The sequence below is a fragment of the Notolepis coatsorum genome, assembly GCF_963971535.1.
Source record: "Notolepis coatsorum genome assembly, chromosome: 2".
NCBI classification, from domain to species: Eukaryota; Metazoa; Chordata; class Actinopteri; order Aulopiformes; family Paralepididae; genus Notolepis; species Notolepis coatsorum.
Window position 1 is genome coordinate 61,606,924 of NC_140166.1, and position 131,264 is coordinate 61,738,187.

At 45.8% G+C, this 131,264-nt stretch overlaps 1 protein-coding gene across 1 annotated transcript; it reads right to left on the reverse strand.

Annotated features, from left to right (window-relative positions):
* Positions 1–41,355: 41,355 nt before the first annotated feature.
* Positions 41,356–81,205, reverse strand: dhodh (dihydroorotate dehydrogenase). Its single transcript, XM_084336809.1, has 9 exons — positions 81,087–81,205; positions 78,177–78,389; positions 74,816–75,015; positions 64,894–64,976; positions 60,723–60,910; positions 49,628–49,741; positions 45,579–45,732; positions 44,427–44,586; positions 41,356–43,037 (listed from the first exon to the last, which is right to left on the reverse strand). The coding sequence occupies exons 1-9, from the start codon at positions 81,102–81,104 to the stop codon at positions 42,857–42,859; spliced, it is 1,311 nt and encodes a 436-aa protein (XP_084192935.1). The 5' UTR covers positions 81,105–81,205; the 3' UTR covers positions 41,356–42,856.
* Positions 81,206–131,264: the final 50,059 nt, after the last annotated feature.

Genomic DNA, 131,264 nt, shown 5'->3' on the forward strand with positions numbered 1-131,264 from the left:
ATGACCGGGTAGCCTAGCCATTGTCCAACTAACACCTCTCTCGAAGGCTACACGGTCGCTTGTATCCTTTCGGCAAGCAACAAGCCCTTCCGCGTTGCTCTGATTGGCCGAGCGTGCGCATGCGCATGAGCCGCGACAAGCCCCTCAGCCAGGCAGGAATACTGAGCTCCGCTTAACGCAATTTATACAAATGGAAGTATTGATTTTGCGGTAACGAATCATTAAAAAAATATACCGTTAACTGGAATATGTTGTTTCTTTACACATATGTTGGATTATGTAATTGGTTTGTCATGACAAACCAATAAAAAATCGCGAATTAACCGGTGGCTAAAACAACACACAGTAACTACATGCATCATTGTTTACAATGAACGGTGGGGCTAATCAAAAGGAATGGACACGGACAAGTTAAACTAACCTAAAGTTAGTTGTTCACCAACAATCTACAGACACAAACAAACACAGAACCGGACTGTTATATTAAATTAATTGATTGCTGTTTAACGCGTCCGTGTCCAGTCCTTTCGATTAGCCCCACCGTTCATTGTAAACAATGATGCATGTAGTTACGGTGTGTTGTTGTAGCCACCGGTTAATTCGCGATTTTTTATTGGTTTTTCATGACAAACCAATTACATAATCCAACATATGTGTAAAGAAACAACATATTCCATTTTTTTAATGATTCGTTACGGCGAAATCAATACTTCCATTTGTATAAATTGCGTTAAGCAGAGCTTAGTATTCCTGCCTGCTTGAGGGGCTTGTCGCGGCTCATGGGCATGCGCGCGCTCGGCCAATCAGAGCAACGCGGAAGGGCTTGTTGCTTGCCGAAAGGATACAAGCTACCCGGTCATGTCCGCTTCCATTCATTGTGCTAAGCTAGGCTAACGTGCAGCCAGATAGCTTTCTACTGAACGCACACAGAGGAAACTGGTATCTGTCTTCTTGTCTCTCTCTGGAGAAGACGGTAAGCAAATTTCCCAACATGTTGGAGTTTTCCTTTAACACTTATTTAAATAAACATACTTACTTAATTTCTTATTTTTGTCAGACCATTTTGCAGAGTTCTCTCTCCTGATACCGGAAAAACAACGTTTTTCTTTTTACTTTTCAGTTTACTGCAGAGCGGAGGGACTGGGAGACCCATGTTACAGTACTGAGCAGACACTCTATATCACTAATGGCTGTCAGAACACTTAGATCACTTACTTTAACAAAAGAACACCACTTACCCACTTTCACATCACATTTAGTCTCCTTGTTGAGCCACAGTAGCACTCTATGAAGTTTGTTGCAAATTATGGTGCATAATGTTGTGTGATCTGTTTGGGTCTTGATTTATGTGTGAGACAGAACCACCACACACACGCGCACACACACACACGCACACACGCACACACACACACACACACACACACTTTATGTTTTTTTTTCTGTACACATTATGGGAAAATGACAATAAAGTTGACTTTGACACATACACACGCACACACACGCACGCACGGCACACACACATGGAATGTCAAGCCCAGATTAAGAATTCAGAGGCCTCTGGACCAGACTCTTGTGGAGGCCCCCACACACACACGTGCACAGTGGCGTTTTTATATGTAAAACATTGGTGGGGCAGCCACCAACCAAGGCTACATACCAGGCAAACTACAGTAATCAAAATTACAGTATCTATCGAGAGAGAGAAAGTATAGTTGAGGCCTTTTAAGTATTGTACATTTATTATATTCCCTGTCTGCCAAAGTTATTGACAGGGTACCACACAATATATTATACTTTATTGTTCAGCTAAAAACAAGCCTACAAACATCACAAAACAAACTGGTCAGACTACTGCTTGACCTGACTCCTAGAACCTACCTCACCCCTGCCCATTTTGACAACCTAGGATGGCTTAGAATAGACGACAAGAGTACAGCAACTTGCAATGGGCCTGGTCTACAAGATACACTACACCACTAAGATACCCATGTACATGTCGAAATACTTCCCAAAGGTCAGTGAATACCACGACCATACCACGACCACAACACCAGAGGGAGTTCCACAAATCATGCTCAGATTCGGCTCAAAAAAGGGACTAAACACATTTCGCAATTATGCCACAACAATGTGGAACGCCCTACCCTCAGCCGTAAAATAATGTGACCCTCCTTCAAAACCGCTCTCAAAGAGCACCTACGGTGGCTGCAATTAAAAACTGGCCCCTGTAAATGTCCAAACCCCCGCCCCCACCCAACCCCCTCCAATGTACAGTTTCTTCCCCTTCTAATGTATATATTTCTGTTTCTCATGATCTATGTCTCTTATACAGTACTGTATACTTGTATGTCTTGTATGTCATAAATGTATTGAGGAATTGAAAATGGGGGACCCTGATGTAAACAAGACAAAAGTATTTTTCTGGTCTGCATCCCCTTATCAATTGTTTGTATTGAGCCGTACTGTAGTGTACCCATTCTGCAATCTGTTAATACAATTTTCAATCAATCAATATTTTTTAGGAGCAGCAGTACTGTTAGGCTACTGCTGGCCATTCATCAAGCGAGACATTGCCGATTGTTTATTTATTTTATAAGACAAGACTATGACTACCAACTGCCTAGCCAGCCGTGTATCAATCTTGGATGTAATGATAACGTTACCACACACTGACTGTGTCGATGGCTTTACATTTACATTTTACATTTAGTCATTTAGCTGACACTTTTATCCAAAGCGACTTACAAGTTCTGTACGACAAGTCATCAGGAAGGGTACAACTCTATAAGCTGAGTAACAATGTTCATCAAAGTGTTACGTGTTACAGTGTAGGTTAGGAAAGTGCATGACAGTAAGGTTAGTTAGGGTAAGATTTTTTTTTGTTTTTTTTCATTATTTCAGATAATGGTTGAAGAAGTGCGTCTTTAGTCTACAGCGAAAGATTGGACGGGATTCGGCTGTCCTAACTGGGGTGGGTAGTTCATTCCACCATTGTGGGGCAAGGACTGAGAATAGGCGGCTTCTCTTTGATGACCCTCCCGGAGCTCGGATAGGAGGAGTAGGTCTGAGGTGGCCAGAAGATGCAGAGCGTAGCTGGGGTCTTGAGGGTGTGTAGTTAGCACAGAGTTTACTCCCACTCCTCTTCCACAGACTCCACATGGGTATCTTCCTGACTGAATTCTCTCTCCTTCACTCCCTGTTATCGTCACCTTTGTCTTGTCGATATTTATCTTCATTCCATCCCTCCACTCAACAAACATTCTCTTCACTTCCTCCTCCCTCTGAATCTGCCATCAGCACTAGATCATCAGCATAAAGCGGCTCCCACGGTCCTTCTCCTCGTGAATCTCGTGTTGCTTCCTCCATTATAGTGATGAAGAGCAGTGGGCTAAGAGCAGAACCCTGGTGCACACCTACTCCAATGCTATAATAAGCACGACATTTGGCCTCACTCACTTCTTCAACCATTATCTGAAATGATTAAAAAAAAAAAAAAAAAACCTAACCCTGACTAACCTTACTGTCATGCACTTGTCCTAATAAACTAACCTACACTGTAACATGCAACACTTTGATGAACATTGTTACTCAGCTGATAGAGTTGTACCCTTCTTGCTGTCTTGTCGTACAGAACTTGTAAGTCGCTTTGGATAAAAGCTAAATGACTAAATGTAAATGTAAATGTAGAAATGTAAAACATTTCTGACACATGTCACTGTTGAAAGCCCTTTTCTACAGTATATTCTGTACTTTTTAAAATATATGCCACATTTAAATGTAAAACATGTAAAACATCTTTCACCTTCGGTATTTTGTAATTCAGTTTGATACATTTGTGGGAAGTTGTTGTTTTTGTATTTGTCACAAGAAGCATTTTGATCTGCCCTTCTATCTCTTTCCTGCAGTGTGTGTGTGTGTGTGTGTGTGTGTGTGTGTGTGTGTGTGCGTGTGTGTGTGTGTGGCAGGTCTAATTGACCTGTCGTACCAAAGTGCTGCAGGAACACATCCTACCTGCAAGATGACACGCTGTACTAGGCCAAGTATCTGTCTGTGCTTTAGACCAGTGTTTCTCAAATAAAAAAGTAATTTTTATTTTTTTAATACTATTTAATTTTTTTGCACTACCTACTGTATCTTTGTGAAAGTGGCTTCTCAGCTCTGGTCCAGCTGAAGACAAAGCAGAGGAACAGATTGGACATTGAGCATGACCTCAGAGTTGCTTTGTCTACCATCACCCCAGACTTTGAGACTCTTGTCAGGAGCAAACAACATCCCCAGTTATCCCATTAGTTCCCTGGGATGTTAAGCTAAGAAGTCTGCTAAGAAGCATATATTATTTATTATTATTATTATTATTATTATTGCCCTAGTTGCACTTTTGTTGCAACCCCAGTTATCCCATTAGTTCCCCCATACGTACTGTGTGTGTGTGTATGTGCGTGTGCGTGTGCGTGTGTTGCTTTTTGTACCCTTAGAGTAGATATAGTTTTACAGAAATGCTATTGTATCTGTTTTAATTTTTTTTAAACATCATCTGTGTCAATAGTGTATGTGTACGATGGGTGCTGCACAGTCACACATGTAATTGAATGACTCCCAATGAGCTAATTGCACTGTTAGTGTTCATGTCCTTAAAGTACTTTGTATTTATGTGGACATAAAATAAAGCATTGTGTGTGTGTGTGTGTGTGTGTGTGTGTGTGTGTGTGTGTGTGTGTGTGTGTGTGTGTGTGTGTGTGTGTGTGTGTGTGTGTGTGTGTGTGTGTGTGTGTGTGTGTGTGTGTGTGTGTGTGTGTGTGTGTGTGTGTGTGTGTGTGTGTGTGTGTGTGTGTGTGTGTGTGTGTGTGTGTGTGTGTGTGTGTGTGTGTGTGTGTGTGTGTGTGTGTGTGTGTGTGTGTGTGTGTGTGTGTGTGTGTGTGTGTGTGTGTGTGTGTGTGTGTGTGTGTGTGTGTGTGTGTGTGTGTGTGTGTGTGTGTGTGTGTGTGTGTGTGTGTGTGTGTGTGTGTGTGTGTGTGTGTGTGTGTGTGTGTGTGTGTGTGTGTGTGTGTGTGTGTGTGTGTGTGTGTGTGTGTGTGTGTGTGTGTGTGTGTGTGTGTGTGTGTGTGTGTGTGTGTGTGTGTGTGTGTGTGTGTGTGTGTGTGTGTGTGTGTGTGTGTGTGTGTGTGTGTGTGTGTGTGTGTGTGTGTGTGTGTGTGTGTGTGTGTGTGTGTGTGTGTGTGTGTGTGTGTGTGTGTGTGTGTGTGTGTGTGTGTGTGTGTGTGTGTGTGTGTGTGTGTGTGTGTGTGTGTGTGTGTGTGTGTGTGTGTGTGTGTGTGTGTGTGTGTGTGTGTGTGTGTGTGTGTGTGTGTGTGTGTGTGTGTGTGTGTGTGTGTGTGTGTGTGTGTGTGTGTGTGTGTGTGTGTGTGTGTGTGTGTGTGTGTGTGTGTGTGTGTCAATGCACACCTACTCCTATCGGCAAAGCAGTAATGGACATTGGCAGCAGTATGTGTCCTGTATGGTTCAGCCTGCCTCTCTCACACCTGTGGCTGCCATGCAGTAGCCAGAGGCGGCTGCCTCTCACAACAGCCACCAGGCTTTAGAACGCATCCACGCAGCATTGGAGACATGCAGCAGTCGAACATATATATGCTACCTCGGACCCTAAAGCTCGCTTTACACAGTGGAACTCCACCACGTATTGTGTGCCAAGGCTCTAATATCCTCCACACAAACACTCTAGCAACATACCGGTAGAACAGTCATGATGCGGGGAACATTTCCTATTCTTGAAGGAATACGATCTAAAAAAAAAAACGCTTAGATCTATGCATTATGCATATATTTTTACCATGAAATGTGTTTTATCTGTGGGAGAATCTTAACGCGCCGAGAGCCACGGCTCCAGATCTCCTCAGCCGTCACGCTGCAGCTCCTATATCTGCATGCGGTGCAGTGATGTATGAAGGGATCTCCAGCTGGTACCAAGCGCTGTTATGTAACATGATCATGTTGTTAGTATGATGTGAGCCCGGGTTAGAGCCCTCAACAACTCATCTGTTGTGGCGTGGTGGTTGTCTCTGTTCTGGTCTGATAAGCACAGGGGGTGTAAAGTACTTGAGTAATTGTAATTCGTTACAATACTTAAGTACTGTTTTGGCGAGGAGTAACGTGTAGGAGGCTCACACTACCCCCGCCATTTTCCTGTCTCTGCTGTGCAGGCGCCCCCAACCGACCTGTAGGAGTCGCTGTTTACAACGTCCAGATTACCACCCATCGACTTCCCTCCCGCTGACTCTGCCAATTGAGTCAGTATGGCGGCCGGCCCAAGCCGGAGGCAACGCCGACAGCCGGATTCGATACCGGTGTCTTGTGCGTTGGTGACGAGCGCAATGTCCACTGCGCCACCCAGCCGCCTAGGTTTGTATACTTGTACTTTTACTCAATTACATTTCAGAGAAAAAAAAACATACTTTTTAATCCTTACATTTAAAATGCAGACCTACAAAGTGCAAAGTACAAATCTCGCAGGTCCAACTATTTTAATTAGTATATTTGTTTCTCTGGCCGAACGAACTAACGTTAACGTTATTAATCCTGCGGCTGCACTTTATTTAAAAACAGCCAATCAAATCCCCATCAATGGAAAATGAACCCGCCCATACCCATGCTGATTGGTCCTTGTGCAAGACTAGAAAGCGGGGATCTTTGATTAAACACCTGCTATCAGAAGAATAGACAGTCAGAAAAGCGGTTTTTACTTTTTAGTACCTAAGTACATTTAAAAGTAGAAACTGTTTTACTTTTACTCAAGTGTGTTTTTAGCCAGATACTCTGAATTTTACTTGAGTACGATTTTGAGACGGTACCCATACTTTCACTTAAGTATAATTTCTAGGTACTTTTACACCCCTGGATAAGTGTCACCAGACCCCAATGAAAAGCACCCCAGTCTACAGCTAGGAAGTGCAAGCGCACAGGTGTACTTTCCAAAGAGCTCAGCTGAACTACTACAACAGATTCCCCAGGACCACAGACAGACAAGGAGAGAATGTTTAGCAAAAACAAGCAATACTTTATTACATAATGGTATTTAAGAAAAACAGGCAATACTTTAATACATAAGATACAAATTCATAAACCTACCTAAACACTATTAGACTAGATTAAAATACCCACGCCCCTAGGCCTAGGGTAATTAAAAGGAGGAAGCGCTCAATGCCCTGTAAACCCACCCCCAGACTGTTGCTCCCACCCACGCTACCTATCCCCACCCCTGAGGCACTACACACGTGAAGAAAAAGGGTTTGCCCTGCACACGGGTCTATGACTATCAAACATTAGTCTAGAATCACACCACACCACACGGTTCACTGCAAACAGCCTAAAATAGGTATCAATATTACACCATCCCTCGGGGAGCCACGGCAAACGATTATAGGGAATATAGGTAGGTAAATACACACTAAGTGTCACACAGTAACTAAGGGGGCTGGGATAAAATAGCACGGGCTGCTCACCGCTAGGGGTAGGGCCTAGGCCTAGAATACTCCTCTCATACCCTAACCTAGGTTTGGGCAGTGGAAGCGCTGAGTTGACAAACACTAAAAACAAAGGTTTTAAGTATGACCGGGGCCCGAAGGTGAGGGCCGGAAGGACGCCATCTCCTTCCGCTCCCGTAGCCCCTCCCGCCTTCGGGCTAAAAACTGTTCTGTCCGTACTGGGGTGTTTTAGGCACTCCAAGCACCAGGCGTGCAATAATGTCCTCCCGCCTGCAATGGAGGGCACAGTCAGTAATAGCAAGGTCCCCCCGTTCACGGGTTCGTCACAATGCACAAATTAGATATCCTCCATATGATTCAGAAAAGAGAGAGAAAGGTAGTTCACAGAGGATGGAGTATCCACAATACTAGGTTCAAATCTTCTACAGTTTTACTGGCTTACTGCATGCCGTTCCGATAATCTTCAGCTTCACGCTACTAATAATATTCCTAATTCCAATGCCGTCACTGTTCGTCTATGTCTTCATTTACCACTCGGGAAACAGTTCGCTTGTCAGGCGCGTATTCTAATGTCTTGCATCCTTTACTCACGGCGGCCGGTGTGGCGATAATGTCTCTCCTGTCTGAGGCTCCACCCGTTTCCACTGCGGGGGGGAACACTGCAGTCGGCGATATGAACTGGTTCCACTGGAGGAAAAAAGCACAACACAAAAGAGTTGCGTGTCCTCGTACTCCTACAGCCCCGTGTCCTCTGTTACCGTCCTCTCGACTCCCGTTTTCGTTCCACGAAGCAGCAATATCACCAGTCGGCGTCCTCGGGTTTCTCTTTCCTCCTCTGCTCCGGGTCTCGTCCTTCTGTGTCTCGCGCCCAGCTGACAATAGTCGCCTCCCTTTTGAGCGAGTTTGCGGGGTTCCAGGGCACCGCCCCTATGCGCCAGCCAGCCAATCAGCTTCCTCCAACGGCACAGCCTGTAACGCAAGAGAGGGAACTCCCATGGGTAGATCCCACCGCTCCATGAATACACACAGACACACACATACCCCCACCCGCGACATAAGCACCGACCTTTCTAGGGACACAAGTTTAGACTGCTACAGTATGTTGGATATTAGATTTACATTTAGTCATTTAGCTGAACACTTTTAGCCAAAGCGACTTACAAGTTCTGTACGACAAGTCAGCAGGAAGGGTACAACTCTATCAGCTGAGTAACAATGTGCATCAGTGTTGAAACGTGGGCGCTGCAGTGTTGAGTGCATAGTAGTAGAGACATCTTAGTATAGTCGGCAAGGACGATTATTTAGTGGAAAAGTGCATGACATGTAAAGACGAAGGTTAGTGTTTTTTTAAGTTTCTTTATCTTCATTTCAGATATTGATTGAAGAAGTGTGTTTTTAGTCAACAGCAAATCAAATCAAATTTAATTGTAAAGCCCGCAATCACAAGTTAATGTCCCCATGGGGCCGGACAAGTCTTCTTTAAACAAGTCAAGAAGAAACATCACAATAAATCAAGAACAAAAAACCCACCACGAAGGGCGGTCGGGTGGCGTAGCGGAGATTGCGCTCGTCACCAATGCAAGAGGCTGCGGTCTCGACTCCCGGAGTCAGCATTGCCTGCGGCTTGGGCCGATCGTCATACTAACTCGTTTGGCTGAGTTAGCGGGAGGGAAGCCGTGGGTGGTAATCTGGCGTTGTGGACAGCGACACCTACAGGTCAGGTCTGGGCGCCTGCTCAGCGAAAGGCAGGAAGTGGTGAAGGCAGCGTGACCTCCCACGCGTTACGCTTCACCAATGAGAGTCCTCGCTGCCAGGTGAAAAGAGAGCCGCTGTCAGAGGAAGCATGCGGTTGACTTCAGGGTTCCCTTGTACTGACCAGTAGGGGGAACATGCGCACAACGACCAGGTAGGGGAGGGGGGGAATTGGCATAACGACTAAAATTGGGATGGGAGGAAAAGCATAGAAAATCACGCGGAGAAAAAGAGGACAAAAAATAAAAAAAATTAAAAACACCACAAAATCCAAAATGAATGTAAAATAAACAAATGCAACAGCGAAACATTGGTCGGGTTTCGGCTGTCTGTGGTGGGAAGCGTGGGCTGACTTGGAGATCAGGCGGGCCACTGCGTTCTGTATGAGTTGAAATGGCTTAGTTGGTGGCGGTGGTCGGTAGACCAGCAAGCAGTGCGTTGCAGTAGTCGAGGTGAGACATGACTGTTGATTTGCATGAGGAGTTGAGTGGCTTCTTCTTCTGGTTGTTGCGGCGATGCGAGCGGAGAAGTTCAGCCGGTCGTCAAGGACCACACCTTGGCGGTCGAAGACGAAGCCACGGCTGCATTCTCCACCGTGACGGAAAGGTCGGTAAGCCGGGAGGATTCGGCCCCCGGCAGGTGAAGCAACTCTGTTTTGCTCAGGTTGAGTTTGAGGTGGTTGGAGGTGGAGATGTCCAACAGGCAGGCCGAGATCTGCTCAGAGACGTGGATACCTGAGGGAGGAAAAGGGGCGCCAGTGGCTCAGGAGGTACAGCGGTCGTCTGTTAATCCGGAGGTTCCCGGTTTGATTCGGAACGCCCTACCCAAAGCTGTAAAGGAATGTGAATCACTACCCACTTTCAAAACCACTCTCAAAGAACACCTACGGGAGACTGCAATTCGAAACTGGCCCCTGTAAATGTCCTAACCCAACCCCCTCCAATGTACAGTAAATTACCAAGTATGGTTGTCAATATTCCAATGTACAGTTTTGCTTGTACAGTTGTACAGTGTTCCCCACCCACCCCTCCTACCCAACCCCGCCCCCCCCACACCCCACCCACCCAACCACCTCCAATGTACAGTCCCCCCCCCCCCCACCAACCCAACCCCACCCACCTACCCAACCTCCCCCAATGTACAGTTTTTACGTCAAATACTCTCTTGTCTGGACTCTTTTTGTATCACAAACAGTACTGTATTTGCAAATCTGGTATGTCATAAATGTATAGATGTAGCAGTACTGTCTATCTGTATGTCATGTATGTCATATATGTCCTGATGAATTGAAAATGGGGGACCCTGATGTAAACAAGAGGAAAGTCTTTCTCTGGTCTGCATCCCCTTAACAATTGTGTGTATTGAGCTGTACTGTATTGTACCCATTCTGCAATCTGTTAATAAAGTTTTCAATTCAATCAATCAATCAATCAATTCCCACTCCTCCTGGGCAGTTTGTCGAAGTGTCCTTGAGCAAGACCACTTAACCCCGAATTTCTCCCGATGAGCAGGTTGGCACCTTGCCAGAGATTACCCAGAGATTTGGTGTAGATGGAGAAGAGAAGGGGGGGGGGGGGGGGTCGACAGGGTCCCTCTCCATGATACTTGGTAGGAGCGGTCGCCGAGGTAGGATGACAGCCATGCCAGCACAGAGCAGAGCCACTCCCGTTCCTGCGAGGGACGCGAGGAGGATCTGATGATGGTTGACTGTGTGGACGGGTGCCGACGGGTCCAGCTGAATCAGGACAGAGGAGAGGCTAAACAAAGAGCCTCTGCGACCGCCATGAGGGTCGTCTCGGTGGAGTGACCTGCGAGCGAAGCCTCAGGGTCTAGGAGGTCGTTCTTTAAGAGATAATCAGTGAGCTGCTTGGATACAGCACGTTCAAGTGATTTAGAGAGGAAGGAGAGGAGAGAGACATTGATTGATTGATTGATTGATTGATTGAAAAGTGTATTAACAGATTGCAGAATGGGTACAGTACAGTACAGCTCAATACATACAATTGTTAAGGGGATGCAGACCAGAGAAAGACTTTCGTCTTGTTTACATCAGGGTCCCCCATTTTCAATTCATCATATGACACACACGACAGACAGTACTGCTACATCTATACATTTATGACATACCAGATTTGCAAATACAGTACTGTTTGTGATACAAAAAGTGTCCAGAAAAAGACAGGGGTTCATGGTTTTGATTAGATTGTACTTTATTGTCATTATATTTGCATACAATGAGATTTGGGACTCAAACTTAAGGTGCAGTAATAAAATCACACAAGTAATAAAAGAGAAACATAAAATACTATACAAAAACATAAAATACTATAGAAGAAACATTAAATACTATACAAAAACATAAATACTATAGAAGAAACATTAAATACTATACAATAAGACAATGTTACAATGCTGTACAATATACAAAACAACAATACACAAATAACAATCACAGTGTCAGACGGTATAGTGGGTGGATGTTGCACTTGAGGGGTAGGATGTCGCACAGTGTGGGAGGAGGGGGAAAGGTGAATTTGCACTTGGACATTGCAGCGTCTGTACATGTTTGCCCCATTATTACTATGTAACTCGTCGTACATCAGCATATAGACAGTGGTACTCTGTTGCCAGGGAACGGCTTGGACTGCAGCTGATGTCCTGGTGCACTATTTGCCGATACATGTCAGTTCAATCAAGCAATTATTTTCCAACACTGGCGGATCCGTTTTCAGGCTCCTCCCTCAGTATTCCATAATGGTGTCTCACCATCAGTTGCAGGCTATTTCCCCCTACCTGGACATTTGATATTACTTCACCAGAGCATATATTTAGCATTTTATTTAGTATTTATTTTCATTATATATATTAGATTCGATTTGAGATTATATATATATGGTAACTATATTTATTGTAGGGTAAAATATAACTGAGAGGCCATACATACATACATACCCTTATCTTGCACCTTGACCTTTTTACACTGCCTACTTGACCTCATGCGCATGCCCAGAGTTAATTATATTGTTATACTGTTTAACTTTACACTGCCTATTTTTTTTTATTCTATTTTCATTTATACTTCTCCACACTGTATGATAATTTTACCAGCTGTATCATGTCTTCTACTATACCTGTACCTCCCCTCCCCCCTCCCCCATGCTGCTATGATGCCTGAATTTCCCCAAGGGGATCAATAAAGGAATATCTTATGATCTGTTATTATTACACAGTGTATGTGTCTCTGGGTGACCTAGAACCCAGGGGGTAATGGCCATCTCTGGGACGTGAGTGTTCGGCATGATTCATATCTGTTTGTTTTGTCCTGAGGTTGTAGCTTGTGAGGAAAAGCCGCCTAACCCCTGTTTACCCCCCGAGTTGTCGTCCCCCGAGAAGAGGCCAGCTGATCACACATCAGTTTGTACAGCGTCTACACACAGCGTCTGATGTCCGTCAACAACTGACCAATCAAATGCAGAACAGATGTTTACGTTTGTTCTTGTTGTCAAGTTGAAACCGTTTACTCGAGTGTGTACAAACATTACCGACGTAAACGTGTATATTTTACATCTACAAAATACAGAGAATACATTTAAGATTTTATTCATTCTAGGGGGCGGCTGGGTGGCGCAGCGGACATTGCGCTCGTCACCAAGGCAAGAGACACCGGGTTCGACTCCGGCTTGGGCCGGCCGTCATACTGGCTCAATTGGCAGAGTTAGCGGGTGGGAAGTCGATGGGTGGTAATCTGGACGTTGTGGACAGCGACTCCTACAGGTCGGTTGGGGGACGCCTGCACAGCAGAGACAGGAAATGGCGGGGGTAGTGTGAGCCTGCCACACGTTACACCTCGCCAATGAGAGTCCGCGCTGGCAGGTGAAAAGATGCGACAGGCTGCCTCCTCGTGTACCGGAGGGGACACGTGATGCAAGGCTTCTATCCTCCCTACAACCGGCCAGTGGGGGGCATATGCGAGCAACGTTCAAGACAGGGGAGGGGAGAATTGGAAACAGCGAAATTGGGATGGGAGAAAAAGTGGATAAAAAAAAGATTTTATTCATTCTATTTCTTATTGTTGGTGGTGGAGGAATCCATGTAGATAGAAACATAAAAACTGCTGGTCAGTATGACTACTACCATATTGTATTTACACCTGTATCACTGTACAAATTAATACTACAACTCTGTACATACATCCGATTAGCACGACACTCAGTAGTACTAATTTGTATATTTTGTACCCAGTTTAATCATCTGTACATTGTATATCGCTGTTAATAATAATAATACATTTTATTTGGTGGCGCCTTTCAGGACACCCAAGGTCACCTTACAGATCATAAAAAAATAAATACACAAGGCAGTTAAAAGTCAAGGTTAACAATAAAACAAGCAACAGGGAGTATAAAAACAGTTAAGTTAAAATAACAAAACAAACAAACAGCAGGGGGGTATAGGGCAGTGGCAGAGGTTACAGTGAATAAGCTAGTTTGAACAGATGGGTTTTCAGTTGAGATTTGAATGTAGATAGTGAGTGAATCCTGATGAATTGAAAATGGGGGACCCTGATGTAAACAAGACGAAAGTCTTTCTCTGGTCTGCATCCCCTTAACAATTTGTGTGTATTGAGCTGTACTGTATTGTACCCATTCTGCAATCTGTTAATAAAGTTTTCAATCAATCAATCAGTCAGACTGTCGGATATGTGGGGGCAGGGAGTTCCAGAGTCTGGGAGCCGAGCAGCTGAAAGCACTGTACTGCACTGTACTGCTACATTTGCACTCTGGTTGGATGCCAAACTTATTTTTGTTGTACTGTACTTGACTTGCTGTATAATGACAATACATTTTAATCGAATCTAATGACTGATTGGGCCTTTAACTCTTTAATTGCCAATGACGAGTATACTCGTTATAGCCCGCCAATCGTTTGACGCCAACAACGAGTATACTCGTTATTATGATCGTTATTTCTTTTATTCGCTATTTCCATTCATAAACATGCAGGCAGCTGTGTGTTATCACTGGGGATGGGTCTGAGATCGCAAAAGTCCAATACCGCCGCCTAACGCCTTGTGGCCGCTATTGCACTCCATTTGAAACGATGTGGATTAGTGTCCGGGCCGATCTGCGGCCAGCGGGCGGGGTCTAACTACTCGGGCAGGGCAAGCGCTTATAACACATGCATCGACGAGAATCAAGCAGTGGCGGTACATGTTCATTGCTGGATTACGTTGGAAACACGATCACAATCAGTACTTGGAATGGCGATCAGATAATTGGAATATTCTTTTCGGGACAGATCCTGGTCAAGGTAAGGACTATATGGTATCAATATTGCGTTGATCCAAAAATTCCTTCATGCTGATCGGGGGCGTGTGTGTGTGTGGCGTGTTCCGTTGGTTGCGATCAAAGCCCCCCCCTTTCATGCATCCATGATGAAACATAATACCGATAATCTAAATTTGATTTGAGAACAGTAGCTAGTCCAGGGAAGAAACGATAACGCTTTTACTAGAATACACGTTGCTGGCCATTACGGAGCATTTTGGAAATGACACCAGACCGCCCTGAAACTACACTCATATTCACAACGGTATAAAACGGGAATGTATGAATGAGAAAATTATCTGTTTTTTGCATCTTGACCAGAAGAAACTCAATGACAATCGACTATATTATTAGATCCATAGCTATAATATATAATATAGCAAACACAGCCACGTATCCCCATGTTAAAAGGCGATGGCATTTCAACGGTAAGGTAAACAGCGACCCCTGGTGCTGAATGAGTTAAGTAGCATCAACCAATAAACCAAATTTACAAAAACCTCCGACTTCCTCATGTGTCGAGTCCACTCCTTTATTCTGAGCTTGTAACATGGTCTTGATGCCGCGGTGGATCTTCGCCAGAGTATAGCGGTGTGTCGCCTTTCTTCGAACACGTACGTCAGTCCAGCACGTAATAGGGAGGTGTAGTCTGACGTCACTCTGGACCGCCCGCGAGGTCCACCCGTATAGGGATTTATCATTGGGAAAATTGATTATCGGCTATTGTAACAATTCTGCCTCATGAACATTTTCCATTTTTGCACAAAATGAGTTCCCTTCTATCACTAACATTATTGTTTAAAGGAAAACTCCAACATTTTGGGAAATTAGCTTATTTAACATCTTCCCTGGAGTTAGACAAGAAGATACATACCTTTTTTGTCTCTGTGCGTGCATTTAGCTTTGGGAACAGTCGCTCCGTTAGCGTAGCTTAGCTTCATCACTGGAAGTGGGGGGGTGCAATAGCCTGACGTTCCCTTACAGTGTCCTACAGTCACCAAATACACTCCAAATACAACTCCAAAACGTTAATGTAAACATGTTGTGACCTGTGTTTATACCACGTGGAGAAATAAAAAATAACTGAATTCGACAATTACGTTTTCTAAGCAAATATACTCGGAACAATTTTTTGCCTAAGCACTCGTCTCTGCGCGCAGTCAGTGATTTCTACGTGAAGCGTGTTTTGTTTACATTCTCATTCATTCAAAGGATCCGAACCGATTGAAGTTTATGGATACCATGACTTAAAATCCTCTTACCTTGACGATTAAAAGCCTCCCCAATTTAGAAAACAGTAATCCAATGGCTGGTATTGATAATATAATACTAACTACTGCACGGAGCTAACCGGAGCTAACACAGAACTGGACGGTCACTAAAGCAAATATAATGACTTCCTTTCTGGGGGTTTTCAAAATAAAAGAGCAACGTCTATAGCAGCGGAAAACGTTTATTTTGTACATTATCTAACGTTAACACGAACCTAAACTAACTTTAGGTTAGTTGTAGTTAGTTTATTTTTGGTTGAAAAAAAATTCAGCGATTATATATTTATTTATCCACTTTTTCTCCCATTTTCTGTTTTTTCTCCCATCCCAATTTTCGTATCATCCAATTCAACCCTCCCCTGTCTTTGAACGCTGTTTCTTGCCTCCCACAAACCGGCTGCAATGTGGACTAAGTCATACATAGCACGAGTCCCCTCCGATACTCGAGGTAACAGCAGTCGCATCTTTCCACCTGCGCGGCTCGATCTTTCAGCGTCGGGGGTCTGGGCTTTGGAGACCTGTAGGAGTCGCTGTCCACAACGCCCGCTCCCCACTCATCAGTTTCCCTCCCCCTAATACGGCCAATGTGTATTAGTGCGGACGACCAGCTAAACTGAAAGCAATGTGGAGCGCTGGGCTCGAAGAGTATTCGTGGTGAGCGCCTTGCCCACTGCACCACGTAGCCGCCCAATTCAGCGATTTTTTTTAACAAATAATTTCGAATATTTTCATGTTGAGCTATAGATTGTGGATGAATAAGCACAGAAAGGTACACCGTGCAAATGTTCATGCTTTATTTGTTTTAAACGAGACGATTTAGAAATGGGCAATGGGGGAAAATACGTTACAATTTTGCGAGGTGGACCGGCCGGAAACAGCAATGAAGCGATAACCACTACACCTCCCCTATATACATTTACGTTTAAACACGGGATAAATAAAGAGGTAGAAAGCAGCAGCACAGAGCAGGAACTTTTCCGGTCCAGGTGGCTGACCTGTAGTGACAGGCACCAAGCTGTCCTTCCTCCTCCCCCTCCTCATCGTCACCTCAGACGGCACCCTGGGGGGCTCCGCTCCGGGTGGCATCTGCCTCCCACCCGTCCCATGCTTCCGTTGGGTTCTTCACGCGTGTGACGTCCTCCTCGTGACGGAGAGGCTGCCTTCGATCCAACCACCGAGACTGTGCCATCCCGTGAGAGAGGCTGATTTGATTTGATTTTATTTTATTACGGATCCCCATTAGCTGGTGCCATGGCAACCAGCTAGTCTTCCTGGGGTCCACACACAAAAAAACATACAAAAACAATTATTGCAAAACAGAATTATTAAAAGTCAGTACTCATCATACAATACACAATGAAACTAACAATTAAGATGGCTAAAATTACATGCAAGCAAAGAAACAGAAAACAAAAAAACAAAACAAAACAGAATACAAAATACAGTGTTAAATACAATTTAAGATTGTTTTTAAAATTGAATCTTTTTAAGAATTGCTTTTAGAATGCTCATCAATGTTACTAAAACGTCAATTTCACCATACCTTTAAAAAGAAAAGAAAAACACACAAAGTAATCAGAGACGTTTTGGATAACATGGCTGCAGCTACACTCATGCATGCCAGATGCTGATGGTATGTGTGCGTGTGCGTGTGCTTGTGTGTGTGCGGATGCATGTGTCCAAGAGAGAGTGAGATAGGCGTATGATAAGGAAATTTACCAACACATTTGTCTCTTTCTTTCTAACACACACATGCACAAACACACTATCTATTTGTCTCTCTTACTATCACACACACACACACACACACACATGCACAATCGCATACACATGGCCTGCACTCTATCTACACACACTACCCCCCTCTCGCTCGCTCTCTCTCTCTCTCTACTCATCAACTTGTACACACATGCTGCACACGCACAACCGTCTCATAAGTACCTTTCACAAGTATTATTATCCAGATATCTCTGTACATCATATCTATAATTCATATTTTTTTTTTTAAACTTTGGCCATTTCCCTGGCTCTTTTATACGTTTATCGCATTTATACTTGGTCAAGTTCGACCGACAGAAGCAGGCTGAAAGGGTTCAGATGGGGGGGAAGACACTCTGGGAAAGGCACGGCTGCAGTCCGGGATTCGAACTCGCTCAGCCCCAGATCCGTGACGAGCACGGTTGTCCACGGCGCTGAAATAGCACTCGCGGTACGTGGTGAGCTACTGGAGCTCCCCCTATAATTCATATTATGTACGCCAATGTCTACTCTCCTGTGCACTCTAGGCTATAGGGCCCATTGCTGTAACCTAGGTCTCCATGTTGCAACATTCAAGATTCAAGATATGTATTAGTCATAGGCACAGTTAAACAGAATGAAAGTCTTACTTTGCTATAGTCCCCACTTCACACAACATGTCATTTTGGCGCAACGACACCCTGGTGTTGTTGCAGCCGACTATTGCATATCAAGTTTCAAGTTTCAAGTTTCTTTAATAGTTGTCATACAGAAGTACAGAATACTTTTATACAAAATGCTTCTTACTGTTACGCTCCAGAGACTGTGCAAGACAAGATAAGTATGAAATAATATAACATAGTATAGCATGTAAATTAGAAGTAAAAAAAAAAAAAAAATTAGGTCACAGTGTTCAGTATAGACATATGTACAATGTTCGATGCAGAATAGACGTAACTGAGTTACCATATAATATACAATACTGTGCAGTGTACTAATATACAATACTATATAGTGCAAGGCAGAAATGGGATGAGGTGCAATTTAGGTACAATTTACAGTGGGTGTAAGGGGAGTTGTAGTGCAGTTGTAGTGCAAATCCTTTATCAATAAATATAAAGTGTGTTTGTGTGGTTTAAGTGAGTGTGTGCGTGTGGGTGTGTGTGCTGTGTGCATTTGATGGTTGTTGCATAGTGTTTATTGTTCGTTTAGCAGCCTGATGGCCTGGGGATAGAAGCTTCTTCTGAGTCTTTCTGTGCTCGCCTTAAGACTCCGGTATCGCTTGCCTGACTGCAGCAGTTCAAAGAGGCAGTTGTTCGGGTGGCTCGAGTCCTTAATAATTTTCTTAGCCTTCCCCCTGCACCGCTTGTTGTAAATGTTCTGGAGGGTGGGAAGCCCCCCTCCAATTGTGCGTTCGGCTGAACGTGTCACTCTTTGTAGTCTGCTACGGTCTTGTGCAGTGCTATTCCCAAACCAGGAGGTGATGTTGCCAGTAAGGATGCTCTCTATTGTACATGAGTAGAAGTTCCTAAGGATCTTCTGACTGACTTGGAACTTCCTTAGGCGCCTGAGGAAGTAGAGGCGTTGTCGTGCCTTCTTCACAACACTGTCAATGTGTGTGGCAGAGATCAGGCCCACCACTACTGTGTCATCAGCAAATTTGATGATTGTGTTGTTGTTCCGCTGTGCCACACAGTCATGTGTGTACAGGGAGTAGAGGAGGGGGCTCAGAACACAGCCCTGGGGGGCCCCTATGTTGAGCGTGATGGATGAGGAGGTGCAGTTGCCTGCTCTTACCACCTGGGGTCTGCCCGTCAGGAAGTCCAGGACCCACTGGCAGAGGTCATAGTTCAAGCCCAGGTCCCTGAGCTTGGCTATGAGTTTGGAGGGGACTATGGTATTGAATGCTGAGCTGTAGTCGATGAACAGCATTCTCACATAGTTCCCCTGCCTCTTGTCCAGGTGTGATGCTGCTGTGTGCAGCACATGGGCTATGGCGTCCTCCGTGGACCTGTTGGGGCGATATGCAAATTGCAGGGGGTCCAGGTTGATGGGGAGGGAGGAACAGATGTAGCCCTTCACTAGCTTCTCAAAGCACTTCATGGCTATGGAGGTGAGGGCTACAGGGCGGTAGTCGTTGAGGCAAGCGGGTGTAGATTTTTTGGGTACAGGGATGATGGTGGACTTCTTCAGACAGGTGGGGATGACAGCCTGTTCCAAGGACAGGTTGAAGATGTCAGTGAATACCGGGGCCAGTTGGTCGGCACAGACTTTTAGGACGCGGCCGGGGATGCCGTCCGGTCCTGCTGCCTTCCTGATATTCACTTTTTTAAAGATCCGTCTCACCTCATGCTCTGTTACCCTGAACACTGAGTCTCCATCAGCAGACCCCCCCCCCCCCCCCATTGCCGTGGTTTGTAGGCTGGTGTTGTTATTCACAGCCTCAAACCTTGCATAGAAGGAATTGAGATCATTTGCTAAGGAGATGTCACTGTTCAGTTTGAGGGGGGTGCCTTTGTAATCTGTCATTGTTCTGAGGCCCTGCCACATGCCTCTAGAGTCAGCCTGTTCAAACTGTTCAACTTTATCCCTGTAACGCCGTTTTGCCTCTATTACTGCTCTCCTGACGTTGTATCTTGCCGTCTTGTGTTCTTCCATGTTGACTGTCACCAGCCCCGTGTTGTATGCTGATGTGCGCACTTTCAGAGCCTCACGGACGGATTTATCTACCCAGGGCTTTTGATTTGGGTAGATTCTAATTGTGGTAGAGGGGATTGTTTCTTCTACCAGAGTACAGACAAAGTCAAGCACCGTTTCAGTGTATTCGTTAATATTGGCTGTTTTATCACGGAATACCCTCCAGTCTGTGCATTCAAGTGCAGCTTGGAGTGCCTCCCCTGACGTCACGGTCCAACGCTTAACCTCTCGCGAGACCACCGGCGTTCGCTTGAGACTTTGTTTATACTTTGGCAAAAGAAAAATGGCGGCGTGATCAGACTTACCAAATGGGCTAAGAGCCTGTGACTTGTACCCATTCTTAAATTGCGAGTATACATGGTCTAATATGTTCTCGCCTCTGGTGGGACAGGTCACATGCTGATAGAAATTCGGCAACACCTTTTTAAGACGCGCGCTGTTGAAATCGCCCAGAACCAGAATGGCAGCGTCAACGCTAGCTATCTGTTGTTTGTTTACCTCGTCGTGAAGTTTTGAAAGTGCGACCCCAGTGTTCGCGTGTGGTGGAATGTACACTCCGATGAGGATGATGGACGTTAACTCTCTTGGGAGGAAGAAGGGTCGACATTTTATCGTGATAAACTCCAGGTCTGGGGAGCAGTGGTTAGACAGTTCCTTTGCGTTGCCTAAATCGCACCACTCCTTGTTTATCATGAAGGCAATGCCGCCTCCTTTCTTCTTTAGTGACTCTTCTGCCGTCCGGTCCTTGCGGAGAACGAAGAAGTGGTCTGCCGGTTCTATTGCGTGATTCGGGACATCTGGACTCAGCCAAGTTTCTGTGAAACAGAGGACGTTACAATCCCGAATGTCCCTCTGGAATTGGATCCGTGCTCTGATGTCGTCCAGTTTATTTCCTATCGATTGCACATTGGCCAACAATATGCTGGGCAATGTGGTTCTGTGTCGTTTGGACCTCAGTCTGTTTCGGACCCCGGCTCTCTTTCCACGTCTTCGCGGAAATGGTGTCTCAGGCATTCTGTAGTCGACATGTGTCAACAAATGTACATGTCTGTTTGAATTTATGTTGTGCCGTTGTTACTGTAAAAATGTAATGATTGTGATATGATGTTGTTAATGAGACGATGAGCTGTATGTGTGTGTCACTGGAATTTCCCCAAGGGGATCAATAAAGTAATATCTTATCTTATTCTGTCAGTAAACTATATCCTTAATCAAAGACTCCGTTGTCCGCCTGTGAATAATATCAAATGATTCCACATCAGCATAATTGGCCACTGAGTCTGATTTTAAAGTCTTTATGATGTCTTATTCAACAGCTTGGACTTGAATGAATAATCAATATGTACATTTGTTAAATACAAAGATGGAACATAGTCACCTTTCTTTTAATGAAAAGTTGAACTGAAATCTACATAACGCTTGGATATGAGGTGCAGAGAACAGATATGGTATCACTAAAATCACTGCAGAATTCCTATTATGTCGAGAAACCTCAGACTGCATGGTAAGAAATACATACGGTATTCATGATCCTCTAGGATGAGGCCGGAGACGTCACATTTGTTATGCATTATGCATGTGGCGCGTGACGTGTGCAGCACATTTACATTTAGTCATTTAGCTGACGCTTTTATCGAAAGCGACTTACAAGTTATGTACGACAGGTCATCAGGAAGGGCACAACTGTATCAGCTGAGTAACAATGTTCATCAAAGTGTTGCGTGTTACAGTGTAGGTTAGTTTATTAGGACAAGTGCATGACAGTAAGGTTAGTTAGGGTTAGATCTTATTTATTTTTTTAGATCAGGCGGGCCGCTTGGAAGTGTATTTCAATATGGAGATACTGTACGTCCCCAACATTATGAAGCATGTTCACGTAAGTCTGTCAAAGCTATTGGCAAAGGGGGAGGGGGGGGGGGGAAAGAGTGAAGGCTCCAGATTATTCATGAATTCATAAAATATTGAGATGTCATAGACCTTGTCGTTTGTGGGGTGATGATGGACGGTGGAGTGAGGATGGTTATGACATACAATTAGCGCAGATATCAATAGTGAAATCTGTCTACTGCTCAGTTACTGAGAACATTAAAAAGAAATATCGGCACATTTTCAAACCATTAAAAGCCAAGCCGAAGTGGTTTTAAGTGGTTTCATGATTAAAACCCAAAATAACTGTGACTGGGTGCTCAATCAGGCTTCAGAACACACCGTAGCACTGAAACTGCTCTTACTAAAATAAATAGTGACCTCAGAATAAACTCGGATGCAAACAAAGTCTCAATTCTCGTCCTATTACATCTAAGTGCAGCGTTTGACACAATCGACCATGATATCCTAATAAATCGTCTAGAAAAGTTAGTATCTCTGGAGGCCAGGTTAGGTACCTCTGGAGGCTGCTAGGTTAGGTACCTCTGGAGGCTGCTAGGTTGGGTACCTCTGGAGGCTGCTAGGTTAGGTACCTCTGGAGGCTGCTAGGTTAGGTACCTCTGGAGGCTGCTAGGTTAGGTACCTCTGGAGGCTGCTAGGTTAGGTACCTCTGGAGGCTGCTAGGTTAGGTACCTCTGGAGGCTGCTAGGTTAGGTACCTCTGGAGGCTGCTAGGTTAGGTACCTCTGGAGGCTGCTAGGTTAGTTACCTCTGGAGGCCAGGTTGGTTATCTCTGGAGGCTGCTAGGTTAGTTACCTCTGGAGGCCAGGTTGGTTATCTCTGGAGGCTGCTAGGTTAGGTACCTCTGGAGGCTGCTAGGTTAGGTATCTCTGGAGGCTGCTAGGTTAGGTACCTCTGGAGGCCAGGTTAGGTACCTCTGGAGGCTGCTAGGTTAGGTACCTCTGGAGGCTGCTAGGTTAGGTACCTCTGGAGGCTGCTGGGTTAGGTACCTCTGGAGGCCAGGTTAGGTACCTCTGGAGGCTGCTAGGTTAGGTACCTCTGGAGGCCAGGTTAGGTACCTCTGGAGGCTGCTAGGTTAGGTACCTCTGGAGGCTGCTAGGTTAGGTACCTCTGGAGGCTGCTAGGTTAGGTACCTCTGGAGGCCAGGTTAGGTATCTCTGGAGGCTGCTAGGTTAGGTACCTCTGGAGGCTGCTGGGTTAGGTACCTCTGGAGGCCAGGTTAGGTATCTCTGGAGGCTGCTAGGTTAGGTACCTCTGGAGGCCAGGTTAGGTACCTCTGGAGGCTGCTAGGTTAGGTATCTCTGGAGGCTGCCAGGTTAGGTACCTCTGGAGGGCAGGTTAGGTACCTCTGGAGGCTGCTGGGTTAGGTACCTCTGGAGGCCAGGTTAGGTACCTCTGGAGGCTGCTAGGTTAGGTACCTCTGGAGGCTAGGTTAGGTACCTCTGGAGGCTGCCAGGTTAGGTACCTCTGGAGGCTGCCAGGTTAGGTACCTCTGGAGGCTGCTAGGTTAGGTATCTCTGGAGGCCAGGTTGGGTATCTCTGGAGGCTGCTAGGTTAGGTACCTCTGGAGGCTAGGTTAGGTACCTCTGGAGGCTAGGTTAGGTATCTCTGGAGGCTGCTAGGTTAGGTACCTCTGGAGGCTGCTAGGTTGGGTACCTCTGGAGGCTAGGTTAGGTACCTCTGGAGGCTGCTAGGTTAGGTACCTCTGGAGGCTGCTAGGTTAGGTACCTCTGGAGGCTGCTAGGTTAGGTACCTCTGGAGGCTGCTAGGTTAGGTACCTCTGGAGGCTAGGTTAGGTACCTCTGGAGGCTGCTAGGTTAGGTATCTCTGGAGGCCAGGTTAGGTATCTCTGGAGGCTGCTAGGTTAGGTATCTCTGGAGGCCAGGTTGGGTATCTCTGGAGGCTGCTAGGTTAGGTACCTCTGGAGGCTAGGTTAGGTACCTCTGGAGGCTAGGTTGGGTATCTCTGGAGGCTGCTAGGTTGGGTATCTCTGGAGGCTAGGTTAGGTATCTCTGGAGGCTAGGTTGGGTATCTCTGGAGGCTAGGTTAGGTACCTCTGGAGGCTAGGTTGGGTATCTCTGGAGGCTAGGTTAGGTACCTCTGGAGGCTAGGTTGGGTATCTCTGGAGGCTAGGTTAGGTACCTCTGGAGGCTAGGTTGGGTATCTCTGGAGGCTAGGTTGGGTATCTCTGGAGGCTAGGTTGGGTATCTCTGGAGGCTAGGTTGGGTCAGTTCAACTGCAGCTCATGGTGGTCTATAATATATCTTATATCACAACTTAATGCAGATACTACACCATAAATGGTCAGGAAGGAATTTGAGATTCATTCTATCTAATCTTCACCAGCTCATCGCTGCTGGTGGCTGGTGAGTTTTAAGACTGTGTTCTTGAAGTTGTCGGATGAACCAGAACACGTCTAACTCTCATCATCAAGGCTTTATTCCATTCGAGACCGACGACGACCCATAAACTAAATCTTTTAGACCCCGTATATCACACACAAAGCCCAGAGGCTCCGCTGGTTAGACAATGGTGCATGTTCCATCTATATGCACATCGGCAAACACAAATATTGCATTCTAGTAAATGTCATCTATGATGGCTCGAATACAAAAGAGGGCATGGATGTCAAACTGAATATCTGTGTTCCCCAGACTGCAGAGAGAGAGAGAGAGAGAGAGAGAGAGAGAGAGAGAGAGAGAGAGAGAGAGAGAGAGAGAGAGAGAGAGAGAGAGAGAGAGAGAGAGAGAGAGAGAGAGAGAGAGAGAGAGAGAAGTGTTTATCCCCTCATCTGTTGTTTGCAGGGTCTGGGAACAAAGCAGCTGTTGGTCATGTTTTGTTTACAAGCTTTGCATACAGATCTGAGAAGCGGAGTATGTTTCTCTCTCTCTCTCTCTCCCTCTCTCCCTCTCTCCCTCTCTCCCTCCGGTTGTTTCCTTGGCTACACTCTCATGGTGAAGATCAAGTCATTTATAGCAACACATGGTTATAGGCTACAGTTGTATTTGGTGATATAGGCTATAGCAAGCCTGCAACAGTACAGTATAATGTCTGTCCGTGCAAACAATTAACCTAAACACAATGCACACACAGTAGATTTCAGTTGGCCTCAAGCCAGCTTGTACAGACATGAGCTTGACACCATTTGACTTTGCCATAGTTTGCCAGAACTAGTATAAGGAACACCATGCTGAGAAAGGATTCCACCAATCGACAACATCATTGGTACATAAATGTGTAGGGTATCAAAGACACTCTGCAGCAGATGTTGGTTGTGGTTACTGACATGATTAAATTAAAACAGATCATCATTACTTTTGAATAAAAAAAACAGGCTCTTTGTAAATTGTTCAAGTGATGATAGATAATATTCATATTGAAAGAGTATATGAAAATACATTTCTGGGTGTGATATTTAGATCACAAACTCTGACGGTAACTGCATATAAGACATGTGCATATACAGTTTGCTAAAAGCATAGCAGGTCTGGGAAAAACAAGGGACAAATTGTATCATGAAGATTTACACACTCTGTATTGTTCATGTTTATGTACACTCAACAATGTTCACATTGTTGTTTCATGAATTATTGTGTGGAGGTGTGGATTAACACATACAACATTTGTCAGACAGGGAGGGGGGGTTATAAATTAAGAGGGGGAAAACATTGTGTTTGCAGGGAAAGGGTTAACATTCTGCATTGCCGCAGTTCAAGTGTTAACCATTTGTCGTGTGGCAGTGAAAGGGTTAACATTCTGTATTGTCGCAGTGAAAGGGTTAACCCTTTGGTAGTGTGGTAGTGAAAAGGTTAAGTAGTACAAAAAAAACAGTACATTTTGAGAAGTACAGGGACGCTTAATGAGAGAGGGGCCTTGGATATGCTCAAGATGGGACATTTTGTTTCTTTCTTTCTTTAACTGTTGGGACATGCTGGATGGGCATCTGCATGATGAATATGTATGTGTTTGTGTGTCTATATGTAGACACATGAATGCAGTGGAGGTTTCTCTATGACAACACGTGAAACACAAATTCACTCATAATTCATAATTATTATTAATTTACATATATCATTTTTTTATTTATATATATATAAACTTCTTATTTTTTTTATTATTATTATTTTATATTTTTTTATTATAAAAGTTTTCCCCTGTAAAAAAAATGCCAGTGAATTAATTTTTTCTTCAAAAATGGCCAAAATTGACAGCTCTGAGCAGGCCTGCACTGTAGTAATGACTGCAGTAATATTCGTGCAGATTCACTTCACAGGCTGACCCAATGTTAAATAAATAATAAATAACAGCCAATTGTAATAGGCTATTAACTTCGTCTAAGCACGGTCTGTGCAGTTAAACTCTTGCCATTGAATGGAGGATTGAATGATTGACAGCCCTTGACATCCAATACACGGAGGTTGAATATGATTGGCAGCCTTGCAAATCCAATCAGAGATTGCTGCATTGCAAAGTCAAAACGGGTCCAGCTGCAGGTCCGGAGGTTAGGTTTAGCTCGAACCAATCTCAAGTTTCTCAAGTTTCTTTATTAGTTGTCATACAGAAGTACAGAATACTTTTATACAAAATGTAACAGAAAGAAGCATTTTGTATAAAAGTATTCTGTACTTCTGTATGACAACTAATAAAGAAACTTGAGAAACTTGAGATTGGCCAGAGCTAAACCTAACCTCCGGACCTGCAGCTGGGTCCGTTTTGACTGTTTGAAAGAGCAAGCTAGTAGTTTAGTTGTTGTTTAGTAGTTAGTAAGCTGTACAGCTATAACAAGTCAAGTCAGGCTAAATTAAACTTTGCGCCAACATTAGGACCGAAGTATAAACCAGCAACTGAGCAACATGAAGAAGTGGACTTATGCATCTGGATCAGAAAAAACGTTGTGGATGAAAAAGTAAGTAGGCTACAGTGTTTGTAAAAGCTTGTATGCTAACAGTAGCTAGCCAGCTTAGCCTACATCACAATGATAATCACCAAGCTAACTTACTGTACACACTGTAGGGCTGGGCAATTAATCAAAACAGAATCATGATATCGATTCATAGACCTATGCAATCTCATTTCTAAGTTATGACTATTTTTCTTTTATTAATTCTTTTTTTAAATAATTTTATCTGGGTTGAACATGATTTGTGGAACTCCCTCTGGTGTTGTGGTCGTGGTATTCACTGACCTTTGGGAAGTATTTCGACATGCACATGGGTATCTTAGTGGTGTAGTGTATCTTGTAGACCAGGCCCATTGCAAGTTGCTGTACTCTGTCGTCTACTCTAAGCCATCCTAGGTTGTCAAAGTGGGCAGGGGTGAGGTGGGTTTTAGGAGTAAGGTCAAGCAGTAGTCTGACCAGTTTGTTTTGTGATGTTTGTAATCTTGTTTTTAGTGCCTTTGAGGTGCTTTGGTACCATGAGGTGCAAGCATAGTCGTAGTACCCTTGAATGAGTGCTCCTGTTAGAGTCTTCAAGGTATTCTTGTTTACCAGAGAGGAGATCCGGTACAGGAATCTAGTTCGTTGGTTGACTTAGTTTTATTACATTGGATCCCATTTTGTCACAGGAATGATTTGCCTCTATAGGATGGAACCCAGGTAGGGAATTTCATCTTTCCTTTTAAGATAAGATATTCCTTTATTGATCCCCTTGGGGAAATTCAGGCATCATAGCAGCATGGGGGAAGGGGGGGGGGGTACAGGTAGTGAAAACAACACAAGCAGTGTAAACAAATGTCAATATAATTTACTATCTAACTAACTGAAATATATTTTCACAGTGTCACATAAGGTGCAGTATGCATAAGGTAGTGTTATAATTTACTATCTAACTAACTGAAATATACATTATTCATTATTCACCACATAAGGTGCAGTATGCATAAGGTAGTGTTAGTGTCCTACTTGGGTTCCTATTAGTTCTAGGTCGATGTCTGGCAGCAGTCCCTGCCCACTGTTGTGGAGCCTGATGGCCACTGGTATGAAGGACTGTCCGAGGTGGTTAGTTGAGTGTCGGGGGGGTATGAGTCTGTGGCTTCCTTGTCACCTTCACCTAATATGTTTTGATCTGGTCAGGTGCGCTGTCACCTAAAATGTTTTGATCTGATCAGGTGCGCTGTCACCTAATATGTTTTGATCTGGTCAGGTGCGCTGTCACCTAATATGATTTAATCTGGTCAGGTGCGCTGTCACCTAATATGATTTCATCTGGTCAGGTGCGCTGTCACCTAATATGATTTAATCTGGTCAGGTGCGCTGTCACCTAATGTTAATATGTTTTCATCTGTGTCCACTGACCACTGACACACAGTGGGGGATGTTTTAAAAATATAATTTAATATATAATATAATATAATAATTTGTGCTTCACATAAAAATTTGGTCAGCAGCCTCCACTGCATGAATGTGTCTGTGTGAAAAGAGATCACACTATTCAATACAGACATTCCACAGGACTTCCGATATGTTTCCTTGGGAGGATGAACACTAGGGGGTGCTGCGGGATAGTCAGACTGGTGGTCAGAAGAACGGCGTCTGGTGTACTGCGAAAGACACGAAGAAGCAAGCGACACGCCCTCTCCCTGCGTGACCGTCGACGTGAGCAGACGTGCGCGAGAGAGCTCCCAAGAGCATCCAGCTAACGGCTAATAAAGTGGCCTAGTGACTAAGTACAACGTGTATAGCAGAGGTGGGACCAAGTCATTGTTTTGCAAGTCTCAAGTCAGTCGCAAGTATTGGTACTCAAGTCCTGAGTCAAGTCCCAAGTCAAGACAGGCAAGTCCCAAGTCGAGTCCCAAGTCAAGACTGACAAGTCCCAAGTCGAGTCCCAAGTCCTAACCTTTAAGTTTCGAGTCCTAAACAAGTCATAATACGCGCTTCACCAAAAAGTTTCATTATCAACTTGTTGGCAAAACATAATCTAATTTCTATAAATGTAATAATATTCAGAATCAGTCTTACAACTAGATACAATTGGGCAAGAGCTGCTTGAGAAAACCAGTTCAGGAGTATATTGAGAAAAATAAATAAGGATCACTGTTACAAAGGGTCAGATTAAACCGAATATATATATTTATTACTTGAGATATATTGTATAATATTTGTATATCGTCTGATATCCCTTGTATATTCTTTGTACATATACACGGAATATCCCTTTACCTAGGTACAGGCCAGACCATAATATTCGTTCTCCTATTGGACAGCGACCCCTAGGCGCCAACGGCCATACCCCCAATGGCAAGTTCAAAGCTACCACTAAGACATGTCTCAACATGTCCAGGTTTGCGCAGTAATACGAGACAGAACTGAGGTTGGCACTAGATTATTCACCTTACGTATAAATACGTCGCAGGTGGATACTGCAGTTAGTTAGACCAAAACGTTGAAGCCTTCACCACGATACAACGTGCTGTGAAGTGGGCCCTTTTTGCCCCTAAATAGAGCCTTGAGAACCGTGTGCGAATTGATAGCTAAAGTGTCAGAGTTTAACGCTGTATCGTCGAGTTCGACTTATTCTATTGTAAAGTAATAGTCTATTATTTATAGTGTATCGTGCGGCTACCGTTCTACAGTGACCAGCATTACCACCGGTTCGTCGTACCGAGTTAGTGCACTTATCCAGGCTGGGCGGCCTAAACTCGTGCCGCCATCCGAGGAGTCCTAGACGAGAACCGTTGGATATGTACACCGGAGAACCTATACCGACGAATGCAGAGCCTTTTCCGGCTGGATTATATTGCTTTGGTACTGTGGCTGCTGGAGCAGAGAACCGTCTACCCCACTGCTGTGAGGGATCTACCCTGTGAGGAGCACCGTCGAGCCCGCCTCTAGGACCCACAGAGGCTGGCTAGCTTTCATCCATGCTGTTTTGCATACCGGAGTATAGCTGTTGCTTTGTCTACGGACCAAGGGATTATTGCACTGTCTCCTGTATCTGGAGTCTCTTTATTCCTCGTTGATCCAGACTTTGCTCCCGACCATTCCTCTCCCCTGCTGGCTTACAACCGGAGGGAACCCCCTTAGTATCTCCAGCTGACTACGAGTGTGCCTTATGTAATTCTTATGCTACAGGTGGTGTCAATTATACCCATCTTAATATGCTCACTTACGCTCTTGACCTACTTAAGTGTTCTTCGCCATATAAGCGCAATTCATAATTCTCAATATTGTAACCTATTGTTGCTGCTCTGATAATAAATACTTCTAAATATAACTTTCTTTGTTAAGCCGTATTCTTGTGTGGGTGTTCACCAGATATACCGTGTACTGTATGGCCAGTAATTAAAGTACATAACTAAGTAGTGGTTTAATGATACCATACTCTCAATACAGTCAGGGAATTGTACCCCTCAGTTACAATCACCATATCCATTTTATTGAGAAAAAAAAATAAGGATCACCATATCCATTTTAAAGGTAGGATAACAATAACCAACATATTGTCTTCCCACTTGGACCAATCATTTATTTAACGTATTAGAATTAGGTAGGGCCTAATTTGTGTACGAGTTCTCTCTCTCTCTTGGATAAAATAACAAACTCAGCAAGGCCAACGGCTTCTCTGTTACAGTGGGTGACAATATTGTCACAAGGAAAGATGAAATTACCTACCTGGGTTCCATCCTGTGACAAAATGGCAACCAATGTAATAAAAAAAAAGTCAACCAACGAACAAGATTCTTGTACCGGATCTCCTCACTGGTAAACAAGAATACCTTAAAGACTAACAGGAGCACTCATTCAAGGGTACTACGACTATGCTTGTACCTCATGGTACCAAAGCACCTCAAAGGCACTAAAAACAAGATTACAAACATCACAAAACAGACTACTGCTAAACCTTACCCCTGCCCATTTTGACAACCTAGGATGGCTTAGAGTAGACAACAGAGTACAGCAACTTGCAATGGGCCTGGTCTACAAGATACACTACCACCATGTACATGTCGAAATACTTCCCAAAGGTCAGTGAATACCACGATCACAACACCAGAGGGAGTTCCACAAATCATGTTCAACCCAGATTCATCTCAAACAAGGGACTAAACACATTTCGCAATTATGCCACAACAATGTGGAACGCCCTACCCACAGCCGTAAAATAATGTAAATCCCTACCCTCCTTCAAAACCGCTCTCAAATAGCACCTACGGGTGGCTGCAATTAAAAACTGGCCCCTGTAGATGTCCAACTCCCCCCCCCACCCAACCCCCTCCAATGTAGTTTCTTCCCCTTCGAATGTTGTATATATTTCTGTTTCTTATGATCTATGTCTCTTATACAGTACTGTATACTTTTATGTCATAAGTGTCATGATGAATTGAAAATGGGGGACCCTGATGTAAACAAGATGAAAGTCTTTCTCTGGCCTGCATCCCCTTAACAATTGTGTGTATTGAGCCGTACTGTATTGTACCCATTCTGCAATCTGTTAATACAATTTTCAATCAATCAATTTTTTTAAGAAGCAGCATTAATGTTAGGCTTTCATCAAACGAGACATTGCTGATTGTTTATAAACCAAGTTACATACCGTTATTTATGCAGCTTCAAATGTAGTTGGAGTTGTTGCGTCTCCATCTGTGATTTTCTGCAATTCGTTTTTTGTTGACCACCACATTTTATAAGCAAACAAAGCAATATTTGGTATAATTTCCCACTGGATCCGTTGTTCTTAACATTCGTAACTTACTTCTTCTCTGGCGCAAATTGATTGGATGCTGTCGGATTGTTTCAAACAAAGTGGGCAGGAGATATGATCTTTGAGCCAAGACACAAATTACATTTAACTAAAACATTCTTTTCTTTGTGCTCGACAAAAGAGAAATTGTGACAATATCCATCTGTAAAAACGTGACTAGTGGGGGCTGCCATGACAGTCAAGACTATAGTAAACAAAACACGCCCACAGCACAGCGTGTCTCCGCAGGTGAGGTGACAGACCAGAGAGGAGGACTGCGCTGCAGCGCGCTACCAATCTACATAAAAATAACACAGTAACGAACCATTCAGTATTTAATATAACATAATTTTTTATCTTTGGGCATGGGGGAAGGTATCAAGTCTTCTCAAGTCAAAAGGCTCAAGTCCAAGTGAAGTCACAAGTCATTGGTGAGTCAAAGTCGAAGTCAGTCTTTTTTGATTTGGTCAAGTCAAGTCCAAAGTCATCAAATTCTCGAGTCCAAGTCATGTGACTCGAGTCCACACCTCTGGTGTATAGTGTATAGTATCGAGACGTCGCGCCGGCGAGGATAACGGTCAACCGACCAACGTGAGAGGACGACGGAGACCTTGCGAATTAGAAGTCTAGCTTGTGAGCTAAGTTAGCCGCACCGGCTATTAAGTAATACTGTCATCGTGAGTTAACCTGTTAGCTTAGCTCGTCGTGCCCACCAAGCTAACCGTGGAAGGAGGATGCTTCAACCAGGGCTTCTACTGGACACTTCGGGCACCAGCAGACCACCTACTGACTACCCGCATCATCCCGGCCGGGGTGAACCAGGTGACGGTCTACAGAGACCCCTTTTATCGACGGAGAAACACCGACTTGGTGATACATGCATGCTAAGGCCAGCCACAGCTAGACTGTATAACGTGAACTTGACATTGTTAGGCGCCGTGGCGGCGGACTTTGAGATGCGCGCGCATGTTCATTAAAGGGACAACCCGTGCTTTTCCCTGGTCTCTGGAATACAGCCTTTTATTTGCTCAGAGAGAGAGAGGAGAGAGAGAGAGAGCCACTACGTCCCAAAGCTACGACCCAGCGCTGCAACAGGGTTTTCTTTATTCTTTTCTTTCTTCCTTTATTTTGTAGTAACTTTAATGTGCCGGCTTAGTACAGGTGTGGGCCCACGCAGGTTGTGTGTACACGTTCCAGGTTACCCGCGGGGTTGAACCGTGGTTTGTACTAGCTGTTTGTGGTATATGTTCCAGGTTACCCGCGGGGTTGAACCGTGGTTTGTACTAGCTGTTTGTGGTATATGTTCCAGGTTACCTGCGGGGTTGAACCGTGGTTTGTACTAGCTGTTTGTGGTATATGTTCCAGGTTACCCGCGGGGTTGAACCGTGGTTTGTACTAGCTGTTTGTGGTATATGTTCCAGGTTACCCGCGGGGTTGAACCGTGGTTTGTACTAGCTGTTTGTGGTATATGTTCCAGGTTACCCGCGGGGTTGAACCGTGGTTTGTACTAGCTGTTTGTGGTATATGTTCCAGGTTACCCGCGGGGTTGAACCGTGGTTTGTACTAGCTGTTTGTGGTATATGTTCCAGGTTACCCACGGGGTTGAACCGTGGTTTGTACTAGCTGTTTGTGGTATATGTTCCAGGTTACCCGCGGGGTTGAACCGTGGTTTGTACTAGCTGTTTGTGGTATATGTTCCAGGTTACCCACAGGGTTGAACCGTGGTTTGTACTAGCTGTTTGTGGTATATGTTCCAGGTTACCCACGGGGTTGAACCGTGGTTTGTACTAGCTGTTTGTGGTATATGTTCCAGGTTACCCGCGGGGTTGAACCGGGGTTGGTATCGCTCTGCATTGTGCTACTGCAGCACCCAACGTGCCCCATTTAATTAACATTGACTATAATTGTGATAACATGTTTATGCGACTGCTCATTTCCCATTTTTCAGTAAACAGAACTGATAATTGGATTCGCTGTGTGTGTGTGTGGTTTCATGGTGTCGTACTGTCTATAACTTCTTTTAATACCCTGTATTCCACCAAGCAGGGTAGGTGGTAATTTCAGGTCTCTCCACAGAGAAAGGTATGGTACTGCTTTGGGGAGAATTACACCAACCACTACTTCCACCGGGTGTGAGGGGGTGTGGAGCGTACTAGGGGAGCGTGGGTGATTAGGGGTTACTGAGTATTGCCCTTAAGAGGCGGGAAGGACCAGTACACCAGTCCTAGGTCAGTAAATCCTAAGGCCCTATATGTCACCTTTGCTAACCTCACGCCTAGTACCTCAACACTGCAGTCGGGGACCCGGCCGGACTTAGCTCTGCCGGGTGCCTACTATCCAGTGCCAGTAGAATCGCACCCTCACCAAGTAGGGATAATCCACCCGTCTACATATAGAAATTATGATTAACTATGAGGTAGTTATTTAAACCACAAGCCCTTGTGAAAAAGTATCATGGTAGTATGATGATAATTTCAGCCATTGTATAATTTATAAAGTGATATAATATCACTTTTGCACTTAGATAATACCATACAATTTAAATCATGGTGGTGGTGGTAATATCTGGTAAATTCTGGTCACTAGTTACCATTATCAGAATGATGGAAATACCGTGATGGTAAGGGAGTTAAAGGAACACGCCGACATTTTGGGAAATTAGCTTACAGTCTTCCCCGGAGAGAGACAAGAAGATAGATACCAGTTTCCTCTCTGTGTGCGTTCAGTAGAAAGTTATCTGGCTGCACGTTAGCCTAGCTTAGCACAATGAATGGAAGCGGACATGGCCGGTTAGCCTTCGGGAGAGTTAGTTGGACAATGCCTATAGGCTACCCGGCACTGTCCGCTTCCATTCAAACACGGATGCTATAGGGAGCTACAGGCGTTAAACACTGATGTTATAACAGGTCAAACTCTGACCTGATTTGAGACCATTTGCATAAATAGGACAAAAACACAGGTGAAAATAGATTAAACTGCTAAATAGATTGAGTTGAAGATCATTCCGGGAAGCTGGTGCATCATAACAAAAGGCTGATTTACCAAATTCAGATTGAACTCATGGGACCTTAAGTGTAAATCAATTGATAGAAATTCAGATTGAGCTGAACCCGACGTCGGATAAATAATCCCGAAACCAAATCACATGCGCCACTACTATCCAAATCAATATTACACAATCTCTTCAAGAGCAAGTGGCGATCAACAGTGTCAAAAGCTTTTGACAGATCAATAAGTAGGGCAGCACAATGGTTCCTCTTGTCAAGTGCCGGTGGATTATTTACCAAAGATTCCAGGGCCGTCATTCATCAGCGTGACGTAGAAAATTTTCTATTTCCACACGTAAGCACAGAATTTAGAATGTGTGTACGCACAGAAATATTGGGATTTATCAACCGTGCGTACACAGGTCCTATGCTCCTCCGTGTTGATAAATACCTCTTTGTTCTACCGTCAATGCTTGTGCATAATTATCCATATATGGTCATGAAACACCCCCCTTGGGATGTGAAATAATGGACTGACCCGAGCGGAACTCTGAGAAACTCTACGGGAGATTGTTCACTGAGGCGCTGCCGAACCAAGAAGACACAACGCGTGTTATGGGATAAATAAAAGGCGGACTTGTACACGGTGATGTCAGATATCAACGGCTCCCTAAGACCATTGCTGCAATTCTGCCTGGACAGCTCAAAACACTAATAAAGACCGTGATGGAATATGACTGCCTTTTCCCGTTTTGTTTGATTAATACCCAGGGATTAAAGTTCTCCTCAATTTTATTCCAAATCGCGACGGATTTTCCGTCAATTTTCTACCTGCTGCATATGATTTCTAGAGGCATACAATCTATTTTGATGTCAGTATTGGGTAGCCTATATAAACAATAATACGAGAGCATATACAAGAACAATGAATCTCACTGCCATGTATGATGTAGCCTATACGCCATGTGTAGCCTGCCTATATGTGATCAATACAAACTTGAACTTGAATTCCATCATGTCTGTGTGCGGGTCACTGCGGGAACTCACAAGGCTGTTGTCACAATGTAAATAAGAACGTGCACTGAAAAGTTACAGTATGTAGTTGGTTGATTATTTGTATGACAGTCAGTAAACCCTTGCGAAAAGTATCCGTTTTATTTAATGAATTGAAAACATGCAGCATGCCTTTCCTCCCGGCATGCAGCAACAACATGTATCAGGCAAATGCGCATCGCAACATTGACTGAGTGGAATCCCTTTCTATTCACATAACTGCATTTGTGATGGAGCTTTGACAGCTACAGTAACAGTCTATTGCTCGATCCATCTCCAATATCACGATGGACCGTGCCGGTGGCAAAGACCCGAGGGTGGAGAGGACTTGAATGAATTCCATCATCATATTTATATGTTGTGTCTGTCCACTATGTTTGTTACTTTGTTATTACCCCCCCCTATCTACGTAAAGCGACCTTGGGTCTCTTGAAAGGCGCTATATAAAATGAAGCTATTATTATTATTATTATTATTATTATTATTATTATTATTATTATTATTATTATTATTATTATTATTGTTATTATTATTATCACATCTGTGCGGGAGCCCACAAATAGACTGTTAGTCTCAGTGAAGTTTCAACGGAGGTCATCTATTCTAACCAACAAATTGAAGTAGAAAGCATTTCGTGACCAATCTTATTTGGAAACATGACACACAAAATAATTCGCTTTTTATTTGGAACAATATTTAATCGCGTTTGGAGGTTGGTGTTCTGCGTCTGCCCCCCCCCCGTGCCAAACAAGCAGGCCAACCTCTTGTTCGCGTGTGAGCCCGTTATAATTACACTACTGTCGCTATTTTACAATGAACTATAATGAATTACGGGTCATACAGAAGTTGAACACGCCAGTGTTGAAACTAATGCACGGAAGCTTATTTCCGCGTTGAAACTAATGCATGAACTGAGCAGCGCATATGCCGTAGTAACGATATTCTACCACTGGGCGTCAGCTAAGCATGCTCAGAGCTGTGCGTACACATAAGCACGAAGTCAAGTTCAAGTTGAAATTGATGAATCCCACACTTTGCTTAGAAATGGTTGTACGCACAGGTTAAGCACATATCTGAGCGTAAGTCACGTTGATGAATGAGGGCCCTGGACTTTAGCTAGACAGAGATCATTTTAGAGATAGGACGGTAATAATTCAAATCATCAACACCACCTTTATGTAATGGAATCACATACAGTAGGTGGATTTCCGACGCTAGGAAATCTTCCCATTGAGATGGAAAGGTTAAATATATGCATCAATCACTCAGAGATAATTGGCTGCTGCCTGCTGAATTTATTCAGAAATTATTCGCTCCAGTGGAGGTCGGGATCTATGGCTTGCAGAGCACCTGCTACCTCCCTATATGTGAAAGGGGACAGAAAGAAAAGAGAGGGATGTGGCCCATGAAAGTCATACAATCAACATCCATATCAGCATCAGAATTAATTGGGATAATTATTTATGGAATAAGTGCCCAGCATCTGTGAAGTGCCTGTTAACTCATTCCCGGCCATTGGAATTCCCCGGCCTGTTGTTTAGCCACAGCCAGCTTTTCATTACACTTTCACTGTGCGTCACGTTGTTTGTAGAGCTAAATCTATATTTTATATTATAGCTATGGACACAATATCATGGTCATTTGACAGTAAGTAAAAACCTTCCGTTCAAGAACGATATTATACCAAATCCATTGGCGTTTTGTCCCTACACACGCTACAATAAAAAAATCAAATGGATATGATAGGTATTATGTTTCCTCATCGTTTCTGATTAATTGATTGCCAATAACGGCATTCGTTATTACCACAACATACATATGACATATGAAAACAATGCTTGATCAGCTGAAATTGACGTCAAATTGTTCTTACTTGTGGCCGGTGGGATTTGACCCACGACATAACCCGCCACAGCATAATGGTTCGGGGGTCCCGAAAACTATTCAATGTGATCGGGTGAAGCCCTAGGTTCAGGTTAGTAGAAAAGAGCGCCCGGAGGCGTGTTGCTTTCTAACAGCGGAGGAGTGCAAGAATGTGACAATTTGACCATGTGACCGCGGCAGCGCGAGAGAGCGGCAGTGCGGAAATAGGCTGTCTATTGCCATTCTCTAAGACAAACGCTAACCTTAACCAGCTCCTTAACAGCGCCTAAACTTAACCGTTCTAACCTTAACCAACTCCGAAACAATGCCTAACCTTAACCTTAACCATGCCTAACCTTAACCTTAACCATAGAAAGAATATTGCCATTCTCCAAGACAAACTCTAACCTTAACCAGCTCCTTAACAGCGCCTAAACTTAACCGTTCTAACCTTAACCAACTCCGAAACAATGCCTAACCTTAACCTTAACCATAACCATGCCTAACCTTAACCATGCCTAACCTTAACCGGCGAAAGAATACACGTTAAAAAAGAAAATTTGATGGGACCGCAGGACCGCTGCTCTGCCAGGTGAGCTGAGCTTCGAATGAAAATCATGGCGGATTAGGGCTACATAATGCCGCAAGCTCTGCCGCTCCGCTCTGCGGTTGCCGCGCCTGCCGCGGGGCGTGTCGCAGCCAATCAGGGAAAACGCGGAAGCAACGGCAGCACTGCTCCGCTGTTAATAAGCAATAGGCCGCCCGGAGCGTTTACAGCGTGGCACCCGATCTGGAACAGGGGTTACTGCATTCTCGATACAGCGCTACTAGCAGGATCTGGCCGGTACTGCATCTTCGGAGTCCCAGTGTGCATTTTACAGGCAACATCCAGCTCCCCGACATTGAATAGGTTATTAAAATCGAATAAAAGGGAAAACAATCTAATATACGTTTTTGGCCGTTAACCGCTGGCTCCCAATAACATATATATACGTGGTTGGCTGCGAAAATGTTAATGGCCAGGCAAATTTCATTCTGGTTAGAAATCTCACAATCATCAAATTTAATATTGATAGGTAGCGAATTAGAGGTCTTGTTTTTATTAAAATGAACTGCTTTCCAGAACTTATAGATTACTATAGATTCCATCTAAATAATAGTCGGACTCAGCTTTACTCACAGCTGTGGACATCTATTTCTAAGCTGTTTGAAGTGAAGCCACTGTTCCCAGATTGTTTAGCACGAAACCAGGCCTTTATTCCTGTCACTGAATAACGTCCATAGCTCATGCAAGAACCAAGGTGCGATTGATAAGGACCACGTTTATCAATGAGAGAGATTCCGTATCCATAGAGAAGTCCAGGACCACGATCAGAGGCCTCGACTGTGAATGTTATATTACTATAGAGTCCTCTAGGAAAGGTTGCTGTGTATAAGTGTGTGCCTTGCCAGTTTCACACAAGCTATGGGGCAGTGATGCCGATTCACAAGTCAAACACTCCAGTGGCCACAGTCTTATCAACTCTATTTGAACAGTCTTTCAAATGAGGTCTAGTGGGTTGTTATTAGCTGGGTTAAATGTAGATTACTACTAACTTCCTTAAGATGATCAGATGTGGGGCGGCTACGTGGTGCCGTGGACAAGGCGCTCACCACAAATACTGGAGACGCTGGGTTCGCCTGTTCGAGCCCAGCGCTCCACATTGCTTTCAGTTTAGCTGGTCGTCCGTACTAATACACATTGGCAGTATTAGGGGGAGGGAAACTGATAGGTGGGGATCGGGCGTTGTGCACAGCGACTCCTACAGGTCGGTTGGTGCGCCTGCGCAGTAGAATCAGGAAGCGATGGGGGCGGCGCCCCTCCAAAGCGCAGACCCCCGACGCTGAAAGATCGCGCCGCGCAGGTGAAAAAATGCGACGGACTTAGTCCACATTGCAGCCGGCTTGTGGGAGGCAAGAAACAGCGTTCGAGACAGGGGAGGGTTGAATTGGACGATACGAAATTGGGATGGGAGAAAAATAGAAAATGGGAGAAAAAGTGGATACAAAAAGAAAGATGATCAGATGTGTTATTCAGTCAATTAAAATCACCAACAACCAACGTTCCAGTCAGAATAACAAGATATTAGAAGCGTCTCTAGATTCTAAATCAGCGGATGGAGGTCTATCCAAGAATGATAGATCGTTTTCACAGTTTTTTTTGCCATGACTCGTGATCTCACAGATCACTCCTCCCATATCAAGGACAGAACAGGCAAGATTCCAGAGCTAGGTTCATGTGTATTGAGAGAAGGAGAGCCAGTTTTTTGATCCGTTAAGAGTGGGGGAAGTTGTCCACAAATGAGATCCCCAGTGAGCAACAGTAGCCGTGCAGCCATGAAGCCATGCGTGCAGACTGTGGATGCGGCTGAACACAGCGTCAGAATAACTGAATAACACATGTGATCATCTCAAGGAAGTTAGTAGTAATCTACATTTAACCCAGCTAATAACAACCCGAACCCACTAGACCTCATTTGAAAGACTGTTCAAATAGAGTTGATAAGACTGTGGCCACTGGAGTGTTTGACTTATGAATGAGTTAAGTTAAGTTCTTTTTTTTCCTTTCTCAGGGACAGTGCACATTATTAATCAACATCTTCAGTTTCCACATCAATGTAAATGTGCCAGAGTTAGCTAATGAGCTAGTTTTCATCTGTAGTCCCTGCCTACCATGATGCATGTCTTTATGGTGTAGTGAGTAGTGAGGGGTCCCAGTAGTGAGGGGGGGGAAGGGATGATGCTGAACACAGGGTCCCAGTAGTGAGGGGGGGGGGGGGGGCAGAGATGACGCTCTCTAACCCAGTGGTTCTCAACCTTTTTACACCAAGTACCACCTGAGAGCGTAGCTGGCTCTCCAAGTGCCGCCATATGGCCGACGTTAAAATACAGTCTATTCAGCTATGCACAGTTCACGCAGGAGGCAAATGTATTCCTAATATACCATTATTTATTGTTAACTTTAGTCAGACACAAGGTACAAAGGGGTAGCACTAGAACTAGCAAACTCTTCCACACAATTCTAAATTCACAATAATAAAATATGTATGACTGTTTGTTTAGACTGCATTTTACTCTCTGTCACAGTGATCTCCTGGTTGTTCCCCACCTAGGTTATCTAACTATCGCGCCACCACAACTAGAAACTCTGGCCTGGCCTGCTTCTAAGTTCAGTGGGCTGACTGCAAAAAAAATTATAATAATAATCATTTAAAAAAAAATTCAAGTACCACCAGCAGGTACTTGTACCACAGGTTGAGAACCACTGCTCTGACCTGTATCCAGAGGAGTGAGGAGTGCCGAGCGTCCACACTGGATCCATCCACGCTTGAAATCTTCCTCTTGCTTTTTATAGTAAGCCTTGCCCATGAGTTACAGTAACAGAAATCATCTACTTTAAATTCTCTATGAAATTGAGAGATTATTCGTATTTGCTTATTTGTTATGCTAGAACACCTTGATAGACAACTAGTTGAAGTTCTTTTTTTGATATTTCACCACAGATGGAAGATTTAAAATCTAATAAAACGTTTGACATTTCATAGAACACTGAATCATTCTTGATGAGGCTTGAGCTTTGGCATATTCCATCAATATTTTTATTACAATCTATTTGTGAGATACGCCTCAAAGACAGACAGCATTATCAGCTTAGGTGAGCTTTCCACATGCGCCACCGTTATTGCCAAGCATCATGACAAAGCCTTAGACCATCCACTACTCTATGTACGGTATACAAACCACAGTGCTGAACACGTTTGTGCTATTGGTCAAAATAAATTAATAATTTCATTCAAAATGTTTTTTTATTTTTTATAATACCCCAAGACTACTCTGAGTGCAGTTGCCATAGGGCTGTACCGAATGCTTCGAAGCTTCGATCATAATGTTGACATTCAAATTCTAAATCAACATTCGAATTTTTCATTTTTAATAAAAAATAAATATATATATATATATATTTTTTTTTTATATTTTTTTTTCTGTCTATTCAATCTTTTTAAACCAATGTTTTTTTTTCACAGTTGCAGTTAAAGATTAGGCTACACTAATATTATAATATTATACTATAAGACGTCACCATCACTTTCATACCAACCGTGCCTTTATTGGATTATTTATGTTGACGAAACTGATAAAGAAAGTTGATTTAATAAAAGAAAAATACTCATTTAATCAGATGAATCACTTTATTCAAATTGAGGATTTAGTAAAAAAAACGAGAGAAAAAAACGAGAAAAAAAAAACGTTTTCTTTAAATTTCTTTTTATGAAATCTTTTGTTTTAATAGACATTCGAAGCCTCGTTCGAATAAAAATTATTCGGTACAGCCCTATGGTAGACCCAGATGACATTTGGGCAGTAAATGTCTTCCAATTGCCTTTTTATATGGCAAAGCAATTACATACTCCATTATTCAATGCAGTCTTGAATCATGAATACTATTGCTGTTAAAAGGGCAACATAGTGTATTCTCCCCCCGTGTTGAATAACTTGTGATTCCAGAGAGGCACTGACACTCTGCAGTACAAACCACGGTTATGGTTTTAGATAGCAGACATTCTCTGGGGTTTTCACTTAGGTACTTACAAATGATTGAGGTACAGACAAACATATTCATATTCAACCCTAGTCCATGAGGATGTGAGACTAGTGTTTGAATAGTATAATCAATTTGATGTCATAATGTACTTAGGACACTCCTGTTGCATCGTCTATAAAACAAGAAATACAGAAACCTCAGATATTTAAAAACAACAACAACAACAACACAAACATACACTGAGCAGCCACCGACACGGCTTCACACATTGGCACAGATAATAAAAATAACATGGCCAGTGGTTGAATGAAATGACTGGATAAGCCACTCTCACCGTAGATTCAAGTAAAGGCAGGAAGCTGAACTACATCCCGTTACCAACCTATGAGTGTCCGCCTTCCTCTCCCTGGATTTACAAATCATCGACTAGACTAGGAGTTTTAGACAAGTATCTCCTGCCTCTGCCACTGATTTGTAAATCGGTGCAGACGGGGGGTGTAGGGATGGTAGGTGACACAGAAGTTTGGCACAATCAGTCCGTGGCTACGCAGCCTGGCCAGAGGAGCCGGCGGCTAGCGTTACCGGCACGGCCGAGCTCCCGCCGTCCGCGTTAACCGCCCGTCCGCCGTCCGGCTGCGGACTCTGCTGCGGAGACCGGCGCCCCCGTGCTTCTTCCCGGTGGTCCGCGCCGACCGCCTCCGCCACGCTGCTGAAACCTTCGTCCCTGCGACACATCCGTTACGTTCAAGCGTTAGTCGGCGGTACGTTAAAAATACATTCATGGTTGAGCTGCAGAGAACACGGTACTGAGGTTCAATGCTACAAAATCGCAATTCAATATTTGAATCGATTGACAGCCCTGTGTATTTAATCGCTAGGGGGACTACATTTAGCTCATTTAGCCGACGCTTTTATCCAAAGTGACTTACAAGTTTTGTACAACAAGACAGCAGGAAGGGCACAACTCTATCAGCTGAGTAACAATGTTCATCAAAGTGTTGAGTGCTACATTGTAGGTTAGTTTATTAGGACAAGTGCAGGTAGGTTAGTTAGGGTTAGAGTTATTTTTTAATTATTATTATATATATTTTCTCAGATAATTATTGAAGAAGTGTACACAGACACAGCATAGGCAGATAAGACCCGCCCCCTACACAGTCACATCATAGACAGATAAGCCCCTACACAGACACAGCATAGGCAGATAAGCCCCTACACAGACACAGCATAGGCAGATAAGCCCCTACACAGACACAGCATAGGCAGATAAGCCCCTACACAGACACAGCATAGGCAGATAAGCCCCTACACAGACACAGCATAGGCAGATAAGCCCCGCCCCCTACACAGACACATCATAGACAGATAAGCCCCACCCCCTACACAGACACATCATAGGCAGATAAGCCCCGCCCCCTACACAGACACATCATAGGCAGATAAGCCCCGCCCCCTACACAGACACATCATAGGCAGATAAGCCCCGCCCCCTACACAGACACATCATAGGCAGATAAGCCCCTACACAGACACATCATAGGCAGATAAGCCCCGCCCCCTACACAGACACATCATAGGCAGATAAGCCCCTACACAGACACATCATAGGCAGATAAGCCCCGCCCCCTACACAGACACATCATGTGTAGGGGCAGATAAGCCCCGCCCCCTACACAGACACATCATAGGCAGATAAGCCCCGCCCCCTACACAGACACAGCATAGACAGATAAGCCCCTACACAGACACAGCATAGGCAGATAAGCCCCGCCCCCTACACAGACACAGCATAGGCAGATAAGCCCCGCCCACTACACAGAATAGGCAGATAAGCCCCGCCCCCTAAAGAAACACATTTGCAATAGCTACAACCTTTTCGTGATAGACCACTCACTCATATTGCCACACCCCCTTTTAATCATTTGGCATGAACACACAAACACTATAGAGGGTGGAGAAATCTTTTTGGCCGATAAGAGCTATAGAGCTGCCGGTCGCAGCTGAAAATGACCAAGGCATGATGAGAGATATTTTTCCCCCATTTTCTTTTTTATGCAGATACAGTAGGAGGTTTTGTTCTTCGGCCGTCGACACATCTCGGTGATTCACTCACTTCAGAAGCTGTTCCAGTTCTCGCTTGATCTTCCCCACAACAGGTGGGCCCTGGTAGATGAAAGCGGTGTAAAGCTGGACCAAAGATGCACCCGCTCGGATCTTATCCATGGCATCCTGTCCGCTGGCGACACCGCCCACTCCGACGATCGGCACCTTACCTTCAGCCAAACAGAACGGGGAGAGAGACGAGGGAACAAAACATAAAGCTCCGTCCTCGTGCTCAACCCACACAGTCCATGGCGGTTACATAATGACGTGTGCAGCCGCCTGGCGGGGACATAATGACAGTCTGGTGACGAGTACATAATCAGGTACCTTTGGTACCCAACATTGTTACTTCTATACCGATACCAGTATTTCGATACCAGTTCTAAAAGGATACCGTGGTAAAAAACCTAAAAACACCAAGAAAAGTAATGGAATATATATATAATATCAGATGACAGAACATCATGCGTATGTGTTTACATGAAGTCATTATGAGCTCATGTGTTTACATGGTTAAATGGTAAATGGCTGCTTTTTTATATACCGGTAGCGCTTTTATCAAAATCGCTTTACAATTTGTTCCTCACATTTTACCCGTTCACTCACACATTCACACACCGACGGCGGAGGCGACCATGCAAGGTGCCAACCTGCTCATCGGGAGCAGTTAGGGGTTAAGTGTCTTGCTCAAGGACACATCGACACGCTGCCCGGGAGGAACGGGAATCGACCCGGGAACCTCCGGATTGCCAGACGACTGCTCTACCTCCTGAGCCACTGTCGCCCCCCAGCTAATGACATGAAGTCATTATGAGCTCATGCGTATGCGTTTACATGAAGTCATTACGAGTGAGGCTGAGACGATATGCCATTTGGAAGAATCGATATATCGGGTCAAAATTATCGATAAATAATATCGATATTTTTATTAGTATACGTTTTTTGTCATTGCTGCCATCTTTACTGTTACAGATTTCCCCATTCAAAACTACCACAGTGATCCTTCTCATTTTATAGTCGTGGTCTCTGGATGAGAGGAAAACATAAACCTGTGTCCTTGTGCTCAACCCACACAGTCCATGGCTTACATAATGACGTGTGTGCAGTCTGGCGAGAACATAATGACAGTCTGGTGAGAACATAATAGTACATAATCAGGTACCTTTGGTGAGGCTGTACATCTCCCTGACGGTGTGTGTCGACAGCTCTCGGAGGGGTCGGCCACTCAGCCCTCCCGTCTCAGAGCTCTGGGCGTCCTGCAGTGTCTCTGGCCTGGACACCGTGGTGTTGGACACCATGAGACCATCCACTCCCAGCTACAGGCAGAGAGACACATGTGCATATAGGGAGGTGTAGTGGTTACTTCCTGGTCTATAGGGAGGTGTAGTGGTTACTTCCTGGTCTATAGGGAGGTGTAGTGGTTACTTCCTGGTCTATAGGGAGGTGTAGTGGTTACTTCCTGGTCTATAGGGAGGTGTAGTGGTTACTTCCTGGTCTATAGGGAGGTGTAGTGGTTACTTCCTGGTCTATATGGAGGTGTAGTGGTTACTTCCTGGTCTATAGGGAGGTGTAGTGGTTACTTCCTGGTCTATATGGAGGTGTAGTGGTTACTTCCTGGTCTATAGGGAGGTGTAGTGGTTACGTCATTGCTGTTTCCGGCCGGTCCACCTCACAAAATCGCAACGTATTTCCCCCATTTCCCATTTCTAAATCGTCTCGTTTAAAACAAATAAAAGCATGAACATTTGCACGGTGTATCTTTCTGTGTGTATTCATCCACAATCTATAGCGCAACATGAAAATATTTGCAATTAATTGTAAAAGAAAATCGCCAAATTTTATTTCAACCAAAAATGCTTAAACAATAATGTTAGTGATAGAAGGGAACTCATTTTGTGCAAAAATGGAAAGCTTGCCAATGTTCATGAGGCAGAATTGTTACAATAGCCGATAATCTATTTTCCCAATGATAAATCCCTATACGGGTGGACCTCGCTGGCGGTCCAAAGTGACGTCAGACTACACCTCCCTATACACACGCATAGAGAATGAAACTTTATTGTATTGCTTGGACCAATAGATCCTGAAATCCTTCTAAATAATCGATCTATGTAAAGTTTGTGGCGTGATTACATACGATGTGTTTTATTGTTTTTACGGCATAGAACTGTTTATTTGTCCCCGCAAAAGTAGACCAATCAGAGCTGATGATTTCACAACCAATCAGAGCTGACAATTTCACAACCAATCAGAGATGACGATTTCACTGACCTCACATGCTGAAACTATTTTTTCATGTAACCCTTTATTTAACCAGGAAATCCCTTGGGATTAAAAATCCCTTTTTCGAGGGAGACGTGGCCAAGATAGCGCACCATTACAAAGTTACAAAAATGATAATAAATCAGAATCGCCGTCATTTAGAAATGAGATTGCATAGGTCTATGAATCGAGATTGCGGTCTTTTTACGATTAATCGTGCAGCCCTGACGCGCAGTGAAAATATGTAATGGAAACCTGGCACGTTAGCTACAAGGCCAAGACTAATAGCTGGCACTGAATGAGTTAAGGTCCCTGAGTTTGCTCTGAACAGGGTAAATCTGCCTTTTGCTAGGATGCCCCTCTAGCTCATGGAATGAACTCCAACAGTCCCCTCTGTTTAAAACCTTGATATCCAACCTTTGTCAATCAAGTTGTACATGTTTTAATTGATTGTTATCCTTACATGTCTAATTGTTATGATTGTATATGCTGTGTGATTTGATATGCCTTTTTTTTTGGCTTAACTCTATATACGTTTTGCTCATTTCTGTATGTACACTCGACGTGACTGTAAATGAGGGAAACCTCAGTTGCCGTTAAGAGTTTAAATAAAGGTTTGAAATAAAATTAAAGGGGAACTATCTTATAAATGGCCTTTTTGAGTGTTTAGCATTGTTTCCTAGCTATGTGAACTTATATTAATATGATCTATGTCTCTAATTCTCATATTGGCGCATTCTTCCAATTCTCCTCTCACAATATTCAGCCTCACTGAACTGAGTCATCAGAAAATGTGCTGATTTGTGATGTCAGAAAGACACCGCTGCATGATAATGGCGAGGTACATGATGAGCTGCACACAGTGGTTGGAGCCCAGGCTCAAAACGGCTCGAGATCTTGAGGTAGAAAAATGCTGTTTTTGAGGACTTGATTAGAAATACAAAACAATGAATAAAAAAAATATATATATTACAGAGGTGTTCCATAGACTCACAGGAATTGTGTAAAAGTGCCCAAATAGTGAAAGAAATAGTAAAATAGTGCCCCTTTAAATGAAATTAAATGAAATATTTAGGCATCATTGAATACCTCTTCAGGCATGCCAGCATCAGTAGGAGTAAAGAAGATAAAGTAAACACAAGTGTTCAAAAGCTTGTCACACTAAAGAGGACCGAATAAAAACGACATTTCTGTCATAGTTAATTTACCACCAACACCTCGCCCCTGGTCAAGAAGGCCCACAAGCGCCTCTTTTTCCTGAGGAAGTTGGCCAAACTCCACCTATTCCCTTCCATGCTAGCGAACTTTTATCGCTGTACGATTGAGAGCATCCTCACCACCTGCATCTCAGTCTGGTACGGCAACTGCACTGTTAACCCATTCAGTGCCAACCACGAGATTGGTCGGGTTAACTCGCCATGCGTTGAGTGCCAAGACCCGAGAAAACTCGGGTTTTAATCGTTATTTCTTTTATTAGCGATATCCATAAATTTTTCATCCATCCAGCCTGACGTTATCATTGGGAATGGCTCTGAGCTCGAAAAGGGCAAATACCACCGCCTATCGTCTCCCGGATGGTAATGCACATAATTGGATTGGATTGAGTGGCCATGTGCATCAGAGAAAAAGTCCGGTCCAGGGTTTCCCCATCTCTGGCAAGCAGTGTCTGTTACCATATTCACTGGGGAGGCTGGGAGCAGCTTTCGATTATGTGTTTCGGACTATAACATTGGATCAATAAACGCGATCAATATTTGGAATGGCGATCAGGAATTGGATTCATCTTTTTGCAGAACATCTGATGTGAGGTAAGGACTCTATTTTACCAGTATTGGGTTAATCGGATGTTTTTTTCATAGCGATCACAACGTGTCTGTGTGTGTGTGTGCGTGTATGACGTTAGCGCTGACCAGGTCATGGATAATCGATTTTTCAGCCCGCTTCTCTAGCGTGCATAAGTACACATATACTATCGATAATCTAGCGTTTATTTGAAAACGATGAATAAATCAGCCGAAAAATTACAACGTGTTTTGTGTATTCCACTTTATTATCGCGGAATTTCTCTGAAATTACTAGAACTCTCCGAATTCTCATATTCAAAACGGTATAAAACGGAAATGTACCAATGAAAAAACAATCCGTTTCGTACATGTTGACTGCAAGCAAGTCATTGATAAGCAAGGGGTGTTTTAGACCCATATAGCCATAATTTAAGATATAGTTTAAGCGTTCGCTAAATATCCCCGACCTCCCATTGACTAAAGCGATGGCACTCAAGGGGTTATCTGGGCAAAGGGCCGTGGCACCCAATGTGTTAAGGACCGGAAATCACTGCAGAGGGTAGTGAACATAGCCCAACGCATCACCAAGACCCCACCCCCCCCCCCCCATCTCATCAGTCTATGAGAAGCGGTGCTCACGGAGAGCACGGAACATCATCAAAGACGCTTCTCACCCCAACCATGGACTGTTCGCCCGCCCGCGGGGTACTCGCTCTGGGGCACGCTACCCGCCCGCGGGGTACTCGCTCTGGGGCACGCTACCCGCCCGCGGGGTACTCGCTCTGGGGCACGCTACCGCAGCCTCCCAGGCAGAACCAACAGGACCACCAATAGTTTCTTCCCCTCAGCTGTCAGACTTCTGAATCAAAACTCTGCTTAGCCCACTGCACCATCACTGTATACCTGTGTATATAGCCATAGCTTATGTAGACTTTATTAAAAAAATAAAAATAAAAAAGTATTCTCACCATTGCACATTGTGCTAACCATTGCACTTTACGGTACCGTTTTATTTATATGCATCTTATTGCAACCGACTACTGTTGATTGTCACATCCTGGTTGGACGTACACAATCTAGTTGCACTGTATTGTACTGTGTGTAATGACAATAAAGCGAATCTAATCTAATCTAAAAATTTAAAAAGCAACAAATGGATTTTGACCTCGGTGACGACGTCCGCTATGTCCCGCTTGTCCTGGGCGGTGAGGTCCGGAGCGATCTTCACCAGGACCGGAGGCCTGCTGCCCGCCTGCAGGGCGTCGCGCTCCTTCAGCACCTGGACGAGGGTATTGGATTGATTGATCGATTGATTTGGGAGTAATATTGGTTAAATCTGTTTTTATTTTATTTTTTTTAACTTAAATTTTTATTTTTATTTTTTCAACAACATACATAGACAACATTCATAGACAATACACAGTACATAAATTAAAACATAAAAATGAGTAAAGAAAAAGTGTGACATGGGTCCTTTGGTCCATTCTACATTTGCATTATTTATTTACATTTTTATTCATTTCCTTGTATCCTTTTCAAACCTCTGTGATGTTGTTACTTCCCCTCCTGTATTCTTCCCATTTTCCCCATTTCCATTCAAATTTTTCTTCTTGCAGCCTCAGCAGATATGTGATTCTCTCCATTTCCTGTATCCCCTCTACCAACTATATCCATTGATCCTTTGTCGGCACTTGTACCACAGTTTAGTTAAAGCTTTCTTGGCTGCCACTATCAATATCTTAATCAAATATTTGTCTTCCCCTTGGATTCCTTCCTGTGACAGATTCCCCAAATACAACACTTGGCCTCCCTGGGGTTAAATCGGTATTCTTAACATTCTAAGCTATGCTGTTTTGAAGTCACACACGTATACATCCTCCTCCTAACCCATCGCTGAACACTTTCAATCAAAAACCAATGGACTTTTCTCAAACCCCCCCCCCCCCCCCGCCCTCTTTTCTTGATCCTCCAATCACAACTGTTGATTTCCTCGGACAAACTGATTGGAGGATCAAGAAAGGAGGGCAGAGTTTGAGGTAGGCCAATTGATTCATACGGTCTAACCGTGTCCTACATGTCCATAGAAGCTATATGTCGTTAGATGCTACATGTCCATAGAAGCTACATATAGAAGCTATATGTCGTTAGATGCTACATGTCCATAGAAGCTACATATAGAAGCTATATGTCGTTAGATGCTACATGTCCATAGAAGCTACATATAGAAGCTATATGTCGTTAGATGCTACATGTCCATAGAAGCTACATATAGAAGCTATATGTCGTTAGATGCTACATGTCCATAGAAGCTACATATAGAAGCTATATGTCGTTAGATGCTACATGTCCATAGAAGCTACATATAGAAGCTATATGTCGTTAGATGCTACATGTCCATAGAAGCTACACATAGAAGCTATATGTCGTTAGATGCTACATGTCCATAGAAGCTACATATAGAAGCTATATGTCGTTAGATGCTACATGTCCATAGAAGCTACATATAGAAGCTATATGTCGTTAGATGCTACATGTCCATAGAAGCTACATATAGAAGCTATATGTCGTTAGATGCTACATGTCCATAGAAGCTACATATAGAAGCTATATGTCGTTAGATGCTACATGTCCATAGAAGCTACATATAGAAGCTATATGTCGTTAGATGCTACATGTCCATAGAAGCTACATATAGAAGCTATATGTCGTTAGATGCTACATGTCCATAGAAGCTACATATAGAAGCTATATGTCGTTAGATGCTACATGTCCATAGAAGCTACATACAATATAGAAGCTTTGATTGATTGAAAATTTGTATTAACAGATTGCAGAATGGGTACAATACAGCACGGCTCAATACACACAATTGTTAAGGGGATGCAGACCAGAGAAAGACTTTAGTCTTGTTTACATCAGGGTCCCCCATTTTCAATTAATCATAACATTATTATTGTTACAAAGGGTCAGATTAAACCGAATATATATATTTATTACTTGAGATATATTGTATAATATTTGTATATCGTCTGATATCCCTTGTATATTCTTTGTACATATACACGGAATATCCCTTTACCTAGGTACAGGCCAGACCATAATATTCGTTCTCCTATTGGACAGCGACCCCCTAGGCGCCACGGCCATACCCCCAATGTCTAGTTCAAAGTCACCGCTAAGACATGTCTCAACATGCCCAGGTTTGCGCAGTAATACGAGACAGAAATAAGGTTGGCACTAGATTATTCACCTTACGTATAAATACGGCGCAGGTGGATACAGATGCACTTAGTAACTAAAAGCTGAAGCCTTCACCACGATACAACGTGCTGTGAAGTGGGCCCGTTTTGCCCCTAAATAGAGCATTGAGACCGTGTGCGAATTGATAGCTAAAGTGTCAGAGTTTAACGCTGTATCGTCGAGTTCGACTTATTCTATTATCAAGTAATAGTCTATTATGTATAGTGTATCGTGCGGCTACCGTTCTACAGTGACCAGCATTACCACCGTTTCATCGTACCGAGCTAGTGCGCTTATCCAGGCTGGGCGGCCTAACCTTGTGCCGCCATCCGAGGAGCCCTAGACGAGAACCGTGTGGATATGTACACTGGATAACCTACACCGACGAATGCAGAGCCCTTTTCGGCTGGATTATATTGCTTTGGTCCTGTGGCTGCTGGAGCAGAGAACCGTCTACCCCCACTACCGTGTGGGATCTACCCTGTGAGGAGCCCCGTCGAGCCCGCCTCTAGGACTCAGAGGCTGGCTAGCTTTCATCCATGCTGCAGTGCATACCGGAGTATAGCTGTTGCTTTGTCTAAGGACCAAGGGATTATTGCACCGTCTCCTGTACCTGGAGTCTCTTTATTCCTAGTTGATACAGACTTTTGCTTCCGACAATTCCTCTCCCCTGCTGGCTTACAACCGGAGGGAACCCCCCTAGTATCTCCAGCTGACCTACGAGTGTACCTTATATAATTCTTATGCTACAGGTGGTATTAATTATCCCCATCGTAATATGCTCATGGACTTACGCTCTTGACCTATTCATGCACATTCTTCGCCATACAAGCGTGACTCTAATTCTCAATACTGTAATATAATATTGCTGCTCTTCTAATAAATATTCCAAACAGGACTTTCTTTGTTAAGCCGTGTTATTGTGTGGGTGTCTGTGTACTGTATGGCCAGTAATTAAAGTACATAACTCAGTAGTGGTTTAATGATACCATACTTTCAATACAGTCAGGGAATTGTACCCCTCAGTTACAATTGGTCCTTCGAGCCGGAGGAATATCAGTGTAATATCTAAATATAATATAGATATTAACCATGGCCAGCGGTGAACACTCCACAAACGGCTCTACTAAGCTAGAACGCCCGCCGCGCAGACGGCAGCCACCTCCTTACTTAGAGGACTACGCTGCCAGTCTACTACCTAGCTTTATACAGACGTTAAATGCGGAAAAAGCGGATAGTAAAAGCATGTCAAACCCTACCGACCAGGCGACCTTGCCAGTAGAGACCCTAGTGGGTTCTAACGTAACTGACCAAGCTCACGGGGGGGACCAGGAGGGACATGACATGACTATACCCCCCGACAACGTCAACGGGACGGTCCCCGGAGAGCTCCAGGATAAAGAAAGCGCTCCAGGGACGGAACCCGACCCACTACCAGAAGAGAAGCGCACCCAGGAGATAGACCTCCTCGGAGCGCGCCAGGAGAACGGATCTCCAACGAGCACTGTCAGAAGCCGATCACCTCCATCAGCGTCTTCCCCCAGCGAGGCGGACAAGATGCTGGCGCCGGCATTTATCGCCACCCTGGCAGCCTCCACTGAACGCGATCGACTCCAAGCACAGACGCTTAGCGAGCGCGAACATTCTTCCATGGAACAAGAGCGCCTCCGGGCGCAACAGCAGAGTGAGCGCGAACAATCTGCAGACCAAAGAGAGCGCCTTCACGCGCAACTCCAAGCGCAAGCCCTTAGTGAACGCGAACACTCTGCGACCCAGCGAGAGCGCTTCCAGGCGCAGCAAAGGAGTGAAGACGACCGCATACGCCTGGAGACCAGACGCCTCCAGACGGAAGAGAATATTGAAAGAGACCGCGCCGATGCCCAGCGCGCCGCCACCGATGCACAGCGCGACGCCGCCAATGCACAGCGCGACGCAGCCCAAGCCCAGCGCGAAGCAGAGCGCGACCTCGCTCACATCAAGCGCGAAGCCGAGCACGACCGACTACAAGCGCAGATAATGGAGCAATTGATTGCCAGGGCGACACCCCCTCCCTCCGCACGGAGCTCCAGGGCATCGCCAAGACAAGGGTCTAGGGCACCTTCCCCTACCCGAGCAAGCGACCCGGAGCCCGGCCAACAGAAAGAGCCTATCCACGTCTCCGAACCCCCTCCCCGACCGGTCCATGCGAGACCCAGCAACCGGGAAGAACCGGCCTACGCCGCCGAGAGACTGAATAGACGATTGCAAGATCTAGAAGACCTAGCAGAGGAAGAGGAAGAGGAAGAGGAGGAAAGTCAAGCCCACCAGCAGCATCGTACTCCACAGGACCAGGAGGTCCAGTACAGCCCAGACTTTACCCCCGAGGCCCTGCGTTACAGATCCCCGACTCAACTCAAGGGTGAGTTTGACGCACCGCCAGCCCCGAGGAACAGCACCTGGGTACCCGGGCTTTGGTACCCACCAAGTACCAGCCCACAACGACACGTACGGGGAGACTCGCCCAGGAGGCCTCTCCCCCAACGCTCACCGATGTGCCAGCCATCCATGGCATCGTACCTTGGCACACCGACGTTCCCGGATTTCACACACGAGGACAGAGCACAGTACACGGAACTACGGATGTGCTTAGAGACTATGATGTCCGATGTCCTCGATGAGACGTACAAATATGCTATCCTCCTCAAGCACCTGAAGGTGCCCAGAGCGCATAATATAGCGCTGGCATATTCCAACTCAAGTACCCCATACACCGCGGCTCTAGTAGCCCTCGACCAACGTTATGGACGCATATGGGACTACGTGATACAAGAGATAAGGAATATTGACCGTCTCCCCCCAGCCACAGACAATCGCTCATTGGATGACCTCTCTATCAAGGTACAATCCCTGGTAGGGATGCTGGGGGCACAAAAGGAAAAGGGTAGGCACGAACTGTACGCTAACTCTAATGTGGAAAGGATATTAGAGAAGCTCCCTCCCGCCCGACAAGAGCGCTTCAGGCGGCAAAGAGACCACCGTGATCCCAACGGTCCCGAGCCATCCCTCCTAGACCTGGCCGACTTCCTCGCGAGAGAAGTCAGCAGCCTACGACTGGATACGTTCGTGCGGAGTGGACCAAGCCCCAGAGAGGGGCCTCGGAGATCAAACGATAACCGCAGGTTGGTGACCGTCATGCACCAAGCCGAATCAGTACCAAGTAACAAGAACCACAGCACCCCCTCGACGAAAGAGAAGTGGAAAATTGTATGCCAGTACGGCGAGAAAGAACATTGGCTGTCACACTGTGACGTGTTCAAGAAGATGACCGCCGACGAGGTGAGTCAATGGATAAAGTCCAACCGCCGCTGTTACCGCTGTGCGCGCAGCCATATGGCAGTTGAGTGCCGCTTGAAGAAGAGGTGTAGTCGGTGTGACGGAGCCCACTTGGACGTCTTGCATGACAGTAACAGGAAGAAACCCGCACCCTCAAGCAGCACCAGAGTAAGCGTCATGTATATTGACCCCGCCAGCAGCGGGGGCTCCCGGGTGCTCTTGAAGGTGGTCCGAGTGACATTAAGCTACGAGGACAAGGTCATGGACACTTACGCCGTCCTTGACGGCGGGTCAGAAAAGACTCTCCTCCTCGCATCCGCTGCAGCCCAGCTGGGTCTGCGGGGGAGCGAAGAAACGATGACGATTCGTACTATAAGAAGAGACCTGAAGACGATAAAGGGTGAGCACGTCTCCTTCACTATCGCAGCAAGCGGGCAGCCAGAGAGGCGGTATAGGATCACTAACGCTTTCACCAGCCAAGACATAGGCCTGTCGCGGTACACCTACCCCATCGCCAAGCTGATGGACAAATACGTGCACCTGCGTCAACTACCTATACCGCTCATCGACGGCGCCACCCCGACCCTGCTCATAGGATCCGACCACGCACACCTCATCGTCCCGACGGACCGGGTCCACATTGGGCCCAGAGGCTGTCCAGCAGCAGTCGAGACCCGCCTAGGATGGACACTACAAGGCCCCCTCTCCAGGTCTCCCAACCGAACAGCAGCCACTCGCTGCCTCCACTCCAGAGTGACAGAAGAAGACACCACCCTCTTACAGCACGTCGAGAGGCTATGGACACTAGAGACAATGCCCTTTAAGAACGAAAAGAAACACATTCGTTCCAAGGAAGACATTTATGCCATAGCCCTCCTCGAGCAGGGGACAAAGAGAGTCAAAGTCAATGGAGTGATGAGATACGCAACTCCACTCCTGAGGCGAGAGGGTATGCCTACCTTCCACGCCTCAAAAGAAGCGACGGAGCGATATCTACTGAACACAGAGCGGCGCCTAGCCAGAGACCTTGCTCAAGCCACTGTGTACCGCGCTGAGATTGACAAGCTAATCACAGCGGGACACATAAAGAGGATCGTATTGTGTTTAACTGCAGCTATCAGATCGGATCACAAAATCTGAATAAAGAGCTCTTGCCCGGCCCAACACTCGGCCCCTCTCTACTAGGCGTGTTGCTACGTTTCCGCCAGAACAAGGTGGCCATCAGCGGCGACATCAAAGGGATGTTCCTGCAGGTGCGACTAGTGGAAGAGGACAAGCCCCTGCTGCGGTTCTTATGGAGAGAGAGGATCGGGGATGAGCAACCATCCATCTATCAATGGGAAGTCCTCCCTTTCGGAACCACATGCAGCCCATGCTGTGCTACGTTCGCACTGCAAAAACATGTCGCAGAGGACCCAGCAGCTGACGAGGAGGTCCGACAAAGTGTAGAAAAGAGTTTCTACGTGGACAACTGTCTGCAAAGCGTCTCGACGCCAGAAGAGGCCGAGGCCCTCCTACTCAAGCTCCGCGCCTCCCTGATCAAAGGCGGCTTTGATCTCCGGCAGTGGGCCAGCAGCGACCCTCAAGTACTGCACAGCCTCTCCCCAGAGGAGAAGGCAGCAAGCAGCGAGACCTGGATGGCGACCATCCCAGGTGAAGCCCAAGAAATTACATTAGGACTAGTCTGGCGCTTCAAAACAGACTCGCTCCATTATAGACACACCCCTGACCAAGGAGCAGGGAAGGTCGATTTCACTACCGACCACAAGACGGAGTGTATACAGAACACTCGCCAGACAATATGACCCGTTGGGATGTATTCTACCTTACACCACCAGGGCAAAGATGATTGTACGAGAGCTGTGGGACAAGGACCAGGGCTGGGACGACCCCATACCCGACCACCTTGCTTCCACATGGAGAGAGTGGGAAACAGAACTCAGCTCGCTCCCAGGTGTCAACATACGCCGCAGCTACTTCCCACCCACAGTGCGGCTGGAGACGTGTCAGATGGACCTGCACGTCTTCAGCGACGCCTCCGAAGTAGCCTACGGTTCTGTGGCGTACTTGCGGGCCCGAGAGGAGGGAGGAGAAATACATACCGCCTTCATCCTGGCTCGTTCAAGAATAGCCCCCCGCAAGCAACAATCGATCCTGCGTCTGGAGCTCTGCGCAGCCCTAGCAGGAGCGCAACTCGCCACGTTAATCCAACGTGAACTCACCATCCCGGTGCAAAGAACAATCCTGTGGTCAGACTCCATGACCGTACTCACATGGATCCAGTCCGATTCGTGTAGATACAAGGTCTTCGTGGGAGTCAGAATCACAGAGATCCAAGATTTAACAGAATCAGCATGCTGGAGGTACGTGGACACAAAACAGAACCCAGCAGACGTCATCACACGGGGAATGTCCCTGGATGACCTCACACGTCACAATCTCTATAGTGACGGTCCCGAGTTCCTCAAGCTCCCAGAAGAAGAGTGGCCTACACCCACCCCACGGGAGGCTAGTCAAGAGGAGGCAGAGATGAAGAAATCTATGTTCTGTGGGTTGACGCACACACCAGTCCCCACAGATCCCAACATAGACGACTGCCCTACCCTTGAGAGTGCGCAGTTAAAGACATTCCTGTGGCACCACCCCGAGGTTCCCTCCACTACTGACATTAATGCAGCTAATTACGAAGAAGCAGAACTCCTTCTGCTACAGCGAGCCCAAAGAGACTCGTTCCCCGACGAGCTAGACTGTCTGCAGGGATCAAAGCCAGTCCCGTCAGAAAGCAGGCTGCTCCACTTGGCCCCTGAGAGCGACGCCCATAATCTCATCAGAGTGGGTGGTCGTCTGAGAAGGGCCCCAGACTTAACGGATGACGTCAAGTTCCCGATAGTTCTCAACAGCCGACACAAGGTCACAGAGCTCATCATAAAGAAATACGACGAGGATGTGCACCACGCCGGGGCAGAGAGAGTCTTCGCTGAGATCAGACGTCGCTATTGGATACTGCAAGGAAGAGAAGCAGTACGACGCTTCCAGCGGACCTGTCTAGACTGTCGCAAGTGGCGAGCACAGCCCAGTATACCCAGGATGGCTGACCTACCCCCCTGTCGCCTCCGACTCGGCGACAAGCCCTTTCACTCCACCGGTATGGACTGCTTCGGCCCGCTGTATGTGAAGAAAGGAGGAGGGACGGAGAAGCGGTGGGGTATTGTATTCAAATGCATGACCACCCGAGCGATGCACATGGGGCTCCTTCCAACCATGAGTGCGGACTCATTCCTTATGGCCTTCCGGAGATTCACAGTGCGGAAAGGAAGGCCGTCTATATTATTGTCTGATCACGGGACAAACTTCAAAGGCGGAGAAAGAGAGCTGAGAGAGAGCTTCCAAGCTATGGGCCCAGAACTTAAGACCCACCTCGCTCCCTCTCAGATTGATTTCCAGTTTAACCCCCCGAATGCCCCTCACTTCGGGGGAACTTGGGAACGAGAAGTACGTTCAATGAAGACAGCCCTGTACGCCGTGCTTGGGGCCCAGACCGTGGCGGAGGAGGTCCTCGCGACAGTCCTCACGGAGATCGAGGGAGTATTGAACTCAAAGCCCCTCGGCTACGTCTCAAGTGATGTAGCAGATGTCGACCCAGTCACCCCCAACACTCTCTTGATGGGGCGGCTGGACCCCGCGCTCCCACAGACAGTGTACAGACCTGAGGAAGCGAACGGCCGAAGAATGTGGAGGTACAGTCAAGTATTGGCTGACAAGTTTTGGAACAGTTTCCTCCTCCACTATCTACCGTCTCTACAGACCCGCCAGAAATGGGTAAAAGAAGAAGACAATTTGACGGAGGGCACAGTCGTCATGATTATAGACCAGTCACTACCCCGAGCTATGTGGCCGGCCGGCCGCGTAAGCAAAGTGATCACTGGTGCCGACGGAAAGGTCAGAGCGGCAGAAGTGCTCGTCCAGGGACGGACATACACCCGACCCGTGGCGAGGCTGATAGAGTTGCCAAAGCTCCCCGACTCTCTTAATGACGACCATGACCCCCTGACTTTGTGAATTGCCCTACTCCTCACAACGGACATTGAGTAGTGGACAAGGCGGTTAATCTGTCTCTGCTTATCTAATTAGGTGCGGACTAATTATGAGGCGGCTGTTACAAAGGGTCAGATTAAACCGAATATATATATTTATTACTTGAGATATATTGTATAATATTTGTATATCGTCTGATATCCCTTGTATATTCTTTGTACATATACACGGAATATCCCTTTACCTAGGTACAGGCCAGACCATAATATTCGTTCTCCTATTGGACAGCGACCCCCTAGGCGCCACGGCCATACCCCCAATGTCTAGTTCAAAGTCACCGCTAAGACATGTCTCAACATGCCCAGGTTTGCGCAGTAATACAAGACAGAAATAAGGTTGGCACTAGATTATTCACTTTACGTATAAATACGGCGCAGGTGGATACAGATGCACTTAGTAACTAAAAGCTGAAGCCTTCACCACGATACAACGTGCTGTGAAGTGGGCCCGTTTTGCCCCTAAATAGAGCCTTGAGACCGCGTGCGAATTGATAGCTAAAGTGTCAGAGTTTAACGCTGTATCGTCGAGTTCGACTTATTCTATTATCAAGTAATAGTCTATTATGTATAGTGTATCGTGCGGCTACCGTTCTACAGTGACCAGCATTACCACCGTTTCATCGTACCGAGCTAGTGCGCTTATCCAGGCTGGGCGGCCTAACCTTGTGCCGCCATCCGAGGAGCCCTAGACGAGAACCGTGTGGATATGTACACTGGATAACCTACACCGACGAATGCAGAGCCCTTTTCGGATGAATTATATTGCTTTGGTCCTGTGGCTGCTGGAGCAGAGAACCGTCTACCCCCACTACCGTGTGGGATCTACCCTGTGAGGAGCCCCGTCGAGCCCGCCTATAGGACTCAGAGGCTGGCTAGCTTTCATCCATGCTGCAGTGCATACCGGAGTATAGCTGTTGCTTTGTCTAAGGACCAAGGGATTATTGCACCGTCTCCTGTACCTGGAGTCTCTTTATTCCTCGTTGATCCAGACTTTTGCTCCTGACAATTCCTCTCCCCTGCTGGCTTACAACCGGAGGGAACCCCCCTAGTATCTCCAGCTGACCTACGAGTGTACCTTATATAATTCTTATGCTACAGGTGGTATTAATTATCCCCATCGTAATATGCTCATGGACTTACGCTCTTGACCTATTCATGCACATTCTTCGCCATACAAGCGCGACTCTAATTCTCAATACTGTAATATAATATTGCTGCTCTTCTAATAAATATTCCAAACAGGACTTTCTTTGTTAAGCCGTGTTATTGTGTGGGTGTTCATCACATATACCTGTGTACTGTATGGCCAGTAATTAAAGTACATAACTCAGTAGTGGTTTAATGATACCATACTTTCAATACAGTCAGGGAATTGTACCCCTCAGTTACAATTATTATTATTATTATTATTATTATTATTATTATTATTATTATTATTATTATTATTATTATTATTATTATTATGTCCTTAGATGCTACATGTTCTTAGAAGCTACATCTTACAAGCTACATACTGTATCGCTAGAAGCTACTTGTCCTTAGAACCTCAGTTTAAAACGATCTAACCCTTCGTGTTGGAAGTCGGCTGTACAAACCTAAACCCTCATCATATACCTTGTGCAGGAGCTGCCGCAGCTCAGCCTTCCCCTGCAGGTCCCGGAGGCCCGGCGTGTTGGGGCTGCTCACGTTGATGACCAGGTAGTCAGCCAGAGGACCCAGCACTCTGACCCCCTCCAGGTAATCTGCCCCCGCATCCTGGGACAGCTTGTTCTTCCCCAGGTTGATGCCCAGGGGCTGGCCAGCTATAAACACAGACAGACAGTGAGACAACACAGACACACAGACACACAGACACACAGACACACAGACACACACACACACACACACACACACACACACACACACACACACACACACACACACACACACACACACACACACACACACACACACACACACACACACACACACACACACACATACACACACACACACACACACACACACACATGACTCACTGACCGGGGTAGAGGTGGCTCATGTGATAATTGGGCTGTAGGCAGGTCAGACAAAGTGTTCTGAATATTAAAAAGAAAAATGTAAATCAAGGACGGCCATCATCATCATCATCATCATGCTTTAGTGGGACTGGAATCCATTTGGAGAGACGGCGTGACCCAGCAGCAGCTCGGCTGAATTTCATCAGCGCTAATGGGCTTCTTCCAAAAGCATCATTCACCTCCAACCCGATTGATGTCTGTTCCTGTCGCTTCCTGTCTTTTTTTATTATCTCATGCTGTTTTCCCCCCGTTTACCCCATGGTCTCATGTTCCTTTTTTGTTTCTTTGTTTTTACTATAACTACTGTCAGCGACTTCGGGGTCATTGAGAAGCGCTATATAAATAAAATGAATAATTAATTATTATTATTATAATGTAGTATAACGAAGTCAGTCCCCGTTTTAAGATTTATTAAAGAATGATGAAATCAGTGTGACTGTACTCCTGAAAAAGTATAGCTTCTAAAAATCAATCATCTGTTTTCACTCGACTCAAGCCGTGATATTATTCGGTTGCATCCAATTTGACTTTATCAAGTGAATTATTGCTAATTCATCATACCTACCGTGGAAATAATTGGTTTTGCGCAACATAAGTGAAAGCTGCAAGAGAAAAGAGATGCCGAGGTGAGATGTATGGTCCGTGTGTGCGTGTGTGTGCGTGCGTGCGTGTGTGTGCGTGCGTGTGTGGGTGTGCGTGCGTGTGTGTGCGTGTGTTCCACTTAGTTCTCCATGTCCAGGGCGAGACCAGTGAAAGCCAAGGTGAGAGACTTTTGTGTGCGTGCATATTCTACTTTGTTCTCATTTAAATCTGTAAAAAGAAATAAATGTATAATAGAATAGAATAGAATAGAATAGAAATACTTTATTCATCCAGAGGGAAATTTGGCACTACAGATCACTCACAGTAAACATTTGGGAAGACAAAAACAAAAGTCACGAATAAGAATAAAAATAAGCCTAAGAATACAATACGGTCCGGGATACATTTCCTATGTTACATTCTAATATAAAATATACAGTAAACATAATACAGAAATATACAGTGTAAACAATTTTAAGTAAAAGTCCAGGAAGATAGTACTGTCACTCTGTGCTCAGTGATGCAGTGATGCACAGAGATGCATTATAGAGTCTGATGGCTGTCGGAATGAAGGACTTCCTGTGCCGTTCAGTGCTACATCTTGGGAGTGTGAGCCTAGCACTGAACGTGCTCCTTCTGTCAGCCAAGTCTGTGTGTAGTGGGTGGGAGGAGTCTGTGTGTAGTGGGTGGGAGGGGTCTGTGTGTAGTGGGTGGGAGGGGTCTGTGTGTAGTGGGTGGGAGGGGTTGTCCCTGATGGCCTGGAGCTTAGACAGGCTCCTCCTGAATTACACCTCCGTATCCACCTTGTAAACATAGAGCCTTCCTCGTCTTCATCGAGGCACCAGAGAAATGAACAGAAGTGCATTTACACAAACATACCGAGCTGGTGCACAAATGTAATAGATAAACAAATATTATATTATGTTGGGACATTTTAAATTGCCCCCCCCCCCCCCCCTGCATTAACCAGCTATTATACGGTCTAACATGACCACTGACTCTACTCCTCGTCATGCTAGCAAGAGGATGGACAGACAATCACTGATCAGTCAGACAGAAGCAGTGGAGGTCAGACAGAAGCGGTGGAGGTCAGATAGGGGTCAGACAGAAGCAGTGGAGGTCAGATAGGGGTCAGACAGAAGCAGTGGAGGTCAGATAGAGGTCAGATAGAGGTCAGACAGAAGCGGTGGAGGTCAGATAGAGGTCAGATAGAGGTCAGAAAGAAGCAGTGGAGGTCAGACAGAAGCGGTGGAGGTCAGATAGGGGTCAGACAGAAGCAGTGGAGGTCAGATAGAGGTCAGACAGAAGCAGTAGAGGTCAGATAGAGGTCAGATAGTTTAAGTTTAAGTTTAAGTTTATTTGGATCCCCATTAGCCACAGCAGTGCTGGGGCTATTCTTCCTGGGGTCCATAACACATAAAATACAGTTACAGACGTATACACTCACAACATTTACATGTCATACAGACAATTAAAACAACAATAAAAACCCTTATACACTCATAACATTTACATGACATACAGACCATTAAAACAACAATAAAAACCCTTATACACTCACAACATTTACATGTCATACAGACAATTAAAACAACAATAAAAACCCTAATCAAATTCATAATACAAGATAAAAATATATACGCCTTATGAATTCATAATACAATACAATAATACCTACTCATAATTAATTCATAATACAATACAGCATAATATACTATTTAGCTTTTACATACATTATCTATGTTCCTCTATTAGGGAATGTCAATTTCTTTGGTTGAAAATGTTGTTTTACCACGATTTTGAAACGGCATTTACTATTCTCCTGCTTAACATGTCTGGGAAGAGAGTTCCATTCCTGCATACCACGGAACATGACAGTTCGCTTCATTGCATTCGACCTCACTTTTGGAAGTGTAAAACCTCGTGCAGAAGCATGTCTGGTGGAATGGTTGTGTCTGTCAAGACTTATTGATAAATTGTTATATAAAATTGAGGGGATCTTTGTAACAAGAATATTCCTAGTGAATACAAGGAGTGAGCAGAGTAATTTATGTTTGACAAGTAACCAAGTTAAACAACTGTGCATCGCTGCAACATTAGTTCTGTACTCACAGCGAAGCGCTATACGTGCTGCTTTGTTTTGTACCATTTGTAATTTTTTCAGTTTATTCGTTGTTACATTCGACCATACTGCAGGACAATAGTCAAGATTTGACAAAACCAGAGCTTGAATTACCTGTTTGATAGAATTTAGTGGTAACAAATGAGCACATCTTTTAACAACAGAAATCCCTCTTCCCATTTTCACTACTATATTGTTTATATGGTGTGACCATGACAATTTACTGTCTAATGTTACCCCTAGGAGTTTAGTCTCCTGGACTTGATTAATTACCACATCACTTATCAAAAGTTTCAAGACTGGGTTCGTTCTTAGAGTATGGTTTGAACCGAAAATGATGCTACTTGTCTTTGATATGTTTAGAACTAGTTTGTTATTCTTTATCCATTCCATCACTGATTGCAACTCTGCCTTTAGGACCGTATTTAATTAATTGGCTGTTGAGGCTGATGTGTAAATCGTTGAATCATCCGCATACATAGAAATATAGGACTTATTTAGGACAAGAGGCATGTCATTTGTAAATATGGTGTAGAGCAAAGGCCCAAGGCAACTTCCTTGGGGTACTCCACACCTTACCGTTTTAACTTCTGAGTAACTCCCATTAAAAAAAACTATTTGTTTCCGGTTTGCTAAATAAGTTTGCATCCAAGATAGTGCAGATGAGGAGAAACCGTAACCGACTATTAGATCCTGAGAATGGCAATTTCAAATTTTTTGGCAGTGGTATTACTTTGGCAGTTTTCCACTGTTGCGGATACAAACATTCACTAAAGGATTGATTTATAATATGACAGATAGCAGGGGCAATTAAATCAGGGACCAATTTCAGAAGTTTCCCGTCAAGACCGTCATCACCTGGTGGTTTGTTTTTAGTGGTACTTAACATATGTTCTACATTACTTATAGTCACACTATCAAAATTAAATTAAGATAGAGGTCAGATAGAAGCAGTAGAGGTCAGACAGAAGCAGTGGAGGTCAGATAGAGGTCAGATAGGGGTCAGACAGAAGCCCGTTACCTTCACTCAGCTTCAGCTGGGCTCCTCTTCTGGCTCGTAGCCGCTCTTCAGCAGCCGCCACACCACAGCTATTGAATCCGTACCTAAAACACACAAGAGCCAAGTGCATCTCAGCGTCATGCTAGCAGACCAGTGATCACGCTGAATTTAAAAACAAATCAGATGGAATTAATGGGATCAGGGGTGTTTATTATCATCACGATGAACATCATTGCCAGAAATGCTTCATGCCAATGCCTTATTACCACTAATATTACCAGAGGTCACGGTTATTTCATGCAAATAGTGAGTGTGATCATTTTGAACAGCAGAAACGGCGCACAATCTTAAAAAAAAAAAAAAACACCAAGATAAAAACGAAGGCCTTTAATTTCATGCTCATCTCATTTACTCACTCGACTCGACTTTGAACTTCCGAGGGGCTGTTTGACTGCGCGCTAAGGGGAGGAGAAAGCAGTCTTACATAATATTATGCCTTTTGAAATCCTCTTAATCTCATCTCAAGAAACTTAGAACCGCGCGTGCGTGCTTAGCTGGACGAATAATTCATTATTCCATCCTCAGGAGCTGAAAGTAATTAATTATTGGAGTGTCGTTATCTCGCACCAATCAGACACGTGTCATCATCATTACGATTATTACGCACGACTTTTTTCGTCCCCCATCTTTGTTTTCTGCAGAATCCCCGTCATACAGTACGTCTCAATGCATCTACACACCCGACAGATCCACCTGATGGATCATAGTGATCCAAGTGTCCTTGAGCGAGACACTTTACCCCCCCAACTGCTTCCGAATGAGCAGGTCGGCCGTCGGTGTGTGTGAGTGAATGGGTGGAATGTGAGGAACAGAATTGTAAAGCGCTTTGGCTAAAAGCTGCTATATAAATGCAATCAGTTTACCATTTCTATTCCTGAGGCTAGGGCTGCACGATTAATCGTTTTTTAATCGAAATCGCGATTTGGAATGATGCAATTATCAAATCGCCAAGCCTGCAATTAAAAAAAAAAAAAAAAAAAAAAAGAAAACATTTTTTTTTTTTTTATTTAACCAGGAAGTCCCATTGAGATACAAGATCTCCTTTGCAAGGTAGACCTGGCCAAGATGACAGCAATAACATTTGCAATACATCACACAGCAATAAAATGTGCGATACATCACACAAGAACATAATAAATGTGCATGTATACAATACATCACATGTAAACACAAAGCAGAATAGTCTACATGATAGTAAAAGTGTATAATACAGGGTAATACAGTAATTTTGCAGTTGGGACCCGACTACAGAAAGCAGCAACATTCTTCTTGTAATTTTTTTTTAAATATGTTATAATCGCATCGCAAATCGCAATCGCAATATCTGTCAGAATAATCGCAATTAGATTATTTCCCAAAATCGTGCAGCCCTACCTGAGGCCCACATTCGAGCTGCTCGATCACCTCTATTAAGGTGGGGTCAGGGGTCAGGGGGGTCAGGGTTTGGAGCTATCCAAATGGGTCCAGGTGGATGTCGTTTTCTTTTTGCTTCCCTTTAGAATTGAGGTCTCTAGGTCAACCTCAACCTCCACTGTTCTCTCCTCCTCCTTAATGGGCTCCTTAATGGGAGGTTCTGTTCCCTCGCTCAATCATCTCCCTCACGTCCACTCCAAGTGCCACACCCCCGCTCAAGCTGCCAACATAAATGGTGCTGTGGCGATAAGAAAGTAGCGAGCCAGAGACGTAGTTCGAGTTGAGGTACTTTACTTATCCTTGCACATAGCATTCACAATAACAACAACTGTCACCCGGAACCGGAAGTGGTATTTAACCTAGACCCTAAACAGTAAAAAACCCACACTCTTAAAGGGACAAGCCCACCTTGGTGAATGTCTCTTAATATAGGTCACCACAGTGCATTTATATAACAGCGTTTATCCAAAGCGCTTTACTTAAGTGCCTTGCTCAAGGACACGCTGCGCGCGAGGAGGTTTGGCTGTTGCAGCTTTGCTCATTCAATCCACGTGTTTTGTGTCATCGTCACTAGTGAATTTGCTAATAATAATAAACGATTATCCCTCCTACTTCAAAAAGAAGAATAAACATATGAAGAAGAGATTAACACTTTGAGTGCCACGGACGAGAATTCTCGTTATTTCATGCCGACCGTTGAGTGCCACGGACGAGGAAATCTCGCTTTTAATCGTTTTTTTTTTTTATTAGCGATTTCCATTCATATTTCATCAATCTAGCCTCCCGTTACCACTGGAACTCTCTCTGAGCTCCATTGGGAAAATACCGCCCCCTATCGTCTCTCCCTGTGGTACTGCACCCCATTGGATTAGACTGAATGAAAAGCATGGGGGGGAAACAATCCTGCTTCCTCATTTAACTTCTCAGGCAAGTCACCCGAGACGATCGGATCCATTGTGGACCATCAGAACAGCGTGGAATCGGTGTTTCGACCACCCAGCGTTGGATCAATAAACGCGATCGATATTTGGAATGGCGATCAGGAATTGGAATAATCTTTTTGGAGAACATCTGATCAGAGGTAAGGAATCTATTTGACCAGTTTTAGGATAATCAGAGCTTTTTTCACAGAGATATCAACGTGGGCCCTATGTGTGTATGTGTGTGTGTGCGATCAGGAAATAAGACATTCGATTTTTCAGCCCGTTTCTATAGCGTGCATAAGTACACATATACTATCGATAATCTAGCGTTTATTTGAAAACGATTCATAAATAGGCTGAAAAATGTCAACGTGTTTTGTGTATTACAGTAAAGGGCGTTTATCACAGAATCTTCTGAAATCTTCTGGAAGTTTCAAGAAACAAGCGTTTTTCAAAATGGTATCAAACGGAAATTAACCGATTAAAAAACAATCCGTTTCAACAATGTTGACTGCAAACAAGTCATTGATAAGCGACGGCCAGATTAGACACATAGCCATAATTTAAGATGTAGTTTATGCGTTCGCAAATATGAGAGCGCTATCATTGAAGTGGGTGGTGGCACGCAACAAGGTTTTGAGATGGTGTAGTGGGCAAGGCACTCGCCACCAACGCAGGAGACGCTGGGTTCGAGCCCAGCTCTCGGCGTTGCTACCAGCTTGGCTGGTCGTTCATACTAATACAATTGGCAGTGTTAGGGGTGGGAAAGCTGGTGGGTGGGTCCTGGTCGTTGTAAACAGCGACTCCTACAGTTCGGTCGGGGCACCTGCTCAGCGCGGATAGGATCTAAGGGGGGTAGTGTGATCCTTCCACACGTTACACCCTCTCAGTGAGAGTCCGCGCTGCCAGGTGAAAAGAAGCGGTTGATTGGCTACACATGTGTCGCAGGAAGCATGTGATAGCCTCCACTCTCCCAGACCGACTGTAGGGGGTAGGTGCGCAGCGACCAGGAAGGGGATTGGGAATTGGCATAACGACTAACATTGGGATGGGAGAAAAACTGAGGAAAAAGGAGGGGGAAAAAGATTTAAAAAAAAAAAAAGAAAAAAAGAGACAGGAAGACAAGGTTATGTCAATGGGATTTATATCCTGTCGAATGAGACAGAATGTAAGGTAATGGTAACAAACTGGATGATGTCTACTCTAGAGTAAAGTAATGCTACTAGGCTACATTATGTTTATCATGGCGCGCTGAGATTTATTACTGGCTGTAAAAAACACTTACACATCACTGTTTGCTGTATTCCTTAGTTAATTGGGTCCTATACAGGCTTTAAAACGGTGTAGGACCCAGGCATAGAAATGCGCCCAGAGAGAGGGAACTGGGAACTGAGAGAGGGAACTGCGCCCTGAGAGAGGGAACTGGGAGAGAGAACTGGGAACTGAGAGAGAACTGTGAACTGAGAGAGGGAACTGCGCCCTGAGAGAGGGAACTGCACCCTGAGAGAGGGAACTGCACCCTGAGAGCGAGAACTGCACCCTGAGAGAGGGAACTGCACCCTGAGAGAGAGAACTGCACCCTGAGAGAGAGAACTGCACCCTGAGAGAGAGAACTGCACCCTGAGAGAGAGAACTGTGCCCTGAGAGAGGGAACTGTGCCCTGAGAGAGTGAACTGCGCCCTGAGAGAGGGAACTGCGCCCTGAGAGAGGGAACTGCGCCCTGAGAGAGGGAACTGCACCATGAGAGAGAACTGCACCCTGAGAGAGAGAACTGCACCCTGAGAGAGGGAGGTTTGCCCTGAGAGAGAGAACTATACCCTGAGAGAGAGAACTGCACCCTGAGAGAGGGAGGTTTGCCCTGAGAGAGGGAACTGCACCCTGAGAGGGAGGTTTGCCCTGAGTGGGAGGTTCAAAGGGTCAAAGTGGGTATCAAACAGGATGGAAGGCTGTCAGGTTTTAAACTGTGGATACCAAACAGAGAAGGTAAAGACGACTTTAAACTGTTAAACAGTAATCCAGAACAATTTTATTGCACTGTAAAAAATTGCACTGATTTTATATGTCTGCACTTTATTTGTGCTCATTTTATGCCTGTCTTTTTCTGTTGTGAAACACTTTGAGCTGCAGTTTCTTTTTTTTTATCCACTTGTTCTCCTTATTTTTCTATTTTTCTCCCATCCCAATTTCGCCTCGCCAATTCTCCATTAAATTCTCCCCTCCCCTGTCTCGAACGTTGCTAGACTATGCCTCCCACTGGTCGGCTGCAGTGAGGACCAAGCCTTGCATCACGTGTCCCCTCCGGTTAGGGCTGGGCGATATGACGATATTATATAAATATCGGGTACAGTTCATTAACGATACACTTTTTAAACGTATCGTGGATATCGTGATGTTTTGCCCAAGAGGCTTGTGTTGCGTCAATCTGGTCCACACGTTGACACTTTTGAACAGCGCCGCCCCACACACACACTACTGCATCAAAAGTTACTACTTATGATAACAAAGGCATTCGTTTTGTGGCATTGACGTTATATAGTTACACTTTCAATAACATCAGCGTATTTACATAGCAACGACCGAGGTCGACCTAGATATTAGCAAGCATTAGCCGTTCATATCTCAGCCCGTGCTGACTCCGTTGTGCCCATTCTGCGGTCTGTTAATAACGTTTTCAATCAGACAGATGTATGGAAAGGCTTTTATTATAACATCCGTTGCAGTAAAATCATTATGCCTCCAGTCGTTTAGTCATTCTGCAGAGCTAAAGGCTAAACGTCGGCCGCGGCGAGCTACCGCTGCCATTGTTGTTTTCATTGAGCTCTCCAGTGGCGGAAGTAAAAAATTAATACGCGCTTGCCGATTGGTGCTAAGAACAGCAGGGCGGGTGCAAGCGATGTGACGTAATTGGCAGACGCGACTGTCAATCAAAATGATTCTGTTTGCCGACTGAATGAATATAAACGTTATTAACAGATTGCAGCATAGGTACAATACAGTACAGCTCAATACAACAACAGTCAACAGTGGACTGGAGGATGCAGACCAGAGAAAGACTTTCGTCTTGTTTACATCAGGGTCCCCCATTTTCAATTCATCATATTTCATATCTAAATCATATAATATCTCATTGCTAAATATATGCAATATATAATCTAATAATCCAATAATCTAAATCTAATATATAATATAAAAATGCTAAATGCATGGGTATTTTATTTTGTCTTTAATGTTAGCTTGCAAACTCAAATACTGTCTTGGTAAGCCTCATAATGAATTGTTTGGGGAAAAAAAGAAAAACATCGTGATGCGTATCGTGTATCGCCGAAAGGTCAGAAAATATCGTGATATCATATTTAGGCCATATCGCCCAGCCCTACCTCCGGTACACGAGGAGGCAGCCGTCGCATCTTTTCACCAGACAGCGCGATCTCTCAGTGGCGAGGAGTAACGCGTGGGAGGCTCACACTGCCCCTGTTACTTCCCGATTCTGCTGTACAGGCGCACCAACCGACCTGTAGGAGTCGCTGTCCACAACGTCCAATCCCCACCCACCAGCTTTCCCACCCCCTAACACTGCCAATTGTGTTAGTATGAACGACCAGCCAAGCTGGTAGCAACGCCGAGAGCTGGGCTAGTGGCGAGGCCTTGCCCACTGCGCCACTTAGCCGCCCGAGCTGCAGTTTCTGTATGAAAGGTGCTATACAAATAAAGTTTATTATTATTATTATTATTATTATTATTATTATTATTATTATTATTATTATTATTATTATTATTATTATTATTATTATTATTATTATTATCTCTCTCCATGCGCAGAACCTTGCACTGGCATTCTTTCATTTACAAATCCATCCTAGGTCTGGTTCCCACTTATTTATCCATCTATCTACGCAGTACGCAAACAGACCAGATATAGCTCACGCATTCAGAATATCATCACCCTCGGTCCGTACTGAGCGTGGTAAGAAGGCGTTCTCCTCCTCTGCCCCCTCCACCTGGAACACGCTACAGCAGAGTGTGAAGCTGCCCCCTCCACCTGGAACACGCTACAGCAGAGTGTGAAGCTGCCCCCTCCACCTGGAACATGCTACAGCAGAGTCTGTCTGCCCCCTCCACCTGGAACACGCTACAGCAGAGTGTGAAGCTGCCCCCTCCACCTGGAACACGCTACAGCAGAGTGTGAAGCTGCCCCCTCCACCTGGAACACGCTACAGCAGAGTGTGAAGCTGCCCCCTCCACCTGGAACACGCTACAGCAGAGTCTGAAGCTGGCCAGCTTAGTCCCCCTAGCGAGTTTTAAATGGATGTTTGGTGTCTTGGAGAGGAGCTTCTATGGTCTGCTCTTGTTTTTAAGGCTGCATTTTTTTTCTCCGCACTTTATGTTTTGTGTTGTTGTAATTTATTGTGTTTTGACTGGTGAGTGTACTGTTGCTGTGTAACTGTTGTATGGGCTTGTGTCTGAACAGGTCGCACTTGTAAATGAAACCTCAGTCTCAATGTGATTTTACCCGTTTAAATAAAGGCTAAATAAAAAATACAAATTAAATGACAGAATGTAAGGTAATGGTAACAAACTGGATAATGTCTAGACTCTCTAGAGTAAAGTAATGCTAGGCTACATTATGGGGAGACATGAGAAATCGTGTCATCTGTGTACTTCTGTTATTGGCTACTACTCTACTAAACGTGGTGTGTCTGTGTGTATCTTGGAGAGAGAGAGCTACTTTGTTATTCAAAACACTTTAGTAAAATAGGGTTCCGACATTTAAGCAGACAGAGAGGTCAGTGACTTTTCACGTCACAATCCGTCAAAGTGAAGGACGCAAAACAGTCCTTAACTCATTCAGCGCCAATCACGAGTATAGTCGGGTTAACTCGCCATCGCTTGAGCGCCAATCACGAGTATAGTTGGGTTTTGGTCGTTATTTCTTTTATTAGCGATATCCATTCATTTTCATCCATCCAGCCTGATGTTATCGCTGGGAATGGGTCTGAGCTCACAAAAGGGCAAATACCGTCCCCTATGCCTTCCGGTACTGGGACTGGTATAGTTTTTTTTCTGGGACGATCCAAGCCGTGCGGGCGTGGTTTAAATAATCAGGCGAGGTAACCTGATTTCAACGATAAATCTGCCCCCCCCCCCCCTCATTGCGCAATGCTGTTGAACGTGGCACGGACCTCCGCGCCCAGTACTTCAAATGGCGATCAGATAATTGGAGTATTTCTTTTGCATTACATCAGAGAATACAAGGTAAGAACATTATATATAAATTTGATCGTTGATCTGATTGTATTCCTCCCCCGATCGACGCTGTCTCTGTGTGTGTGTGTGTGTGGCTGTTTTCCATTGGGTGCAGGTCGGTGATGAAGTGATGAATACGTTTTTATTTAGCTGCTATCTCCCATCAGTACCATTATCAAAGCTCTTTGCTAATACAATACTTTATTATTTATATAACATCACCATATCTTATTTAAAAACACACCCACACACAGGAGAGTGTGGAGTGGAGCAGGTTGATAAGAAAATCCACTTTGCTTGAAAAGGAGGGCAGAACGTCACAGGAAACGAAGGAGAAAAGCAGCTCCTAGCTCAACTAAGTATTGCGTGGGCGCCGTGTTCATCTTGAACATGCGAACGTGAAGACGCACTTCTTCCAGCACCGAGGGTGTAATGTGATCGCCTCATGGTTACATAAGTGGATTACACACATTGTGAGATGCAAATACATCTTAACGACAGCGTGGCATCAAGATTAAGGCCTCCTCCTCCGGGGAACAGACTGGGTGCTCTCTCCCCCCCCCCCCCCCCCCCCCCCATCTAAATCTGGTGCCACTCAGCTCCGCAGAGGAAGGGGCACGGTGACGCAGCGATTAAGCACTAACAGGTTCCTGGGTCCCGGCCAGTAGGGGGCCTTTCTGTGTGGAGTCAGTGTTGCATGTTCTCCCTGTGTTTCCTCCGGGGTACTTCGGCTTTCAAGACACGCGTGTTAGGTACTGTATATCCCTGCCGTTGTCCTCGATCGCGGTACTGGCATTACGACTGGAGTTAAAAAACAAAAGGTGATCGTGGCTTTGAAGTCCCGGCTCCGACGTCGTGAAGCAGCTCTTCCTATAGGCCTGCGATCTGCCGTCTCTGCTGGTGCTGTTAGAAGAGCAGCTGAAGACTCATTTATTCCAAATGCCTTGGTTTTGTAATTATATTTAAGGTCTTTGCTGCTTATGTTTGATTGTTTGTTTTCTACTATTTTATGGTCTTATTTTATAACTTTATAACTAAATGTTTTTTATTATTATTCTTTGTGAATGGGATCATAAATGGTGCATTTGTATAGCAGCTTTTATCCAAAGCGCTTTACAATTTGTTCCTCACATTTTACCCATTCACTCACACATTCACACACTGACGGCAGAGGCGACCATGCAAGGTGCTGCCCGGGAGGAGTGGGAATCGAACCGGGAACCTCCGGATTACCAGACTACTGCGCTACTGTCACCCCTTATTAAGTATCGAGGAGAAAAAAAAGAAAATGTTACCGTTGGGTACCTTTTTTGAAGGAGAGGAAGTAAGTGTGAAGGAGAGGTAAGTGTGAAGGAGAGGAAGTAAGTGTGAAGGAGAGGAAGTAAGTGTGAAGGAGGGGAAGTACAGTAAGTGTGAAGGAGAGGAAGTAAGTGTGAAGGAGAGGAAGTACAGTAAGTGTGAAGGAGAGGAAGTACAGTAAGTGTGAAGGAGAGGAAGTGAGTGTGAAGGAGAGGAAGTACAGTAAGTGTGAAGGAGAGGAAGTACAGTAAGTGTGAAGGAGAGGAAGTAAGTGTGAAGGAGAGGAAGTACAGTAAGTGTGAAGGAGAGGAAGTACAGTAAGTGTGAAGGAGAGGAAGTACAGTAAGTGTGAAGGAGAGGAAGTACAGTAAGTGTGAAGGAGAGGAAGTAAGTGTGAAGGAGAGGAAGTACAGTAAGTGTGAAGGAGAGGAAGTACAGTAAGTGTGAAGGAGAGAAAGTGAGTGTGAAGGAGAGGAAGTAAGTGTGAAGGAGAGGAAGTAAGTGTGAAGGAGAGGAAGTACAGTAAGTGTGAAGGAGAGGAAGTACAGTAAGTGTGAAGGAGAGGAAGTACAGTAAGTGTGAAGGAGAGGAAGAAAGTGTGAAGGAGAGGAAGTACAGTAAGTGTGAAAGAGAGGAAGTAAGTGTGAAGGAGAGGAAGAAAGTGTGAAGGAGAGGAAGTGAGTGTGAAGGAGAGGAAGTAAGTGTGAAGGAGAGAAAGTAAGTGTGAAGGAGAGGAAGTACAGTAAGTGTGAAGGAGAGGAAGTAAGTGTGAAGGAGAGGAAGAAAGTGTGAAGGAGAGGAAGTGAGTGTGAAGGAGAGGAAGTACAGTAAGTGTGAAGGAGAGGAAGTAAGTGTGAAGGAGAGGAAGAAAGTGTGAAGGAGAGGAAGTGAGTGTGAAGGAGAGGAAGTGAGTGTGAAAGAGAGGAAGTAAGTGTGAATGACTGGATGAGTAATCGTTTTGTTCAATTAAAACTATTAAAAGAAAATAAAGATTCAAGGCCTACCTGTTAATAACGGCCTGGTCCGCGGTCAGTCTGAACACGCGTGGTTTGGGGTTCCCCTCCTGGGGTTTGGGCGTGATGGTGCCGACCTCCACAAAGCCGAACCCCACCTTGTACAGGCCGTCCACCGCCTCCCCGTGCTTGTCGAACCCGGCCGCGATCCCGATCGGGTTCCGGAACCTGCGTCCCATCACGTTCACTTCCTGTGTGGATGACACACAGTGTGGGAGGAGCACTTAACTCCTTCACTGCCACACTACAGCCACACTACAGAAGGTTAACCCTTTTACTGTCACACTACAGACGGTTAACCCTTTCACTGCGACAATACACAGAAGGTTAACCCTTTCACTGCCAAACAGCAGCAGGTTAACCCTTTCATTGCCACACTACAGAAGGTAACCGTCGGTAGTGTGATAGTAAAGGGTTAACCTTCTGTGGTGTGGCAGTGAAAGGGTTAAGAGCTCAAAACAGATTAAAGGGGAATACCACCCATTTTAAGAATAGTGTGTTCTCCCCATGTTCCCCCGGGACAAGGCCAGTCAAGTGTTTGTGAACATATACCACACTCTCCTGAAGCCAGAAACCAGAGAGAGAAGCCTCCACCCTCCTGTGATGTCACTGGGATGTAAAACCCCGGGGCTGCTTCGTAGACGACAACGAATGGAACTCTGAATGTACGAGGGCCTTAAATGTTTGTATGAGCTCTTGCACCCAAATTAGGTTTTAATTCTGGTTCAGACCTCAAGTTCAAGTTTCTTTAATAGTTGTCATACAGAAGTACAGAATACTTTTATACAAAATGCTTCTTACTGTTACGCTCCAGAGACTGTGCAAGACAAGATAAGTATGAAATAAAATAACATAGTATAGCATGTAAATTAGAAGTAAAAAAATTAGGTCACAGTGTTCAGTATAGACATATGTACAATGTTCGATGCAGAATAGACGTAACTGAGTTACCATATAATACAATATACTATGCAGTGTACTAATGTACAATACTATATAGTGCAAGGCAGAAATGGGATGAGGTGCAATTTAGGTACAATTTACAGTAGGTGTACGAGTTGTAGTGCAAATCCTTTATCAATAAATATAAAGTGTGGAGAGTGGGTGCTGCAGTGTGTTGTTTGTTTAAGTGAGTGTGTGCGTGTGGGTGTGTGTGCTGTGTGCATTTGATGGTTGTTGCATAGTGTTTATTGTTCGTTTAGCAGCCTGATGGCCTGGGGATAGAAGCTTCTTCCTAGCAATGCTAAAATATAAACCTAATTTGGGTGTAAAAGCTCACACAAACACTGTGTGTGGCCAGTGGCCACATAAATGATGATAAAAAGCTGTGACGTGCGACCGTAGCCAGGGATAGGTGGTAGTCTAAAGGTCGGAGAAGCAGACTACAGTCAACAGTTTGAATGCCAAGACGCGTGAACACTTTAGGCAACCAACATGCGCTTCCGCGTTTCTCTGATTGGCCGAGCGCCTTCTGCGTTTCTCTGATTGGCCCGAGCGCGGCTCCCCCTTAAGCTCCAGGAGAGAGGAGAGAGGCTGAAAACCCGCAGTTCTTGCCCTACTGATGGGAGCCGAATCCCGGATCCGATTTTTCTGATGAATACCCCCAAAACATGGAGGTCCCGAACGCATGGAAGTATTGATTGCGCCGTAACGAATCATTAAAAAAATATACCGTTAACTGGAATATGTTGTGCCTTTACACATATGTTGGATTATGTAATTGGTTTGTCATGACAAACTAATAAAAAATCGCGATTTCCATTCATTGTAAACAATGATGCATAGTCACTGTGTGTTGTTGTAGCCAATCAGAGCAACGCGGAAGGGCATGTTGGTTGCCTAAAGTGTTCACGCTGCCCAGACAGACATGGTGGGGGGACTGTGGATGAGTTAACCGTCTCCTCCCTCAAGAGACACTGGTGCCTTGACAAATAAATTAAGACCCCAACAGATCCTGCCCATCAGTGGCCAACGGTAAGAGGGACATGGTTGTACTGTTTGCACTGGGCAGCTCCCAGGAGTATAGTGAGTATATAATATATACCAATGCCTTGGTATATTATTGGGATGTTATATCCTAATGTGAAAAACTGATTTAATGTCCTAGGCCTTACCTTGACTTTGTCTGTTTTGCTACTATCTATTTTCAGGGTGCCCACAGACATGGCAAACTGAAATTCAAGGATTTTCAAGTACTTTCCCAAGCACACTTTTAAATGCTGTTTTTTATAGAAAATAAAAATGAGCGAATCCAATATTTATGGCTTAAGATTTTCGACAATTAGTTACACTTTAGATAAAAAAATATATATTTCTTGATTCAGAACAATTTGATCATGGATGAACAAAACTTTCAATGCAAATGGTTGATTTGAATTTTTCAATTACCTTTTAAGCACCTTGTTAAAAAATTGGCTGTTTAAGGAATTCCAGGCCTTGACTTTTTTTGGTCAAAAATCAAGCACTTCAAGGACCCTGTCTTTTATACTTGTTTTATGTCTGCACTTTTTTTGTAAATTCTGTGCTCATTGCACGCCTGTCTTTTCTGCTGCTGTGAAGCACTTTGAGCTACAATGATTGTATGAAAGGTGCTATACAAATACATTTATTATTATTATTATTATTGATTGCAGAAAAAAGAGCATCCATTCTTCTTTTTTTTTTGATCCACTTTTTCTCCCATTTTTCTATATTTTTCTCCCATCCCAATTTCGTATCGTCCAATTCAACTCTCCCCTGTCACGGACGCTGTTTCTTGCCTCCCACAAGCCGGCTGCAATGTGGACTAAGTCATACATAGCACGAGTCCCCTCCGGTACTTGAGGTAACAGCAGTCGCATCTTTTCACCTGCGCAGCTCGATCTCTCAGTGGCGAGGAGTAACGCGTGGGAGGCTCACGGTGCCCCCGACACTTCCTGATTCTACTGCGCAGGCGCACCAACCGACCTGTAGGAGTCGCTGTCCACAACGCCCGATCCCCACCCATCAGTTTCCCACCCCCTAATACGGCCAATGTGCATTAGTACGGACGACCAGCTAAACTGAAAGCAAATGTGGAGCGCGGGGCTCGAACTGACGAGCCCAGCGTCTCCAGCATTTCGTGGCGAGCGCCTTGCCCACTACGCCACATAGCCGCCCAGCATCCATTCTTCTTATTAAACCACCCTTGTACAAGTTGAGTACCCTAATGGTTTAACCCTTTCACTGCCGCACTACCAAACGGTTAACCCTTTCACTGCGACAATACAGAAGGTTAACCCTTTCACTGCATGTTAACTGTCTGTAGTGTGATAGTAAAGGGTTAACCTTCTGGCATGTGGTAGTAGTGAAAGGGTTAATGGTCCATACTAACCAGAGAGGCGGGGTCCTGGTAGCGGTTCAGCGGCAACACGCCGAGCGCCATCATCCTCACCGCCACCAAGTGGGCCGCCTCCGCCCCGACGGCGCTCTGCAGCAGCGGCATGAGCTGGTTGGCATAGAAGCGCTCGTCTCCGACCGCGGTGAGGTAGGAGGCGAACAGGAGGCCGCCGGAGGTGATGATCTTCACCGCGTCCTTTATCTGCTTCTGCGGAGACACAAGATTATGCAGGAATGATTTGGCGGATTTATATTGAGACACTAGAGGGGATGAGAGAGAGAGATAGGGGGGCGACAGTGGCTCGGGAGGTAGAGCAGTCGTCTGGTAATAATCTGGAGGTTCCCGGTTAGATTCCCACTCTTCCAGGGCAGCGTGTTGAAGTGTCCTTGAGCGAGACACTTAAAGTCCAAATTGCTCCCGATGAGCAGGTCGGCACCTTGCATGGTCGCCTCCGCCGTCGATGTGTGAATGTGTGAGTGAACGGGTAAAATGTGAGGAACAAATTGTAAAGAGCTTTGGGTGAAAGCTGGTTTATAAATGCACCATTTTAGAAGGACACAGGAGAACCTGTTCCGTGGCCCAGGACGGCAGGGTTCGTGTGATTCCACAGGTACAGAATTTCTCCACCACCAGCTTTCCCGCAGTTATCATTAACGATAAAGGTAGCATCTGTAATGACGTCAAACTGCGACCTCTAGGCAACAAGGAAAGATGAAATTACCTACCTGGGTTCCATCCTAGAGGCTAATCTTTCCTGTGACAAAATGGCATCCAATGTAATAAAAAAAAGTCAATCAACGAACTCGATTCTTGTACCGGATCTCCTCCCTGGTAAACAAGAATACCCTGAAGACTCTGGCAGGAGCACTCATTCAAGGGTACTACGACTATGCTTGCACCTCATGGTACCAAAGCACCTCAAAGGCACTAAAAACCAAATTACAAACATCTCAAAACAAACTAGTCAGACTACTGCTTGACCTGACTCCTAGAACCCACCTCACCCCTGCACACTTTGACAACCTAGGATGGCTTAGAGTAGACAACAGAGTACAGCAACTTGCAATGGGCCTGGTCTACAAGATACACTACACGACCAAGGTACCCATGTACATGTCAAAATACTTCCCAAAGGTCAGTGAATACCACGATCACAACACCAGAGGGAGTTCCACAAATCATGTAAAACCCAGATTCGGCTCAAACAAGGGACTAAACACGTTTCGCAATTATGCCACAACAATGTGGAACGCCCTACCCAAAGCTGTAAAGGAATGTAAATCACTACCCACCTTCAAAAACACTCTCAAAGAACACCTACGGGAGACTGCAATTCAAAACTGGCCCCTACAAATGTCCTAACCCAGTTGTACAATAAAGACCAAGCATGGCTTTGTCAGTATTCCAATGTACAGCCCCACCCAACCCCACCCCACCTACCCAACCTCCTCCAATGTACAGTTTCCATGTCAAATGTATGTCAGTATTCCAATGTACAGTGTCCCCCCCCCCCCACCTCCAATGTACAGCCCCACCCCACCTACCCAACCTCCCCCAATGCACAGTTTCTATGTCAAATGTATATACTCTTCTTCTGGATTTTTTTAGTATCACAAACAGTACTGTATTTGAAAATCTGGTATGTCATAAATGTATAGATGTAGCAGTACTGTCTATCTGTATGTCATGTGTGTCATATGATGAATTGAAAATGGGGGACCCTGACAAGACGAAAGTCTTTCTCAGGTCTGCATCCTCTTAACAATTGTATGTATTGAGCTGTACTGTACTGTACCCATTCTGCAATCTGTTAATAAACGTTTCAATCAATCAATCAATCAATCAATCAATCAAACAGAGCCAAGCAATTGGTATTGCACTTTAGTAAACAATTTTGTTTTGGTCTGATGTAGGTTGGAGTTTATAGTAACTTTCTGTGAATTTCTCCAGAGCTCTCGTCGTAGCAGAGCATGAGGTGTGGTCAGCACTCAGCCATAACCATCCCTCCTTATCCCCACTCAACTCAACCTATAGATCTGACCAAAACAATACATGTTTAAAAAAAAAAGTGCAATACAAAGCGGAGGTCGCTGTTTGACGGCATTACAGATTCAATCTTTAAGTTTAGACACTTTTAACACTACAACATTATTACAAAGATCTGCATGACATCCCTACCTCATTCTTGAATGTTTGCATTTGTACTTTATTATTTGCATTTTGTACTTTAGTTTGTACTTTAGTCTTGTATATTTTGTATAGTGTTTGGCCTTCATTGTTTTTACTTTTTTGTTTTACTGTGTGAAGCACATTCTCAGGAGGCTCATACAGAACCAAGCATTTCACTCTAATGTACATTTACTTATATGTGACAAATAAAACAAAACTTTGAAAGCTTGAACTGTGATTGATTGATTGAAAAGTTTATTAACAGATTGCAGAATGGGTACAGTACAGTACAGCTCAATACATACAATTGTTAAGGGGATGCAGACCAGAGAAAGACTTTCGTCTTGTTTACATCAGGGTCCCCCATTTTCAATTCATCATAACATATATGACATACATGACATACAGATAGACAGTACTGCTACATCTATTTATGACATATCAGACAGTGCAGCAGGACACCGTGGGTCAGACCGCCAGTTATACAAGGATCACATTACATTTAACCTTAACCTCCTGGCTAACTAACGTTATGTGGTTATTTAAAGTGTGTCCAGTGAGAGTTATAGCGGTCCATCATGCACATGCAGCATTGTGTGACTGTAATAAACATGAACATAACTAGATGTGTTGTTGTGACTAACGTTACTCAGTACACTCCTGACTCCTGTTGTGTGTTAATAAGTAACTGACAGACCACCACAATAACTAGAAGTGTGTATTATCTAAAGTTACCTTCAGTTTCCCCGCCATGGACGAAGTTATAAGTTATATGTTATATTATCATATTGGAGTAACTGGAAGCGACGCTCTCCGGTCACATTGCAGAGTCTCGGAAATCCTCCACTCACTTCCGGGATGTCTTCTCGCGAGACTACCTGATTGATTGATTGATTGATTGATTGATTGATTGATTGAAAACTTTATTAACAGATTGCATAATGGGTACAATACAGTACGGCTCAATACACACAATTGTTAAGGAGATGCAGACCAGAGAAAGACTTTCGTCTTGTTTACATCAGGGTCCCCCATTTTCAATTCATCATAACATATATCATACATGATGACATATGGATAGATAGTAGGCCTACTGCTACATCTAGACATTTATAACATATCAGATATACAAATACAGTACTGTTTATGATACAAGAAGAGTCTAAAAAAGAGAGTATAAACATTTGATGATTATGCCACACTCTTTTATTTTTATTTTTTTATTAGACAAACGTCAACACAACAATTTGATTGATTGTTTGAAAAGTTTATTAACAGATTGCAGAATGGGTACAGTACAGTACAGCTCAATACACACAATTGTTAAGAGGATGCAGACCTGAGAAAGACTTTCGTCTTGTTTCCATCAGGGTCCCCCATTTTCAATTCATCATATGACACACACGACATAGACAGTACTGCTACATCTATACATTTATGACATACCAGATTTGCAAATACAGTACTGTTTGTGATACTAAAAAAATCCAGAAAAAGAGTGTATATACATTTGACATAGAAACTGTGCATTGGAGGAGGTTGGGTAGGTGGGGTGGGGCTGTACATTGGAGGTGGGGGGGGGGGGACACTGTACTTTGGAATACTGACATACATTTGACATAGAAACTGTACATTGGAGGAGGTTGGGTAGGTGGGGTGGGGTTGGGTGGGGCTGTACATTGGAGGTGGGGGGGGGGGGGGGTAGGGGGGGGGCACTGTACATTGGAATACTGACAAAGCCTGCTTGGTCTTTATTGTACAACTGGGTTAGGACATTTGTAGGGGCCAGTTTCGAATTGCAGTCTCCCGTAGGTGTTCTTTGAGCGTGTTTTTGAAGGTGGGTAGTGATTCACATTCCTTTACAGCTTTGGGTAGGGCGTTCCACATTGATGTGGCATAATTGCGAAACGTGTTTAGTCCCTTGTTTGAGCCGAATCTGGGTTTTACATGATTTGTGGAGCTCCCTCTGGTGTTGTGATCGTGGTATTCACTGACCTTTGGGAAGTATTTTGACATGTACATGGGTACCTTGGTCGTGTAGTGTATCTTGTAGACCAGGCCCATTGCAAGTTGCTGTACTCTGTCGTCTACTCTAAGCCATCCTAGGTTGGCAAAGTGTGCAGGGGTGAGGTGGGTTCTAGGAGTCAGGTCAAGCAGTAGTCTGACTAGTTTGTTTTGAGATGTTTGTAATTTGGTTTTTAGTGCCTTTGAGGTGCTTTGGTACCATGAGGTGCAAGCATAGTCGTAGTACCCTTGAATGAGTGCTCCTGCCAGAGTCTTCAGGGTATTCTTGTTTACCAGAGAGGAGATCCGGTACAAGAATCGCGTTCGTTGGTTGACTTTTTTTATTACATTGGATGCCATTTTGTCACAGGAAAGATTAGCCTCTAGGATGGAACCCAGGTAGGTAATTTCATCTTTCCTTGTGACAATATTGTCACCCACTGTAACTGAGAAGCCGTCGGTCTTGCTGAGTTTGTTATTTGAACCGAAGAGAATGGACTCTGTTTTGCCCATGTGTAATGATAGTTTGTTGTCGGCGAGCCATATGCAGATTTTGCCTAGTTCCGAGCTGAGGGTTTTTTCAACCTGTAACTTGTTCTTGTCAGAGACCAGCAGGGCTGAGTCGTCCGCAAACAGGAACAAGTTGCAGTCACAAGCTGACGACATGTCATTTGCATAAATTAGGAACAGTAGTGGTCCTAGTATGCTTCCTTGTGGAACACCACAGTTCACTGTGAGGGGGGGGGGGGATAGGGTACCGTTTACCTCCACCATCTGTTCTCTCCCCTTCAGGTAGGATTGTATCCAGCTCACTGATAAACTATCCAAAACCAAATGCTTTTAGCTTGTCAATCAGAATGGTGTGATTGACAGTGTCGATGGCCTTTTGTAGGTCTAGCATGACCATGCTGCAGTATTTGCCCACGTCCACCTCTTGCTTGATGTGGTCGTTCAAATAGAGAAGGCATGTGTCAGTGGAGTGGGATGTTCTGAAGCCAGATTGGAATTCGTAGATTAGATTTTTATCCACAAGGTACTTTTCGACCTGTTCGTATACTATTTTTTCCATGACTTTCGAGATGGATGTAAGGATAGAAACAGGACGGTAGTTGCCTGGGTCTAATTTGCTGCCCTTTTTGTGCAGGGGTGTTACTCTCGCTATTTTGAAGTCCTTGGGGACGTGTCCCTGTTTTATGGAGAGGTTTATTATGTGTGTGATGACTGGGGTGATGGCGGCTGCTGAGTCTCTGAGGAATTTGGAGGGGATGTTGTCATGGCCAATACAATTATAATCATACAGACGATTAATGTATCTTCTCAATGATTCTATAGCTATATGATCGTTCTCTAATGTATAGTGGAATAGCTGCTTACTCTGCTGTTGTATCACGTTATCATAAAGAGTTCATTCATCTGATTGGTCCTTTGGAAATCACGTGGAGGCGGAGACAGCGCTGCGGGTGAAAACGGTTCTGACCGTTGTTTTATTGGAATATCCAACAGCTTAAATTATCTGGTTCACAGCATCAATTTTCTATCTCTAATCAGCTTTTCCCGGAGGGCTTCTTAGTGGCGTCTCTTATTCTCGAACTGGTGGGGTGGATTCTCCGTCTCTGCTTCTCCGTTCTCTCTGCGTGTCTCTCTGCGTCTCGGTGTCTCCGTGTCTCTGTCTGACCTCCATCATTCAACCTGTAGGTTTTATAGAGAAGAGAGAACCCCCCCCCACCCTTGCCCCATCCAGTGCCGTCACCCCAGAGAGCCTGCTTTCCTATTGGCTAGAAGGTCTCCCCTCTCAGTGATTTGGGTCTTGCGAAACAGCGTTACAAGGTGACCTTACAGAGGGGATATGAACTAGTTTCTTTTTAGAATGATTTACCCAAGTGTCCTTGAATGCGACCCTCATACAGATGGAAATATAGTACCCACTCAACTTAACAGTGGGTATCACAGAATGGCCTGTTTGGTCTGCTTAGCTAAAGTAAACAGAACTCGGATGTTGGCCTTCAGGCCGTCACTTCTTGACTTAAAAGTTTAGTTATTTGGCGCACCATCCCTGTTCGTTGTGGAGGAAGATGTGTCATATGTTTGCCATTTGATCTGTTCTTATTTTTATGGCACTCTGGGCCTTTCCTATAACTGCTAAGTGAAGGCTGAAGGGGTGCACTGTTAGCTTTTTGACTGAGTTCTCCTGTGGCTTTTTCCATCAACCGCTAGATGATTTTAATCCTTCCCGTAATGCTTATATGGGTCATTTTGATCCATTTCGACTGAGGCCAGTTAACAGCCTTCTTGTTGACTCAAATGTATGGTTAACCTAACAGGTGATTTGGCATGGCTGTGAGTCTCTATTTTTCTAAGAGAAAATAACCTAGTTCTTTGCTATTTCATATATGTGCATAATTTCTATTGTTTAATTTACAGGTTTTATTTAGATAAATATACGACAATCCACCCTTAGTGGGTTTCATAACCCACTATATAGCACCAATATGTTCTAAATTAAATATGTTAAACCATAATTATCATTTTTGCTAATATTTTCAAAAAAATTCAAAAAATCCAAAATTTACACAAATCGAACTACCAAACCCATTTCCGTCTGTACAGTTACAAAATCATCATTCACTCTTTCCGTTGGCTTCTTCCCCAGTCACACACAATATCAGTTATTACTATGACTCTAGACTAAGAAAGCTGTTCCTGTTTTTACAAGGAAACACTCTTTCAATAACAGCTTTTTTGTTTAGACTATTTTATCCATGTTTACTTATCTTCAATGTGTCTGTTTTGTGTAATTGACTCTGCAAGAAAAGATTAATACATCCTACCCAAAAGATTAACACTCTAAACATCGAGGGAGATTCAAACAAGCAAACATAAATCATCTCTTCTCCTTGAAAATACCACTGAGGCCTCAATTATTCTTCGCTTTCATCCCTGTCAGTTATCCCTGTTTAAACCTCCTGAGGTCTTTACGGCTACCTCGTTTTGACTGTTTTCTTCTTGTTGTATTTTGTGCTAACCACAGCCTCTTCTTTGTTGTATGCAGTTTTTGGTACTGCTCCGATTTTCCACAGAAGGAAACGATTTTCCCTCTGTCCTTTTTTGCATTTTGGATTGTTATTTACAAACACACAATGGATTGGAAGTTCTCTTTTCCGCACAGATACATCTTTACTGTTCTGTATTTGACAACACTCTTTTTCCAAATTCGTTATCTATATATTCCACAGCTTCAATTGTTAATATTCAATCAAATCACCTTTGTCTCATTCATTTTTGTGCTGTACTATCTTACTAGATCAAATACCTCAAGTTCAACACAATCACCACTCCACCCTTGAAAGCGGAATAACCATTTATTACACTATCAATACCTTGTTTCCAGACAGCCTCCTCGGTCCGGACAGCCAGCTCTAGACGAGGCCAACCACCAACAGAACCTATGTGCATGGTAACAAACCACAGTCCCTTTAAACACACATCCCACACACTCTGCCAGCCTTCAACAAGCCGGTGCAGAGCCTCCCATAAGCCAATTATCAATTTCACACGTCTGCACCCTACTTGTAAACTATTTGGCCAATGGCGACCAAAACCTACAGAGCTTACCTATAAACAGAGAAACACGTTCGCCCAACACTTACCAAACCCAAAAACGTGACACAACTCCCCAGATACTACTCCTGGACTCTCAATGAGCGGAAAACTAAATCATGAACCAGCTCCCGTCCACCCTTAGTTTCCAGCCCATCATATTAGACATTCCTACCAGTCCCGCTGTGTCACCACCACCTGCTATCCCTGACCGGCGAGAGATCCCTCCCAGCCAGCCAGTTCCTAAAAAAAATAGAGTGTCAAACAAAAACAAAGAAAATTGCAAACAAACATAAACAAAAATTCGTGAGTGCCTTCATGCAACACACCCATCAACAGAACTAAACTATCCGCTAGAGGCATAAATACCCCCGCATAATCACTAAGAAATAAAAATTAAAAATTAAAAAGAAATGAAGTAAAGAAATTAAATTAATTTTTTTTTTTTTTTTTTTAAAGTCTCCTTGACCACCCTTGGATCAAGTATGTATAATCACTACTAAAATAGTCCTTTGTTATTAACTCTGTTTAATATTATGTCTAATATCAACTGTTTAACCCTTCTCTGACACCGTCTGGGTCAGAGTTCACATGACCACAAGAGCCATTGCGGTGACCATTTTTCTCTCTCTCTCCAATCTGTGCAGCCGGGCCAGGCTGCACAGGTGGGAGATACCAAAAATCGTCCACCATACCATTCTCCCTTACGTTTTCCTCACTGCCACAGCAAGAGTTGATCAGACACACTGTAGCAAAAAGGAAAACCCATGATTGGTCTATTAATTAACTGTTAGTACGATTGGCTCATGCATCTGTCAGTCATTTCATCTCTCCCTGTTAGTTGCACATCCATCTTAGTCGCTTCCACTCATAATCTAATGTACCAACGCTTCTATATATTTTTTATTCTATTTTTATTCCAATCAGTCCTTTTTCCCATTTTAACTTATTAATAACTCTATTTTCCCGAGCACTATTAGCTTCGCTTGTGCATTCCTGCCTCGTTCTTATTCAACCTATGGCCTTTGCAGACACACCCTCTTTACACCCCTTCTGAAAATGTCCCAACATTCCACATGTCCAGCAACTCTGTGTTCTGATGGACTCTTGCTGTCTATTGGACTCTTGCTGAGCTCGCCACCCTTTGCCACATGATCGAGCGAGATGGCCGATTTCTCCACATTTCCAGCACTCAGTTGATGCCGGCCATCCAAGCGGTCCCCCTCTTTGTCGTCCATTCCCTCCTTGGGGCTGCCAGTTCTGTTGTCTGGATGAGAGAGGGACATACCTGTTCTTCCCAGCCGCCGCACCTTGGGCCTTTTGTTGTTGGGAGGGGCCTGGAAACTCACCCCCCCTGCGGCTGTCATCATTCCCTCGCTGCTCCGCTCCCTGTTCAGGTAACAGGGCAGGTGACTTCTCTTGTTCACTGAGTCCTTGTTCTGCAGTACGAAACATGATTTCCAAAATTACATCACTCCTGATCACAGTCTGTTTCGCCAGCTCTTGTTCTAGCACCTCCCTCTCGCGTGTGACTTGGTCAACCGCCAGCTGCTTCTCCACCAGTTTTCTACGGACTGTCTCATGTCTTTCGGACGCTTCCGTGAATGCTCTTTGTCTTTCTGGAGAGAGGCACGTCATCCTCTCTACCTCCCCCCTGGCCCCCGCTGGCTGGCTCCTCGTCACCGGCCCACGCCTCTCATCCCGGCTTTGGTCTCGAGGGACGACTGGACATGGGAAACAGGTGGGCTGTAGAAACTGTTCATGTATAGTTCCATACCTGCTGTTGGTCTCTGTACCAGCCGTACGGCCAGAGTAGACTTCGTGGGACTGCTGTAACAACGCCGCTCTTCTCAGTCTCTTTCTCTGTCCCTTGGTTAAACTGCAGTCGCCTGCAATGGACACCCCAGTGTGGCTCGGTTCTGGTTGGAGTAAAACCGTTGTCTCTGGTTCTCTCTCCTGTAAGACCTCCTGTATTGGAATCAAAGTCATTATTTCCAGTCCCTCTGTCGTACTGGTCACCTGAGGAAATTCCATCACATCCCACTCAATCAGATTAACTTCAGATATCAATCTTTCTACGGGAGTGTCTGCAAAGGTTGTCAGCCTATTGCTATTGTCGGCATTACTTCTTTTCATCGCTTTTCGTGCTCTCCTTTTCTGTTTTTTATTTTTGTTTCTCAATCTATAACAGCCTCCTTTTTTATACTTAAATACAAGGTTTTGTAAAGGCCTGAATCTCTTTGGCCATGGCTTCTTCACTTCTATTGTGATATTTCCAGTCTTTGACATAGACAGAGTGTCTACTTTTGCTATTGTTATTGCTTCTAAACCTTCAGTTGTTCCTATCAATGTTCCACTAAGGTGAACTTCCTGTGTACCCGACATTCACACCACTTCCAAACACACCTGCAATCACCGTTTGGAAGAACAAGTTTCTCTGTGTCCAAACCTATTTTTCGCTACTTGAGTTAAAATTCACCCACACTATCAGATTTATACCGGTGCAGACAGGGATTGACAATTTTCTTATCATTCATACTATACCAAGGCTCATATAGCCATTTCCCCAATTGGTATTGAAATCGCCAGAGCCCTAGTCCTCGCCGAGCCTGTGCAAAAAGAAAGCAAAAACATAACACTTAATACAGTGGCATTTCCCTTGTCATTTCCTCAATATTTATGCATTGGAAATGTCGGGCATTCCTATACTAATTCTTCTAGAGAGATTCGGTGTGATCTACTTGAATATAACGATACGGCTTTACTTGTTTTTGTCCGTTTGTCCAACCGGAAACTGGAGGTTCCAATCCTTTGTGTGTTCCCTTCACCTTTGGTTCTCTGGGGAACATAATCATTAAGTTCCACACAACCTATCAATTCTAACAAATGGTAAACTTGGTTAGCCATCTGTTCCAATTTCTTTTTGCCTTGTTGAAATTGTCATAATTTATACTTTAAATGACTGCTCCGCGTATTAACTATGTATAAATGTAATATTAACTTCCCTACTTGCTTTCTACTATGAAAATCAAAAACTATACTTCTTCCTACATTTCTCACCACATTTACATCTCACGCCTTCATCACATTCTTCATACAACACCATTCTACATTATATTTCCACACATACCCCCTCACACCACCAAAAAAAAACCTTTTGGTGGCGTCACTGCTTCCAACCACTATCACGGGAAAAAAATGTATCTTTAGCAACTTAGGTCACTAAACCCCTGACCGTTACATAGCCCAGTTGTCCACGTTATTAAATTCATGAACCCCAGTACTATACCCACCGCAACATTTGCCATGATCCCTGAATCCACCGAGACCCGTCATTTCACAGCCCAAAGCATCTTCCCTCAGTTTCGAACCTGAATGAAAACACCCCAAGCCCCCTTCCAAGGAATATCACAACTCGTCCAACCACCACCTGTACCGGCACCTATTTCACATACATAACAGCTACGTAGTTTAAAACAACCACCCAACCAATAACACACAACAAGACGCAAAGCCAACCCTGCCTCCAAGGACCCCAACCGAAGGGGGAAACTAGGGGACTGGCACCTTCCCTAAAATGAAAAACAAAAAACACGCCACAACCATCTCTAACCAAAACCAACCTAATGTAAAACCCATCTCCCTTATAACAAATGCTCAAACTCCTTGCCCCCAGCCCAAACACACACGCCACTCTCAAGAGGGCCAGTCTGGGGGTTGGAGGGACCCCAACTAGAAACGGTCCGTAACGTACCCACAATCCATTCGAAGGCAAAGCATCGAGGGGGGGCGCACGTGGAGAAATGAAGGGAGGGAGAGAAGGAGAGACACAGGGAGAAATACAAGAAGAGACAGAGGGGGGGAGAGACATACATACGGAAGAGGAGTTCCCAAACGACCATGAATATCAACTTATCCTTCCGAAAATGGGGGACCCCGATGTAAACAAGACGAAAGTCTGTCCCTGGTCTGCATCCCCTTAACAATCGTGTGTATTGAGCCGTACTGTATTGCACCCATTCTGAAAAAGTTTCCAATCAACCAATCAATCAACAGAGTCCATCTGGGAGAGAGGGATAGACAGAGGGAAAGGGAGATACCGGGAGGGAGGGAGGGAGGGAGAGCGGGAGGAAGACAGGGAGGGAGAGAGGGAGGACAGATGAAGGGAGGGGGGGCACAGACAGATGAAGGGAGGGGGGGAGCTATGACAGGAGGGGGGGCACAGAGAGGGAAGGAGGGGGGGATGCTATGAAGGGAGATTTATTTATTTTCTTTCTATTTCCAGAATCAACCAGCAGACTTCACCGTACAGCCTGGTCCAGTTAACCCACAGCTTAATACAACTAATGGTCTTTGCATGGAGTTCCTAAAAGCCACCACTATACCCCAAGGGACGGAGGGAGGGAGAAGGGAATGGGGGAGGGAGGGATGCAGGGAGAGAGGGAGGGAGGGAGGGAGAGGGGGAGAGAGGGAAAGAAAAAGAGAGACGGCGAGACGAAGGGAGGAGGGGGGGACGGGGGAGGGAGAAGGCAGGCCGAAACCCCACCTGTCCAAAAAGGCCTTTGACTGTCAGCCCCCTATTTTTACTTTATCGCCCTCGTTTTTTAAATCCTTTGTTTATTCTATGTTTCTAATTAACCAAGTTCTATTCCTCCCCTATAACTGTTTTAAACCTGTAGCGTAGCACTCTGGGATCCCATCGAACAAAAAGCGCATCACAAATCCAATCCATTATTATCACTATCACACGTGTGGCTGCCGTCCTGGCGGACATCTGTGCTCTACTGAGTGCACCCTTCTAGTCCAGCGAGAGCGCTGACGCTCCGTATTTGAGCAGGGTTGCCGTCTGTCAACACAAGTTGGAACCCTGGAGGAAGCGATATAAGGAAACAAACTGCCAATAACTGTGAAGTTATCTTCGAACCCGTATCAGGAAATAAGCCTCCACACATCTGGTTAAATTAAATGCGAAACAAGACCTCCTGTGCGTCTCATGTTACAAACTTGTCCTCGTGAGCAGAGCGCATCATAACTACATCTAAAGGTGCATTGTTTGCAAACATTAGAACGGACACGTGACTCATACGCACACAGGAACGGGAGAGAGGGAGGGAGGGAGAAAGGGAGGGAGAGAGGGTGGCAGGGAGAAAGGGACGGAGGGAGGGAGGGAGGGAAAGAGAGGAGAGGGAGGGAGGGAGGGAGAGAAAGGAGAGGGAAGGAGGGAGGGAGGGAGGGAGGGAGGGAGGGAGGGAGGGAGGGAGGGAAAAGAGTACTATATCTGCATGGGGGGGCACACACTATGGTATAGAGGGAGATGATATCTCATCTCTACAGTGGGGCGGGGGGGGGGGGGGGGCACACACCATAGAAGCTATGAAGGGAGAAAGGAAGCATTCCAGGGAAGGAGCTGTACCATAGGGAGCTCACACCATATAATAAATGGAAGGATGGAATGGAATGTGGTACCCACTATGATAGTGCAGGATGGATGGAAGGGGGGAGGGGAAGGGGGCACACACTATGATAATGCAGGATGGCACCCATTATAATAGTGCAGGATGGCCCATTATAATAGTGCAGGATGGCACCCATTATAATAGTGCAGGATGGCACCCATTATAATAGTGCAGGAGGGGGCACACCCTATAGGGAAGGCTACAGTGGGGAGGGGGGGCCCTGATGAAACTCCTAGTATCCTCTCATATACTGTACCATTTTAGCCATAAAAGGGGGAAAAAGGAGGGAGGGAGTGGAAATGGGAGGGAGGGATGGAGGAAGAAAAGGAGGTGAGGGAGGGAGAGAGAGAGAGGAGAGGAGAGGAGAAGGAGGGAGGGAGAGAGAGAGAGAGAGAGGGAGGGAGGGAGGGAGGGAGGGAGGGGGGCAACCTAGGGAGAGAGGGCGAAGCAACAGCAGAGGTGTATCCATTTCAAAGACAACACCGCCCCCTGCTGTCTCTATTCGACAAGTGCGTCATCACGCAGCCACTCCTCCCATGACGTCAGCCGACGTGCTCACACAACATGAACCCCAATTCCCAGAATTCCCTGTACCGAATCGTAGTCCGGCATTAAGGATGGCTTCCCGCGAGACGTCGCCACAGGCTTACGTCACGTTTACACACACAAGGTCCCGCTGTCAGCCAAAATAGCATCACGCGATATTCCCCGAGACTCCCAGCATGCAACATTGTTAGCACAGGTAGCTTTAGCATCTTAGCTTCGTTAGCTCAGTGCCGCTAGCACCAGCTTAGCTTAGCATCCAACATCACTTCTCCTAAACGGCCCAGTCCTGTTGACTCGAGCGGCACAACACATCGCGACGTTTACACAACCCCAGCTACACCCCGTAACATAACTTTAATCCTATTAAGCCCCCGTTTACAGAACCTATATTACTATCCTCATTCTAGCATGCTCGCCCGCTTGGCCCCGGCCGGCTCCGTATTTTAAATCTAACGCTCCCGATCTAGCCCCGTTATTCCAAATCTAACGCACCCCAAGCTCCGACGCTCCCTATGACGTCACCAGCTCTAAAATCCCCGTTTTCTTTGATCTTTACTACATTACTTTTAAACTTCTACAGCCCCGATTTGAAAAATTTCAACGCACATTACACATCTCCTAGGTTCCATCTCACATGTCATTCATTCAATTCACTCGAAAACGCAACACAGCGTCCACACGCTAGTCCCGTCGCGCCAGCTAATGCTGGCAGGACAGGGGTGTGGTTTCTCCGTTGCAGCCTTGGCCACCAGCTGGTTCATAATAATACAAAAAATACCGGCATCCACTCCATAACCTCTAGCAGACTCATTCACACACATCCTCTCTCATCCACACAGTTACACTCATACTTCCATTCAGCAACATAATCATTCTTAGCCCTGGTCAACCTTGCACATCATGTAGCATCATTTGGTAGCCTCTTTCAGCCACCATGGATGAAGCTATAAGTTCCGTCATCTCAACACAACAGTCGTACTAAACATTATTAGCCCCAAGCATTCCCCGTTAGCTTGCAACGTAGCTTAGAATGTATTAGCCCTGCTTTGTATAGCAGTAGTTTCCCGGGTATAAAACGGCTTTATTCCGTATTGGTTGTAATATAGTAATCCGCGACGTTTAGCGTTATGATGACGTACGTTTGATTATAGCCATGATACCATGCATGTGTCATCCTATTTCATCTAAACAACATATATACATTGTTACATACCAAAGTCCTTATATAATGCCTCATCGCTTCTAAGTGCAGTTTTTTAGTTCGAACATAAGCGCAGTTCTTTATAACCCCCCAGTGCACAAGTGCTAATTTTTCCGAGGTTTAAGAGGACTACCTTACGCGCTCCAGATCTCTTGTTCCGTAAGAATTAAACGGATTCGTACGACGTCGATTTGTCTTTAGCAACGTACAAACCAGACGTCTCTAGTTATTGTCATTGCATTTGAACCTACGATTCTAAACAAGAGTCTCTGTCGCCTAACCTGGCGCAATCCTCCCGCCCCTCAGCAGTGCGCGACCTGAACTATATTATTGTCCAACCCGATCGCGCCAATCCCCTTCATTTCATTAGTGCCGATACGGCTGTGCGCTCAATCGTTTAACTCGATCGCGCCATTAGTGCCGATACGGCTGTGCGCTCAATCGTTTAACTCGATCGCGCCATTAGTGCCGATACGGCTGTGCGCTCAATCGTTTAACTCGATCGCGCCAATGCAACCATTCCCTACCCCTGTTCGAAATCTGCCCAAACAAACCCCGACAACACAGACACATCTTCAACTCACCGTTTGGCCTCTGCTGGTTGTTGTTGCTCGAGGATGGTGTAGTCAGGCGTCGTTGCTCTGCTCTGAGAGTTTTTGAAGTTCTGTTGTGTCCTTGTCCTGGGTTCCGTTCGGATGTACAGACCGGCAGTCACGGCGCCAGATTAATGTATCTTCTCAATGATTCTATAGCTATATGATCGTTCTCTAATGTATAGTGGAATAGCTGCTTACTCTGCTGTTGTATCACGTTATCATAAAGAGTTCATTCATCTGATTGGTCCTTTGGAAATCACGTGGAGGCGGAGACAGCGCTGCGGGTGAAAACGGTTCTGACCGTTGTTTTATTGGAATATCCAACAGCTTAAATTATCTGGTTCACAGCATCAATTATTTTCTATCTCTAATCAGCTTTTCCCGGAGGGCTTCTTAGTGGCGTCTCTTATTCTCGAACTGGTGGGGTGGATTCTCCGTCTCTGCTTCTCCGTTCTCTCTGCGTGTCTCTCTGCGTCTCGGTGTCTCCGTGTCTCTGTCTGACCTCCATCATTCAACCTGTAGGTTTTATAGAGAAGAGAGAACCCCCCCCCACCCTTGCCCCATCCAGTGCCGTCACCCCAGAGAGCCTGCTTTCCTATTGGCTAGAAGGTCTCCCCTCTCAGTGATTTGGGTCTTGCGAAACAGCGTTACAAGGTGACCTTACAGAGGGGATATGAACTAGTTTCTTTTTAGAATGATTTACCCAAGTGTCCTTGAATGCGACCCTCATACAGATGGAAATATAGTACCCACTCAACTTAACAGTGGGTATCACAGAATGGCCTGTTTGGTCTGCTTAGCTAAAGTAAACAGAACTCGGATGTTGGCCTTCAGGCCGTCACTTCTTGACTTAAAAGTTTAGTTATTTGGCGCACCATCCCTGTTCGTTGTGGAGGAAGATGTGTCATATGTTTGCCATTTGATCTGTTCTTATTTTTATGGCACTCTGGGCCTTTCCTATAACTGCTAAGTGAAGGCTGAAGGGGTGCACTGTTAGCTTTTTGACTGAGTTCTCCTGTGGCTTTTTCCATCAACCGCTAGATGATTTTAATCCTTCCCGTAATGCTTATATGGGTCATTTTGATCCATTTCGACTGAGGCCAGTTAACAGCCTTCTTGTTGACTCAAATGTATGGTTAACCTAACAGGTGATTTGGCATGGCTGTGAGTCTCTATTTTTCTAAGAGAAAATAACCTAGTTCTTTGCTATTTCATATATGTGCATAATTTCTATTGTTTAATTTACAGGTTTTATTTAGATAAATATACGACACAACACTGCAGGATGCATGTAAAACAAGGTACAAAAAAAATTAAAATACGAAACACATTAGGAAGATGAGAAGGTTTCATACATGTTTCGAGCCTTATGGATTTACAGTGTTTACTGTACGAGTTTATATATATTAGTTAGATATGGCTCTGAAAGCAAATTGGGTCTTTTGGAAATTTTGCTAGTGTGTATTATGATATTTACCGAAAAATAACAACAGATTGATCATGTAAAAGTATTGACATCATTATGGTCATTTTGAGTTACTCCAAACAAGATATATGCACCTACGGGTGACTGCAATTAGAAACTAGCCCCGGTAAATTACCAAAACCCACCCACCCACCCGCCCAACCCCCTCCAATGTAGTTTCTTCCCCGTCGAATGTATATATTTTTCTTGTAAGATCTCTTTCTCTTAAACAGTACTGTATAGTGTGTATATATCTTGTATGTCATAAATGTCTTGATGAATTGAAAATGGGGGACCCTGATTGTAAACATGATGAAAGTCTTTCTCTGCATCCTCTTAACAATTGTTTGTATTGAGCTGTACTGTATTGTACCCATTCTGCAATCGGTTAATAAAGTGTTCAATCAATCAATCAATAAATCAATCAATGTTGATGATTAGAGCCTTGACGTAAGTGGTTATAGCATGTCAAGGCTCTAATCAACATTCATTCGCACGCTTCCCTTTTTTCAAAATACCGGAAATGTTGCGGTGGTCTATGCAGTGGTTCCCAAAGTCGGGGTCGCGAGCCAAAGGTGGGCCGCGAGCAGCCACGGGAGGGCCGCGAGATGATAAAAATAAAATAAAAATATTGTCAGGCCACTGAACTTAGAAGCAGGCCAGGACAGTGTTTCTAGTTGTATTCTAAAATGTGACTATATGGTTTTATATTAACTTAATAAATAAACAAAAACAAAAAATCTACTTATTTCAACAAACATTTCAAACTAAATAACAGATTATGCACATAAAATGCTGAAAACAACCGAAGCAACAATAGTATTTTAATGAGGCTATTATTATTATCATTATTATTTTGCAACAAGTTAGCCCTCTCATAAATAGCACATATAAATGAATAACTAACTTGAACTAACTTAATAGGGTTGAAGTGATATTTGGCTTAAAAAATCGGTCACCTGGCAAAAAAAAAAAAGAAAAAAGCCTGACGATGTGCATTGGGCCGCGGCTCTCTGCCTTATTTTCTGGGTCCCGGCCTGAAAAGTTTGGGAACCCCTGGTCTATGGCATAATATTTTGGACTGACTGAAAATGTGAGTAGATGGCCTGCAGAGTTGAGCAACTGACTAACTAACTAATAGTATGCCTCTAGTCTAGTCAAACCACCTCCTATTGAAAAAGAGTCTTATTCTTAAATCTTAGTCATCATTGTTCCATATAAAATATTTATGCAGAGAAAAGTTGTGCTTACATATTAATGACTGGCTTAAAGCATTTTGTTATGGTTTGTAACCGACCCCAATCGCACAACACAAGACAGGTATGAGAGTAAGCCAAAACAGGGCAAATATTTATTATAGAACAAAAAGCGGCACAGTCCCTTTAAGGGAGAACACAAAAACACTAGAGTCAAGGAAATATGGAAAATGCGGCACTGTGCCTTTAAGAGGCGAACAGGCTAAGGGACTAAGGCTAAGGGCCAGGGCTAAGGGCCAGGGCTAAGTGTCAGGGCCAGGACCAGGGGCACTGGAGAGGGGGACAGGGACAGAGGCCCGGAGAGGCGGGCTGGAGACAGGGACAGAGAACAGGGTTAAGGCCTTGGACAGGGCGAGGGCCAGAGCTGCTTACAGGGATGAGGACAGGGTTCCGACGGCGGAGGCCTGGCACGGGAACAGGGGCCCGACGGCGGAGGCCTGGCACGGGGACAGGGGCCCGACGGCGGAGGCCTGGCACGGGGACAGGGGCCCGACGGCGGAGGCCTGGCACAGGGACAGGGGCCCGACAGCGGGGGCCTGGCACGGGGACAGGGGCCCGACAGTGGGGGCCGGGCACGGAGACAGGGGCCCGACAGCGGGGGCCGGGCACGGAGATCCTCCTCCTCCTCGGATGCTTCAGACGGGCAGCGCAGAACAAAGGGGGTCCCAGGGGACCGGGATGGGAACACGCCGTCCTCCCGTGGAATACTAGGGAGCGACGACGAGCCTCACCCCAGGAACGAGGATCACGAAGAGACGCCTTCCTCCCGTGGAATCGGGAGCGATGGCGTGCCGCCTTGACGTCTGGAGTGGGAACACTGGAAAACCTCCCGTAGAGAATTAGAGAGCGAAGACGGTGTCCCACTCCAGGCAAACGGCGACAGGTGGTGATGGCTGGGCCGTCGTCTCACGCCGGAGAAGCGGCAGGTGATGGTGACGTACAGAATGGTAACGTACAGAACTCCATGAACACAGACACAGATACAGAACGACCCGCCAAGGACTGGAGGGGAGCCTGCAACCTAAGTACTCTGCCGAGCAGATTGCAAACTCCCAACAGGTGCGTGAAGGTAGAGGAACAAGAACGTCCAAGGGTGGGGGCTGGTGAAGAGTAGAGGAGAGTAAATCATCGCAAGGGTGGGGGCTGGTGAGGGAGAGTAGACAGGGAAAGGTTCAGGGAACAGGCGAATCCTCACAGTACCTCCCCCTCCACGGGAGCCACCGGGCGACCGAAACACTACCATGACGGGGCAGAACACTAACATGACGGTCAGAACACCAACATGACGGGGCAGAACACTAACATGACGGGGCAGAACACTAACATGACGGTCAGAACACTAACATGACTGGGCAGAACACTAACATGACGGGGCAGAACACTACGGAATCAGACAGCGGGGCAGGGACAAGACAAGGCAACAAACAAACAAAAAACTGGGCCATGCTAGCAGGGGAAGCTACACCTAAAGTAGGGCTAGCAGAGGGACTGGGTAGCTGCCAGAGCATTGCTAGCTACAGGGCCTATGCTAGCTGTACTGCTACATTAGCATAGAGGCTGCGCTAGCTGCCGGAGCTAGGCTAGCAGACAGGGCTGGACTAGCAAAGGAGAACAAGGTAGCTGGATGGACAGTCCTATCTTCACAAACATAGCCACAACACTGGTAAACAAACTACCCTCCCACTCAGGGCTTTATGGGGTAGAACACATAGTAGCTTACTACAAAAACCTAGGGGTCCGCAAGGACGACTTCAAGCTGGAAATGGTAACAACAGATGAGGTACTCAATAAACTGAGCGCCCTCCAACCTAACAAGGCCACTGGCCATGACAACATCCCCTCCAAATTCCTCAGAGACTCAGCAGCCGCCATCACACCAATCATCACACACATAATAAACCTCTCCATAAAACAGGGACACGTCCCCAAGGACTTCAAAATTGCGAGGGTGACCCCTCTGCACAAAAAGGGCAGCAAATTAGACCCAGGCAACTACCGCCCTGTTTCTATTCTCACCTCCATCTCAAAAGTCATGGAAAAAATAGTCTACGAACAGGTCGAAAAGTACCTAGCGGAAAAAAATCTAATCTACGAATTCCAATCTGGCTTCAGAACATCCCACTCCACTGACACATGCCTTCTCTATTTGAATGACCACATCAAACAAGAGGTGGACGCAGGCAAATACTGCGGCATGGTCATGCTGGACCTACAAAAGGCCTTTGACACGGTCAATCACTCCATTCTGATTGACAAGCTAAAAGCAATTGGTTTTGATAGTCTATCAGTGAGCTGGATGCAATCCTACCTTGAGGGGAGGGAACAGATGGTGGAGGTAAACGGTACCCTATCCCCCCCCCTCACAGTGAGCTGTGGTGTTCCACAAGGAAGCATACTAGGACCGCTACTGTTCCTAATTTATGCAAATGACATGTCGTCAGCTTGTGACTGCAACTTGTTCCTGTTTGCGGACGACTCAGCCCTGCTGGTCTCTGACAAGAACAAGTTACAGGTTGAAAAAACCCTCAGCTCGGAACTAGGCAGAATCTGCATATGGCTCGCTGATAACAAACTATCATTACACATGGACAAAACAGAGTCCATTCTCTTCGGTTCAAATAACAAACTCAGCAAGACCGACGGCTTCTCAGTTACAGTGGGTGACAATATTGTCACAAGGAAAGATGAAATTACCTACCTGGGTTCCATCCTAGAGGCTAATCTCTCCTGTGACAAAATGGCATCCAATGTAATAAAAAAAGTCAACCAACGAACTCGATTCTTGTACCGGATCTCCTCTCTGTGTTATGGTTTGACACCGACCCCAAACGCAACGACACAAGAGAGTTGGATTCAGAGTTGCCAAATACGAGGGCTGGTTTATTTGGTAATAAGAATAAGTGAAACAGGGAAAGCAGGTCAACAAGAACAGGTACAATGAACAAGGGGCAAAGTTCTGCTGCTCTGCAGCTTCTCCCGGAAGGGTAGTCTTGGGAAACAGGAGCAGACCTCTGTACCGCTCTGCAGACTCTCACGGCGGACCTCTCAGATGTTGTGCAAGACCGAGAGAGGGAGAGAGGGAACGGGTCAGTGACAGAGCAGACTTGAAACGAGCTGGAGGACAGGGTGTTATATTCTTCGTGTTAAACAACACAGTGATGTGCAATATTCCAAAAACAGCCCAAGTGAATATCTTCATGTAAACACACAGTGAGCAAAATCCAAACACCGTCCAATTGTGAAATACTATCTTCGTGTAACCACACAGTGAGCAAAAATCCAAACACAGTCCAAAGGTGAAACAATATCTTTGTGTAAATACACAGTGAGCAAAAATCCAAACACAGTCCAAATGTGAAATAATATCTTCGTGTAAATACACAGTGGGAGGTGGAAGATCCCAAAAATATTATTCCATAAGGAAAGAGCAAAAACGATAATGGCTGGGTGAGTGACTGTCTGACAAAAAGGTGGTAGACTTCAGTGTAAAGGTTACACACGAAAATCGGAAATAGGTCAAGACAGTCAATCTAGAAAAACTCACCCAGACGAGCTGCGTAAAGGAACAGGAACAACAGTGGAGGCGAGCGCGCGCCACGGAGCAGGTATCCAAGCGAAGGCTTCTAGGAATTCCTGGAGAATAGCACAGTGAAACAGAAGCAACGGGGAAAAACATCCAGCGACAAATCAAGACGAACCAACAACTTAGGGTGGGGAAAAAAAGGGGTATAAATAAAGAGGGATCGATTGATTGAAAAGCAGTGACAGCTGGGGAATGTGATTGAAAAGCGTGGGGAAGTGAGAGAACCAATCAGCGACGTCTCAGATGACGTCAGCGGGGAGAAACGTGTGAACGAGGGAATTGAAATACTTGACAGAAAAAATGAATGAAAACAAAGCGAGGGTGGTTAAAGGAACAGAACGAGTGAGAAGGCAAGGACAGAAACCTCACAGTACCCCCCCCTCCACGGGAGCCGCCCGGCGACCAGGCCGACCCGGCTCGTCAGGATGGGCCCGATGGAAGTCGGTGATCAAGCCGGGATCCACGATGAGCTGCCGGGAGACCCAGCTACGCTCCTCAGGGCCGTAACCCTCCCAGTCCACCAGGTATTGGAATCCCCGGCCCCGCCGACGAACGCCCATCAACCGGCGGACCTGCCACTGGGGGTGACCATCCACTAGCACAGGAGGCGGTGGATCAGGAGCCGGAGGCATAAGGGGACTGAGGGAGACGGGCTTAACCCGGGAGACATGGAACACGGGGTGGATGTGCATGGATGCAGGAAGCTTCAGGCGCAGGGCCGCCGGACTGAGTACCTTCAGGACCTCGAAAGGACCGACGAAGCGAGGGTTGAGCTTCTTGGCCGAGGACCGTAGCGGGAGGTCCTTCGCGGAGAGCCACACCCTCTGCCCAGGGCGGTAAGTCGGCGCGGGAACCCGGCGCCGGTCGGCACCACGACAGGCGCGCTCAGATGTCCGGAGCAGCGCGGTCCTGGTGATCTCCCAAACGCGACGGCAGCGGTCGAGGTGGACCTGCACGGAGGGAACTGCCACTTCCGTCTCCAGTGCGGGAAAAAGAGGGGGCTGGTAGCCCAGGGAGGCCTCAAAAGGGGAGAGGCCGGTGGCGGAACTGACCATTGAGTTGATCGAGTATTCAACCCAGGGAAGGAAACGACTCCAGGATGCCGGCCTCTCGGCTGCCACACACCGAAGAGCAGACTCCACGCTCTGGTTCATCCTCTCCGTCTGCCCGTTTGTCTGGGGATGGTAGCCAGAGGAGAGACTGACCGTTGCCCCCAATCCCTTGCAGAAAACCCGCCATACCTGGGAGGTGAACTGGGGCCCCCGGTCAGAGACGATGTCCTGGGGAAAGCCGTGAAGGCGGAACACGTGGTGCGTCAGGAGGTCCGCCGTCTCGGCTGCTGAGGGAAGCTTGGAGAGGGCCACGAGGTGGACCCCCTTGCTGAATCGATCCACCACGGTCAGAAGGCAGGTGTTCCCCTGGGAGGAGGGTAGGCCAGTGACGAAGTCGAGCGCCACATGTGACCACGGACGGCTTGGAACGGGAAGTGGCTGCAAGAGCCCGGAGGGTGCCTGGTGAGAGGCCTTGCTGCGGGCACAGACCGCGCAGGCCAAAACGAACTCCTTGACGTCGTACCGCATGGTGGGCCACCAGAAACGACGAGCCAGGAAGGAGAACGTGCGATGGACGCCTGGGTGGCAGGCGAACCGGCTGGTATGGCCCCACAGCAGTACCTGGGACCGGACAGAGTCAGGGACGAAGAGACGGCTCCTAGGGACGTTGCTTGGGGCACGTTGGAAGCGTAGGGCACGCCTCACCACACCCTCGATGCCCAAGGTGATGGCTCCAACCACTCGGGCCTCCGGGATGATGGGAGATGGGTCCTCAGAGGGTGGAGCCCCCTTGGAGTGCATCCGGGACAGGGAGTCGGCCTTCGTGTTGCGGGAACCGGGGCGGAAGGTCAGCGAGAAGTCGAACCGACTGAGGAAACTGGCCCATCTCGCCTGCCGACCGTTGAGGCGCCTGGAAGCGCGGATGAACGTTAGGTTCTTGTGGTCCGTCCAGATGGTAAAAGGCTCCTCGGCACCCTCTAGCCAATGACGCCACTCCTCCAGAGCAGCCACGACCGCCAGTAGCTCCCGATTGCCGGTGTCGTAGTTCCTCTCGGCGGGGAGGAAGCGACGCGAGTAGAAGGCGCAAGGATGTACCTTCTGGTCGGAAGGAGAACGCTGAGATAGGACAGCGCCCAGGCCAGAATCCGAAGCGTCCACCTCCACGATGAACTGTCTCTTGGGGTCAGGGTGGAGCAGGATAGGAGCGGAAGTGAACCTTCTCTTGAGGGAGCGGAACGCAGCGCGTGCCGCTGGGGACCAGTCGAACGGCAGAGCGGGGGAGGTCAGCTTGGTAAGAGGCTCCGCCACTTGGCTGTAGTTCCGGATGAACCTTCGGTAGAAGTTTGCGAACCCGAGGAAACTCTGTAGCTCCTTCCGGGTGGTGGGTTCCGGCCAATCCTCCACAGCCTGGATCTTGCGAGGATCCGCTCGGGTCAAGCCCTTCTCCACGATGAAGCCCAGGTAGTCGACGGAGTTGGAGTGGAAACGGCACTTCTCCGCCTTGACGAAGAGCCGATTGTGGAGGAGGCGCTCCAGCACCCGGCGGACATGCAGGATGTGTTCCTCGAGGGTCCTGGAAAAGATAAGAATGTCGTCCAGGTACACCACCACGAACACCTCCAGCATGTCACGGAGGACATCGTTCATGAGTGCCTGGAATACCGCCGGGGCGTTGGTGAGGCCGAACGGCATCACAAGGTACTCATAGTGGCCCCTGGGGGTCTTGAAGGCGGTCTTCCATTCATCGCCCTCACGGATACGGACAAGATGATAGGCACTTCGGAGATCCAGCTTGGTGAAGAACGAGGCCTGGGTCAGTGGCTCGAAGGTGGAGCTCATGAGAGGTAGGGGGTATTTATTCTTGATGGTGATCTCGTTGAGCTGACGATAGTCGATGCAGGGTCGCAGGTCCCCATCCTTCTTACCAACAAAGAAGAACCCGGCCGCCACCGGGGAGGAGGAAGGCCGAATGAGTCCTGCTTCCAATGACTCAGAGATGTAGAGATCCATCGCCTTCTTCTCCGGGACAGTCAGACTGTAGAGGCGGCTGCCGGGAAGGGGAGCCCCTTGGCGGAGGTCGATGGCGCAGTCATAGGGGCGGTGAGGTGGAAGGGACTGAGCCCTGGTCTTACTGAATACCTCCATGAGGTCGTGGTACTCGGGAGGAATGGACGAGGGATCCGGGGGCAACTCACCAGCCGGTCTCCGGGGCGGGGGACAAGACGCCGCCTGTAGACAGCGGGCGTGACAGGAGGAGCTCCAGCCCCTGATGGTACCGGAGGCCCAGGCGATGTGGGGCTCGTGCAGCGCGAGCCAGGGCCTACCCAGGACCACCGGGACAAGGGGGGATTGGGTAATGAGGAACTGGATCCTCTCTACGTGGTTCCCAGCAATGGTCAGCAAGACTGGGCCGGTCCGTTGAGAGATGTCGGCCAGGCGGTGTTGGTCCAACGAAAAGATCTCCAAGGGCCTCACAAGGGCCTCAAGAGGTATGTTGGCTTGGGTGGCAAACTCGAAGTCGAGGAAGTTCTCGTCTGCCCCAGAGTCGATGAGGGCCTCCACCGTGGCACGTTGGTCCCCCCAGGCCAGGGTGACGCTCAACAGATGGTCAGGTGGTGCGCGGCGCTGGGAATGGGAAAAACGGCTCACCAGGATCTCCCGGGGTCTTGGTGAGCCCGATCTTTTGGCCGGATAGGGCAGTCGGCGATACGGTGTCCCGCACCTCCGCAGTAGAGGCAGAGACCGGACCTGAGCCTTGCCTGACGCTCCGCCTGGCTCAGATGAGAGCGTCCCAGCTGCATGGGTTCCTCCTCGCGCACCGGACGGGGAAGCCTGTTACCATCAGTAGTGTTGGGGACGGGGCGTCCAGGAGTCCGGGGTGTTTCAGGAGGTGACAGTCGGGTCCTCTCGCGCCTTCTCTCCAGGAGGCGTCCGTCAATACGGATGACAAGGCTAAAAAGCTCCTCGAGGGAGTCGGGCACCTCCCTGGTAGCGAGCTGGTCCCGGACTGCGTCACTGAGCCCCCTTATGAAGGTTAGGCGAAGAGCAGGTTCGTTCCATCCACTCTCCACCGCCGCCAGTCGAAACTCCATGACATAGTCCGTCACCCTGCTGCTCCCTTGTCGGAAGGTCCCCAACCGGGCTCCAGGGTCCAGACCTCGGGCTGGATGGTGGAACACTCTGCGGAGCTCCGCCACGAAGTCTGGGTAGGAGAACAAAAAATCTGCTTCCATTGCCCAGGAGGAAGTGACCCACTGGGCAGCATGGCCTGAAAGTAGGTTGGTTATATAAGCCACTCGGGACCCCTGAGCAGAAAAACGGCTTGGTTGATGACGGAAAACCAACTCACATTGCATGATGAATGTGGCACATTCCTCGGGATTACCGTCGAACAGCCGTGGGACGGAGAGAAGGGGTTCCCGAGGTGCGAGATCTGCTGGGGCTGCGGGGAATGTTCCTGAAGGGTGTGAGAGATGAAAAGTATTAACGGCGTCGCCCAGCGAGCTAAGCTGGGCGAGAATCTCGGACTGTTGTCCCGCCATAGCGGCCATTGAACCTTGCATAGGCAGGACCTGGTCCCTGAGGTTCTGCACCGCAGCCGCAGCCCGCTCAAGTTGGAGACCGTGATCCCTGGTCAACTCGACTTGAATTGCAAGTGCGGTTCTGACCCCCTCTGTGTCGGCTGGGGTCGTCAAGGTTGGTTCGTAATGTTATGGTTTGACACCGACCCCAAACGCAACGACACAAGAGAGTTGGATTCAGAGTTGCCAAATACGAGGGCTGGTTTATTTGGTAATAAGAATAAGTGAAACAGGGAAAGCAGGTCAACAAGAACAGGTACAATGAACAAGGGGCAAAGTTCTGCTGCTCTGCAGCTTCTCCCGGAAGGGTAGTCTTGGGAAACAGGAGCAGACCTCTGTACCGCTCTGCAGACTCTCACGGCGGACCTCTCAGATGTTGTGCAAGACCGAGAGAGGGAACGGGTCAGTGACAGAGCAGACTTGAAACGAGCTGGAGGACAGGGTGTTATATTCTTCGTGTTAAACAACACAGTGATGTGCAATATTCCAAAAACAGCCCAAGTGAATATCTTCATGTAAACACACAGTGAGCAAAATCCAAACACCGTCCAATTGTGAAATACTATCTTCGTGTAACCACACAGTGAGCAAAAATCCAAACACAGTCCAAAGGTGAAACAATATCTTCGTGTAAATACACAGTGAGCAAAAATCCAAACACAGTCCAAATGTGAAATAATATCTTCGTGTAAATACACAGTGGGAGGTGGAAGATCCCAAAAATATTATTCCATAAGGAAAGAGCAAAAACGATAATGGCTGGGTGAGTGACTGTCTGACAAAAAGGTGGTAGACTTCAGTGTAAAGGTTACACACGAAAATCGGAAATAGGTCAAGACAGTCAATCTAGAAAAACTCACCCAGACGAGCTGCGTAAAGGAACAGGAACAACAGTGGAGGCGAGCGCGCGCCACGGAGCAGGTATCCAAGCGAAGGCTTCTAGGAATTCCTGGAGAATAGCACAGTGAAACAGAAGCAACGGGGAAAAACATCCAGCGACAAATCAAGACGAACCAACAACTTAGGGTGGGGAAAAAAAGGGGTATAAATAAAGAGGGATCGATTGATTGAAAAGCAGTGACAGCTGGGGAATGTGATTGAAAAGCGTGGGGAAGTGAGAGAACCAATCAGCGACGTCTCAGATGACGTCAGCGGGGAGAAACGTGTGAACGAGGGAATTGAAATACTTGACAGAAAAAATGAATGAAAACAAAGCGAGGGTGGTTAAAGGAACAGAACGAGTGAGAAGGCAAGGACAGAAACCTCACACTCTGGTAAACAAGAACACCCTGAAGACTCTGGCAGGAGCACTCATTCAGGGGTACTACGACTATGCTTGCACCTCATGGTACCAAAGCACCTCAAAGGCGCTAAAAACAAAATTACAAACATCTCAAAACAAACTGGTCAGACTACTGCTTGACCTTACTCCTAGAACCCACCTCACCCCTGCCCACTTCGACAACCTAGGATGGCTTAGAGTAGACGACAGAGTACAACAACTTGCAATGGGCCTGGTCTACAAGATACACTACACGACCAAGGTACCCATGTACATGTCAAAATACTTCCCAAAGGTCAGTGAATACCACGATCACAACACCAGAGGGAGCTCCACAAATCATGTTAAACCCAGATTCGGCTCAAATAAGGGACTAAACACGTTTCGCAATTATGCCACATCAATGTGGAACGCCCTACCCAAAGCTGTAAAGGAATGTGGATCACTACCCACTTTCAAAAACCTCTCTCAAGGGACACCTACGGGAGACTGCAATTCAACACTGGCCCCTGTAAATATCCTAACCCAACCCCCTCCAATGTACAGTCATTTACCTAGTATGGTTTTGTCAATAGTTCAATGTACAATTGTGTTTGTTTGTACAGTGTCTCCTCCCTCCCCCCCCCTCAATGAACAGTGTTACTTGTTTATACAGTGTGCCCCCCGCCCCCCCCCCCCCCCCCCCCCGCCCCCCCCAACCACCTCCAATGTAAATTACCCAGTATGGTTGTCAATATCCCAATGTACCCAACCCCCCCCACCCAACCTCCTCCAATGTACAGTTTCTACGTCAAATGTATATACCCCCCTTTTCTTGACTCCTTCTGTATCACAAACAGTACTGTATTTGCAAATCTGGTATGTCATAAATGTATAGATGTAGCAGTACTGACTATCTGTATGTCATGTATGTCATATATGTCTATATGAATTGAAAATGGGGGACCCTGATGGAAACAAGACAAACGTCTTTCTCAGGTCTGCATCCCCTTAACAATTGTATGTATTGAGCCGTACTGTATTGTACCCATTCTGCAATCTGTTAAATAAAGTTTTCATTCATTCATTCATTCAACAGGGTAGCCAACAGGGGAGCTAACAAGGCTAACAGGGGAGCTAACAGGGGACTCAACAGGGGAACTAACAGGGGAGTCAACAGGGGAACTAACAGGGGAACTAACAGGGGAACTAGAGGGAGCTAGAGTGGGTTAGAGGGAACTAGAGGGAACTAACAGGGGCTAACTCACATACACTGTCTGTGCTGGCTGGGGTCGTCGACTGGTCGGGTCGTACTGTTATGGTTTGTAACCGACCCCAATCGCACAACACAAGACAGGTATGAGAGTAAGCCAAAACAGGGCAAATATTTATTATAGAAGAAAAAGCGGCACAGTCCCTTTAAGGGAGAACACAAAAACACTAGAGTCAAGGAAATATGGAAAATGCGGCACTGTGCCTTTAAGAGGCGAACAGGCTAAGGGACTAAGGCTAAGGGCCAGGGCTAAGTGTCAGGGCCAGGACCAGGGGCACTGGAGAGGGGGACAGGGACAGAGGCCCGGAGAGGCGGGCTGGAGACAGGGACAGAGAACAGGGTTAAGGCCTTGGACAGGGCGAGGGCCAGAGCTGCTTACAGGGATGAGGACAGGGTTCCGACGGCGGAGGCCTGGCACGGGAACAGGGGCCCGACGGCGGAGGCCTGGCACGGGGACAGGGGCCCGACGGCGGAGGCCTGGCACGGGGACAGGGGCCCGACAGCACTCCAAACAAGATATATGCACCTACGGGTGACTGCAATTAGAAACTGGCCCCGGTAAATTACCAAACCCACCCACCCACCCGCCCAACCCCCTCCAATGTAGTTTCTTCCCTGTGTAATGTATATATTTTTCTTGTAAGATCTCTTTCTCTTAAACAGTACTGTATAGTGTGCATTATCTTGTATGTCATAAATGTCTTGATGAAATAGTACTGTATATCTGTATGTCATGTCATAAATGTCTTGATGAATTGAAAATGGGGGACCCTGATTGTAAACATGATGAAAGTCTCTCTGCATCCTCTTAACAATTGTTTGTATTGAGCTGTACTGTATTGTACCCATTCTGCAATCGGTTAATAAAGTGTTCAATCAATCAATCAATAAATCAATCAATGTTGATGATTAGAGCCTTGACGTAAGTGGTTATAGCATGTCAAGGCTCTAATCAACATTCATTCGCACGCTTCCCTTTTTTCAAAATACCGGAAATGTTGCTGTGGTGTATGGCAGTGGTTCCCAAAGTCGGGGTCGCGACCCAAAGGTGGGCCGCGAGCAGCCACGGGAGGGCCGCGAGATGATTAAAAAAAAAAAAAAAGTCAGGCCACTGAACTTAGAAGCAGGCCAGGACAGTGTTTCTAGTTGTATTCTAAAATGTGACTATATGGTTTTATATTAACTTAACAAATAAACAAAAACTAAAAATCTACTTATTTCAACAAACATTTCAAACTAAATAACAGATTATGCACATAAAATGCTGAAAACAACCGAAGCAACAATAGTATTTTAATGAGGCTATTATTATTATCATTATTATTTTGCAACAAGTTAGCCCTCTCATAAATAGCACATATAAATGAATAACTAACTTGAACTAACTTAATAGGGTTGAAGTGATATTTGGCTTAAAAAATCGGTCATCTGGCAAAAAAAAAAAAAAAAAAAGCCTGACGATGTGCATTGGGCCACGGCTCTCTGACACCTTATTTTCTGGGTCCCGGCCTGAAAAGTTTGGGAACCCCTGGTCTATGGCATAATATTTTGGACTGACTGAAAATGTGAGTAGATGGTCTGCAGAGTTGAGCAACTGACTAACTAACTAATAGCATGCCTCTAGTCTAGTCAAACCACCTCCTATTGAAAAAGAGTCTTATTCTTAAATCTCATGTCATCATTGTTCCATATAAAATATGTATGCAGAGAAAAGTTGTGCTTACATATTAATGACTGGCTTAAAGCATTTGTTTAAAAGCTGAACGTTTCAGTGGAATCTTGGAAATATTAAAAAATTTAAGTACACCTTAACAATAGGCCTAGAGTTCAAAACACAATTTAGTTTAAAGATAATATTTAAAGTAGAAAAATTGCTTATTCATTGAAGGGGCACTTCACCAAAGACCATGATGATTTATTTTGCACATAATACACACATCACACACATTCTAAACAGTTGTGCACACATTAAACAGTTATTGAGAGTAAATGAGTTTGAATGTGGCCACCAGTGATGTCATCGCGGACATTGAATCCGTGTGTGTTAATAACAGCAATTATATGGTAGCAGTCTCTATAAGACAGGGTATTGCTATTTTTCATGTACAGTATAATTTCATGGTGCTGTAATTCACTTAACACAATGATTCAATGTCCCCGATGACATCACTGGTGGCTATATTCAAACTAATTTACTCTCAATAGCTGTCAAACTAAATTAATGTATGTAAAACTGTTTAGAGTTTTTGGATGTGTGAGATTATGTGCAAAATAAGTCAGCATTGATTTTTTTGTGTGAAATGCCCCTTTAACGCATTTCCTTTTTATTTTTTATTAGGTGAGACGTTTTTTTTCCTGATAAAATGAAATACATTTGATCTATTTTAGTACAGCAATCCTTGGGTACATCCATTGCTTGGGCATTATAGATTAATCTAGACAGGCCCTTCAAGTCCCTTTGAAACCATAGGTTGAATCTGTTTCAAAGGACTTAGATCTTAGATGTTCTATTCTCTTTGAATGATTCTCTTTTATCGTCAAGCTGTTAAGTCATTTGTAGCACAGGGTGTGATGCCCCTGGCTCTCAATAGGCTGTCATGTAGGCAGGGGTGAGGAGCCAATGAGAGTCCGCGCTGGCAGGTGAAAAGATGTGACAGGCTGCCTCCTCGTGTACCGGAGGGGACACGTGATGCAAGGCTTCTATCCTCCCTACAACCGGCCAGTGGGGGGCATATGCGAGCAACGTTCAAGACAGGGGAGGGAAGAATTGGCACAATGGAATTGGGATTGGAGAAAAATAGAAAAAGAGGAGAAAAAGTGGATACATTTTTTTAAAGAATTGTCATGCAGCTAACAGAGCCTACAATTAACATTGCATAATTGAATTGATTCATAAATAAGAAGAAGAAGAAGAAGAAGAAGAAGAAGAAGAAGAAGAAGAAGAAGAAGAAGAAGAAGAAGAAGAAGAAGAAGAAGAAGAAGAAGAAGAAGAAGAAGAAGAAGAAGAAGAAGAAGAAGAAGAAGTACTTCTGATTCTGAAATACACAATCACAGCCTTGATATCTTAAATATCTTGTATAGACAGACACCACATTAGGCCTAGTCCTCATTAACACAGAGCCAACAGCAGCAGGTTGCAACACATCCTCTGTAGTATCTTCACGTCTCAAATAGACTTGAGGTGGACGCTTTTCTGATCTTGGGTGAGGCCAAGTGACTTTTTCCACTTTGCATCTGGTTTGAGTGTGCAGGGATTTTCCTAATGTAGTAAGAACATATGCACAGTTCTTCTAGAGAAAGCTCTCTGATTTCCATGAGACAGAGGCAGCCTTCCCTTACGGCGCTGTTTGTGTTGTGTGTGTATATACTCTCTAAATAATAATCATGGATCTGTGTATTCGAACCTGTTTGTTTTTACTGTGGATCGCTGTTGGGTTTCTATCGACGGCGCATGAAGACGGAACACAGGGCGGAAGAGCCGTTGCACATTGCAAACACGTTTTCCAGAATGTCCGCCATCATGAGTTCGGTGAGGGAAACGAGACCTGGCATCAGGCCAGGAGGGCCTGCACAGAGCGAGGAGAGGAGCTCCTGGACGTGATGAACTGCCCGGTCAAAGCATTCCTCCAGAACACCGCAGGAGAGAGCGACAAAGCCAACCACACCTGGTGGGTGGGGGTTCTAGAGGGGTACCAGGGGTCCGCTGTACTAGGTGAGTGTGGAACACAGTGCTGTGTGTCTGTGACTATATTCATGTTCAATGGTGCTACGTGATGTCCCCCCCCCCTCCACCCCCCCCCCCCCCCCCCCCAATGTACTGATTGATTGACTGATTGAAAACGTTATTAACAGATTGCAGAATGGGTACAATATACAGTACGGCTCAATACACACAATTGTTAAGGGGATGTAGACCAGAGAAAGACTTTCGTCCTGTTTACATCAGGGTCCCCCATTTTCAATTCATCATAACATATATATGACATACATGACATGCAGGTAGACAGTACTGCTACATCTATACATTTATGACATACCAGATTTACAAATTTACAAAGATTTACAATTACAGTACTGTTTGTGATACAAGAAGAGTCTAAAAAAGAGAGTATATGTTATGGTTTGTAACCGACCCCAATCGCACAACACAAGACAGGTATGATGGTTTGCCAAGAAACAGATATTTATTGAGAGACAGGGAAAAAGGGCACTGTCCCTTTAAGGGAGAACACAAATACAGGAATATAACAAGAGGGGAAAAAACTAGGTGCCTTTAAGAGGCGGGCAGGAAAAGGGAACACTAAGGGAAGGTTAATGAACGCTAGGGGAAAGTTAAAGGAACACTAGGGGAAGGTTAAAGGAACAGAGGAACTAGAGACTAGGAGAAGTCGGGACAAGGAGAGCTAGGGAACAGGAGAACTGGGGACTAGGAGAACTAGGGACAAGGAACTAGGTGGAACTATAAGGGGAGAACTTGGGACCAGGAACTAGGTGGAACTAGAAAGGGGAGAACTAGGGAACAGAGGGGACTGAGGCCCGCGGAGGCGGGCTGGGGAACAGGGAGGAACTGGGGACTGGTGGGAAAACATCTGGGCCGCTCTGCAGAACAGAGGAGAGGGTTAATATTCAAAAGGGAACAAACAGAGCAGATGCAGAACAGTCCAAATAAACAAGGTAACAAAGTAATAATATCTTCGTGTGACAAACACACAGGGGGAGATGTAATGTCCAAAAATACTATCTAAGTGAGAACAAAAACAGAGTGGGAGATGAAATGTCCAAACTACTAACTAAGTGAGAACTAAAGGAGGCAATACGCTGGGTGAGTGACATCACAATCAAAACTCACCCAGGCGTATGCGTAATGGTACAGGAACAGCAGCGAGACGGGGGCAAGAGGCATTACGCTGGGTGAGTGACATCACAATCAAAACTCACCCAGGCGTATGCGTAATGGTACAGGAAACAGCAGCGGGAACGGGGGCAAGAGGCATTACGCTGGGTGAGTGACATCACAATCAAAACTCACCCAGGCGTATGCGTAATGGTACAGGGACAGCAGCGGGGCGAGGGCATCGCCACCGGGTGGCTGGCTGTCCGAGCCGAGGAACAGAGTGCTGGAACAGTGGCGGTGGCGAGGGTGTCGTCCACCGGGTAGCCGACTGTCGGAGCCGAGGAACAGAGTGCTGGAACAGTGGCGGTGGCGAGGGTGTCGTCCACCGGGTAGCCGCTGTCGGAGCCGAGGAACAGAGTGCTGGAACAGTGGCGGTGGCGAGGGTGTCGTCCACCGGGTAGCCGACTGTCGGAGCCGAGGAACAGAGTGCTGGAACAGTGGCGGTGGCGAGGGTGTCGTCCACCGGGTAGCCGCTGTCGGAGCCGAGGAACAGAGTGCTGGAACAGTGGCGGTGGCGAGGGTGTCGTCCACCGGGTAGCCGCTGTCGGAGCCGAGGAACAGAGTGGCGCGCCACACCTTGGTGTGCGCGTCGGAACCGAGAGACGCATCGGGGTGCGTCTGCGAGGAGGAGTGTGCCAAGCACGAGGATCTTTGGAAGATGCGCGTTGCGCGCTGGAGACTGGAGAGCGTGCCAAGCCCTTGAAGATGCGCGTTGCGCGCTGGAGACTGGAGAGCGTGCCAAGCCCTTGAAGATGCGCGTTGCGCGCTGGAGACTGGAGAGCGTGCCAAGCCCTTGAAGATGCGCGTTGCGCGCTGGTGACTGGAGAGCGTGCCAAGCCCTTGCAGATGCGCGTTGCGCGCTGGTGACTGGAGAGCGTGCCAAGCCCGAGGGTCCGGAAGATGCGCGTTGGTCTAGATGTGCGTCAGGACGAACAGCTGCGCTGGGGTCTGCAGTGGAACGCTGGGGTGCCTCCCGTGGAAGTTACAGGGAGCGCAGAACAGTCTCCTCCACAGGCTACGGCGACAGCAGACGAAGGCTGGAGCAAAACATCTCAAGGCTGGAGAAATCCATATACAGCATTGGTAGACCAGAGGATCTCCCGAAAGAGTCTAGATGTTAGAGAATATGACTCAGCATGAATACAACACGACCCCACGCCGAAACGAGGGGAAGAGCCCTGGTATTTAAAGCCCACAGGGGAACTAATTAGCCTGCCACCACAGGTGCGAGAGGTAATTGATAATAGTCCAGGTGTGGCCACTGAGAGTAAACGAGAGTAAAGAACGAGAGGGTGGGGGCTAGAGAGAGTGAGTAGGGAATTCCTAACAGTAGGCTTAAAGAAGACAGAGAAAGTTGGTGAGCAGCGGACAAAACCTCACAGTACCCCCCCCTCAACGGGAGCCACCTGGCGACCCAAAACAAATACAGACAGAGTGGCAGGGGGCAAAACAAGACAAAAACAAAAAGGTACTGGCCAAGCCAGCAGGGGAAGCCACCACAAGAGTGGGGCTAGCAAAAGAAACAGGGTCGCCGAGGGGTAACTAGGGTAGCAGAGGGGCAACAGGAGGAACTGGGTCCAGAGAACTAGTCTAGAGGAACTGGTCTAGAGAACTGGCCTAGAGAACCGGTCTAGAGAACTGGTCTAGAGGAACTGGTCTAGAGGAACTGAGGGGCAAGCAGGGTAGCTAAGGGGTAACCATGGTAGCACCGGGAAAGGGCTAGCAGAGGGAAAGTTAGCTGCCAGGGCACTGATAGCTACAGGGCCTATGCTAGCTGTACTGCTACATCAACATAGAGGCTGCGCAAGCTGCCGAGCTAGGCTAGCAGAGGGAAAGGGTAGCTGCCAGGGCACTGATAGCTACAGGGCCTATGCTAGCTGTACTGCTACATTAACATAGAGGCTGCGCTAGCTGCCGAGCTAGGCTAGCAGAGGGAAAGGGTAGCTGCCAAGGCACTGATAGCTACAGGGCCTATGCTAGCTGTACTGCTACATCAACATAGAGGCTGCGCTAGCTGCCGAGCTAGGCTAGCAGGGGGAAAGGGTAGCTGCCAAGGCACTGATAGCTACAGGGCCTATGCCAGCTGTACTGCTACATAAACATAGAGGCTGCGCTAGCTGCCGGAGCTAGGCTGGCAGACAGGGCTGGACCAGCATGAGAGAACAAGCTAGCTGGAAGGACAGTCCTAGCTGTGTGAGATAAACTGACCTTGCTAGCTGAAAGGGCAGTCCTAGCAGTGGGAATACTGACCTTGCCAGCTGAAAGGGCAGTCCTAGCAGTGGGATAAACTGACCTTGCTAGCTGAAAAGGCAGTCCTAGCAGTGGGAGCAAACTGACCATGCTAGCTGAAGGGGCAGTCCTAGCAGTGGGAGAGAAACTGACCTTGCTAGCTGAAAGGGCAGTCCTAGCAGTGGGAGATAAACTGACCTTGCTAGCTGAAAGGGCAGTCCTAGCAGTGGGGATAAACTGACCATGCTAGCTGAAAGGGCAGTCCTAGCAGTGGGGATAAAACTGACCTTGCTAGCTGAAAGGGCAGTCCTAGCAGTGGGAGATAACTACACAAAAAAGTGGAGGCCATGCAGAGGGACCGGGTTAGCTGCTTGGGCCTGGCTAGCTACAGGGCCTATGCCAGCTGCAAGGCTGCATAAACATAGAGGCTGTGCTAACAGCCGGGGCCAAGCTAGCAGACCGGGGCCATGCAGAGGGAATTAGGTTAGCTGCCTGGCAAGGCTAGCAGACAGGGGCCATGCTGGTAGTAGAGGCCTAACAAGCTGCAGGGGGGTCAAACAGGGCTAACAGGGAAGCCAACAGGGCTAACAGGGGAGCTAACAGGCTAACAGGGGAGCTAAACTGGGCTAACAGGGAAGCCAACAGGGCTAACAGGGGAGCTAACAGGGGAGCTAGAGGGGAACTAGAGGGAACAAGAAAAAAAAGGCAAACTCAACATACACAGTCTGTGCTGGCTGGGGTCGTCGATTTGGTGGGGTCGTACTGTTATGGTTTGTAACCGACCCCAATCGCACAACACAAGACAGGTATGATGGTTTGCCAAGAAACAGATATTTATTGAGAGACAGGGAAAAAGGGCACTGTCCCTTTAAGGGAGAACACAAATACAGGAATATAACAAGAGGGGAAAAAACTAGGTGCCTTTAAGAGGCGGGCAGGAAAAGGGAACACTAAGGGAAGGTTAATGAACGCTAGGGGAAAGTTAAAGGAACACTAGGGGAAGGTTAAAGGAACAGAGGAACTAGAGACTAGGAGAAGTCGGGACAAGGAGAGCTAGGGAACAGGAGAACTGGGGACTAGGAGAACTAGGGACAAGGAACTAGGTGGAACTAGAAGGGGAGAACTTGGGACCAGGAACTAGGTGGAACTAGAAAGGGGAGAACTAGGGAACAGAGGGGACTGAGGCCCGCGGAGGCGGGCTGGGGAACAGGGAGGAACTGGGGACTGGTGGGAAAACATCTGGGCCGCTCTGCAGAACAGAGGAGAGGGTTAATATTCAAAAGGGAACAAACAGAGCAGATGCAGAACAGTCCAAATAAACAAGGTAACAAAGTAATAATATCTTCGTGTGACAAACACACAGGGGGAGATGTAATGTCCAAAAATACTATCTAAGTGAGAACAAAAACAGAGTGGGAGATGAAATGTCCAAACTACTAACTAAGTGAGAACTAAAGGAGGCAATACGCTGGGTGAGTGACATCACAATCAAAACTCACCCAGGCGTATGCGTAATGGTACAGGAACAGCAGCGAGACGGGGGCAAGAGGCATTACGCTGGGTGAGTGACATCACAATCAAAACTCACCCAGGCGTATGCGTAATGGTACAGGAAACAGCAGCGGGAACGGGGGCAAGAGGCATTACGCTGGGTGAGTGACATCACAATCAAAACTCACCCAGGCGTATGCGTAATGGTACAGGGACAGCAGCGGGGCGAGGGCATCGCCACCGGGTGGCTGGCTGTCCGAGCCGAGGAACAGAGTGCTGGAACAGTGGCGGTGGCGAGGGTGTCGTCCACCGGGTAGCCGACTGTCGGAGCCGAGGAACAGAGTGCTGGAACAGTGGCGGTGGCGAGGGTGTCGTCCACCGGGTAGCCGCTGTCGGAGCCGAGGAACAGAGTGCTGGAACAGTGGCGGTGGCGAGGGTGTCGTCCACCGGGTAGCCGACTGTCGGAGCCGAGGAACAGAGTGCTGGAACAGTGGCGGTGGCGAGGGTGTCGTCCACCGGGTAGCCGCTGTCGGAGCCGAGGAACAGAGTGCTGGAACAGTGGCGGTGGCGAGGGTGTCGTCCACCGGGTAGCCGCTGTCGGAGCCGAGGAACAGAGTGGCGCGCCACACCTTGGTGTGCGCGTCGGAACCGAGAGACGCATCGGGAGTGTGCCAAGCACGAGGATCTTTGGAAGATGCGCGTTGCGCGCTGGAGACTGGAGAGCGTGCCAAGCCCTTGAAGATGCGCGTTGCGCGCTGGAGACTGGAGAGCGTGCCAAGCCCTTGAAGATGCGCGTTGCGCGCTGGAGACTGGAGAGCGTGCCAAGCCCTTGAAGATGCGCGTTGCGCGCTGGTGACTGGAGAGCGTGCCAAGCCCTTGCAGATGCGCGTTGCGCGCTGGTGACTGGAGAGCGTGCCAAGCCCGAGGGTCCGGAAGATGCGCGTTGGTCTAGATGTGCGTCAGGACGAACAGCTGCGCTGGGGTCTGCAGTGGAACGCTGGGGTGCCTCCCGTGGAAGTTACAGGGAGCGCAGAACAGTCTCCTCCACAGGCTACGGCGACAGCAGACGAAGGCTGGAGCAAAACATCTCAAGGCTGGAGAAATCCATATACAGCATTGGTAGACCAGAGGATCTCCCGAAAGAGTCTAGATGTTAGAGAATATGACTCAGCATGAATACAACACGACCCCACGCCGAAACGAGGGGAAGAGCCCTGGTATTTAAAGCCCACAGGGGAACTAATTAGCCTGCCACCACAGGTGCGAGAGGTAATTGATAATAGTCCAGGTGTGGCCACTGAGAGTAAACGAGAGTAAAGAACGAGAGGGTGGGGGCTAGAGAGAGTGAGTAGGGAATTCCTAACAGTAGGCTTAAAGAAGACAGAGAAAGTTGGTGAGCAGCGGACAAAACCTCACAGTATATACATTTGACGAAGTACAGTTTCCTCCCCCTCAAATGTATATATTCTCCTTTAGAAACTCTGTCTGTAAATAAACAGTACTGTATATTTGTATATCTTGTATGTCATAAATGTCTAGATGTAACAATACTGTATATTTGTATATCTTGTATGTCATAAATGTCTGGATGTAACAGTACTGTATATTTGTATGTCGTGTATTATGTCATAAATGTTATGAATTGAAAATGGGGGACCCTGATGTAAACAAGACAAAAGTCTTCCTCTGGTCTGCATCCCCTTAACAATTGTGTGTATTGAGCCGTACTGTATTGTACCCATTCTGTTAATAAAACGTTCAATCAATCAATCAATCACGTCTGGGAGAAGGGTCTGCCAGGTGCCTTTCTAGTAGTCACGACTAATAGCCTACTTGACACAAACAATAGAGGAATCCTTCACATCTTTTTAAACAATGACAATTGTATTCTCCTCTATAGGTAAATGGCTGCATTTATATAGCGCTTTTATCCAAAGCACTTTACAATTTGTTCCTCACATTTTACCCATTCACTCACACATTCAAGGACTTGCTCAAGGACACTTCGACACGCTGGCCAGGAGGAGCGGGGAATTGAAACGGGAACCTCCGGATTACCAGACGACTGCTCTACCTCCCGAGCCACTGTCGCTATAGGCGTCCTCTGAAAGATGAATTGGGAAATGTTTCCCATGTTGGGAAGGTATAGGTTCACGCGGTTGACATGTTTATCTACAGAAGGATTCTAATTACTAGCATTCCGTCCGTGGAAAATCGATTTATTTCTAATTAATTGATGAAGTGTTTATTAATCTTAAGCATGCAGCTTTTAGTCTGAATGGAATTGTTGAGGTTAGTACACGTTGCCGTGACAGCGGTGACTGCAAAGCATTTATTCAGTTTTAAATTAATTAGTTCGGATTGAAGTTTGACTTGATGTTTTGTTGTGATCATACAGTATGTCAGTAGAAGAAGTCTTTATTTGTCATGCAGAGTGACACACACACATGCGAGATGGGCAACGCACAGGAACACACACACACACACATGCACTGAGTCGCTGATGAAATGTCTCTCTGCACTTTTCCCATCCCGTCGTCCTTCCCCCGCCCAAGGGCAGGGGACCAATCCAAGTGCTCCTGTCCGTCTTCGACGACAGCGTTAGTGATCTGATTTGCATGTTTTTCCATTGGGTTTATTTTATCGGGAGGGATCGGGAGGGGAAACCCTTGTGAGCACGGGGGGAGAACAAATATTTATGCCAGTATATTCACATTCCCTGTACACTTGTAAAATTAAGCATTTAATTGAAAAGCTACATGCGAAGCTCAGAAGCTCATGCTATGTTGCCACACGAATAGAATAGAATAGAATAGAAATACTTTACATTTACATTTAGTCATTTAGCTGAAACGCTTTTATCCAAAGCGACTTACAAGTTTTGTACAACAAGTCATCAGGAAGGGCACAACTCTATCAGCTGAGTAACAATGTTCATCAAAGTGTGCTACAGTGTAGGTTAGTATATTAGGACAAGTGCATGACAGTAAGGTTAGTTAGGGTTAGAGTTTTTTTTTATAATTTTTTTATTTCAGATAATGATTGAAGAAGTGCGTCTTTAGTCGACGGCGAAAGATTGGACGGGTTTCGGCTGTTCTAACTGTGGTGGGAAGTTTGTTCCACCATTGTGGGGCAAGGACAGAGAATAGGCGACTTCTCTTTGATGACCCTCCCGGAGCTCGGATAGGAGTAGGTCTGAGGCGGCCAGAAGATGCAGAGCGTAGGGGTCTTGAGGGTGTGTAGTTAGAGACCATTGACCATCTCTCTCTCTCCCCCCCATCTCTCTCTCTCTCTCTCTCTCCCCCCCTCTCTCTCTCTCTCTCTTCTCCCCCCCCCTCTCTCTCTCTCTCTCTCTCCCCCCCCTCTCTCTCTCTCTCTCTCCCCCCTCTCTCTCTCTCCCCCCTCTCTCTCTCCCCTCTCTCTCTCTCTCTCTCTCTCTCTCTCTCTCTCTCTCTCTCTCTCTCTCTCTCTCTCTCTCTCTCTCTCTCTCTCTCTCTCTCTCTCTCTCTCTCTCTCTCTCTCCGCCCTCTCTCTCTCTCCCCCACTCTCTCTCTCCCCCCTCTCTCTCTCCCCCCCTCTCTCTCTCTCTCTCTCCCCCCTCTCTCTCTCTCCGCCCCCTCTCTCTCTCTCCCCCCACTCTCTCTCTCCCCCCTCCCTCTCTCTCTCCCCCCTCTCTCTCTCCCCCCCATCTCTCTCGCCTCCCCCCTATCTCTCTCCCCCCTCTCTCTCCCCCCCTCCCTCTCTCTCCCCCCCCCTCCCTCTCTCTCTCCCCCCCCCCCTCTCTCTCTCTGTGTGTGACTCCTCTCCAGAGCTTAACTCCACGACAGGTGTTCCAGGTGACTCCTCTCCACTCTGCAGATACCTGAGGCTGGATCCCCTTCAGTTGGTGACCACATCCAACTGTAGCCAGAGACGAGGCTACCTCTGCACCCTGGGTATATATATATATGTGTATACTTTTATTCCCACACGTTACACCTCGCCAATAAGAGTCCGCGCTGGCAGGTGAAAAGATGTGACAGGCTGCCTCCTCGTGTGCCGGAGGGAACACGTGATGCAAGGCTTCTATCCTCCCTACACCGACCAGTGGGGGGTCGAGCAACGTTCAAGACAGGGGAGGGGTGAATTGGATACACGAAATTGGGAAAAATTTAAAAATTGAAAAAATAAGGAGAAAAAGTGGACAAAAGAAAAAGATGTATGTCATGTAAAATGTTTGTTTCAGATGTTGGTTTTGTGAATTGTTTGTAAAATTTTAAAATGTAAATACAAATATTGTGGGGGGAAAAAGATAGTGTTTTCCAAACCACCTATAAAGGTAGCAGCTGCCTCTATCATTTTACCTGTGTTTTCTCCAGCGTGTGTTTGTTTGTGTGTATGTATGAATGAGATATCTCGAGAATTGCCGTGAGATTGGCTGCGTACATTCATGACCCAAAAGAAAATAAACACATTGGTGATTAATGATTTTGGTGACCCCATGACCTTTCCTCAAGCTCCACCACATCACAACAACGTTTGAGAGAATCTTTACATGATTTCCATTTTGTAATTTTTTTTCTTTTTTACAGATTTTAAATTGTCAAAAGAAGCAAAGGTAAGAAACAAAAAACGGAGAACATTCTTCTTATGCTGAGGTGCCCCATTGCCCTGACAGTTATGACCATGGCTTGTTTATTGCAGGGGCATGTAATTATTGGGAATTCAGCTAACATTCTTGGTGTAAAACAAGTGCAGTAGTGACTTTACATACTATTTACATACGGTAGTTTATAGGCCTGTATGACTGCCAGAGCTAATTGAATGAATGCATAGTAAACAGGAAATTATGTGTTATTTGTGGGGGAAAAAAGAATTGACAAACGTTTGTCTTACAACAATGAGAAGTCTAAAGTAATGAGTCATTTGGCCTCATGGTGGTGCTATTCTCATAAAACAAAACAAAAAACGTTAATTTATTTATGAATTCATTCAATCTTTACTTAGATTTGCAAGAATACAATTGAGGGTAGCCTTCATTTTCAATTTATTTTGCAATACATAAATAATTTAAAACAATAAAATACAGGCCGAACACAGATGAAATCAGTTAACAGTTACAAATTGATGCAGGGAGGTTTGTGATCATGGTTTTAAATGATCCACAAGTTAGATAATTGATCTGTAGTGTAGTGTGTGTTGAAGATCATTCCAAGAAGCCGGGGCATTAATACAAAATTACTTTTCAAGTTCAGTCTGCACTCTGGGGACCTTAAGCCAGTCATTTGAGTCAGATTTGGTCCATAGCTAAACAGATACCAATGTTTATTTTGCCTAATAATAATAATAATTTAAAGTGGAAGGAGCAGCATTTCTATGAATTAAATCTCTATAATCCAACACTGATATGAAAACTGCTTCAACAATAATTTCCTATACTAATCATAGGGAAGCTGGTTCTGTAAAGAAGCCAATTTGCTGGCAAGATTGTCCACATGGTATTTAAATGTCGATCTCTCATCAAGCCAGATGCCATGGTATTTATATTAAGTGCTTCTCTCAATGCTGGACCCACCTATCACAACCGTTACATTCACCTATCACAACCGTTACATTCACCTGTCACAACCGTTACATTCACCTGTCACAACCGTTACATTCACCTGTCACAACCGTTACATTCACCTATCACAACCGTTACATTCACCTATCACAACCGTTACATTCACATGTCACAACCGTTACATTCACCTGTCACAACCGTTACATTCACCTATCACAACCGTTACATTCACATGTCACAACCGTTACATTCACCTATCACAACCGTTACATTCACCTATCACAACCGTTACATTCACCTATCACAACCGTTACATTCACATGTCACAACCGTTACATTCACCTATCACAACCATTACATTCACCTAACAACCCAACCGTTACATTCAACTATCACAACCGTTACATTCACCTATCACAACCATTACATTCACCTAACAACCCAACCGTTACATTCACCTATCACAACCGTTACATTCACCTATCACAACCGTTACATTCCTCAATCAAGCTCACACTCCTACGCAGAGCTGCCTCTACGCCTCAAAGTCACAGCCTGCTAAACAGCTCTGCGATGTATACAAACATACCGTGTTCGGGCCAATCAGCAATACCAATCGAGTCACGTGACTAAGTTGCCCCGGACCTGCGCAAGCTGCTGCGCTAGAAGAATACAACGGGGCTCTATGGAGAAACCATGGCACTCCCCTGACTAAAAGTAGTTTATTTTTTTATTTTTTTTTATTGATCTTTTTCCCCCTCCATTTTTCCTCCGATTTTCTCCCATCCCAATGTTAGTCGTATGCCAATTCCCAATCCCCTTCCTGGTCGCTGCGCACTTACCCCCCACAGTCAGATCATCTGGGAGAGTGGAGGCTATCACGTGCTTCCTCCGACACACGTCCAGCCAATCAACCGCTTCTTTTCACCTGGCAGCGCGGATCCTCCCTGAGAGGGCGTAGCGTGTGGAAGGATCACACTATCCCACTCAAGTCCTATCCGCGCTTAGCAGGCGCCCCGACCGAACTGTAGGAGTCGCTGTTTACAACGACCCGGACCCACCCCGCCAGCTTCTCCCACCCTCTAATACTGCCAATTGTATAATCCAGCTCACAGCTCCGGGGTTGGTGACGAACGCAATCTAATAATAATAATAATTAATTTAATTTATATAGCGCTTCTCTTTTTTTATCCACTTTTTCTCCCATTTTCTATATTTTTTCTCCCATCCCAATTTCGTATCATCCAATTCAACCCTCCCCTGTCACGAACGCTGTTTCTTGCCTCCCACAAGCCGGCTGCAATGTGGACTAAGTCATACATAGCACAAGTCCCCTCCGGTACTTGAGGTAACAGCAGCCGCATCTTTTCACCTGCGCAGCTCGATCTCTCAGTGGCGAGGAGTAACGCGTGGGAGGCTCACACTGCCCCCGACACTTCCTGATTCTACTGCGCAGGCGCACCAACCGACCTGTAGGAGTCGCTGTCCACAACACCCGATCCCCACCCATCAGTTTCCCACCCCCTAATACGGCCAATGTGTATTAGTATGAACGACCAGCTAAACTGAAAGCAATGTGGAGCGCTGGGCTCGAACAGGCGAGCCCAGCGTCTCCAGCATTCGTGGCGAGCGCCTTGCCCACTACGCCACGTAGCCGCCCATTTATATAGCGCTTCTCAATAACCCGAAGTCGCTGACAGTAGTCGGGAGCAGGAGTACAAACAAAGAAACGAAAGCAAAGAAACAAAAACAACAAAGAAACAAAAACAAAAGGAACATGAGACCATGGGGGGAACGGGGAGACAGCCTGAAAAAAAAAAAAAAAAAAAAAGACTGGAGACTAGTTTCAAACGAAAACGGCTGGATGTCATTTAGCCAAATCAGCATGGCTGTGTATGTGAGTCTTTCACCTTTTACACATCTAGCTTTGGCATGGATTGATTGTTTAGCTCGCTAGCAAGGGAGAACAGGTGGGTTTTGAGGCGAGCTTTGAAGGTGGAGAGTGTTGGGGAGTCTCTGATGGACTGGGGGAGGGAGTTCCAGAGTCGGGGTGCAGTACGAGAGAAGGCCCGATCTCCGAAGTTTTTAAGCTTGGATGTCAGGACAGTGAGGGAGGCAGTGGAGGAGGACCGGAGGGAACGGGTGGGGCGGTAGGGGAGAAGGAGATCAGTCAGGTAGGGGGGGGCCAGGCTGTGGAGGGCTTTGAAGGTGAGGAGTAGTGTTTTAAAGTTAATGCAGTGTTTGATCGGGAGCCAGTGGAGGGAGTGGAGGACAGGAGTGATGTGTTCGCGGGACCGGGTGTTAGTGAGGAGGCGGGCGGCTGAATTTTGGACCATTTGCAGTTTATGGAGGGAGCGGGAGGTGATACCAGTGAGGAGGGAGTTGCAGTAGTCCAGGCGGGAGGAGATGAAGGCGTGAATGAGGGATTCAGCAGCGGGGGGGGAGAGGCAGTCTACGCCACCTAACCGCCTGACTAAAAGTAGTTTCAAACGAAAACGGCTGGATGTCATTTAGCCAAATCAGCATGGCTGTGTATGTGAGTCTTTCACCTTTTACACATCTAGCTTTGGCATGGATTGATTGTTTAGCTCGCTAGCATGGCTAACAAATGCTAATATATTGTAGTCTGCCCCGTTGTTCTGACCAGGATTATGTTCCTTTCTGCTCCGGTGATGCCTGCACACACTGACTGAGTCTGACGTATACAGAATGAATGAATGAATGAATGAATGAATGAATGAATGAATGAATGAATGAATGAATGAATGAATGAATGAATGAATGAATGAATGAATGAATGAATTTATTTCGGTCTGCTTTTACAAACCATAGTAATTGGGATTAGGGGGGCGTCAATGGGCTCTGTTGACAAGTCTGATGGCTTGGAGGAACTCAAATCCAATTCTGTACATACATCTGATTAGCACTACACTCAGTAGTACTAATTTATATTTTTTATACCCAGTTTAATCACCTGTACATTGTATATTGCTATCGCACTTTACTGTTACATTTGCACTCTGGTTGGATGACAAACGTATTGACATTGCACTACTGTGTGCTGTATAATGGCAATACATTTGAATCTAATATAATATAATATACCAGTAAATGACTGAATAACCTTTACTTTTATATTCTTTAATCAAAGGTCAAACGATTTTGCTGATTCCTTGGCGCTCATTCAGCGAGCTTGCTAGATGAAATAATAATCTTTCTAATCATCTTTTGTGATCAGTATGTGTCATCTCCCCCCCAGCATCTAAATAACATTTCAGACTTCCAAATCCATACAAAGACTAGACAAAATCCATTTTCTGACATTTTTCATAATATGTGTACCCTTCAGTGCCGGCCATTTAACATTGGAAACCCAGTTGAAAATAGAAAGATTCCGTCATAAACGGCATTTATTGGAATATTCTCGAATACACTAGACACGTTGTCATTTGTCGGCCTATTTATGAATCGTTTTCAAATAAACGCTAGATTATCGATAGTATATATGTACTTATGCACGCTATAGAAGCGAGCTGAGAAATCGATTCTCTTATTTCCTCAACAGCACACACACACACACACACACACACACACACACACACACACACACACACACACACACACACACACACACACACACACACACACACACACACACACACACACACATATACACATCCGGGACACGCTGTTATCTCAGTGAAAACAGCTCTGATTATCCTAAAACTGGTAACATAGACTCCTTACCTTAGATCAGATGTTCTCCAAAAAGATTATTCCAATTCCTGATTGCCATTCCAAATATCGATCGCGTTTATTGATTGATTATTGGCTGCTGTAAATATATATTCCAGGCTGCTTTCCATCTCGCGATCACTTCCCTCTTTATCAGACGGCTCGCCAGCATAGTGGAGCCAGTAGGCTCCCCCCCACACATCCACCAGTCTAATCGAAAGGCCTGCAGTTACACAGGGATAGACGATAGGGGGCGGTATTTTCCCATTGGAGCTCCTAGAGGGGCTGCTGTACCAACGGGAGACTCGTTGATGAAATATGAATTCAGATCGCTAATAAAAAAAAAAATGACAATTAGCGTCGTCGGCACTCAACGGGGGGCATGAAATAACGACATAACACGTCTGTGGCACTCAAAGGGTAAAGGCAAAGGAAACTGTCTAGAAAGTTTGTACTGAAATATTATTTTTAACTTTTACAGAATGCAGGCATGTCTGGTCATGCAACTGTAAGAAGAACTCATCGTAAGTTAGTGTGTGCAGTATATTTGTCAGATTTCTTTGGCGTGTGTGTGTTTATGTTTGTGTGTGTGTCTTGCTTGTCTATTATGTAAGGGATAATGTATAGCTACGAGGTCATTGTCGCAAAATAATTGACCGACACTGCTTATTACATGGCTAACTTACTAACAATATACCTAATTCATTTTACACCATCGACAAGATGAGATCAAATGCAGACGCAGTTGTTCTGTGGCTCCTCTGTCATCGCCGGCAGCCGGCAGGTGTGTGGTCTTGATTGCACCTGATGTAGTGCAGCTGTGCGAGATAAAGCTGGGAACGAGGTTATAGCTTTCGTGACTGCGATCAAAATGCTTGATTGTGATTGGTCAATAGCGCTCTGTTTCCCCTAACAGCGGTCATTATTGCGCGTTGCCCATGACAGCTGTGAATTATCGAGAAATAATTGACCGCTGTCAGGGGCAACCGAGCACTATTGACCAATCACAATCAAGCATTTTGGCGAATGTTAAAACGCCATGTAATAACTGTTCATAATCAAGGTGAACACTCTCTCTCTCTCTCTCTCTCTCTCTCTCTCTCTCTCTCTGCTCTCTCTCTCTCTCTCCACCACTCTCTCCCACACATACTCTTATTTCTCATCCTGAGGAGGGCGAGTTTGAACCTTTGTCTTGAATCTTTCAGATCACAGCGATCCTGTCAATAGATTGGAAGCGGTTTTTCGGGTAAGAGATGTGGTATTAATCTGGAATCTTACATCACATTGTAGTTTACATGAAGTACTTCTATCCAGACTCGTAAAGGTGCTTAGAGATTACATGTTTATGTCGAGTAATCGTTGAAAAGAATACATCCACCGAGCATTTAGAAAGGTGTGGAACCAAAGTACTGCTTTTACCCCCCAAACAATTATTGATGAATTCATTTATCATTTAAAATATGTTTCCAGAGGCGGCTGGGTGGCGCAGCGGACATTGCGCTCGTCACCAATGCAAGAGACACCGGGTTCGAATCCGGCTGTCGGCTTGGGCCGGCCGTCGTCATACTAACTCAATTGGCAGAGTTAGCGGGTGGGAAGTCGATGGGTGGTATTTGGACGTTGTGGACAGCGACTCCTACAGGTCGGTTGGGGGACGCCTGCACAGCAGAGACAGGAAGTGGCGGGGGTAGTGTGAGCCTCCCACACGTTACACCTCACCAATGAGAGTCCGCGCTGGCAGGTGAAAAGATGTGACAGGCTGCCTCCTCGTGTACCGGAGAGGACACATGATGCAAGGCTTCTATCCTCCCTACAACCGACCAGTGGGGGGCATAGTCAAGCAACGTTCAAGACAGGGGAGGGGAGAATTGGAAACACGAAATTGGGATGGGAGAAAAATTGAAACTACAGCTCGGCATTCAATACCATAGTCCCCTCCATACTCATAGCCAAGCTCAGGGACCTGGGCTTGGGCTATGACCTCTGCCAGTGGGTCTTGGACTTCCTGACTGGCAGACCCCAGGTGGTGAGAGCAGGCAACTGCACCTCCTCATCCATCACCCTCAACATAGGGGCCCCCCAGGGCTGTGTTCTGAGTCCCCTCCTCTACTCCCTGTACACACACGACTGTGTGGCTCAGCGGAGTAGCAATACAATCGTCAAATTTGCTGACGACACAGTGGTGGTGGGCCTGATCTCTGCCAACGACGAGAGGGCCTACCTGGAAGAGGTCAAGGTCCTGGCGGGATGGTGCCAGGAAAACAGCCTCTCCCTGAACGTCAGCAAAACAAAGGAGATGATTGTGGACTTCAGGAGGTCGGGGGTCAAGGACTACAGCCCCCTCAGCATCGACGGGGCACCGGTTGAGAGAGTCAACAGCTTTAAGTACCTCGGAGCCTACATATCCGAGGACTTGACATGGACCACACACATTAACAGTGTTGTGAAGAAGGCACGACAACGCCTCTACTTCCTCAGGCGCCTAAGGAAGTTCCAAGTCAGCCAGAAGATCCTTAAGAACTTCTACTCATGTACAATAGAGAGCATCTTGACCGGCAACATCACCTCCTGGTTTGGGAATAGCACTGCACAAGACCAAAGCAGACTACAAAGAGTGACACGTTCAGCCGAACGCACAATTGGAGGGGGGCTCCCCACCCTCCAGAACATTTACTACAAGCGTTGCAAGGGCAAGGCTAAGAGAATCATTAAAGACTCCAGTCACCCGAACAACTGCCTCTTTGAACTGCTGCCGTCAGGCAAGCGATACAGGAGTCTCAAGGCGAGCACAGAAAGACTCAGAAGAAGCTTCTATCCCCAGGCCATCAGGCTGCTAAACGAACAATGAATGAACACTACACAACAACAACCACCAAACGCACATAGCACACACATCCACACGCACACACTCACTTTAAACAAACACACTGTAGCACCCACTCCACACACTTATAGCACACACCCACTTTAAACAAACACACTGTAGCACCCACTCCCCACACTTTATATTTATGGATGAAGGATTGCACTACAACTCGTACACCTTACTGTAAATTGTACCTAAAATTGTACCTCATCCCATTTCTGCTTTGCACTAGATAGTACTGTACATTAGTACACTGCATAGTATTGTGTATTGTATATTATATGGTAACTCAGAACATTGTACATATGTCTATACCGAACACTGTGACCTCATTTTCTTCTTCTAAATTCATGCTATATTATGTTATTATGTTATTTGATACTATCTTGTCTAGCACAGTCTCTGGAGCGTAACAGTAAGAAGCATTTTGTATGAAAGTATTCTGTACTTCTGTATGACAACTATTAAAGAACTTAAACTTAAACTTAAAGTGGATTAAAAAAAAAGATAGTGCTATAAGATAGATAGATAGATAGATAGATAGATAGATAGATAGATAGATAGATAGATAGATAGATAGATAGATAGATAGATAGATAGATAGATAGATAGATAGATAGATAGATAGATAGATAGATAGATAGATAGATAGATAGATAGATAGATAGATAGATAGATAGATAGATAGATAGATAGATAGATAGATAGATAGATAGATAGATAGATAATAAATAAATAAACACCAGTAGAGGTTACATTTTCTCTTCATAGATCATAGTGTATGACTGTTGAGGGTTTGTAATGTATGCTATGCTGTTCTTGAGACAGGCAGCAGAGGCAGACCTGTTGCGTATGGAGACGAGCGCAGGGGAGCCCACAGACACGAGCACGGTGAGTAGAGTCTCAAACGTTGACGCTTTGAAGATATGAGGTTTTTAACTTGATAGCAAACAAAGCACAGATCCTGTACAATCCTGTGTTCAATTCATGTTGATTTTCCCCCCTAAAAAGGGGGGGGGGGGGGGACACTGAGCAACAATTATCGACCTATTGACCTATCTCAAACCCTACCCTCTTTTCTTGATCCTCCAATCAAACCGGCTGCTTCCCTCGGACAAACGAGGGCAGAGCTTGAGATGTTGAGATGAAAAATACAAAACACAGTAGCTTGGGAGCTGCAGGCGTGTGAATGCTGCTTCCTATGCATCATGTTTAAAATACAGTATTACCATGTGTGGGTTATGGCTTTAATATCTATGTTCTCCGAATGAATTTGCATTGAGGATATAGTATTTGTGTATGAATTCATGCAAAGGAATTTATGCAAAGCTGCAAAGGAGATTTGGAGTTTGGGGGATATCTGCTATAGAGATGTCTGCCATCACTCCATCCAAGGTGCCAAACTCAACAAAAACTCAACAGCAACGAGAAGCCGCCTATTCTCGGTCCTCGCTCCACAATGATGGAACGAACTGCCCACCACAGTTAGGACAGCCGAAACCCGTCGACTAAAAAGTTAAACACACTTCTTCAATCAAGAGAGCATCTTGACTGGAAACATCACTGCCTGGTATGGAAACAGCACGGCACAGGACAAAAAGGCCCTACAGAGAGAGGTGCGCTCTGCCGAGCGTACCACGGGTATTGCACTACCACCCCTGCAGGTTCTATACAACAAGAGGTGCAAATCCAGAGCCTGCAGAATAATGAAAGACCCACACCGCCCCAACAACAGCCTGTTCATGCTGCTGAGGTCAGGCAGACGCCTGCGAACACCAGCTACTAGGACAGAGAGACTTCTTCCCCCAGGCCATCAGAGCCCTGAACACTGAACTCTCCACACACAAGCACACATGAGCACACACACACTGTACACGCTCACACACTAGTGCAGTAGTATTTGGTAACCATAGATCTAGATTCTGCCTGAAACTGGTGTTCAAAAAGATAAGAGAAAAGAATGTCTGTTACCTTGGGTTAAGGAATTCAGTAACTAAACAAAATCATGTGTTCTAGTCTTAATAGAAACAGTCAAAGTGGAACAATTGGCAATCAAATAGTTTAAACCTAATTTGACTAGGGTGACTTAGCTTAGAGAGTGTGTGTGTGTGTGTTTACAGAGACCTTGTGCTCACAACAGGAGGTAGATTTGCATACAACTGTTGGAATGTGAAGAGACAACAGGTTTCCTTACACAGAATCTTGTTTATACAGGATGTGGGCCAAGCAGCTAAAACAATGGCATGACCACATCACAGGAAGCCGTTATCTCATGCCCCAAGGCCTAACAGGCGGCCAGGTCAACTGGTCTGATTACGACATGTGGAGACAGCTGCCGTAGGAGGGACTAGGATTCAGTAACATCAAGTACACTTTCAAATGTCTGTTTCTATACCTAAATTAGCTTAAAATGAACTGCAAATGATCCTGTTATATTGTGGTAACAATTCTGAATCTAATGATATGAAATATGCCATGTTTATGAATAAGAATCACAGAGTTTGAAATTAAGCCACTTCTGGACTTCATTGGAAAAATACTTAACGTGCTGAATAATAACTGTATAAAATAGATATTGATTTAAGTTAAAAGAATATGATTAGGAAACTATACAAGTGGAATTAATGATAAAAGACTGTGATTCTGGTCAAGTACAAAGCTGTTTTGAGTAGAAAATGGTATCTATGTGTTCATCTGGTTATCCCCGATTCAAAAATACACATCTTGAATTGTGAAACAGAACTGTAAAGTAAATTTAGACAGTAAAACTATTCTTTGATTGGAAACAAAGTGGGCTCCAGGGGACGGCCCTTCTTTCGAATTCAAACTCAGGGGGCCCGTGATTGGAGGAGAGCATCTGCTTGGTGTCGCTCCTGTGACATCACGCGGACGCTCCCGGCTGAGTGATGAAAAGGGGGTGCTGTGACTGTAAGGACACACTTGAAACGGAACAAACACAGGACGACACCCACCTTTTCACACAGAGGACGGCAGGAACAAAGGAACACAAGCTTCCAAAGCTTTTGGAACTGAGAACACAGTCTTTGTTATCAACAGAGAACAAAGACAATTCATACTTTAATCTGCTTTATTAGTAGGGCAAGCGGCATAGTGCTTCGGTACCTTAAAGCCAATAGCGTTCTTTATTTTAATTGAACCAGAACCATTGAGATTACACTTTTAACTTTGAATTAAACAGATGCTGGTACAACTTCTCCTTCATTTCTCCTGCTTATCTGCCGTCAAACAAGACCAGAGTTATGGTCTTTTTAAAGTACCAGGGTT

Bases quoted from the DNA above. Each gene is read 5' to 3' on its own strand.
- dhodh (XM_084336809.1), bottom strand. The intron at 75,016-78,176 runs GTTAGTATGGAC...TCATCCACACAG, and splicing joins ACCAGGACCCCGCCTCTCTG to GAAGTGAACGTGATGGGACG. The intron at 60,911-64,893 runs GTAACGGGCTTC...CTGTGTTTATAG, and splicing joins CCAGCTGAAGCTGAGTGAAG to CTGGCCAGCCCCTGGGCATC.